Source organism: Anopheles cruzii, chromosome 3 (assembly GCF_943734635.1).
Source record: "Anopheles cruzii chromosome 3, idAnoCruzAS_RS32_06, whole genome shotgun sequence".
In the NCBI taxonomy this organism is placed as follows: domain Eukaryota; kingdom Metazoa; phylum Arthropoda; class Insecta; order Diptera; family Culicidae; genus Anopheles; species Anopheles cruzii.
In genome coordinates this window covers 51,892,069-52,027,546 of record NC_069145.1, presented here as the reverse complement: position 1 = coordinate 52,027,546, position 135,478 = coordinate 51,892,069, and the positions used below count along the sequence as shown (strand labels likewise).

The 135,478-nt window shown below is 43.9% G+C and overlaps 23 protein-coding genes across 31 annotated transcripts; 14 read left to right on the top strand and 9 right to left on the bottom strand.

Moving 5' to 3' along the window:
* Positions 1–6,814: 6,814 nt before the first annotated feature.
* LOC128274294 (sodium/hydrogen exchanger 7) lies at positions 6,815–13,808 on the top strand. Of its 5 annotated transcripts, XM_053012432.1 has the most exons (14): positions 6,815–7,236; positions 7,610–7,926; positions 8,004–8,290; positions 8,375–8,622; positions 8,705–8,907; positions 8,978–9,089; positions 9,157–9,310; positions 9,394–9,445; positions 9,751–9,780; positions 10,254–10,313; positions 10,675–10,778; positions 10,854–10,962; positions 11,036–11,143; positions 12,089–13,526. In XM_053012432.1, the coding sequence occupies exons 1-14, from the start codon at positions 6,972–6,974 to the stop codon at positions 12,161–12,163; spliced, it is 2,124 nt and encodes a 707-aa protein (XP_052868392.1). In that variant the 5' UTR covers positions 6,815–6,971; the 3' UTR covers positions 12,164–13,526. The 5 variants fall into 5 exon arrangements, with proteins under 5 accessions (XP_052868392.1, XP_052868393.1, XP_052868396.1 ...); XM_053012433.1 differs by lacking the exons at positions 10,254–10,313; positions 12,089–13,526 and adding an exon at positions 13,698–13,808; XM_053012436.1 differs by lacking the exon at positions 10,254–10,313 and having other exon boundaries at positions 12,405–13,526.
* Positions 13,809–16,382: 2,574 nt separating this feature from the next.
* Positions 16,383–24,298, top strand: LOC128270573 (anaphase-promoting complex subunit 1). Its single transcript, XM_053007983.1, has 5 exons — positions 16,383–16,406; positions 16,482–17,779; positions 19,077–23,207; positions 23,320–23,686; positions 23,762–24,298. The coding sequence occupies exons 1-5, from the start codon at positions 16,383–16,385 to the stop codon at positions 24,296–24,298; spliced, it is 6,357 nt and encodes a 2,118-aa protein (XP_052863943.1).
* Positions 24,299–25,292: 994 nt separating this feature from the next.
* On the top strand, positions 25,293–27,338 carry LOC128272609 (dynactin subunit 4). Its single transcript, XM_053010445.1, has 3 exons — positions 25,293–25,421; positions 25,500–26,752; positions 26,820–27,338. Exons 1-3 carry the CDS (start codon positions 25,293–25,295, stop codon positions 27,046–27,048), a joined length of 1,611 nt encoding a protein of 536 aa, XP_052866405.1. The 3' UTR covers positions 27,049–27,338.
* A 1,674-nt stretch (positions 27,339–29,012) lies between these two features.
* On the top strand, positions 29,013–31,008 carry LOC128275445 (S-phase kinase-associated protein 1-like). The gene is made up of 2 exons (XM_053013942.1): positions 29,013–29,097; positions 30,024–31,008. The coding sequence occupies exon 2, from the start codon at positions 30,071–30,073 to the stop codon at positions 30,557–30,559; it is 489 nt and encodes a 162-aa protein (XP_052869902.1). The 5' UTR covers positions 29,013–29,097; positions 30,024–30,070; the 3' UTR covers positions 30,560–31,008.
* Positions 31,009–32,413: 1,405 nt separating this feature from the next.
* On the top strand, positions 32,414–33,560 carry LOC128272949 (S-phase kinase-associated protein 1-like). Of its 2 annotated transcripts, none has more exons than XM_053010838.1 (2): positions 32,414–32,491; positions 32,601–33,560. In XM_053010838.1, exon 2 carries the CDS (start codon positions 32,674–32,676, stop codon positions 33,160–33,162), a length of 489 nt encoding a protein of 162 aa, XP_052866798.1. In that variant the 5' UTR covers positions 32,414–32,491; positions 32,601–32,673; the 3' UTR covers positions 33,163–33,560. The 2 variants fall into 2 exon arrangements, with proteins under 2 accessions (XP_052866798.1, XP_052866799.1); XM_053010839.1 differs by having other exon boundaries at positions 32,425–32,525.
* A 44-nt stretch (positions 33,561–33,604) lies between these two features.
* LOC128272948 (facilitated trehalose transporter Tret1-like) lies at positions 33,605–37,923 on the bottom strand. The gene is made up of 5 exons (XM_053010837.1): positions 37,861–37,923; positions 35,230–35,485; positions 34,973–35,164; positions 34,735–34,883; positions 33,605–34,654 (listed from the first exon to the last, which is right to left on the bottom strand). The coding sequence occupies exons 2-5, from the start codon at positions 35,477–35,479 to the stop codon at positions 33,701–33,703; spliced, it is 1,545 nt and encodes a 514-aa protein (XP_052866797.1). The 5' UTR covers positions 35,480–35,485; positions 37,861–37,923; the 3' UTR covers positions 33,605–33,700.
* Positions 37,924–38,736: 813 nt separating this feature from the next.
* LOC128270765 (facilitated trehalose transporter Tret1-2 homolog) lies at positions 38,737–41,042 on the bottom strand. Its single transcript, XM_053008182.1, has 3 exons — positions 40,644–41,042; positions 40,360–40,551; positions 38,737–40,294 (listed from the first exon to the last, which is right to left on the bottom strand). Exons 1-3 carry the CDS (start codon positions 41,017–41,019, stop codon positions 39,186–39,188), a joined length of 1,677 nt encoding a protein of 558 aa, XP_052864142.1. The 5' UTR covers positions 41,020–41,042; the 3' UTR covers positions 38,737–39,185.
* A 5,142-nt stretch (positions 41,043–46,184) lies between these two features.
* Positions 46,185–48,171, top strand: LOC128273306 (sepiapterin reductase-like). Its single transcript, XM_053011245.1, has 3 exons — positions 46,185–46,555; positions 46,747–47,069; positions 47,225–48,171. Exon 3 carries the CDS (start codon positions 47,253–47,255, stop codon positions 48,063–48,065), a length of 813 nt encoding a protein of 270 aa, XP_052867205.1. The 5' UTR covers positions 46,185–46,555; positions 46,747–47,069; positions 47,225–47,252; the 3' UTR covers positions 48,066–48,171.
* A 250-nt stretch (positions 48,172–48,421) lies between these two features.
* Positions 48,422–48,766, top strand: LOC128270572 (uncharacterized). The gene has a single exon (XM_053007982.1). It carries the CDS (start codon positions 48,422–48,424, stop codon positions 48,764–48,766), a length of 345 nt encoding a protein of 114 aa, XP_052863942.1.
* Positions 48,767–49,099: 333 nt separating this feature from the next.
* On the bottom strand, positions 49,100–51,845 carry LOC128273309 (ubiquitin-40S ribosomal protein S27a). Its single transcript, XM_053011249.1, has 3 exons — positions 51,781–51,845; positions 49,438–49,768; positions 49,100–49,365 (listed from the first exon to the last, which is right to left on the bottom strand). Exons 2-3 carry the CDS (start codon positions 49,756–49,758, stop codon positions 49,216–49,218), a joined length of 471 nt encoding a protein of 156 aa, XP_052867209.1. The 5' UTR covers positions 49,759–49,768; positions 51,781–51,845; the 3' UTR covers positions 49,100–49,215.
* LOC128273308 (ribosome biogenesis protein NSA2 homolog) lies at positions 49,765–51,798 on the bottom strand. Of its 2 annotated transcripts, none has more exons than XM_053011248.1 (2): positions 51,781–51,798; positions 49,765–50,914 (listed from the first exon to the last, which is right to left on the bottom strand). In XM_053011248.1, exon 2 carries the CDS (start codon positions 50,881–50,883, stop codon positions 50,104–50,106), a length of 780 nt encoding a protein of 259 aa, XP_052867208.1. In that variant the 5' UTR covers positions 50,884–50,914; positions 51,781–51,798; the 3' UTR covers positions 49,765–50,103. The 2 variants fall into 2 exon arrangements, with proteins under 2 accessions (XP_052867208.1, XP_052867207.1); XM_053011247.1 differs by lacking the exon at positions 51,781–51,798 and adding an exon at positions 51,356–51,512.
* A 410-nt stretch (positions 51,846–52,255) lies between the features above and the next one.
* On the top strand, positions 52,256–53,771 carry LOC128270571 (uncharacterized). The gene is made up of 5 exons (XM_053007981.1): positions 52,256–52,298; positions 52,365–52,523; positions 52,592–52,860; positions 52,929–53,575; positions 53,645–53,771. The coding sequence occupies exons 1-5, from the start codon at positions 52,256–52,258 to the stop codon at positions 53,769–53,771; spliced, it is 1,245 nt and encodes a 414-aa protein (XP_052863941.1).
* A 477-nt stretch (positions 53,772–54,248) lies between these two features.
* Positions 54,249–55,781, top strand: LOC128270569 (uncharacterized). Its single transcript, XM_053007980.1, has 2 exons — positions 54,249–54,632; positions 55,400–55,781. The coding sequence occupies exons 1-2, from the start codon at positions 54,249–54,251 to the stop codon at positions 55,757–55,759; spliced, it is 744 nt and encodes a 247-aa protein (XP_052863940.1). The 3' UTR covers positions 55,760–55,781.
* Positions 55,782–56,651: 870 nt separating this feature from the next.
* Positions 56,652–57,868, top strand: LOC128273641 (cyclin-K). The gene is made up of 2 exons (XM_053011655.1): positions 56,652–57,512; positions 57,593–57,868. The coding sequence occupies exons 1-2, from the start codon at positions 56,652–56,654 to the stop codon at positions 57,866–57,868; spliced, it is 1,137 nt and encodes a 378-aa protein (XP_052867615.1).
* Positions 57,869–58,417: 549 nt separating this feature from the next.
* On the top strand, positions 58,418–67,040 carry LOC128274596 (WD repeat-containing protein 7). Its single transcript, XM_053012833.1, has 14 exons — positions 58,418–58,554; positions 58,627–59,603; positions 59,680–59,922; positions 59,991–60,211; positions 60,285–60,619; positions 60,702–60,862; positions 60,929–61,023; positions 61,091–61,157; positions 61,408–61,476; positions 61,982–62,080; positions 63,361–63,515; positions 63,623–65,011; positions 65,110–65,236; positions 65,397–67,040. The coding sequence occupies exons 1-14, from the start codon at positions 58,418–58,420 to the stop codon at positions 65,738–65,740; spliced, it is 4,419 nt and encodes a 1,472-aa protein (XP_052868793.1). The 3' UTR covers positions 65,741–67,040.
* LOC128274597 (uncharacterized) lies at positions 62,420–62,982 on the bottom strand. The gene is made up of 3 exons (XM_053012835.1): positions 62,827–62,982; positions 62,649–62,766; positions 62,420–62,581 (listed from the first exon to the last, which is right to left on the bottom strand). The coding sequence occupies exons 1-3, from the start codon at positions 62,887–62,889 to the stop codon at positions 62,493–62,495; spliced, it is 270 nt and encodes an 89-aa protein (XP_052868795.1). The 5' UTR covers positions 62,890–62,982; the 3' UTR covers positions 62,420–62,492.
* A 2,167-nt stretch (positions 67,041–69,207) lies between the features above and the next one.
* LOC128273981 (uncharacterized) lies at positions 69,208–72,928 on the top strand. The gene is made up of 4 exons (XM_053012056.1): positions 69,208–69,277; positions 72,035–72,172; positions 72,240–72,570; positions 72,652–72,928. Exons 1-4 carry the CDS (start codon positions 69,208–69,210, stop codon positions 72,926–72,928), a joined length of 816 nt encoding a protein of 271 aa, XP_052868016.1.
* A 202-nt stretch (positions 72,929–73,130) lies between these two features.
* Positions 73,131–76,527, bottom strand: LOC128272272 (PC4 and SFRS1-interacting protein-like). The gene is made up of 9 exons (XM_053010047.1): positions 76,230–76,527; positions 75,968–76,023; positions 75,720–75,861; positions 75,289–75,357; positions 74,723–75,188; positions 74,486–74,623; positions 74,206–74,387; positions 74,008–74,134; positions 73,131–73,911 (listed from the first exon to the last, which is right to left on the bottom strand). The coding sequence occupies exons 1-9, from the start codon at positions 76,308–76,310 to the stop codon at positions 73,769–73,771; spliced, it is 1,404 nt and encodes a 467-aa protein (XP_052866007.1). The 5' UTR covers positions 76,311–76,527; the 3' UTR covers positions 73,131–73,768.
* Positions 76,528–77,055: 528 nt separating this feature from the next.
* On the top strand, positions 77,056–82,532 carry LOC128273926 (cullin-1). Of its 2 annotated transcripts, XM_053011999.1 has the most exons (12): positions 77,056–77,290; positions 77,784–78,007; positions 78,108–78,193; positions 79,448–80,032; positions 80,114–80,471; positions 80,566–80,829; positions 80,908–81,252; positions 81,323–81,454; positions 81,545–81,626; positions 81,799–81,925; positions 82,008–82,227; positions 82,330–82,532. In XM_053011999.1, the coding sequence occupies exons 2-12, from the start codon at positions 77,951–77,953 to the stop codon at positions 82,408–82,410; spliced, it is 2,337 nt and encodes a 778-aa protein (XP_052867959.1). In that variant the 5' UTR covers positions 77,056–77,290; positions 77,784–77,950; the 3' UTR covers positions 82,411–82,532. The 2 variants fall into 2 exon arrangements, with proteins under 2 accessions (XP_052867959.1, XP_052867960.1); XM_053012000.1 differs by lacking the exons at positions 77,056–77,290; positions 77,784–78,007; positions 78,108–78,193 and adding an exon at positions 78,512–78,620.
* Positions 82,533–84,877: 2,345 nt separating this feature from the next.
* LOC128271744 (translation machinery-associated protein 7 homolog) lies at positions 84,878–85,381 on the top strand. Its single transcript, XM_053009372.1, has 2 exons — positions 84,878–84,907; positions 84,976–85,381. The coding sequence occupies exon 2, from the start codon at positions 84,978–84,980 to the stop codon at positions 85,170–85,172; it is 195 nt and encodes a 64-aa protein (XP_052865332.1). The 5' UTR covers positions 84,878–84,907; positions 84,976–84,977; the 3' UTR covers positions 85,173–85,381.
* Positions 85,022–86,210, bottom strand: LOC128271743 (dynactin subunit 5). The gene is made up of 2 exons (XM_053009371.1): positions 85,831–86,210; positions 85,022–85,759 (listed from the first exon to the last, which is right to left on the bottom strand). The coding sequence occupies exons 1-2, from the start codon at positions 86,176–86,178 to the stop codon at positions 85,547–85,549; spliced, it is 561 nt and encodes a 186-aa protein (XP_052865331.1). The 5' UTR covers positions 86,179–86,210; the 3' UTR covers positions 85,022–85,546.
* A 1,066-nt stretch (positions 86,211–87,276) lies between these two features.
* Positions 87,277–107,587, bottom strand: LOC128271655 (dual oxidase maturation factor 1). Of its 2 annotated transcripts, XM_053009269.1 has the most exons (10): positions 107,413–107,587; positions 107,178–107,316; positions 91,243–91,436; positions 90,090–90,147; positions 89,125–89,479; positions 88,836–89,047; positions 88,686–88,765; positions 88,498–88,619; positions 88,199–88,432; positions 87,277–88,105 (listed from the first exon to the last, which is right to left on the bottom strand). In XM_053009269.1, exons 3-10 carry the CDS (start codon positions 91,405–91,407, stop codon positions 88,063–88,065), a joined length of 1,269 nt encoding a protein of 422 aa, XP_052865229.1. In that variant the 5' UTR covers positions 91,408–91,436; positions 107,178–107,316; positions 107,413–107,587; the 3' UTR covers positions 87,277–88,062. The 2 variants fall into 2 exon arrangements, with proteins under 2 accessions (XP_052865229.1, XP_052865228.1); XM_053009268.1 differs by having other exon boundaries at positions 107,178–107,587.
* A 10,328-nt stretch (positions 107,588–117,915) lies between these two features.
* LOC128275408 (dual oxidase) lies at positions 117,916–129,590 on the bottom strand. The gene is made up of 12 exons (XM_053013896.1): positions 129,515–129,590; positions 123,364–123,918; positions 122,898–123,301; positions 122,547–122,824; positions 122,309–122,476; positions 121,278–122,247; positions 120,974–121,177; positions 120,589–120,898; positions 120,388–120,511; positions 119,240–120,323; positions 119,041–119,169; positions 117,916–118,980 (listed from the first exon to the last, which is right to left on the bottom strand). The coding sequence occupies exons 1-12, from the start codon at positions 129,585–129,587 to the stop codon at positions 118,852–118,854; spliced, it is 4,428 nt and encodes a 1,475-aa protein (XP_052869856.1). The 5' UTR covers positions 129,588–129,590; the 3' UTR covers positions 117,916–118,851.
* Positions 129,591–135,478: the final 5,888 nt, after the last annotated feature.

Genomic DNA, 135,478 nt, shown 5'->3' with positions numbered 1-135,478 from the left:
GCGATGATTATGCAGAAAGATTTAAGGATAGCCCTTATACTTTTTTAGTAACGGGCGGACCAAAAAACCTCTATGGAGAATCTAAAGAAGATATATTTGTTTTTCAAGGAGATATTGTAATTTTCTTGATAAAAACACTGTTACAATATCTCCTTGAAAAACAAATATATCTTCTTTAGATTCTCCATAGAGGTTTTTTGGTCCGCCCGTTACTAAAAAAGTATAAGGGCTATCCTTAAATCTTTCTGCATAATCATCGCCTTCACCTAAGCTAATGAGAGTATGATTTCCAGTTTTAGTAGTAGATGAGTCAGCAACTCTAATAGCACTTTTGCATAAGTAGAATCCATAACTTAGAGCAAGACTATAATTACCATGTGGTAAACAAAACAACTGTCCTCCATTTGGGTTATTTGGTTTTGTTCTGCTCCATTTTATATCATTTCTTTTTTCATTTAGCACAACAGTATTATTTAAATCAATTTCATATTTGCTTGTACACTTTTCAGCGTAACGTGTAACTGTACGTGATTTAAAACACCCACCATTCAATCCACCATGTCACATACACTTGTTTTATATGGCACATTACGACAAGTATCCACAACTGACTTACCGGTAGGAAAGACATACTTTTGAATACCATCATGTTGTTGTAGATACTCAAGTCCTTGTTTAACTAATTGGTTATAGAGTTGCTTTTCCCCCAATAGTTCTTCTATATATTGTTCAGGTTGCATACCGAATAAAGCACGCAATCCTTCTATGAACTTTTCATTTCCTTTGAGATGGATAATCTGGTCAATCTTATCTAATCTTTTTACCGCCATATAAATGTCAGCACCGTCAAATACCACAGCTTCAATTGCAGCACCAACAGGCCCAGTAGCAGATGAAATATCTTCTAATAATTCAAAAGCTTCAACAACTTCAATGCCAATTTCAGCAGCGTCAACTCCTAAATAAATAATATCTCCAATTACACCAGCCAATGCTTCTTCAGTACCGTTTTTGAACTCCTTTACTTGATTGACTAAATCATAAATGACAAAGGCAGAAGTACCACGAGCAAGAAAAGGAGAAGCTACTTTGAGAGATCGACCAAGAAATACCTTTCCTTCTGAGGCTAATTTCAGTCCTTTAAGAGATGCAGTTTGAGCTACCTTGGCCTTGACCTTCCTTGACCCCCAACAATGAAATCCTTGACCACCAACAATGAATCCTGCATTTATAGCTACGCCTTGATAATTTCCATTTAGAAAATCAGCTAAAACATTCTTAGCCTTCATTCCATGCATAGTCATACCTGAAACTCTTCCCATTGTATTCAGGTGATTCATGACTCTTTGATTATTGATAAGCTTATTCACAAGACCTTGAGAATTTTCTCCAATTTTAACCTCACTTGCTAATTGAATAAGCTGAGAACGTTTCTCCTCTGGTAGATTTTCAAGATAACGAATGGAGTTTTCTCTATCGATCTTAATCGATCGATCGATCTATCGATCGGGGGGGCGTGCGTCATCTGAGTGCCGACAATCATCCGGTTTGGTGACAACGTCGTCAGCGCGCTGACGATCCGAAAGTTCGTGGCTCCATGGGAAGTTACTGATTTGGGGCGTTACACGAGCCGTAAATAAAGTATAAAATAAATTTGTTCTGTCAATATTGTTAACGCTTCGTGCAGGCTTAAAATACAAACAACGTGGTCCCCGAAATGTCAAACGTTTTTACATTCGTGTTTTTGGTCCGTGAAAATAGAAATCGAAGAGGTAAGTTGATTTCTGTATATTTAACACTAGGTGTGTGCGTTGAGAATCGAAATTTTACAATGATGGCTGTACCTGCCGATTGGAACTTTCCAGTTTTGCTGTTCATTCATCATTACCTTGTGTTGACATCAGGTAAATGATTTCAGGACGAAAAATAAATTATTTCGGTGTGCAACCCATCATTTAAAGGGTTAAAGTATGTCAACTTTTGTGCCTGAAAATGACGTTTTGCGGGGATTATTATTTTTCTGCTCCTCTTGAAGAAAATTGCTACGGAATCGAACCAAATGCTTGTCGAGACATATTTTTGGAAGATTGCAGTACTTTAAGTGGTTTAAAAAATTTCAAAATGGCAATTTTGACTTAACAAAAAAAAGCCTTGAAGGACTCCAAAACACGGACTTTCTGGTGGGACAGAAAGGTGTGGTGTTTCACAAGCTCCTAAAACCTGATGCAAACATTAATTCCGATCGCTACTGATAACAAATGCCCATGCATTGATCGAAAAACAACCAAAAAGCCGTTTGGTTATCAACAATGGATGCGCCTACCCAAGGAGCAACTATGTCCGATACAGAGTCCGTTGGACGGTCCATCGGACACTCTCGGACAGTCCTTTGGACGGTCCGAAAGACGGCAAAATTAAGCAGCTTTGCAGTCCTTTGGACCGTCCAACGGACTATGCTCGGGACTGCAAAACGGCCTATTGTCAAAAAAGCTTATTTTATAGCTACAAAAGCTCATTATGGCAAAGCTTTGTTAAAATTATAGCTCATTTCAAATATTTAAATCTATTATAGCAAAAGCCAGTAAAATTATTTTTCATAATTTATTTATTTATTTATTTTAAAAATACAAACTTAGTTACATTACCCAGCGACGAACGCACAATCGCCGGGTTTACAATATTACTAACTATTACTACGCACGCATTGCATTACAATCTATTGGTTACAAACACCAAAAAGTGGATATTTTTCCACACGATCTGCGAGGCGCATTAAAAGAACAAACAACCAGTTGTGACTATGAACTTTTGACAGCTGCGTGGTGCACGTTACGAAAATACGCGGCACGGCGAATGAATGAGAAACGAGGTAAATGGACACCCGTCACCGGTGAGCGGCTTACGAAGTGGCCACTGGTTATCTGGTAAACTGCGTGCGTACCTCTTCCACGTTCAATCCGATCGCTCGTGTGAACCACCTCGTTCATCAGAAACTGGTACAGAATGGTCGTCTTGTCGGCGTTGTCCAGTCCCACCATGACAAGCTTGTGTTCTAAAACGAAACATAAAGTAAATAAACATTAGCAAGTTACAATAAACATTAGCGCTACAACGGGGAATTGGAACATCAAACGAAAACCATTTTACGGTTGACCATTTCAGTTTAATGTTACGTTTGACGATCAGTGAATCCATGTGGCCCACAAACGACGATCAGTGTCGCTAAAAAAACAAATTAAAGAAACGGCATTTTTTTTGGGTATTTGTCACGGGTTACGAACACCGCGTTTTGGCGTTAACCCACTATCAGTGCTCAAAACAGGTCCCCTTCGTCGCTAACGACCTCACAGCAAAGGGCCCACACAATGAGCTGCAACATTACCACTGATCCACTGATTCACAATCCACTGAACCGAACTACTGATTGATAGATTATCTTACGCACGACCGTACAGTTGCTTTGGCGCAGGAATGTCTGCAACACCCTCGCCACGCATACCACGGCTAACTCGGGCCGCGGAGGCTACCTTCCCTTGTCATACCTCTTTGTCCAGTTGCTTGGCTGGGGTACTTAGCAGTGCGCGACATTAGGCCATACGGACGACGGCGATACGGTGAGGCGGACTCCGTTCTGAGCAGTGGTTCCCACGGTTGGTTTAACCCGGTCCCGAACTATTAAACCGTGGTAACATAAGTAATTTGACGACTTCATAAAAATTCCAAAATTTGTTGAAAATGTCACCGGATCATCAACCATTCCCTGGCAGTTGGTGCGCACATCGTCGTCATTCACTTCCAAGTCATCCAGCACTCGTCTAACCTACAACGAAACGGATGCTCATTTCACTAAATACATAACACATTTCTTTACACCTTACTTACCTTTATAATGTTTGAACTGATTCAAAACATATCGCCGCACACCAAATGCTCGTTCCAAAACCAAATGAATGGCAATACACCATTCATTCATGCCGTCGGGTACAGTCGCTGTGTACGTATCTGGCGGCACCGAGGATTGGCCGGGTACGCTTGACGGCGTTTTTACCATTTGTCGATGGGCCAAGTACGAAGCTAAAATAGAACAAGACATCAATCGGTGCACATAACTATAATTGTTGAAACGATTAGTTTAACTCATAACACGGAACATCCAACGAAATAAACGAAACGAAACGAACTGCACTGACCCGCCGTCGAAGTCTACTGCGTAAAATGTTTGGCAAACACACATAATACACATACACACCGGTACACCGTTCTAATGTAAACAAACAAATCGAATCTGTCAGTTTATTCGCCATAAAATAAGCCTTTTCAAAACGAAGAGCTTTAGCAGGCCGTTTTGCAGTCCGCCGGGACTGCAAATCGACGGCATGCCGTCGATAGCAGGCCGTTTTGCAGTCCTGTCGACGGCATACCGTCGATTTGCTGTCCGCGTCGACGGCACGCCGGCGATTCGAAAGCTCGTGGCTCCTTGGGTAGTAGGCCGTGGGATCAAGCACCAGGCGCCTAAAAAAGCAAAAATGTTTCATGATACTATCAAATCACTTGGATGGGAGCTGCTATCCCTCCCCACGTTATTCACCAGACTTGGCTCTTTCCGAATATCATTCATTTTCATCGATGGAACACGTATTGGCTGAGCAGCTTTTCGTTTTTCCACGAGGAAGTCGAAATTGGAACTAGTTTCCTTAAAAAAAATTCACGATTTAGGAGAAAGGATAGATAGGAGAAACGTATAGCTAGCGATGGCACATACTTCGAATAAAATAGAAATTTGCATAAAAATGTTATAAACATTTTTTGTGTGTTAAAAAATTTCGGTTCTCAACGCACACACCTAGTAGTTAAAATTTAAAAAAACATCACAAATAAGAATTTACATTATCCTCTGTTTGTAAACAAACGCTCGATTTACGTTTTGTATTTTGTTTGACAGAGTCCGCTGAGGCACAAAGGTTTTTAAAGAAGAACCTGGATTTGACGTTTAGAATTTGTTTATTTTTTACGGGTTACGGACCGTGAAACCTTCCAGTATTGTAACCATTCCTTATTCATGTGTAACATTCCTTATAGCGTTATGTTACACTATATAACATAAATCAAAGGTCGTCCGGATTTTATATCGTATCACAAACATTTCACACCTTAATCTATCGTACCTAACCAAATCTTACATTGTAATTAAATGTTCCTTTGTTCAGCTTTCCGCAAAATTGTTTTAAAAAAATCTTCCGTGTCCTTAACTGTAAAGGAATGGTCGTACTGCCAAACACAACTGTAGAATAGGTATATCGTCTTTCTATATCTTCCAAATGCTTTTTTCTTTTCATTCTCACGGTTAGCGTGGCCGGTCCATGAAAATTGTGTAAGTAAACCCCTCGTAAAAAAATGGTCGACTATTTGGAAACACACATCTCTTCCTTTTTTTTGGGTGAGCGGTTTGAGTTGTTCGGTTTTAAACTTAAACTGTGTGATAATGTTTTCGTTACTGGCATGCTTTTCAAATACATCCAATTCTTCAACCGTTGCAATTGGACTAAACCCGCTTTGGTCGAGCATTGAAGCTAACTCCACTTTTGCTTCCACGTTTAATAGTGTCTTGTGGATGTTACTCATTTTCTCCTGCATCACTGCGAGCTCGTGCAGAATCCTATCCGCGACATCTTGTTCCATCATGCTGAATCCTGATAGAAAAAATACAGGTAAGTTTATGAACCAGCTCACAAACGACAACAATTCTACTTACGTTAGCTACAGTATTCAATCACAGTTGTGGGTTCTTTCTCTCTGACAACGTTGGACGTCTATTCTGTGATAATCCCTCGTAGAACTGATGTAAGGCGTCACACCATACGCACCAAAGCAGGACGGCGAACGGTAGAGGGATCGAATAGGCGAACACTAAAAAAGCGAAAAATAAACGCCAAAATGCGATGGCCAAACGACCACCACACAAGCATATTTTATTTCGGGTAGGGATAGGGTCAAAGAAAATAGGAGAGTACGAAAGAAAGAAAGGGGGCACATAGGAGAGGGGGAGACAAGGGGCAAGTTCGAGACAATTAATTTTGCAGGCTCAATTCTTGTACATTCGCTGCCCAGAACAATCGTCCATACATACCAATCTTCGGAATGTTGTATGATGCCCTGAATAAGCCTTCGATGAGCCTTCAACGTTCTATAGTGAGAAGAGCGATTTTTAGCTTCATCCCGCAGCGGTGTAGCGGCGTCTTCGCTTTGTGCTGCCGGTTTTGTTGGTTTGCTTCGCGTGGACCTCTTTTCCGCATTTATTCGCCTGATGCTTTATCTTTATATACAGATTTTCACTAGACGATAGATCTTTGCTTCGCACCTTCAATTCGACTGTCTCTAAAATCTCTGGTTCAGTTTTTGTTTTGGATCAGTTTTCTGCCGGTAAGTTGTATGACAGAGAGAAAGTTTTGATGTATGGTATGAGCGAGAGAAGTAAGTTTTGAGAGTGAGAGCCTATGAAAGAATCATTAAAATACTAGATTTTTTGTTTATCCTATTTCTAATACAAAAATAAACTAGATAAAATCCAAAATCTGCTCACTTATTGTCTCTGAGGCGGAACAAAGCCCGGTCTATTTGTTTATTTTAAAACTATATACGAGCCTCAGATACAACCCTGAAAGAAGCACATTTTACTTCTTTCACTCAGCTACACTTTATTACGCGACCAGCTGTCAAAACAGAACGTCACAACAAAGCACTCAACATTCTTCCTTTCCTTCATAGGCAAAGTAACATTTAGAAGTCGCTATTGATTTGGCCGAAGTGGCGAAAGTTTGTCGTGACATCACCTAAGAATTGTTGAAAAGCTAGTTATTATAATTATTCCCATCATATTCTCCGGATAGCTTCAGTGATAATCCTTCCAACAATAGTAGCTTGAGTTTGCACCGAACACGGGCAACGCGTAGCGCCTTTCTAGCCATTGTACAATGAATAGGTGGCGGGAGAACCGTTCCCGATTTCGTTTATTTCCGGCGTGGATACTGCTGGTGCTAGCACAATGGTGCCTAGCATCTGTGGCGGCCGAATCGACCGATATCGAGCTGGATGCAAAGGCTAACAAGATGCACCAGATAGATTCCCTTAATCTGTTGCTCTACACTTTTCTTCTCACATTGACCGTGCTAACCATCTGGTTGTTCAAACACCATCGTGTTTCCTGGCTGCACGAAACGGGCCTGGCAGTTATATACGGTAATTAACAGTGTGCTTTCATCAAATCGGGACTTCTTTAAACGTCGTTGACCGCCGAAGCATTGCCATATACACGTTTGTTTCACATACGAGAAGTTATAGTCTGGCCTGTAAACACTTCCATATGGTGCTCTCGGATCATTTTACATTGATAGAATCGAACTCACTATCAAGCGGCTCGAATGACTAATGCCCTTTGCGCAACATCACTATCGCATTAGTGTGATTTATGGTTTACTCGTAACGAGCTATTTTTATTTACGATTCTTTTTAACAACGCGATGCATTAGCATCTCAGTGTCGCTTGTCTTTCAATGACGTAGTAGCGCAACAAAGACACTTTAATGTTGTTAAAATGCTCATTTCGCTACAGGACTCATCGTTGGTGCCATCATTCGGTACGCGGGTACCACTACGCCAATAATTCACGTTGCCGTCGAACCTGAACCGGACGTCAAGTTTAACCAAAGCCTCCCACCCGACACACTTTGGCTCAAGTTTCCGGGAATCCTTCCCCACGGATCCGATCAGCCAGTGAAAGCCAACAAAACGTATACATACAGCTTTCGGGGGGATCTGGGCAACGCCGAGGAAAACGAGATCGATCTTAAAGCTACCTTTGATCCTGAAATATTTTTTAACATCATTCTGCCACCGATAATCTTTCACGCTGGTTACAGTTTGAAAAGAGTAAGAACGTAACGGAACATCATAATCGTCAACTTTTGCATTTTAACGTTGGTTTGTTTTTTTTTGATGAATTTTAGAAATACTTTTTCCGGAACCTAGGAGCAATTTTGATGTTTGCTATAATCGGTACAACGCTGTCGGCATTTTTGATCGGAGCCCTAATGTACGGATTCGTGCAGCTGATGCCAAAGCTCAAATCAAGCTTCACGTTCCTGGATACGCTCTATTTCGGGGCACTGATTTCCCCGACCGACCCTCTGACGATTTTAGCCATCTTTAGCGACAAGCATGTCGACGTCAATCTCTATGCACTTGTTTTCGGAGAGAGTGTACTCAACGATGCAGTGGCCATTGTACTCAGTGGGTGCGTTATTGACCGATTGACCTTGGTGTCAGCCCATAGCTCCTTCGTTGGGTTTTAACCGTGATTTTATTTGGATTGTTTCAGAGCTATACAAAATTACGGTGAACACTACTCGAGCAATGGAGAGTTCGAAGGGCATGCATTTCTTCGTTCGTTGGGCGATTTCTTCAGCGTGTTCGCTTTCTCTCTATTGATCGGTGCCTCGATGGGCTGCGTTACAGCTATGATGACTAAATTCACACGGATACGAGATTTCCCGCTGCTAGAATCTGCTCTCTTTGTGCTAATGTCATATAGTACGTTTTTGATTGCGGAAGCCGCGGAGTTGACAGGTAGGTTTATGCTATTGATGGAGTTTTATGGACGATTTTGTTTAACTATTGGAGAGATCTTACGCAAATGGTTTTATTGTAGGTGTCGTAGCGGTACTCTTTTGTGGAATTTGTCAAGCTCATTATACATACAACAACCTGTCGGATGACTCTCGAATACGAACGAAACAAATATTCGAGCTACTCAACTTTCTGGCGGAGAACTTTATCTTTTCGTACATAGGCGTATCAATGTTTACTTTTCCAAAACATCACTTCGATCCTTTGTTCATCTTTACCGGTTTTGTAAGTTCTCCAACTGCTCAGAACGGACAGACGAGGTCATGAATGAATGTTGACAATGCGATATTTTCAGATGTGTGCGGCCATAGGGCGTGCTGTTAACATTTATCCACTATCCGCTCTACTAAATATTGCTAGAAAGCCAAAGATATCGTGGAATTTTCAGCATATGCTGTTCTTCGCCGGTAAAAATCACATAAAATTTGAAGCATGCATTTGAAGTTACTAACACTGGTTACCTAACCATTACAGGGTTGCGTGGTGCAATGTCGTTTGCGCTTGCTATCAGAAATACAGTGTCCGATGCGCGACACGCCATGTTAACGACGACGTCCCTAATTGTGATTACCACTGTGATTATTCAAGGCGGTGCTTCAAATTTTCTGTTAAATTGGTTAAAAATTCCGTAAGCAAAATGTTCCTGTTATCGATTTAAAATTCCTGAACTGTATATCTGCATGGTTTTCATCTTTTTTTCTCTCTCTGTAGTGTTGGAGTAGATGATGAAACTGAGGTGTTACCTTTCCAAGGAGTGCGTAGCGTAAGTATTACAAGTCACAATTCCATCACCCGACGTCCCTCGAAACCTTTCTTAACTTTCTTGTATGCATTTTGATTGGTTCGGTGTGCAAATTTATTCGCAAATGTATAATGTATCATTTAAATCAACTAGATAATTTATCGATTAAATAACAAACTATTTCATATCATATCGTTATCTTCTTAATGACTTTGAAACGTTTCATCACGAATTGGTTCAACACTCCAAACGCTCAATGTGTGCCTAATTGGCTACAACTGCTTCCCGCCAATCGAACCAACTGCCGTTAACCAATGATCTTAAAGGTGTATAATTCGATGGAAAATACTGTCGGGGTATGTTGCACTTTGAATTGTCTGTCGATGAAAGAGTTACTCTTAGGAGAGACTATTTCAAACGATTGTAATGAAAAAATCGTGAATGGTGTTAGGATGCATGGGTTTAAGTATTTATCGCCTTGTTTACAAGTGTTGTTTTCAATTATTTCACATCAGAATTCATATTTTCATGTTTGAAATGCTTCGTAACCATTGGAAATTGGTACAAAGCTAATTGTTTTTAGACGACATTTTATGGTGCAAATTCATGTCCACGATTAATGTTTTATCATTCACTTTTTCATTTGTCGTGTTCATCCGTCAATACTTGTTTATCGTTGCATTGCTTTCCATTATTAGTAGAACTGTGTAGAATTTGAATGCTTTTTAGTTTGGAACTTGTTTGAACGAAAAAAGCGTCATATCCTCCTAAACTTAATTTTTTCATAATTGTTTTTCGCGAATTCGGAACGCTTATTTGATTGATTCAGTCGCTCGATATCGGTTTGAACCTCAGTCAGCTCCAAGTTAATAGGAGAGAAAGTTCCTTGGTAAGACGATACTAGTTATGATAAAAATAACGTAGAGATACAACAACTTGCCGAATATTATTTTATTGTGCTTTAAGAATACTTTTATTATTTTTTAATTTTTTACCGTACAGTGTACTATAGCTCTTTTGAAATTGTTTTATTTATCTATTGTTCCTTTTTGTTTTTTAAAGAGTGACAGTTCCTATTTGTGTGCATTCTGCCTTTAATCATAGATGTACGATGTTCTGCATCGTGGTATATGATTTGTTGTTTTTACATAATCACATGCATGTTTGTTTGGTTTGATATTTAAATTTGTCGCAAAACACTAATTGCAAACCAGTCAATTTAAAATAAACCTTAATGTTTCTTTACAAAGGATCTTGAAAATCCCGATAGTGAGGGGGCTACTACTCCTGGCGGAACCAGAAGAGGACATGAGAAAGCTGTTCTAGCTAGATTGTGGGGAAATTTCGACACAAGGTTTGAGTGCACTTCCAATGCCACTGACTCGAGGAGACAAATTTTAGCGATAAAGTGTACATTTTTTATGGACAGGTACATGAAGCCACTGCTGACACATTCTCGGCCAACATTGTTGGAAACTTTGCCAGTTTGCTTGAGTCCTTTAGCTCGACTACTAACTACAACTGAACAATTGACTCAGGTTGGTGAAACTGCACAAATACACAAGATCTAATTCTAACGGTTGCTCTAATTAATGATTATTGCTCTGATAGGATGGCCCAACTCGCCGAGCGGATTCCGACTCGGACTTGTGCATCGACCAAGATGACCATGGTAGTGGGTCGACGGATGGCACCGTCCGTCGTAACTCTATCAATCGCGTAAGTATTCGACTCGTTTCGGATGATCGAAATACGATATTCGCCAGCTATAAGAACCGCGACTAATAACCGCTGACCCGATGATCCATCCATCGTTTTGATAGATGATAAAATGCATTCTTAACGGGCACAGAGATTGAGTAAATATTAGCTTCGGTTTTGGTAATCTCCTGCGCACGTATAAAAATGCATGACATCACAGTAACAAAGATCCCTTCTGATGGGACGCACGACACTGAGTGGGACAAATGGTATTGAAGTTTGTATTTCGATGTGCCTCGTTTATGCCTACATAAGCGTGTATTAGTGTATTTGGATTTGATAGGGTACTTATAGTTGTACGTTTAAAGTAAACTTTATATTTGTCTAGTCAATATTTTGTCCAAGAAAGAGCAGTGGAACTGCATACATTCCAAGAAAATAAACAAACTTATTGCATCCAGCATCATAACATACAATAGACACAAGAATATCATCTTAGCTCTTCACTTGTCTTGCAAGTCAAGGCATTATTAACATTTCCACGGCAGGTGCAAGGATCATTGCTGACAGCATTCAGTCAGTCTAGCGTTTACGACAAAGATAACATAGAGTTGAGATGAACACTTTTGGATGCCAAACGTAGAAAACCGTATAAAAGAAATAACACTTATATGCCCGGTTAAACACAAACTAAACTAAATTTGACATTTAATTTTTCCTTACAACATGTTGATTGAATATATCCCTGTTCTTTGCATGCATGCGCTCTACCGTTTTCGCTCCTTCGAATCTTGCCCATCTTCGAAAACAAATGCCACTCTATATCTACCAACCACATTTGATTTGCACATCTACACAAACCTTCACGACCGACTACTACCGCCACTACTTCTAACATCACCATTCTTCCTGACACTCGTCAACGCAATATATACACGTAATATAACCAAACATTTTCTGCAGCAACACCGTGACGTGGCACGAGATGCAAACGATGCCATCGGCGTGTTGAACAGTTTGGGATCAAATTTCATGTAGTTCTGTCTCCGGTTTGTACCATTGCCATCCCAGCGATGCGTAATTTTTATGTAAAGGATACTTTCTTAGTTGTGTCGGGTTATATTTTGCATGCTTGCCGCTATTTCGGTTATCGAACTAATCTATTGATTAACTAATTGACAAGCCAACGAACAGTACGTTCGACCCGTTACTTTTGTTTTTTTATACTTTTTTTTTTATTTCAATCGATTTATCTCACCTGATCGAATATTGTTTTTAGCGAAAACAAGGCGCTTAAAATACATGCTGAGTGGTCCGCTGCCCCCTTGCTGTAGAGCAACTCTGTGAAGAAAAAGCGAAAATGTGCCTAACCAAAATTACCGCATTACCACATGGTTTGCCATATGTTTCCTTCGTATTAGTTACTTAGTTTACTTTATAGTTGAACATTTTATATGTTATTTAGTTTATATTTTAAATTAATTATAAGATTATGGGTTGGGTCAAAGTTATCTCTGTGAGTTGTTCCTGTGAAATAAATAATTCTATTGGAGTTTAAAAACATAATAAATCGTAACTCAACATGTGGTATGAGCAAAGTATCAAGTGAAACAGGACAGATCTCTGATCATTGCGACTGGAAAAGGGCACAAAAATGTGCATGTAATTGGATACGTCCAAGAAAGCTTCTAGCGTTAGCGATAGGTCGCTTCAAATATTTATGATTTCAACCGCATAATTGGAAACAATCTCATGCTTTGTGTCAATGTTCCTTTCTCAATTTGAACAAAGGTACAACTACAAAGAGACATTCAGGTTCGATCGGAACATCTCTGTTAATGTTTATCAGATTTTACTTTATAATTCCTTGTTATGTCTGCTCTACTAAATTAATGCGAACCGTGAAATGCAAATACAGTGAATATTTTGTGCGTACGCCTGGGTAGCTGATTATTGTCGGTGTACTTAGAGTATATAGAAGTAAAATTTTAATTGAAATGTTCACTTATAAAACAAAGAAAAGGAACGTATAACGGCAGCAAATACGCTGGAGTTTTAGAGCATGGTTAACAATGAAAAATGAATGACTACGTTAACTAGTAGCGTTGAAAACTGTTTCTTATGAAATAATTAGCAAAAAATGTTTCACAATACCGATCGAATTACCTACATTGTCCGAAAGATTGCGTCATTCTGGAGCTGTTAGGTTACATTCTTTCTTTATTTTACAAAGTGATGTGTAGGCAATCAAAAAAGAGACTAATGTAGGTAAAATGTCACGACCATAAGTTGTAGGTTTAGTCAGCAAGATAATAAATGGTGCTTGGTGAAGATCCTGCGAAAAGTGTACAGTGGCGCATGGAAAATTCAATGTAAAATGAAATACAATGATATTATATTATCAATTTTTCATTGGCTGATCTTATATCGTTCTTTTTCTTCTTCTCTTTCTCTCTTCCAATTTCGTGCATTGTGCACTCGTTGCTTCACTTCTCTGTTTTCACCTGTTTTGGATACCAAACGATCGATCGATCGATGATAAAATCTTCAACAAACCAATCCGACTCCGCAGCTAGAAATAATAGATGACAGTGTTTATAGTACGTCCCACATTTCCTCTACCAGTATCACCAACCGTATCGTACAAGGTCGAAGAGCGGGTGGTAAAATTTTCCACTTCTAATCCCAGCCATAAATGGGTCTGTTGGACAGCAGGAAAATATCCGATATTATAGACTTTAGTGTGATCAATTCGGTCATGTATAAGTTGTCAACATTCCATAGCATAAGTTGTTACCAGCTATGGAATCACCCCTCACCATATATCGCTCATTCTTCAATACTTTGTGGCACATCCATGATGGGTATGATGACGAAATAATAAAATAAGACTCTACTTTAATAAATGTGTCACAAACTCTTTATTAATAGAGGTTTATTATGAAATTTTTTTTTTCTTTTGCACCCGCGTAACATTTTTTTTGTTAGAGTGCTATTCCATGGTAAGGGTAAGATGAAAAAACTGCAACAAAGTAAAACACCATATTTTTTTCATTTTTGTTTAAATTTTATTGAATGAAAGCAAACAATGTCAGAAATAACATAAAATTTAAGAAAAAATTTAGATTTGTTTGAGTTGGCCACCTTTGGTACGAATTATGGCCTTCAAACGGCCAATGAAACCGTCACACGCTGCCCGAAATTTGCTCTGCGGTATTTTGTCCCATTCTCGGCGAAGCGCTTGCTTGAGGTGATCGACAGTTTGGTATTTTTTAGTGCCAACCTTGCTTTCCAAAATACCCCAGGCACAATAATCCAACGGATTGGCATCCGAAGATTTTGGTGGCCATTGTGCGGTGGAAATGAAGCGAGGAACCTCATTTTTTAACCATTCCTGGGTGGCGCGTGCTGAGTGCGATCGTGCTGAGTTCTGTTGGAATGTCCAAGGTTTGCGGCCGAAATGTTTGCGTGCCCAAGGCTTCATTGCACCTTCCAGAATATTTTCGCGATAATATTCGGCATTTATTTTGACGCCACGATCGATGAATACGAGCGGAGAGCGCCCATCGGCTGTTACGGCGGCCCAGACCATCACCATGAATCCCTGGATAACGAATGGTTTCACATCGGAGAAAACCAAATTCGGCAGTTCACCACTTTCGGCCAAGCGAAGCAAGTTTTTGGCTCTTTCGAGTCTATCTTTTTTTTGTGCATCGGTAAGATCTTGCACTTTCTGGATCTTCAAGGGCTTTAGTCCAAGCTCGTTTTTCAATATTTTCCGAATAGAAGTTTGCGATATGTTCAGCTCACGGGCCATTCTTCTGCCACTGCGACGCGGATTTCGATCAAGTCGCTTCTTCACCTTTCGAACCATTTCTGGTGATGTTGCTGTTCGTTTTCGTCCACTGCCTTGACGTCGGGCTACGCTACCAGTATCACGGTAACGAGCGATGGTACGAGACACGAAAGATTTATTAACATTTAAATGCTGGAGAGCTCTAACGATAGCCACTTGTGGTTTTCCAGCCAAATATAATGAAATCACACTGTTACGCTTCAATTCCATCACGAATAACTTTTCTTCTGATAAATTCCCACCAAAATGCTTTTGTACGCCTGTTAACAATATAATGAACTGTCACTGGAATAAATCTGACAGCTGTCGGACGAGTGGTTTAGAAATGACAGCAGTCTGAAGTTGGTTGCAGTTTTTTCATCTCAACACGTATACATTCTTTGTGTAATGCGTTAAAAATTAAAATAAGTATTCAAATGTGTAAAACGTGGAGATAGATAAGTGTAATAGAATAGAGGAATCACTTTCCGAAGGTTTGCTATTCCGTTTTACAATTCCATCATCGCCTCTTATTGCTTGCGATCGCTCAAAATGGGTTTTCAGCAATCGATAATATCCATAAGCATTGCCAAACGAATGTTTTTTCCCTTACGCTGTTATTTGTGCAGCGATTCAAGCTTTCATTTTTGTCGAAATGTCAACGAACAATGGTTGCACTGTTAATTTTTCCTTACCCTATGAACCAGAATAAGTTGCTGCAACCTTTTCCTTTGGCCGCGGAATTGTAAATCAAATTTTCATTCAATTGCCATGCTTCGCAAAGTGTTGATGTAATGTAATCATCAATGAAATACCCACCTACGTTTCCAAATCGTACGAAGCCATTAAATAGATTTTGATTGAATCGCTTTTTCAATTCCTTTGGAATATCAATTGTCCGCAACAGACTTTTTGAACTATGCCCAACTGCCTAATGAGCATGATCGAAACTCTCTGCCTAGTGAGTCTGAAACAATGTTTGCATCGTTTGTATACAAACACAATTTACCGAATATCAACAGAACGTTCTTTTCTGGTTATAGTTTCCAATTTTCATCTTTGAACAATTATTTCAATCACGTTAATATTTTTTCGATTCCATGAAAATCAATCGCTTTTGGCTCCGTTCCCTATTTATTTAAACGACAAATCGTCTGTGAAACATATCAACAAGAACAAAATAAAGAGGAAAAAGCAATGGACTGTCAAAACTCATGCCACTTGAACGGTCTATGGCGGGCATTAGCCGGTTGGTGTACCGCCTAATAAAAGCGACTCAGTGAATTTGCCGACCGTTTTACATACGTACCGTTAAACCGCTGTGTCGTTTGCGGCAGGCATATAGTCTCACAGCACATTGGTTCGTGCCTGTTATGTCCCGGGTTTTCGAATATTGCAAATCTGGATGAAAAAAGCGAAGTAATGATAACCGCCTCAGAGCCACTGGTAAGTGTGTTGCTGCTTTCACCAGTTTCACCTGCGTCAGCTGCACGAAGGTTTTTTCCATTCCTCGCTTTCTAGGAATTCATTCCACGAGGCCGTCAGGCGGTGGAGCAACACACTGGACCCATCACCGCCAGGCAGGTCCCGCCGGCTGAATTCTTGCTGCTGCAGCGTATGCAAGATGTAAACCTTTCGCTTGACGAGGAAAAATCAGTGGACGAGTTCTACACGCTGCGTGCCTTACCGATCGGGTCGTCGTCGGGACAGCGAAATGAGACCCCGGCTGGGAAACGTTATGGATTGCAGGCCATCGCGCCATTCCATTGCACCGAAGAGGAGTTGTATGTGCGTGGCAGTACGGCCGTCTGGACGCGTAACGCGGGCGGTAGTGCCATCGCTTCAACCGGTCTTCTGCAGACTGCTCTAACCTGTGACAATGCCATCAAATTTGCATTTTTTGCTCCGGCGCGCTTTCTCGTTCCGGATACGGAGTCTCCTGCCGGAAACCCGGGGGATCCCGGTACACCTAGGACCGGCATCTGTCTCGTGGATCGTGATGTGTTGCAGGTGTACTGTGACACCGGTGAAACCTACGCCGCCAAGGTGGAGTGCCCAATTGCAGCCGTTTGGCTTCTACCTTGCGGCATTCTGTTGGAAAAGGACCCTTCCCGGTCGGTGCTGGAGACGGAAGCCATCCCGATGCCGCGCCTCTTCACTCTAACCTATCCGACCGACGACATGCGACCGGTTCTGCTGCAGCACGCTTCCAGCAGCACCTCGTACCTTACGGAACCGCAGTACCGTGTGGTGTTTACGTGCGAACAACTGGAGTTGGTTCTGCTTTACGACAAGCAACGGGACACGCACTTTGTGTGTCGGTTGCGGCCAGCGTCGGAGTGTCCACCACCTTCGGAATGCCCTCTGCAAGGATGCGGAAACTACAGTGCGGGTCAAAAGTCCAGCGTCGGGGGTGGAACTTCCGCTGGCGGTCAATACATCACACCGTCCACAAGCATGTACAAAAGCTCACTCCTCGCGCGCCATCATAACGCATCGACCACTCAGCGAAGTTTGGCTTCCAGCCGTGTGCACGGAACGGACTTGGGTGGCAGCGGTGGCGCTGCACGGGACAGCCGAGACGCCAGCCTGGATGCATCGACAAGTAGCATGGTTGGCGGTGGTGGTCGCGCCTCGTCCAGTCTCGCCATGTCGCAGCTCTCCTTTCTGCAGTCGATGCTGTGCGAAGAAGTGAACGATTCGCACGATCATCGGCGTTTCGGTGTGGCCGAACCGTCGAAGCCAATCACCGCCGAGTACGCACTCAAGCACACCTGGACTGAAGAGCACACCAGCACCAAGGGCTCACCTTACGGATGGTAAGTTCTTTCCTACCATTCGTTTACCAATACTAGCGTGTTCAATAAGTTTTGCGCCTCGATACCAGAGAGGGCTGGTAGGAGTCTATTTTTTTTTGTTGGATTGGTACACTCTTCAATTGAACGTATGTAAAGTTTAATTTCAATCGGTCACTTACTTTTTTTTTACAAGCCATTTAGTATCGACATGTCACAGTATTTTTCACAATGGAAAAAAACCAAGTATCGTGCAGTCATTGAATTTTTATTTTTGAAAGGTTTAAAAGCAAAGGAAAATTATGAACGAATGTTGAAAGTGTATAAGGACTCTTTACCTTTAATTAGGCAGTTAAAAGGGGCAGTTATGAGTTTAGACGTGATCGTAGTAGCCTTCAAGACGATCCATGTCAAAAACGTCAAAAAACAGACACAACATCGGAAATCGTAAAACAATACAGAATATCGTTTTCGAAAATCGTCCAATCACTGATACAAATTAAGTACAAGACCTAGCCAACTCATTGAGCTGTGTAACCAATATTTTGACTGAAGTTTTGGGTTCCTGAAAGCTGTTTGCAACATGGGTGCCGCATTTGCTACAAACGAATTCGAATGCATCTATCTTGACAACATTTAAAGCGTTTTCGATAGGACAAAGTGGATTTTGTGCATCGAATCATCACTGTGGATGAGACTTGGGTCTATCACCATGATCCTGAATCAAAACAAGAGGTTAAGGAGTGGTTTGAATCTTTTTCTTCGGTTCCGAAACGAGTTCGTCCAGAAATTGCCTGAAAAGATGTTAGCATCAGTTTTGTGGGATGCGAATGGAATTTTGCTAGCGGATTACTTGCAAATTGATAAAAAAATAAATTTTGACTATTTTTGTAACATTTTAGAGCAACTGAAAGCAAAAATTCGTGAAAAAAGACCCGCTCTGCAGAAGAAAAAAAAACCTCTTTCATCAGGGCAATGCACCCTGTCAGAAGAGCATTTCGAAAATGGCAAAAATCCATGAATTAAAGTCCGAATTGTTGGAGTATCCACCGTATTCACTAGATTTGGCTCCTAACGACTTCCATCTGTTTTCAAACCAAAAAAAAATCGTGCGCGGAAAGGGGTTTTCATCAAATAATGACGTCATGACGTTGTAAAAAAAAAAGTAAGTGACCGATTGAAATGAAACTTCACATACGTTTATTTGAAGAGTGTACCAATATCACAAAAAAAAATCAGGTTCGTAGCAGCGCCCTCTGGTATCGAGGCACAAAACTTATTGAACACGCTAGTAATTTAAATGTTTTCTTCATTACTTTAGTGTCGCAGAGGCAGCGACGTTGGGTTTTCTGCACACCGATCTGGTTGATAATCGATACCTTTGCTACTTGCGTCCTAAAAAAATGTGCCTAACGCTACTCCAGTACGAGCCGGCCACCAGCGTGATCTCCCGGAGCCACAAGATATCGGCCCGAGCGGCAGTTGCCATTGAGCGACTCAACATGATCGTCGTGATCGCACCATCTGGCAAGCTGATGCTGTACAGCGGGCCAAGCAGTGTTGGCAAGCTTCACATGACCGGTCCACTTACTGGGTGTTTTCTCACTTCTACGACGACCACAGCAGGAACGGCCACCACCACTACGGCGTCAGCAACGAACGCTCCCTTATTTCATCCACCTCATCCAGCACCGGGTGCTCCGCCAACAGTACCGTCGTTCGGTGCGCTACCCCGTCGGAGTAGTTTACTGCCGAATGCAACCGCTCACGTGGACAGCAAATTCGAGGAAGAGCTGCACCTGCTGTCTCCAGTGCGGCCCCTTGGTGCAACAACCAGTTCGACGGTCGCTTCTTCATTTGGTTCCACCTTTCCGCACTGCACGACGCTGCGCGATGCCATCGATGATCGGTTTACGCTGGTGTTTGATAACGAGCGTTTGTATCGGGTTACATTACCACCGGTTACCGAGTCGCAGCTCATACGGCGCGCCCTCATCGTTCTGCGGCATGTACTGCCCGACAATATTGCTCTCGAGTTTTTCATCCGTTGGTACGGGGCACGCAACGCACCTGGATCGCAGGAATTTAGTACACACCAGGAGTGGGAGCAGTTCCGGGGCTTACTCTTCATAATGCTAGGCCGGCCACCATCGCCGGGTTCCCTGTGTCCCTCTTCGCCTGGCGAAGAACCGAAGAAGCGCCGTAAAGATGAAAGCCATCATGGCACTGGCAGTGATTGGGAGTTTCTGTTGCATCACGCCACTTACCGAAGGGCTACGAAGCCTACGCCTAAAGCCTACGAAGGAACATCTCCGAGAGCTTATCAGCAGCACGACCAGCGTCCCCTGTATCCACACCTGGCGGAGCTATGGCAGGCGCTGCACTTACTTTACGAAGACTTTCGGCTCGATAAAGGATTCCGCGACGAACAGGCCCTACTCGGCGAGTTTCTGTACAGCTTGGCATCGGATGCTCAGATCAGTGCCTTTCAGGAGCACTACATCAACGACTTTCCTAATCTGGCCGTTTGCCAGCTGCATAGTCACGGATACCGCATCACGGATCCCACGGTTCTGGCTCGTCTTCTGGCCGCTGGTTCCCGCGGTGAGCCCGAGGGCCCGAGGGTGATTCCGCACGTGCTCCGCTATGCGGAGGATCTCGTGTATCGTGGCATCAATCCAGACGAACAACTCGACGCCTTCCCCTGTCTGCCGGGGATCAATGATCTTAGCCGGGACATGCTGCTGCTGATGGCTCTGATCTATCGCGTTCGCAGTCTCACGCCGTGGATCAAACAGCAGCTCGAATCGCTCGCTATTCCAATCGGCGATTGGACCACCGCCACTGACGCCAATGAGAATGACAGTTCTGCGGCGGGATCGGGATCGCTTGCCGGTCTCACGATTGTGCGTATTATGATCGAGCGGGGATATACGCGCGATCGTATCGATCACCTTCCGCCCGCAATCCGGTACGTGTTGCTCCAGTGTCTCGAATCGTACCGCCGTCAGCCGCAGCACGGGCTGACCGGTAGTGTCTACGAACTGTTGATGCGCCCAGAGCTGAACGCCCATGCGGTGCGGGAATCGGCAAACTGTTTATCATCGAAAACGGCCGCGACAATCGATGATGCGCTCATTCAATGGCTAACGGATGCCAGCGAACCGGACGGTGGTGGTGGCGCTGGAGGAACCGGTGTCAGCATCGGTGTTCTCGCTGGTGGTAGCTCGTCTTCGGCCAGCGGCAGGGATGATGGTGGCGGTGGCGGTAGCTGTAGCGGTGGTGCTGGTTCTAAGCTAGAACCGGACGATGGGATGGATGGATTGGACGGGCAGTTACTGGCACTTCGTTTCCCCGACGACAAGCGCATCGAAGACGTACGCTCGTTCCTCGACAGTTCGCAGCGCGTCCTCATCGATATTCCACAGGCTCCCAGTGTTTCCGATCATGACTTCCTGGAGGACCAAGAGAAACGTCTGTACGCCATTTCTTTGCGCACAATGGCCCTTCCCGTGGGCCGGGGCATGTTTACGTTGGCCACTTACCGACCACAGGAAACGCAAACAATGCCCATACCGAAGCTGTGTCTGTCCGGGAAGGAAGCGCTGCGAGGGGCCACCATTGAGATCCATCAGATCGAAGTGCCGACCAATATGGGCCTGTGGCCCTCCTTCCACAATGGTGTGGCCGCCGGTCTACGTATCGCGCCCAGCGCACCGAACCTCACATCCACGTGGATAAAGCACAACGCTCCGGGGGGAACGGGGGGAAAGTCGACGGGGGCAGGAACTGCCGCAGCTATCCATCCCGAGGCGGTCACTGAACACGGCGGGTTTTTGCTAGCCCTCGGGTTGAGTGGTCATCTGCGGCACCTATCGCCGAACAGCATCTTCGATTATATGGTCAACGGGGACGAGATGGTGCGGTTGGGTTTGCTGCTTGGCCTGTCGGCGACTCACCGCGGTACGATGAACCTCGTCACGACCAAGCTGTTGTCGGTGCACATGGAAGCGTTGCTTCCACCGACGGCCGTCGAACTGGACATTTCGCAGAACTTGCAGATTGCAACACTCATGGGCGTCGGGCTGCTGTACCAGGGCTCTGCGCGGAGCCACATAGCGGAGGTGTTGCTGCAGGAAATCGGTCGTCCACCGGGCCCGGAGATGGAGAACTGTGTGGAGCGTGAATCGTACTCGTTGACCGCGGGCCTAGCACTCGGACTGGTGACGCTGGGTGAAGGTGATCGTTCCACGGTGTTGCGGGACCTGGAGCTGCCCGACACGCTGCACTACTACATGCACGGTGGTGCCCGAAGACAAGTGGAAGGTGCGCAGAAGGAAAAATACAAGCTCCCCTCGTTCCAGATACGCGAAGGTGGAACGGTAAACATTGACGTAACGGCCCCCGGCGCTACGCTTGCCCTAGGCCTTATGTACCATCGAACAGGCAACGAAGCAATCGCTGGGTGGTTGCAGCCTCCTGCGACGAACTACGAGCTAAGCTACGTACGGCCGGATTTGCTGCTGCTGCGAGGCATCGCTCGTCACCTAATCCTCTGGGATGCCATCGAACCAACGGCCGCCTGGGTCCAGCAGCATGTCCCACCGGTTCTGGACCAAACCGTTGCCAACGTGGAGCGTTATCACGAAGCCTACCGAGCCGGGGAAGGCAGTGGTGGGGCACCACCCGACCTGGGGCCCGGTACAACTGGGCAGCCGTCGGACTGGTTGAATTTGCCGCTGTCGAAAAGTGAAGGCGAAATCTATTGCCAAGCGTACTGCAACATACTCAGCTCCGGAGCGATAGCCATCGGACTTCGGTACGCAGGAACGGCCGATCCGACGGCAACCGACACGCTTTACGACTACCTCAGCTACTTCATAACGGTACGCCAGCAGGCCCCGGTTGGCAAACTGGCCGGCAGCCAGGCGGTCGAGAACTGTACCATGATGGTGCTCCTCTCGCTGTCGCTCGTGCTCGCCGGTACCGGGGACTTGCGTGTCCTCCGTGTCATTCGTATGCTGCGGGCGCGAGTTGGGCGTTGCTACGTCACGTACGGTTCCTTCATGGCGATTCACATGGCACTCGGGTTTCTTTTCCTCGGTGGCGGCCGGTACACTCTCTCGCGATCCCCGGCGGCCATTGCCGCTTTAGTGTGTGCCCTCTTTCCCAAGTTTCCGACCTACAGCAACGATAACCGCTACCATCTGCAAGCGTTTCGTCACCTTTACGTGCTGGCGCTGGAGCCGCGCCTCCTAGTGCCACGTAGCATCAGCGATGCAGGGCTCTGTCTATGCCGTATCGAGTATGTTACTCGTGATCGGCCTAATGCGTGTGTTCGGGTGATGGCACCGTGTATGCTACCAGAGCTTGCCACCCTCGTTAAGGTGTGCATCATCGACGATAGCTATTGGCACATCTGTTTCCACAAACCCAATTGGCATCTATTGGAGTAAGTAATTGTAACGGTAACGGCCGTAACCGTAATTCGCTGTCAGACAATCTGATCAGACAAATCGGTTTCTCGATCGTCGTTACTCTAACGTGTCACCTCAACCTCACAGGAAAATACTGCGCTCGTGCGGTTATGTGGAGGTACAGCAGCGCGTTGGCCGGCTATCGCGCATTGAAGATCCCAGTCGCCAGAGGACACTTCGGTTACAAACACTCACGAGCGGGCGCCGAACACCGTGGAAGTTCGATCCTCAGCAGCTGCTCGAGTTTGATTCACAACCGATGGTTCTCAGTTTGGTCCGCAAGCTACTGTTCCTGGGCCACTGCAGTGGGCCACTGAACGAACAGTTGGAACCTGACCGCCTAACAGCGGCCACTGTTGATGGAAACACGCTGCAACTCCTGGTGCCATTAGTGTCCGAGTGTGTTATGCATGATCGCATCCACGCACTGTCGATATTTATGGATCTTAGCAAGGTAAACATTCGTTCATATAAACGTTGTGCAATTCTTGTCTTAATAATTGGCTGGTTAACCTTTTTTGTGTTATAGATTTTGATCGAGTTCAAGCGGAATGCAAATACCGCAGACGCCTGGCAAGTGCGACTGTTCATGGCCATCATTCACAATCAGCTACCGTTGCAGGATCCCATTGCTGATAGGTTGCTAAACGATGATATTCTGCGTTCGTTGATCAATCGCATCTGGGCGGAGTGCGAGCGTGAGTTGCCACGTTACGCTTACCAAATGAAACGTTACTTGGGCTTTGGCGGGCATTCTGGGCAGCAAACGTGGAAAACGATAGCGGAACATTTGTGCGAGCTTGTCCCCGTCAGCGAATCATGCTCCTCAAATCTAATTGCCGCGAACGAACGCCGGGAAACAGAACTGGCCGCCTTATTACGTCTTATTGTGCTCTATGATTTGCCTCATGATCTACTTCGGAATTTCGTCTCCAACGTATTTCCAGGCGGGTCACCGCTGGCGGATGAGCTACGATTTCGGTTGGACATTCAAACGAAGCTTCCGACACGCTCAATTGACCTCATCGTCCGCTTATTTGATGCTGGTTTCGAAACAGCTTCTTAGAGCCGTGACAATTGCGTGAAAAACAAGGCGCTGGATGAAATAAATGTCATGATAAATTGTTTGCTAATCAAGCAAGATGTTCAATTTCTTAAGTTTTCGCATTTGGGTTATTGATTGGTCTATTTTGCAGATAGGTTTTTCTGTGTTAGCCGTGTGTGTCCATATAAGTGTATATGTGTGCCGTCTCGGCGAGAGGGGTGAATTTGTTTGGGACCTCTGATTCGCGATAACCGGCCAACAGGCAATCCACAATAACCGGCGGCCAACGCGCTGCTGTACCTCCACTGATATCCGCTAATGTTCTTCTCCGCTGCAATGGTGAGGGCTATCACTTCAAAAATGGAAGTGTGATCAGGGACCTTGTTTGCGCGATGGGACACAATCATTTCTGATAAAGGTATAAAAATCATAGACCAGTGCTGAGGAGGACGCGCAGGAAATCGGGAGCAACATAAGAAAATTATGCTTAGTGCTGCACTCTTACAAACGGCCGTACAACCCGGGGTGCCCAAAGGCATATTGGAACCGAATTAATAAAGAAGGGCGTTGAAAGTGAAAAGGCAGAAATTCATGTTATCTTAACAGAGTTTTCATTTCTAAGCTGTTCTAATATTTTAGTATTGTATTTTACGTACGATTGGCTTATCAAAATTATTTACTGGCAGATTTTCATGAACGCTTTCTTTGTCTGATATGTACAGTTAATTGGATTAAAGATATTCAGATTCAAGCATCATATCTCACAACCACTACTGAGTTCAAATCTTATTATATGTCATTACATTTAATTCTTTCATCATTTAAAGGTGTTTAATTTCAAATTTTGAGATCAAAAGTCTTTTGAAATTAAATTTCGTTTCACGAATGAACGACAGAGAGAGAGCACGAGAGAAAGAGAAAGCTATCGAGATCTGTCAAACTGCATTTTCATGAATTCTGGGCTACCTAGCAAACAAAAAAAGCATCTAATCGACGGTGTTCTGTGCTCCTAGCGATGGCGTTTTTCAATTTGCTTAATAAAGTAGAATATGGTTGCGTTTGTGGACTGCTGAATCCTTTGACGAAATTATACTTCTGTCGGCATTGCCTGAAACTTCGCTGCGGTTTTTGTGTATGCCACGAGGCAAGTCTAGCCATACTAGCCATACTGGCAAACTTACTGCTCCGGATGGTGATGTCATATTCACGCGATTGTTTTTAGGTTGATTCGCATTTTTGCTCCAATTGCCTGGAGAATATTCCTTCGGCAGAGGCAAAGATTCGCAAAAATCGCTGCAACACATGCAACACATGTCCGAGTTGTCAGCACACTCTTTCGGTGCGCTCGTCGACGTCGACGGTGCCGATTGGCAAGGAAATGTCCCCTTCGGTAGAAGCTACGAAGGATGGAGCACCATCAGAAGCGAGTGCCGCAGCTGCTAGCACTGCTGTGTCCACCGGTAAACAGGCTTCAAAGAAAATGTACTATCTCGCGTGCCTCACATGCCGTTGGAACTCGCGTGACGTTGGCATACCGGATCAAAGTGTCGCCACCGGGCAGTGGCCGGAACCGGAATACCCAAACGCCACACGATTTGCGCTGCTGCTCGAGCATTACCAGTCGGTCGTGCTGCACGAGAAACAAGAGCGGCAGGAGTTGTGGCGTCGCAAGACACCGAAGCAGACCAAATTTCCTAGTTTGACCGATCGTACGGGGCTGACTGTTTCGATGTTCCGTCGCCAAATGGGATTACCGGATGGAAAGGCATCCATCAAGGCGACGATCACGCCGATCAAGGAGTCGGTTGCAAGGGATGAACCAGACGAACTTCCCGATTACTTGTTGACCGCTGAGATTAATCTTAAAACGATTGCAACGCTCCAGCAACGCTTGGCCCAGCCATCCAAGCAACCGCACACGGTAGCACAGTTGTATCCGCAACATAAGGTGCTCTCGATCAAGCGGTCGCTACGGTGTCGGCAGTGCGATCACAATGTAATCAAATCGGAATATAACCCTTCGTCGATCAAGTATCGGATTGCCCTCTTCGCGGCGTACCATGTGCCCGATGTGCGGTTCGTGCAATGTGAGACGCTGTGTGTGGGGCAGGAAGAAGCCGCATTGGTGATACGCATCACGAACCCTACCCTAAATGAGATGACAATGTCACTGCTGGAGCTTCTGACACCAGAAGAAGAACGACAAATGATCGAAGAGCAACAGCTACGAGCAACTGCCGCAGTGACTACGTCTGGTAGCACCAGCGCCACCAGCACTAGCGGTCCTGCTACCCTTTCCAGCATAAGTCCAACATTTGCCAAGCAGGCGACACTGCTCGAGAAGCCAAGGATGGTGGATCGTACTACCAACGGTACACTGAAGCTTCCCGATAGCAGCTTCAAGATCAGTCAGCGGGATGATTCAGCCGAATTCGACGAAGTCATCCAATTGCACACCAATGAACATGAACCAAGGTACCGGTAGCCTGTTAATCGGGAGAAAGTAGTGTTCGCATACCAACAAAGTTTTCCCTTTCTACAGATTCATTGTTTGGCGAAAAGCGAACCACGTTGGTGTACGACTCGGAGTGCAACCAAACCCGGATGCGCAGGTCGGAGATGAGATGGTCGTAGGTTTCACTCTGCACTATACCTACGTTAGTACGGTAGTCGATAAGAATGTAACCGCACCTTCCAAGGAGCAAAAACGCCATGCGCTATCCACGCGCATCTACATCTCGCTGGGAAAACTGCAGCCCGCAGCGCAATAGACGGCATTTCATATTTTATTTATTCGGTTATCTGCAATCAGTGTTCTTTGTTAAAATTAAAATTGGGAAGAAATTATTCTTGCTGGAACCCCAATAATGGGTACAAGTTCGAACACACCGCTCTCCGTAGAATAGTTTTTTTTCCTATTATTTATTTTTCGCTTTGGGCTTCAGCTACCCGATGTTTGGTTACCCCTTCGCAGCACCAAGTTGCTTCGGCCAGCTGTTGCACTGCTTATCTTCCGCCGCCTTCAACTCACCGGATCCGTTAATTGGTTTTACATTCAAAATAAAACACAAACAGAAATAACCTCCATGCAATATCAGTGAAAAAGGGTACATTACAAAGAAAATTTCTTTTCATTTTTATTTTTTGTTGTGATTATATAGACTTTTAATATAGAGGTAAGTTTCATTCATCTGCTATTCCCCAAATTGCATTCCTGAACTAATTAACCAAATGAGAAACGTGTATTACATACTAGGGTGATCATTAAGTTTTGACGTTCGATACCAGAGGGCGCTGCTACGAGTCTAATTTTTTTTTTGTCATACTGGTACATTCTTCAGATGAACGTATGTGAAGTTTCATTTCAATCGGACACTTAGTTTTTTTTTTACAAGCCATTTAGTATCGACATGTCACAGTTTTTTTTTCAATGGAAAAAATCCAGTATCGTGCAGTGATTTCATTTTTATTTTTAGAAGGTTTAAAAGCAAAGGAACATAATGAACCAATACTGAAAGTGTATAAGGACTCTTTACCTTTAATTAGGTGGTTAAAAGAGGGGTTTCTGAGTTTAAATGCGGTCGTAGTAGCCTTTAAGACGATCCATGTCAAAAACGTCAAAAAACAGACACAACATCGGAAATCGTAAAACAATACAGGATATCGATTTCCAAAACCGTCCAATCACTGATAGAAATTAAGTACAAGACCTAGCCAACTTATTGAGCAGTATAACCAATATTTTGACTGAAGTTTTGGGTTTCTGAAAGCTGTTTGCAACATGGGTGCCGCATTTGCTACAAACGCATTCGAATGCATCTTTGTTGACAACATTTAAAGCGTTTTCGATAGGATAAAGTTGATTTTGTGCATTGAATCATCACTATGGATGAGACTTAGGTCTCTCACTATGATCCTGAATCAAAACAAGTGGCTAAAGAGTGGTGTGAACCAGGTTCTTCAGCTTCGAAACGAGTTCGTGTCCAGAAATCGCCCAAAAAGGTGTTCGCATCAGATTTTCAGGATGCGAATGGAATTTTGCTACCAGATTGCTTGCAGACTGGTGAACCAATAAATTTTGATTATTTTTGTAACATTTTAGAGCAACTGAAAGCGAAAATTCGTGAAAAAAGACTCAGTTTGCAGAAGAAAAACATCGTCTTTCATCAGGGCAACGCACCCTGTCAGAAGAGCATTTCGAAAACGGCAAAAATCCATGAATTTAAGTTCGAATTGTTGGAGTATCCACCCAATTCACCAGATTTGGCCCTCAGCAACATCCACCTGTTTTCAAACAAAAAAAAAATCGTGCCCGGAAAACGTTTTTTATCAAATGATGACGTCATAATAGCTGAAAAACAGTAATGTGACATGTCGATACTAAATGGCTTGTAAAAAAAAAACTAAGTGTCCGATTGAAATGAAACTTCACATACGTTCATCTGAAGAGTGTAGCAATATGACAAAAAAAAATTAGACTCGTAGCAGCACCCTCTAGTATCGAACGTCAAAACTTAATGATCACCCTAGTACATACATATTTGCTGCAAAAAGATGTTCAGGTCGAGCTAAGAGAAAAACGGCATCGGCCTTTACGACGAAACGAATGCCGCATTGATTTTCAAAAACAAAAATATTAATTTGAGCCAATTAATTGAGCCAAACCTGTCATACTGTCAGTATAAGACAAAATAGTGTAGAAAACAACCCTGCCTACTGTCATTCTGATCGCTCAGTTGTGAAGAAATATCAGACCGCGTTCGGCGTTCCTTTGTGACTGTTCTTTCGATTAGACAAAAATCGGCGTGCGGCTTCAAAAGGTTAGTATTTCAAGAAATATTTAACGTTGGATATTGCGCCGTTAAACCCGGTCCACACGTTACGACTTCACTGATACTTTATTTGCTGCAAACGCATCGCCGGCGACCAATCGTAACGTGTGGACGGGCAAATTCTAACGACTTTAGTCGCTGTTGGCAGTCGCCGGCAACCTAGAAAATTAAAGCCGGCGAGCATTAAAGTCGTACGACTTCCATACATGTGTGCGTGTTTCAACATGTGTTGACATGTTGATGCGCGATTTTGTACGGAATTTATCGAAATTTAATCATTGCTTCGCTTTAAAAGCCATGTCCTCGACCACTGTGACCGATAAGTGAGCACAATGTATCGGGTTTTGCGACGCAAGTCGTTATGAAGTCGTAGCGTGTGGACGCTCCACGGATTACTACGATACGAAAACAACTTTAGGCTGCGCAGACCAAAGTATCAGTGGACCGGACTTTACTGTTCCAATTAATGTAAAGCCCGGTCCACAAGCTCCGATTTGACTCCTACTTTAGTCTGCGCAGATTAAAGACGTCATCGGATCGTAGCAAACTGTGGAGTGTCCATACGCTGCGATTTCATTCCAATTTGCGTCGCAAACCCGATACGTTTTGCTCACTTATCGGTCACAGTGGTCTAGGAAACATCAGCAGACGCACACATGTATGGAAGTAGCACCGATATTAATGCTCGCCTACTTTAATTTTCTAAAACTGCGGAGATGGCCAACAACGACAAAAGTCGGTGAAATTTCGCTGTCCACACGTTGCGATTTGTCGGTGCAATGCGATTGCACAGACTAAAGTATGAGTCAATCGGAGCGTGTGGACTGGGCTTAACCTAACCTTAACCTTAACCGACATTGAAAAACAACCTAAAACTAATTACAACAATCATTGTTCGCTTGCTACCTGTTTAGAGTGCTACCTGGCCATTCACACACACATTCACAAATACAAACAAAAGATGCCTTCAATTAAGCTACAGTCGTCGGACGGGGAAATCATTGAAACCGATGTAAAGATTGCAAAATGTTCCGGAACCATTAAAACAATGCTGGAGGATCTCGGTATGGACGAGGGTGGCGATGAAGCTGTGCCACTACCGAACGTGCATTCCGCTATCTTGGAAAAGGTATTGAAATGGGCAACCTACCACAAGGATGATCCGATGCCGGTGGAGGACGATGACAGCAAGGAAAAGCGAATGGACGACATTAGCTCGTGGGACGCCGACTTCCTTAAAATCGATCAAAGCACGCTGGTCGAACTCATTCAGGCGGCAAATTATCTCGATATTAAAGGGTTGCTTTATGTAACCACAAAAACCGTCGCGAACATGTTCAGAGGCAAAACACCGGACGAAACGCGTAAAATATTCAACATTGAGAATGACTTGACTTCCGCAGAGGAAGAACAGCTGCGTAAGGAAAATGAATGGTGCGAGGAGAAATAAAGGAGCGATGACAAGTTTTGACTAAGTTGAGTTTTGTGGATCATCCCATTTGAATTTTGCTTTTTAATACATAATTTTCTTGCACTATAGAGGAAGCAGTAGGAGCCTGCAAACTCGTTTCATCTCCTTTTTTCCGAAATAAGAAAGGATCTTGACCTGTCGTGTTGTACTGGCAAGATAATCGTTATACACTCTATTGTTTTCTTAAAAATCGATCCTTATTGGAAGTTACAATCAAGAAGGAAAAAGATGCCCTTGAATTTCACACCATTAATCACACAACAACTAATTGATCTAATTATCTTCTTCTTAAACTATTCGTAAAGTAGAACTAGGACAGAACGGACTTATGTTTCAAGATGTTCGGAGCAGGAATCTAATTTTTTGACCGTTTGATAGGGAGAAATTTCTTGCAACAGTGCGATATCGGAACGATCGACAACGCTTAAAGCTACCGTTTGAATAAAGTGATAAAAGTAACAAAACAACGATAAAAATAGCAAACAAACGAAGCTGAACTTCGCCACACGAAGGCGGAATACGAAAAGCGAACTCCCAATGACCAGGTCGTTGTTACCACAAAATTCTGCGAACAGCTCTCCGTTATGGCTCATTTCTGCGTCCAGGCCATGGCGTCCCATGAGCCTATGTTTTCGGAGCCCACCTTCGCGTTGAAGTCGCCCATCAGTATCTTGATATCACCCTTCGGAACCTTATCCTCGACGGCATTTAGCTGGCTATAGTAATTCTCCTTCTCCTGTGCACCAGCAGTGTTGGTAGGCGCGTAGCTTTGGATTACGGTTAGGTTTCGTACTGTCTGACTTCTCTTCTCCAAAGTCGCGCCTACGGATTTCGTTCAGTCCTAGGATCTCGAGCCTCATGAGCATGGCCTCCATGGCTAGTTCCTCTAGCCCACCCTCCTGCCAAAGGATCAAAACATTCCATGATCCAATTCTTGTGCCAATTCTTGTTTCATGCTTAAGGTCGTTGCCAGTAAATCCGTTTAAAATCATTCTTTTGCGGTTTCCGTAATAATGATGTTTTCGGCAAGCAGTGAGTTATTAGCTCAAGGCGCCTATCCTTCGTGACGGGGCTGCCGTCTTAGGTGTAGCTCCGGAGGAAGAGCATTTCTAGAATCAGCCGCTGGATGCCAGACAGACACTGTTTTGAGCCGCACTCTACCTGGTGCCTCACCTCTGGACGGAGCATTTCCGAGTCAGGCCACGGGGAGGCGCTAGGTAGGGACTTGAGAGAAGAGCTACATTTTGCACTCCTTGATCTCCCCATTTCATCCCCATTTCGGCCAGCTCTTGCACTGCTTATCTTCCGCCGCCTTCAATTCAACGGATCCGTTAGTTGGTTTTACATTCAAAATAAAACACAAACAGAAATAAACTTCATGCAATATCAGTGAAAAAGGGTACATTGCAAAGACAATTTCTTTTCATTTTTATTTTTTGTTGTGGTTATATAGACTTTTAATATAGAGGTAAGTTTCATTCATCTGCTATTCACAAAACTGCATTCCTGAACTAATTAACCAAATGAGAAACTTGTACTAACATATACATATTTGCTGCAAAAAGATGTTCAGGTCGGGCTAAGAGAAAAACGGCATCGACCTTTACGACGAAATGAATGCTGCATTGATTTAAAAAAAAATATTAATTAGGTTAATCATATTTGGATTTCTTGCATGAGATGTGAGGCAAATCTATGAAAATTTAAATTCCGGAAGTAAAATAATTTAACAAGCACCAAATTACAGAGCCAAATCTGTTATACTGTCAGTGTAAGACAAAATAGTGTAGAAAACAACCCTGCCTACTGTCATTCTGAATCGAGCGATCGGGAAAAAATTACAGTTTGCACTTGGTGTCTCTTTGTGTTGGTTCTTCCGGCTAGACAAAAATTGGAGTGCGGCTTTATAAGGTTTCAAGACATATTTAACGTTGGATAGTGCGAAGTTACTGTTCCAGTTAATATAAAACATTGAAAAACATCCTAAAACTAATTGCAACAATCATTGTTCGCTTCCTAGTTTTTCGCCATTTCGCGTATTTTTAGAGTGCTACCTGGCCATTCACGCACACATTGACAAATACAAACAGAGAATGCCTTCAATTAAGCTACAGTCGTCGGACGGAGAAATCTTTGAAACCGATGTACAGATTGCAAAATGTTCCGGAACCATTAAAACAATGCTGGAGGATCTCGGTATGGACGAGGGTGATGATGAAGCTGTGCCACTACCGAACGTGAATTCTGCTATCTTGCGGAAGGTACTGCAATGGGCAACCTACCACAAGGATGATCCGATGCCCGTGGAGGACGATGACAGCAAGGAAAAGCGAACGGACGACATTAGCTCGTGGGACGCCGACTTCCTGAAAGTCGATCAAGGCACGCTGTTCGAGCTCATTCTGGCGGCAAACTATCTCGATATTAAGGGGTTGCTTGACGTAACCTGCAAAACCGTAGCGAACATGATTAAAGGCAAAACACCGGACGAAATCCGCAAAACGTTCAATATTAAGAATGACTTTAATCCCGTAGAGGAAGAGCAAGTGCGCAAGGAAAACGAATGGTGTGAGGAGAAATAAATGAACGATGACAAGTTTTGACTAAGTTGAGTTTTGTGGATCATCACATTTGAATTGAGCCTTTTAGTACATAATTCAATTATCTTCCTAAATCTATTCGTAAAGTTGAAGTAGGACAGAACGGACTTATGTTTCAAGATGTTCGAAGCAGGAATCTAATTTTTTTGTCGCTTGATAGGGAGAAATTTATTGCAACAGTGCGATATCGGAACGATCGATAATGCTTGAGGCTATACCGTTTGAACGGAGCGATAAAAGTAACAAAACAAGTATAAATTATCGAATGCGATGAGTTCTCGAGATTAGCTTTCCCATCATACTTTTCGTAAACCCGTAATCTTCGCGACATTTGGAGATAATCGTTCAAGACAAAGGAATAAATAAGATCAGCAACACGATTTCAGATCATCATTTTATTCCACAATAACGAAACACATCGCATATTATCAATAATGTACAGGCGCCTTATCACAGTTCTTCGTCTGAATGAGTTGTTCGTTCGCGTAAGTTTTGGTCGCTGGTATCGGTTTACAAGTGGCTACCCCGATACATTTTGCATTTTAGTTGGCTTCAGAATCGTTGTCATTTCAACCTCCTTGCCAGGAACCCCCGTGCCGCGGAAGCGGTTTTCGATCTCTTCAAGGGTGCGCCCTTTCGTTTCCGGCAAGAAAAAGTAAACGAACGCAATGCCGAGCACCGAAAGACAGCCGAACATGATGAACACGTTCGCATTGCCTATCGTTTCAACCAACGAAGGATACACTTTGATAATGATAAACGACATAGTGTAGCCAAAGAAGATCGTCAGACCCGACGCAAAACCGCGGATTTTAGTGGGATAAACTTCGGCGTTCATTGAAAATGGCAATGTCAGGAAGCCTAGGGTGGCAGTGAAAATAAATGCTACCAACAGAACGGTCGGAACCCAACCGAGTGTTGTACCCTTTACGGGGTATATGGCACACAGCGCCAAGCCGAACATGCAGCATGCCATTCCGAAGCCCGAAAACAGTGCTGGCGGCCGTCGTCCAAACTTATCTGATATGAAAGACATCAGTACGGTGGTAACGACGCGGGTCAAACCAACGAATACGGCGCTCAGGAAGGGGTCGATGGCCACACCCGCCTCGATGGAAAAGCTAGCAGCGTAAACAATGATAACGAAGATACCGGTGAATTGTTGGAAGAAGAAGAACGTGCACATGATGGCGAGCGGTTTGTAAACTTCTGGCTTCTTCAACTGATCTATCTTCGACTTTTTAGTTTGCGATGACCGGAAGCGCGCAATGTTGTCTTCGAGTGCATCCAGCTCTGCACGAATCTCCGGATGGTTATCCTCCTTGATGGCACGCACTACTTTCAGGCACCGCTCTGCTTTGATCATCCGCTTTTTGCTCACCAACCAACTCGGTGATTCAGGCAGGGGCAGAACGGTAAGTAGTGAAACGACCGTGAAGATACCACATATAGCGCACACGAATCGCCAGTCGCTCTGTAAGCAGTTCAACAGAGAAAAGTAAACCATGTCAACAGTTCGATCTTCAACAGTTCGTCGATAAGCTTTTCGGGTACCTTGAACAAGTAGCCGAGCGTATAGATACTAAGCATTCCGATTGCGGTACAGAAAGCAGTTAGAAGTGTCAAGCGACCTCGCAGGTTGGGATGTGCTACCTCCGCGGCGTACACCGAGGCAGGAGTGCTAGATAAGCCTATCGCGATACCTATCGCGTAAGACGAGAGAACAAAAAACGTATTATCGTAAATTTGGCTTACAGGGTTCGAGGTACTTTTTTCAGCGCAAAACAAGTACCTATAATAATACGGGCCACGATAAGCTGGATAAACAGGGCAGTGCTGTCCGTTCGGCTGGCAAATGACATAATGGCCCACGACACGATCGATATGCTGTTGATAAAGTACAACGTTTTCTTACGACCAACCTTGTCCAGCAGATAGCCGGAAAGAAGACCCCCGAACGGACACATGATTGATGTGATGGATGCTGCAATAATTGCGTATTAGTTGAACGCGCGCCTTCGACATAGCTTTTCGTCGCCGCTAGCTTACCAAACCAAGTGGCATTCGATTCTGAGAGCACAACCGACGACGTAGAGTTGGTCAGCTCAATCATAGCAATGGAGGGGAATCCAATGCCCATCCCTGATGAAATTATGGTTATGTTGGCCACCACGGCCATTACAATCTGCTTCATAGCAGCGTGACGCGTTAGTTCTGTCAGCACTGTGGTGTTGGGACTTTTCGAAGGGGATTTCTCCGTCAATGCGGCTTCCATCTCCGAAGGATGCTTTCCGCTCATCTTGGGCTTGGGTGAGGCGAAATACAAAAAAAATATAAATAAAATAAATCATTTCCACGTATGTGAGCAGACTGTTCTCCAAATCAGGTTTGCAGTTAGCCGCGTTACTACATCTTTATTATATTTTCATAAAACTAAAACTAATCTTCACATTTTATCATAAGCTTTCTATAGAACCTTAGTTTTAACACATTGATTCGTTCAGTAACTATTTCAATTCATGTTAGTGTTGGCGTCAGAGCTTCGCACGCGATTTTATACTACAAGTTGCTTTACTACACATTATTCGCGATAGCCGTTGAGCTCCGGGCGATGTCCGTCTTTAGCACATGGTCCAGTCCAGTTCGAACCGGTATGCTGCGGCTGTGTATCGCGCATCATGTTGTTATTTTCGCTATATGGCACAGTGGCAGAAACGAATGACCCGCGCGAACGTTCGTCAAGGTTTTTTGTGGGCAGGCAATCGGGAAAGACTGCAGAGTTCAACCCTCGGTGGTGTCCAGCCGAACGCGCTCGAACCCAAACTTACCTCCTAACCACAATGTTGTCCTTCAAACAATCTCAAGCATTAGCCCTGGTGAGAATTCTAACGCAGGTTGCTTCTGTTCTGAACGGCTTTGCAGCGAAAAGGTGTCTCTATTTTTGCAGACAGTGCTAAAGTGTCTCGTCACGTTTCTCAAATGTTTAGATATTTTACCCATAACACCGGGAGTAATGACACGATGAAGTGATTTGGCACACGTCTGCCATGATCAGCTGTCCGAATTCACTGAGAGATGGAAGGCGTGAAATGGTTGGAAAGTGGTTGACCGTCACTACTACAGAAATTGGCCGCTACGCGCAGTTTTACACATGGAAGCATAAATGTTTATCGATGCCGATGTTTTGTTGTGGTTGTACGGTCGTACCTTTCCCTCTTTGTGAGCTTCATTCGAAGTTTGGGGCTACGGAAAGGCGCGAAGGAACAGCGACGCAAATCAAGAATAAAGCAGAAACGCACCGAATTGGGCTATATTCAACCATTCATAGCAGAGCAATCGGGCTGTAGCTGAATACGTAACGGATTTCGAAATGTATCAATCGTTCTTTTTGCATTAACGGTTAACGAAGAACACAGGCGAGCTTGGAAAAGAGTTTGGTTTTCGCACAAAATCAAAGTGAAAAAGTATGAAAGATTGAGTCGAAAACTAAGGCGAAATATTGTTACCTAAAATTCGTGGACGCTTTTTAAAGATGAAAACAAAGACTATGAACCTTCACTGCTTAATAGAGGATGGTTCAAAAGCATTAATCGATTATTGAGGTACATTGTTGTTGTTACTATCGCATTGTTTTTGTCCTGATTGATCGTTTCGGTGACCATCAGGCTCGAACCGAAGCGAACACATTATTACCGCTCCTTGCAACTTCAAACTTTAGTTAGACAAGAATGTCTATGTTGATGACCTTACCAGGCGTAAGGCTGGTTTCCTGGGTGGTTAACCGGAACAGAGTCCACAAGCGAGGCCATTCCAATAAAGCTAATCACAGCACTAAAGCCATTGCAGCAATTAATGGATCGTTGAAGCATATCAAATATTAAAAAAATCATATGGTTTCTTGAACACCGCACAAGATCGTACTCCAGTCCATCATCAGTGACCTGCGCCCACAAAGTCCACGGTGTGGCAAAAATTGACACCAATCTGAGAGTTAATCTCCGAGAACAGACGTCATACTGTGCATTACGTTGTGATGATTAGAAAAGCTTGATAATGATTCTTCGTCCAGAATGTAGAACGTTACTGACGCACTGAATTTTGTATGATCAGTACGTCACATTTGAAATAATTCCAAAGCTACGATAAGCGGGAGCTGTACGTTTTTCCTTGTTTTTTATTTTGCATAATAGTGTTGAATCTTTCACCAATTTTGCAGATCTATCTATGAAAATATCAAATATACAACAAAGATCAATAATGATCATTATCATTAATGATTGGATGTGATTTATGATACGATTTCACACTTAAGCCGTTTGCTGTTTTACTTTCAATGTCAAACACACCAACTTCACTTCTTTGAAAGCCGAAAACGACGTCCGAGTTGTCACATTGCTTATTTATAAAAAAAAACGTTTGCCTTGACCGACGATATACAACCTTCTGTGACACAGTGATACGAACTTCTATTAATAACTAGATGGTCAAAACGACAATAGTATATTTCGTTGCATAGCATTTTCCGCAAGTACACACAAAACCCCTGTTCGCCTCATCAAACGTGCACGATAACCCGGCACTGATTCCACAAGCAGGCAGCGCAGGCACTAAGTACGCAAGTACACCACGCAGCGCCGGTTGCGTGGATTCTTACATTCGAAATTCAGGGCAAAAACTTACGAAAATGGGTGTCCTGCGCAGCGCTTGCTGCTAGCGTTTCGCGAATACTAAGGTCTGCGGCTATCATCCTGGTAGACTAAATACGCAGAGGTGCTGCTTGCGCCCGAAGCGAGCGCTCGCGTGTGTTAGTAGCGGCCAGTGTCTGTTCAGTGGTTACGTTACGGATTCGTCATGCCCGTCTGCTACTATGACGTTATGACCACGTTATTTTTTTTCTTTTCACCGTTAGTGAGTTCATAGACCATTATCAGACCGTTGTCTCGTCAATCGTCAGTCCCGTCTGTACGGCCCCGTCGCTGTTCGGTGGTGGTGGTGTTAGTAGAACTCCCGAGCTGGGTTGATATGCTTCAGGAAGCTGTGAACTAGATAGTGCGCACACGTGCCATACTATACCGAAGTTCAGAATAATTGGTTCGTGTAGCATGTGTCCCGTTTGCTCTGGCCTTGAACTTGGCCTTGCTAAAACACCCGAGTTCAAACAGAACGGCACTTTTCTATGCACGTTAAACATCCATCATTGCACTTTAAATTGATTAACTGCCGATTACCGGTACCTTGTTATGTCTCTCGTTTAATAAAAGCGGATAGGCACAGTTGAGTACAAGTTGTATTAAAAGGCGGTATCATATCTATGCAGGGTCCACCTCACCTGATCCATTATCGCGATAATTGCATGAATTATACCACGATAATTAGCTCCTTGTGAACGCTATTTGCATAATTACCACAATCTAAAACAAACACAATTATCTAAAAAAAAAAAGTACTGATTGGTGAACATTGTTTGATACGTTTGTGTGCCATCAACTTTTATTATATTTGCCACAGACGTGTTTATTTCTATCTTCAGCTTAACTTTTCTTGTACCATAATTTTATCAGACCTTTGAGGCTTCGTAATGTATTCTGCGCTACAGTATTGCTCATACTTTGCGAATATGGCACACCGATGAAAAATTCTAATATTACTAAACTATTCATAGCGTGAGATATGTTCCCTTACGGATCAGAGAACCGCCGCAGATCACAGAGTTGACTTAATTAATATTGATGAAAATGGCAACTGAAACGGTTCTAGTGGTTCCCAGCATACAAACCGCTTTAGCGTAAAGTGGAGCAATTCCATACAACAAGCCACGCGTTTCAATTAAAGTTAATCAGCGGCTTTCAGTTATGCTCGCTTTTATATGGCGCCTGGAAAAAAGATTGTCAAACTTCTGCTCAGCGCAGTTATTTGAATTCCCGCAAAAGATTGGCGTCAATTGACCTATGCTTGTGTCAGTTTGTGTCAGTGGTGAATATAATGCCATTGCGATGCTTCTATGCTTAAGCCTTAACAGACGAAAGACAGCTAAGCTCCTCTTCTTCGCTCTGTGAAGATTTAAGATGTGATGAACTATGGGACTGTCCCTGAAAGTAATCCTCGATCTCCTGCAAAGACTTGCCTTTGGTTTCAGGTACGACATAGTGAACGTAAATCACACCAAGTAATGAGACTACTCCGTAAAATATAAACACGTTGACGCTTCCCATCACCTCTACCATCCACGGGTAAAGCTTGATCGTGACGAAGGACATCAGATAGGTAAAAAATACCGTTACCCCGGATGCTGGACCTCGTACGGTCTGAGGAAACAACTCGGCTAGCATTGAGAATGGCATCGTCAGAAAACCTAGCGTACTGGTGAAAATATACGTAAGTATCAACACGTTTGGTATCCATTTCAAGCCATCGGTAAGGGAGAAATTGACGCATCCAGCCAATCCAAACATGCAAACTAGCATGCCGACGCCCGAGAAAATTGATGGTGGTTTACGACCGAGAGTGTCGAGAATATACGCCACTAGTAGTGTGGCAACAACGCGCGTAATACCGATCAGTACGGTACACAAGAAAGGATCTATCGTAACGCTGGCCTCGGTTGAAACATTAGCTGCATAGACAATGATTACAAAGATTCCGGAAAATTGTTGAAACCCAAAAAATCCGATTATTATACCCAGAGGCTTGTACACCTGGGGTTGCCTTAATAGCTGTAGAAAGCTTTCCTTTCCAGCCCTGCGCTGAGCCGAAACGGTTTCCCGCATACGCTCGATCTCCTGATCGATCTCCGCCACATGCTGTCGATGCCCTCCGTAGCCACGGATTGTCTTCAGCGATCTTTCGGCTTCCTCGTTCCGATCTTTCGATATAAGCCACGCCGGGGACTCTGGCATAGCAAACAGTAGCAATAGCGAGATTACGCAGATGAATGCAGCCAAAGCAGCAACTAGTCGGAAATCATGCGGTATAACGTATGATAACGAGTAGATAACCAAAATGCCTACGGCAATCATCAGCGAGGTAAGGACGGTAAGTCGGCCGCGTAGTTTAGATGTAGCAATTTCCGCCGAATAGATAGCAGCCGGTGCGCTGACTAAACCGATCACAACTCCTGCAGGAACACGAAGTAATAGTGAAAATTAATTCGAAAGGATAGGGCCCATCATGGTAGCTTACCGATAAGTACACGTGCAATTAGGATTTGTGTGTACATCAGGTCGAAATTGGTCCTGCTGCAAACGGCTATCATTGTCCACGACACGATGGAGATCACATTGATGAGCATCAAGGTTTTCTTCCTTCCGATTCGATCCAACAGATACCCCGAAACGATTCCACCAAGGGGGCACGCAATGGAGCTGATGGAGGCTGGTGTACGAAAATTAGAAAAAGATTGATTGGTTCTTCATTTCTTGTTAACGGGCACGAAACAATGGTTCACAGTGTAGTGTCCCACTTACCGAACCAGGAAGCTTGACTAGGGTTCATTCTCATTGGATTTTCCTCAGCAGTGAGAGTGTGTAGCGTGATTCCGGAATAACCGAGACCCATTCCGGACGAGAGTACGGTTAAGTTGGCCAAAATGCTCATAACCGTTTGCATTCGAATGCCTTTTGCGTGAGCGTTCGGTGCTACAAGCTCCTCTCCTCTCCTCTCGTACTCCTCGTTTGTCGATTTGGACTTCACTAAATTGCATTGCTTTTCGCTGATTAACGGCAGGGTAGGTTGTTGCACGTGGTGCTGATCAGATGGTACCGTCGACCGCACCAACTCTTCCGGCGACGATAATTTTTCTTGATCATTGTCCGTGTTTTGTGTTATTTCACCGTTTCTCATTATCGCAAATGCAATCGTAAGATGCAAAATCAAGACCTATGAGGTAAACGAAGATCAACAATGGTGTTTTCTTCAAGGCGAAGATAACGTCGTTTATTTTTATTAACAGCACACCTTTGCGGACATTTGATTTAAATTGAAATCAATAAGGCATGTGATAGATTGTTGAAGTAAGCCCGTTACATAATATCTGTTGATTGTTCGGTGTCTTCACAACATTCGGCCTTGGCAACAGATTCGCAATATTGATTCTGCAAAGCATGCATAAAGAGAGATCGAAAGAGATCCCTCATGCACAGATCGAAGCGATCGCCTTATTCGCCAAAGAAACCGGTGTCACTAAGATCGATGGAATGATTGCAAACTGGGAAGTGCTGGCGAGAATGGCGATAATAAACTGTTACTGGCCGGTTTTGATGAACCATAATCAAGTGCAAGCATACGAGGTGCAATCGAAGTTATGTGACGAGCCAATGCATTCCATACGAACACATTAGTTTTTATGGATTTCAAATAACAACATCATATGTTTGATAGGCAGCATATAATAAATAATTGAGCATTATGTACAATGAGCAATGGTTGGCGATCACCTTCATACGAACTTATTATAAGGACGTTGCAATCTACTGTCCACGAAAACCAATAAAAAACATAACAAAAATAGATAGTATGTTAAAATGGTAGTGCACATTAACAGCAATTGTTTGATCGGTCAGATTACAATAATCCCACCGAAAGTGAAATCTATAATTTAAAATCGCCAGTTTTGAACATGTGATCATTGTTTCGACACATAAAATGGACTTCCAAATTTGTTTGTGTTTATCACTACGAAAAAGGAAACGAAATACCTTGAGCGAACAGCTTTACTGTATTATTTATTTATTATTATTAGAACGGGTAGAGCAGTATTAAGAACACCTTTACTATAATTATCGTCCATTTTCTTCAGTTAAGAGATAATGAGGCAAAAACTAACATTTCATCATCTCATTTCATCATCGTGACACACGTAAACGATGTTGCGCTCGTTCATCAAACAAGGATAATATAAAACACACAATACACGATTTGCTGTTCGCGATTTGAACTTATTCATATCCGGTCAAATGGATGACGATTAATGACTACATTTTGATCTTCATGCTATTACGAAAACTTTATATTTAGTAAGTACTTTGTTTTTCAAAAACTCTTAGAAATAGTCTCTCAAACCAAACATACATTATGTTGTAAGACAATACGCGAACAAAAAATATAATTCACAAGTTTCACAGGCACCATATTCAGATTTATGGAATTCGATACATTTAATCTCATCGATTGGAAGTCTAAATAAATCCCAAACGCTCTTGCCACACTCGATGTTATTGGGACCCGTGCCAAGTTTAAACACATCATCTGTTACATGTTCTGTGCCGGTACGTTGGGTATTTTGAAATGCATTTTTCCTAATGTCCACTATTTTGGAACAAGAGTGCAGACAGTTGCGGATGTACTGCGATATTAGAAGTACTTCGATAAAAACTCTTCACCACTTACCGCACTAGTAGACAGTTCTAACTTGGAATAGTACAACAGACTAGAACAGAACAGGTTTTAATCAAGGTCACCAGCTTACCTTTGAATTTTAATTTTTTTCGCTAGTTCAATAGGCAAAAGTACTGTACAATGTTGTTTTCTATTCAAGCTCAACTCGGAACCGATTTACACCGTTTTGATAAATTAAAACTAACGGCGAATATCACTGCAGTTCTTGCTGACCGTTAACCACGTTTACTTCTGCTGAAATGTCTGGCTGAGCATCGACTACTGGACTACTACTCGGGAAAAGCTAATTTTGCTCCGTTGCGACTATCTTTGATGTTGACGATCGGATGGTCCGTTCGTGTAAAATCTTAGTATATGTAAGCACAGCACGAAAAGGTAACGAACATTGGCTTTAGTTATGTGCGGATTCTAAAGGGTGTTCAATCGTCTTATCAATGACTGCAGTGCGTTTGTTCAACAGATACGAAAATCTGATTGGCAACGCCTATAAATGTGCTTATCACTTACTATGACGCTGTATTGCTTTTCCGCACGTTTGATGGTGGGCAGTGTGGCAAAAAAAAAAACGGGAAATACTTTTCATTGCATTATAAACTTCGTCCAACCGGCTAAACTGTCAACAAAAAGTACGTTGGGTGTTTGCGTTGTTTGCGTAGAAAAGATCAGATATGCCCATCTCACATTTTCTTGAGCATTTCGTCACAAATTCAACCCATATCTTTGAACCGAAACCACCGTATTCGCCTGACTTAATACCATGTGACTAATTGTTTGATGAATTTCAGAGACAGTACTGATCGAATATGTTTTATTATTTTTCACTTGCGACAAATTTGATGCTCTCTGATGCTCTCTTTAACAGTTCATTTTTCATCTGGCGGGGTTGTTGGTCACGCGCCAACCCCCCCTGTCTCGCCGGTATCGGGAATCGAAAACATGGCCGGCTGTGTGCCAACCGGTCCAGGATTCGAACCCAGACTACTCTAGCGGTACCGACTGCTCTATCACCGGACTTACAACTTAGAATTAATTAAATCTAAAAGCTTGATTTTCCAGTGCTGGTCGCAACCGTCGTCAAAACCTCTTCCAGGCTCTGTATCATTGCATTGTCTTCCTAATGTTCTAAGTCCCTATTCAGCATTAAAAAAATTATTTATTGATAAAATAAATATTTCAGGTTGTAAGGATACAATTCTTGGGGCGTTCGCTTCTTGTGTTCAAAAGTTTTGTAGTTTATTCCGTTAATCTAGACAAAACTATCTGCTGTAGTGTTGCTTCGCATTTGACCAGGATCAAATAATCAAACGTTATCAAACTTGTCAAAATACTTGAGAAGGTAACACTGGTCTAGCTGAGAAACATTCAACAACTTATTATGAATAAAAAAAATACGTCGTTTCCATATTCTTCTACTCGGCATCCCTATGTAGCCTAAAATACATCAAACGTTTAAAACTCCAAACACTATCGAAAATCGAAAAATGTGCTCAACATACACCCATCCATATCCATGGACCGCAATTTTAACGACACCACCTCGTCTGTATGATATAGTTAGTCACAGTATATAATCAGTTATATGATCATGAAGTGTTTTTTAGAGTTTCACACTAGCCACTTGACGATCAACTTAGAAAATGAATTGTTCTTAGAAACTTTTACATACATTTACGTCATGGAATTCTTATCATCCATGCCCTAACTTGCCCTTTCTTAAAGTTAATTTTTTGAATAGTTATACTAACTGAAGTATATAGTCTACTATTAGTATATTTGAAAGGCTAGCGGTATATTTATCTACTACATGTTGTATAGAGTTTGATTTTTTGGAGAAATGATGGCCGATGGCAACAAGAATATAGTTACAAAAAATTCTAACAAGAGGCGGATAAGATATTTGTATAGTGTTTTATAGTCTACATAATTCAGAATAAGATCATTAAAAAAATCCATTCATTCAAATCCTTCGACTGTGTAACAAATGAAGATGAAGCCACCAACTATCCAATTGAATTTTTAAACTCCTTGGACGTGTCTGGCTTAGCACCGCACAATTTACGCCTAAAGGTTGGCTCCGTTGTAGTTATGGTCCGAAATACACAAACCAATGGTACGCGTTTTGTGGTAAGAAAATCAATAAACTTAGAAGAAAATTCGAAGCTGAGGAAGTTCTCATTCCGAGGATCCGGATGATCCCAATCAATATGCCGTATGCCGTTAAAAAACTTCAATTTGCAATCAGTCTGGCGAACTTACTGTGCCTTCGAGAACTTCATCATGACTTCACACTTCTTTTGTTAAAATCCAAAATCTGCTTATTTATTTCCTCTGAGGCGGAACAAAGTTCAGCGGGTCAGCAAGTTAATTTAATAATGGTAAAAAGCAAAAAGAAGTTTGGCTACTGAACAGTTGAATAATATGATGATAATACTAGGTGTGTGCGTTGAGAAACGGACTTTTTTAACACACAAAACAATGTTTATAAAATTTTTATGCAAATTTCTGTTTTATTCGAAGTATGTGCAATCGCTAGCTATACATTTCTCCTATCTCTCTGCTTAACCATGGATTCCCAGACAAAATAATTCTTCGACTTTTTAAGTAAACTAATTAGTCATCCCTTTTCGACTTCCTCGTAGAAAAACGAAGGGTTGCTCAGCCAATACGTGTCGCATTGATGAAAATGAATGATATTCGGAAAGAACCAAGTCTGGTTAATAACGTGGGGAGGGATAGCAGCTCCCATCCAAGTGCTTTGATAGTATCCTGAAACAGTTTTGTTTTTTGGGGAGCATGGTGCTTGATTCCACGGGCCACCAGGCGCCCCCATTGCAACCCACTAGAATTGCATTTTGGCCGTTTTTCGATCAATGCATGGTTCAAATTGATCATTTGTTGTCAGTAGCAATCGGAATTAACGTTTCCATTAGGTTTTAGGAGCTTGTGAAACACCACACCTTTCTGTCCCATCAGAAAGTCCGTTTTTTGGAGTCCTTCGACGCTTTTTTTTAATAAGCCAAAATCGCCATTTTGAAGTTTTTTAAACCACTTAAAGCACTGCGATCTTCCAAACACAAGTCCCGACAAGCATTTGGTGCGATTCCGAAGCAGCTTTCTTCAAGAGGAGCAGAAAAATAATAATCCCCGCAAAACGTCATTTTCAGGCACAAAAGTTGACATAGTTTAACCCTTTCAATGTTGGGTTGCACACCGAAATAATTTATTTTTCGACCTGAAATCATTTGCCTGATGTCAAAACAAGGTAATGATGAATGAAGCGCTAAACTGGGAAGTCTCAATCGGCAGGTACAGCCATCTTTTTAAAAGTCCGTTTCTCAACGCACACACCTAGTAATGATCGATGTTTAATAATAGTTTTTTCTTCTTAATAATTGTGTTGTGGATTGATTTTTAATTGATTAAAGTAATAGTTCATTCTCGGTGATGATTTGTCGTGGTTCGAAATCATTATTTAAAACCATGCAAACTTTTTACTCTGTAACTGAATTTTTATAATTCGCGACTGGTCCAGGGTTGGCTCAATCTGGGGTGGGCAGGGTCGATGAACGAAGCTTTACGCTCAAAGTCTGTAATAATACCAACAACAACAACAACAACAACGGCGACTCCATCGTCTCTGATTTTTATCCTTTTAAATGCTTTTCACGTTGCCAATTCACCTTCAACAACCTAAACCAAAGCAGCTTGTTCTGTGTGCAAGTGCATACTAGTGAAAAAATGAGTTTTGCCGACCCATGGGTGAAGCAGGACCGCCAACATAATATTAGTGATTCGCTGTCCGGCACCACTACCGCAAACGACGAAGCGACAACCTACGCAGCGGAGCGACAGACAGATTCTACGAGTCGTTCAGCATCACTCGCTTCGCTCGAGTTTGAAGATAATTTCGATCCCAAGCTGAACCCACGTCAACCGCAAGATAATCGGCTTCCGGATTCGGATAACTATTTAGCAGTGCTAGGTTAGCGTTACGTTGTGTAGATCTCCAAGTAGATCGTGGCATAGGGAACACATTTGTCGTCTAACCTCCCTTCTTCGCGCGCGCGAGAGATTGATAAGCCAGTGTTCAAGCACTAGCCGAACTTCCCTTGTTGTTCTCTTCTTAGATTGCGATGGTTTATTCGACTAATGGTCACTTTTGCTTACTTGTAGAGAAGCGACTGGACCGTCTGAAGCACAGTTCCAGTGTTTTGCAGCAGCTGTCAGAACGTCGTGAGGCGTGCATGCGGTCATTGTTAAGCGATTCTACGACGCTGCGAGGGGAGCTTCTTGAGCTGGAGGAACCCGTAAACAACAGCGAGCTACTAAGATTCATACGCCCAGTGCAGGCACTGTCGCAGGCAGAAATCGTACGACTCGTGCATCACGATCAGTTGCAGAAGGAAGAACACGAAGAATCGCGCGAAGGTGAAGAAAGCGGCACCGAAAGTTCCACATCACGCTAAAGGAAGTTCGAGAAACGCAGCGGACCATTGGTAAGGGTTGAGAAGGGGTTCTGAAAAGGGGATTGACCGTTTACTTCTTGATTGGTCGTTTGCACCTTGGTATCTAGCTTGATGTCGCTGATGTTTTCCATTTGTGTTATGTGCTCCAATATCTTACCGTACGTACTGTTCTTTCTGTAAAAAAGAAAAGCGTGCTGCGCTGCTCCCATAGGAATGGCTTCCATGACAACCGCCGTCAACCTCGAGCAGGTAACCTACTTCCTGGTGACGGGAGCTTCGCGAGGTATCGGTGCCAAGCTGGCCATTGAGACTGCACGCAAATTTAAGGCCGGCTCTGTCGTTGTTCTACTGGCGAGATCTGCGTCCGGGCTTGAAAGCACACGGTCGGCCATACTAGAAGGTAATCCACACGTTACGGTCGTGACGAGCTCGGTTGACCTTGCGACCGCTTCGAAGCAGCTACTGAACGAGATCCTGGATAAGTCGCTGCTGGGCCGCGCACCGCACGAACAGTTCGGGCTTGCGTATGTCATCCACAACGTAGGTACGATAGGCAACGTGGAACGTAAGGCAGTCGAGTTGGGCGATCGCTCTGAATGGGAGGAGTACTTTGCCACGAACGTGTTCAATGTAGCCGTCCTGAACAGCTGTTTCCTTGGCAAGTTTGGTACCGTGCCGCAGAAGCTGGTGGTAAACATTACATCAAAAGCGTGCATAGCACCGTTCGCCAGCATGACGTTCTATTGCGCGGGCAAGGCGGCCCGCGAAATGTATTTCCGTGTGCTGGCCGAAGAGGAAGCTGCCGCAGGTGTTAAGGTGCTTAACTATTCACCCGGACCGGTCGACACGGAGATGACGGTCGACATACAGACCCGTTCCGGTGCGCCCGGTATTCGTGAATATTTTAAAAATCTTCGTGACACGACCACCATACTAACGACCGAGCAAACAACGGCCAAATTTTTGCACATTCTCGAAAACGGCCTATTCAAGTCCGGCGAACACGTCGACTACTACGATCACTAATCGCGGCAGCAGCAGTGGAGTCCACATTCCGGTTGATCCTAACCTATAATGCGTTCCATCGATTTGAGATGCCAAACTCTCACTGGAGGAAAAGGCGGCCCACCCTCTTATCCTTAAGATGCTTTAAGCTTCAATAAAGTGTTTAAAAGCAACACTAAATCCGTTGATCGTGTTCCAATTCGTTATTGTTTATTTCTTGCTTTTCCCATATCCGATGCCATTGCGAGTGCCAGTAATTTGCTTTAAGTATTTCTCCTTTTTCTTTCCCCTGTTTAATCGACAGACTCGAAACGGTTCTTCTAATGTTGCAACGGCACTTCAACAATCTGACATAGCGTCACGAAACTGGCGGAAACATGCCGATGGATTCTAACTTTGGGCGCTCGTTTCTCTTTCTTACCAACCTCGCGTGGAAGATCCGTGTCGCCCTTCCCGCCCTGATACTGGTCGGGTCGATGGTTTTTGACTTTCGGTGGGAAATTGAAATTAACATCCATACTGAACGGATCGCGCTGCCGGATGGTGGCGCACGTCGGCAACGCGGCGGCGCTGGCGACGAGGTGGATGGCGTCGGAGTGGCAATTGACCACCTAATGATTGAGACAAGCGATGAAGAAGAGTTCACGGATGAAGATTTCGAAGAAGGCGACGATTATTCGGACGAAAATGACGATGATATGATGTTTGTCATGGACGTATGAGTACACAATACCCGCAGATAAGCGAACACAGCGTAAAAAAGTGAGAATCTGAATGCTAATCATTGTCCGTCGGATGTTTTGTTACAGAGGCGTCAAGTTAGTCGTTGAAATAGGACATGTTTAGTGAACACATTGTGAAGACACAGCAGCGTTTGTATAGGAAATTCATGAAATATTCTTATTATGTTGGCCAATAAACAGCGTTCGTAGTACTAACAGGACTTCTCTGAAATCTTTCTCTCAATCGCACCTGAAAAGCCACAGCCAACCTTGGCCACCTACTCGTTCCGCAATTCTTTCGAAAGGTAATGAGAATTTTCTCGTCACAACGTATTATTTTGTTAATACAGATTACGGTTATCCGTATTTATTTTTATACTCGTAAGAATCTCCCAATCGCACGGCGAACCGCTACATCCTTTATGGGGAGGGTGGTGTTGGATTTTCTTTTACTTCTCCTCCTGCTTCGAATAGACCAGCGTCAGATGACACTTTCCGCAATAGTGGCGGTTTTCGTGAGCAGCCATGAACACACCGGCCCCACACGATTCGCTGGTGCACTCGCGGCGCAGACGATGAATCTTTCCGTTCTCGTCAACCTAAGGGGGGTAAAGGATGCAACAAAACAAGTCAATCATGATGCATTCGTTACGAAAAGAACAGTGATTTACCTTGTAGTACTTGAGGACGGCTAGCTTGACCTTCTTCCTCTTGTGCTTGATCTTTTTCGGGGTGGAGTAATTCTTCTTCTTGCGCTTCTTGGCGCCACCGCGCAGACGAAGCACCAGGTGGAGAGTCGACTCTTTCTGGATATTGTAGTCCGACAGAGTGCGCCCATCCTCCAGCTGCTTGCCGGCGAAGATCAGACGCTGCTGATCTGGCGGGATGCCCTCCTTGTCCTGGATCTTGGCCTTCACATTCTCGATCGTATCCGAGGGCTCTACCTCGAGGGTGATGGTCTTACCCGTGAGGGTTTTGACGAAGATCTGCATCGCGAGCCGTCTGAACGCAGATTGTAATGATAATGAAGTTAAATATTTCTTTTGTTGACGAACACACACCCGGTTGGTGGTGAACGCCTGTGGTTTGAAGATCGGACTTTATCTTAAAAGCGCAATTTACATGCGTTCATCAAAATATATCTGCTCCTTGTGTATAGTGTTTTGAGAATAGAAACCCCTAATCATTTGTCTCTGGTTTTTCTTTATCTATTCTGGTAAGAATGTGTAAACATAAATTAATGGATATCTGTTCAGTCCTCTTATGTGAATGTCCCCCCTCTTTAGACTGAAAAAATCCACAATTCCCTCACAATCCACTTTTGGAGAGGCACCGCTTTACACCAGCAGCACCGCATTGATGCATCCGTCGTTTTCTGGGTTGTTCGTGACTTGGGCGTACTTGCCCCACACCACCCGGCCAGATTGTGTGACCAAGCCGAGCTCTGAAATGTTCACTTCAATTACGGTGCCCTTCGTGATGACGCCCAGACTCGTGTACATCGGTGACGATGGGTTCTTCTTTACGCCAATAATAGGCAGATGGAACGTGGCTTTCAATTCCGGGTGCGTTACGTGGGCCTTGTTGAAACGAAGCGCCATCGGACGGATAAACCGTTCGTACTTGGGCGGCTTGCGGGTAAATGTCTCACCAACGTAGGTCACCTTTGTAACCATTCGCTTCCAGGCTTTGCGTTTCGTCTTTCCGCTTCGTATCACCTTGAACACCTCGGCATCAGATTGGGCGCGTACTTTCGGGATAGGAACGTCCCATTTGCCGGCCTTCTCCTTGCGCTTCTGCTTGATCATATTCGACAGCACCTTGGCGCTGGATTGGATGCCCCGGTCCATCAGGTACGGTGGGATCGCACCATCCTCCACCTTCTCGGTGGTTTTCTTCACCTTCTTCTCTTCATGTGCCTGTATTTTCTTCTTCATCTGAATCTTTTCGTTGCGCCGGTGACGTTGGAACAGTTTGGCCTTGATGCCGCGCAGCTTGCGTGCCATGGCGGCGCGCTTCTTCGGCTCACGAGCCTCTCGCTTACGCTTGCGCTCCTCATAGTCGAGCCGACGACCGTGGAGCTTGATATGACGCTCAATGTACTCGTTTTGCGGCATGGTGAACGCTTATTGTGTTGTTCCGAGTGCACTAGTAATCACAAAGTATATATAATGGGAATAAAATTAGTAACAACGAACGATAGGAAACCGTGGCTGAAGAAACTGCTTCCTAATCCAGAGCACATGGCAGATATTCGAAAATCGCTGCCACTTCCAAAAAGACCCAATGTCAACACAGATCGGTTTCATCGCATGTTCTCCTTTAGGAGCAGCACACAGAACAGAAGCACGACACAATCAAACTTTTACACATATCGGATCGGAGACGGATGTCACGTCGTGAAGTATTGTGTACTCTTCATAGTGCAAGAAAACAAATGCGAAACAAATCTGCGTGCAATGGAACCGGCACGGCTACGCGTCGGCATACTTTTCGGAAGGGCATTGCGTCCGAATATCTGACATGTTTCACTTGAATAAAGAAGGGTTTCATTGGCGCTTCTCGTCCGCACAAAACGGCAACACTTACCGAAAGTTCCGGTTAGCGACACGATTGGTGCCTTTATCGTTTTTTTCTAGTTTGATGCGCCGGGCAGCAAATGTGCTTTTTTCGCCGAACACCTTCCTTATAAAAGATCCCCAACACGTCACAGATATTCTTTACAGTCACCCCGAATTAAACTACCTAAGTTCTCAAGAATGATTCTATCCTAGCCTCTTGCGAATGGACACATGGACACGCGGGCTCAATCCGCGTTAGACCACACGGCGAATGTGCTTTTCACATGAGCAATAAGCAAAGATTATTTATCAATAATACTACTCTTATGCGCACAAATGGCCAGTAACGATGGCGTAGTGTGCCTCCACAGTTTCCAAACTTCCTCGACTTATTTTGATGAACGCAAATAAGGAAAATTTCAATCTTTTTCAAAGACACGTTCAGAAACTCACCTTACTCGGACACCATACACAAAGTAAAAGAAATCGGAAATGGTAGTGCAGCGCCTCCAGCGGTGAAATCATCCGTTTGACAGCGTCAAAACTTAACGTTTGCTGCAAGGGACGATTAATAAGGGGGGCGTTTTTTTAGCTCAAACTAAAATCAAACTAAAATCAAACTAAAATAAAACTAAAATCAAACTAAAATCAAACTAAAATCAAACTAAAATAAAACTAAAATCAACATTTAATGTTTAATTATTTCGTTGAGTAATTTTGTTGTTCAGTTTCGTTAAATAATGGTTTCGTTAAACAAAATTTTGTTTGGTCTTTTTGTTTTTTTTCTTTTTTGGAGCAAATAAAAAAAAGGACAGCAAATTGACAGTTCGTAAACAACATTGTGTCGGTTTGTTGTTATTTAATAAAAAATCACCTTTTCCTCTCAGAATTCAATCTAACTTTGTAACTTTGGAACGTATTAGGGGTAATGGATGATAAGTTGCAACAAACCGTAGCTCGTATGGTACTAAGTAAGTTAAAAACCACTGTTGCAATAACATTTTATTCTGATTTGATCGTCCTTTTTGTTTCCGCAGCCTACCTGTACGACTCGAACATGGCCGATGTGGGAGAACAGTTTTGGGCGAAAAATCGTTATCTTCCAAAAACTGTGCCACCAATTGTGCTGTCTCACATGACTTCGATTGGCCGGCTTATGACGGTTGTTAGAGAGTTTTTGGAGGTGACTAGTATCAGTAAGTTGCGATGCTTGCTTGTATGTTTCTAGATGACGAGTATAATTGGGAATTCTTACTTATAACAGTTAACGAGTTTTCGAGAACGTACATGGATCATGGATTTCAAAAGAGTTACGAAATAGCTGAGAAGGTTACTTTTTTGGTGGACATGTGCAAATCGTTGCTATCTATCATCCCATGCGAATCCGTGCAATATGTTACACCGTCTGCGGATGCACCGTCGAATGCTGACCCAGCGAACCCAGAGAACCTAGAGGACAATTCTGTAATTGTGATGATGGACGAGGGAGTAGTAGATTTTAATGATGCACCAGTTCAGCCGGAGTTGTTTACGGTAATTTCTACACACAATCAATTGCTGATCAATTGCTCAATCAATAGTAATTGCCCTTTTCGTATCAGATCGAAGTACCTTACGATGCCCATGCCCCACTACAGGAGTACGTTATAAATCAGGACGAACTAAAAGAAAATATTAGGCCCAGCACATTTGAACCGGTTTGCCTAACGGAAGCAATCGAAGCACCAGAAGAAAGCATAACAAATGCAACCGTCGAATCCGTATCTAATGTTCCTTATATCGATCAGAATGTTGCGTCGCCATCGGTGCCGACCAAGGCTGTGGACATCAAGGAGTATGTGCCAAACCAAATCAATAACCAACAAGTCGCTACACGTACGAGACTCGTTCCATCACGCATCATACAGAAAAGGCCTTCAATTGACAGAAAATTGAAACGCACAAAACCACTAAAACGGCCTCTTCGGGAACAGCCATCTTCATCAAAGGTTTCATCCAAGAACGCTACTACCTCAATTACACCACAAAATATTGTAGAATCAACGGATACGTATGGTGGTTATGAATCTTCTTCGTCGTCGACAGCATCGTCGATAAATTCAGAATCAGACGAAGGCATCCGACAGATGACCAGTACGTTGCAAAGACAACGCCTTTACCGCAAAGCGTACAAAAAGCGTTCCAAAAAACACCCATTTTCAGAGAAGGCCAACACCAAATCGTCCCTTCCACATTGTCAAGTATTTAGGTGAGTATTTGAGTAATGACGGCGGTAAAAAGGGCCTGCGATAAACTGTATAACTTCTTTCCTCTCCAGGCCTCCGCCATTGCCACCAGTAGAAAAGCCGGATGCTACAACAACTGACGGCAGTGAACTTCCACAGCAAGCAGATGTCGGGGAGGACACTATTTCTGCGGTTTTGGCACATATTTACGGCGAATAGAGTGTGTAGTTGATCGGACTATGTAAGGTCAACATCAATGATTTGGAAGATCATTCCTGTACATTACTTTCGAAATTTACCCAATATTCTTTCATAATTTAACACTGTGAATTTAGGGTTTCCTCCATGATAAGAGAGTTGATCGTTTCAAAAAAGACTAAGTGAATTAGAAGTTGTAGAGATAAGAGTTTAATATAAAAAGAAAATAAAAACTGCTTTTTATGACTTGTTTTGACTGCAGACTGTCCATTTCTGATGAAGTTATCAGACTAAGGTTTGTTACTAAGGCTCGTCCACACGTAACGATGCATCGTTTCAGATAAAAAAATCTAATGCATCGAGCATTAATTTCGGTCCAATTTCCATACATGTGTGCGTGTGCTGATGATGGATAGACATGTGTGCGTGTGTTGATGGCGGTTTGACATGTTGATATTTTGGTTTTGGACGTCTGTTGATCATTCTGCGCCATTCAATATGGCATGCCTTCGTTGTCAACGGCGCGAGATTTTAAGGAAATTTTTAAGCCTTCTCGAAACTCTGCCATGTCTTTGGCAAGTAAAACATAAAGACTATAGTGATCGCAATAAAAAGGCGGAGGCATACGATGCTTTAGTTACAATATATAAGGGAATCGACCCCACCTGCACCAGGGAAATCGTGGAGCAAAAAATTGATATCTTAAAGACAGTGTACCGCAATGAATCGGAGAGAGCGATCAGAGCACCATCAGGATCTGCAGCAGATCAGATATTCAAGCCATGCTTGTGGTATTATGATATGCTGCATTTTCTGCGGGATCAAGATACTCCGAGGGTCTCTCCGAAAAACACTAAGGAAGACTCCGACTCCGAGGAACAGGTAAGAAAATAAACTTAACTTGCACTAGTTTATTAAAAAACAGTTTTATTTTACATTTCATACAGATTTTTCTTTCATTTTATTCATCGCATCAATTATTTAATGTTATAAACTGATCTTGCCATGAAACAGCCCCCTCATTGCTAAAATACTCTTTGAATTGATCTCTGACCACTTTGGCATCATTGAAAATCTGTCCTCTTGTTCCACGCTCAGCGTTACATCTTTCCCCTAGTTCAACAGTATACTCAACATTATTTTCCCGGTCCATACTCTCCTGAGGGATGTACGTTTGCGGTGTTTTTCTACGCAAAAAGTTATGTAAAGCGGTACATGCAAGAACTACAGTGTCAATATTATCGAGACTCAAATTAATACTGGTATACTGATACTGATTAATTTTTCATAAAACATAGTGTTTTTCATCTCTCCTCCATCCGAGATTAGGCCGTTTTTCCCACGTCGCAGTAAACGAATTCATAGTTTGCATTAGCTATTTCCATAAGGAAGACACTGTGGGTGTGTTTATAATTGTAGTAGAAGGAATCACTTCCCTTCGGTGGAACAATTCTTATATGTTTTCCGTCGATAGAGCCTAGGCAATGCGGGAATTGCCATCTTCTCTCAAATTCTCGTGCAATTTCAAGCCACTCGTCTTCACTTTTGGCGAACTGAAAAAATAAAAATTAAATCAAATATAATAATGAAATTGCACAATCAAAACCTAATGAAAATGACTGATATTTCATATCGTTTCGTATTTTTAGGAACACCTAGAGGATATTCGAGATGAAAACGTTAATACTCAGAATAGCTTTTCATCTAAGATATCAACATCACCGTGCCGTATGGTCTCACGGTCTGCTTCGAAGCCAAGTTCTACATCTCGGAAGAGGAAGAGAGAAACGAATGACGAAACTACGAACGAGGTATTGAAACTTATAGTGAACAAGATCCAATGGTTCGAAACTGATGATGATTTCTCGACGTTCGGGAAACATGTAGCCAACAAGTTAAGAAGCATTAGTGCCGAGCAAAACGTTGTTGCTCAGAAATTAATATGTGATGTATTATATGAAGCACAATTGGGGTTACTAACAACAAATAATCAAAGAGTAAACATGTGAAGCGCGCAATATGTCCCATCTGAGGCGGGAACATATTTTTCAACATTTAGACCAAATTAATACGCATAATAAATCTCTTCAGAAATAATAACATTGTTTACTTACCTTTAAATATTCACTTCTGAGCACCGCGAAGATAACAGCACAGGTTTCCGAAACTATTTTACTTAAACACTGCTTCGAAATTGCAGTGGAAAATTCTAAGTCCTTATAGCTCCTCTCCGTAGCTAAAAATCGTAATGTGGCCGATAGTCTCTCATGGGGAAAGATCGCATGCCGCACAACCGTATCTTGTTTTGCAATGTACGGGGTCACCATATTTAGTAAATCTGTGTATGTTCATTCGCATGTAGTTCCTCCAATCGTTTGGTTCGTTTTCAAATTCACGCAAAAGTTTAACGTGGGAATGATTGCTTCACTTTAAAAGCCATTTCCTCGACCACCGTGACCGATAAGTATTCTTGGCACGTTCTATTTTTTATTTTTAACCGAAACGCACAATGGCAAGACAGACCAATACAGTGTTTCTTCCATGGCTGTGATTGCAAATCGAAACGATGCATCGTGGCGTGTGGACCGGACTCTATGCTCGCCAGGTTTAATTTTCTAGGTCGCCGGCGACTGCCAACAACGACTAAAGTCGTTACAACAACTAAAGTATCAGTGAAGTCGTAACGTGTGGACCGGTCTTAAGAAACGAATCAGACCCGTTTTGATTCAAAATATTCGATAAGAGTGGTGCGCGAAATTAGCCCCTCGCCTAGTACGAAATGTCAGCTCGGCAATTGTTTACAAAGTTCAGTAACTTCAGTTGCCGTGTAGACAAAAGTGTCCTTACAAGATTATTAACATCGCAAAGGTTGGGCATTTCAAACGTGAATACTCTTTCAAAATGCCCAATTGGTATTACGATAAAAAGGATCTGCGGAATACACCGTCGAGCAAAGACGGCATTGAGTACGACACGGAACGGCGATATAGGAAGGAAGGAGCCCGATTCATTATGGAGGCCGGCGCAACGATGAGCTTAGGACACAACACAGTGGCCACGGGGGTGGTGTATTTCCATCGGTTCTACATGTTCCACTCTTTTCGCACTTTTCCACGCTACGTAACGGCCAGCTGCTGTTTGTTTTTAGCCGGGAAGGTAGAGGAAACACCAAAGAAGTGCAAGGATATTATCAAAACCGCTCGTGTTTTGCTACCGGATGAAAAATTTCAATCATTCGGCGACGATCCGAAGGAGGAGGTAATGACTTTGGAACGGATCTTGCTACAGACTATCAAGTTTGACCTGCAGGTCGAACATCCGTACTCGTTTCTCGTCAAGTATGCCAAATGCCTCAAGGGGGACGCGGCGAAATTGCAAAAAATGGTTCAGATGGCTTGGAACTTCGTGAACGACTCACTTAGCACTACCGTGTCGATCCAGTGGGAACCTGAAATTATTGCCGTGGCGCTGATCTATCTGGCGAGTAAACTTAGTAAATTCACCGTAGTGGACTGGGTGGGAAAACAACCCGAACACCTGAAGTGGTGGGATATGTTCGTGCAGGACGTAACGATGGAGATCTTGGAGGAAATTTGTCATCAGGTGTTGGATCTGTATCAGCCAGCACAAACGGATAATGCACCGCCCGATAGCCCTCCCCAGCTTCCTCCTAGCAAGGCATCGCCCCCGATGAAACGGGCTAATATTTCGCCTATAGGCAGTAAAAACTCACCCAACATTGCCGTTAATCATACAGTCAAAGTGAGGACCTACTTAAGGCGAAGTAACGAACGTGCGCCGCATGTGTACAGTATTAACGTGCTTTAATTCTTTTTCCCTAGACTCCACTACCACCGTTGCCACCTACTGATATAGAATCCAATCCGATTCCAAAGCACATAACCACGGATACGTCTCACTATTCGTATCCGCCGTACGGAATGCATCAAGGTCCGCCGATCCCTCCGCAGAGCCATGGACCGCCTCCGCCGTACGGTTCTATGCCCCCGGCAATGCCTCCACAACCTCCCCAAGCGTGGCAACAGTATCCACACGCCAACAAGTATTATCCGCCGGGTTTACCACCGCCACGAACCAGCTACTATCCTCCGCAGTAATACGTGCAGCCGCGAGATACGGCATAAGTTGAACAATACTGAATACTGTGTGCGAATAAAATAAGCTACTGAAAAAGTATATCGAGAATAATAATACCATGAGCAAATATGTTCAAGCGATTTCAAAATATCTTTCGATTTTTTTTTGTGTTGACCCTCAACACATCGACGCTACTGTCAGCTGAATCAGCTGTCAAAGTGAAAATTTTCTTATCAGCACACTACGGTCAAGTAGCTTGTGCAGTTTGCAAGGATTTGCGAGCTAAATTCCCATTCTGTCCTAATCGCCGTTGCGGGAGTTTGTTTTCTTCTAACTCCTTCATCCGGTTTTGGGCCAGAATTTATAAGTATCGTTGTCCGAGAACTGCTTAACTCCAATTAAAACAACACCAGCCCACTAAATGACCCTCAATCGCGCAGTGGTGACATTTGTTTTGTAAATAATGTTCTCAAGAATGGCATAATCTGTGGCAATTTCTATAGTGTTACTTGCGTTTGGTTGAAGAAACTTTCGCTACTTACCACTTAGTTCCCACGAAGGAGAGAAAAATGCTCAATACAAACCTTGTTGTGCCCGTGGTGCTGTGGGGACCCAACACACCAACACACTGTGTTTCGAGCGTGTTTTTGTCACGGGATCAGAAAATCCTCGCGACGGGCTGCTACGATGGACAGATTTGTTTATGGTAATATGAAGTGCAGATTGTTTGCTGTAGTGTGTATTACTACGTGTTACTACTTGATATTTTTGGTTGCAGGCAAGTGGACCCCGATACGCTGCAGATGACACCGCGGTGTCTTCTGGTCGGTCACACCGCACCCGTGCTGTGCCTGACCCGGGCATCGATTATACAGGATAATAACTTTCTCGTAAGCTCTTCGGAAAATGGGGAAATGTGCACATGGGACTTGGTGGACGGTAAATGTACGGAGAGTATCAAAATGCCGCAAGTCCACACGAACATCCAGGCCTACCACATGGCAAATTGCGACGATATTCGGCTCTTCTGTAATGGTTACTATGCGGAGATCATGGTAATGGATCCGTTCAGCCTAGAGGTGCTGTTTTGTCTCAGTTCGAAAGTGAATCCTGATTGGATATCGGCGTTGCACGTGTTGCGACCTTCGAAGCGCAAGGACGACGTTGTCCTGGCAATCACAACCACCGGCACGGTCAAGGTTTGGACTCTGCTCGGCAACGAGAATAAGTATTCGGAGCCAATTTACGAGAACGAATCGAAGCAGATACGCTGCCTTAACGCAATCACCATGAACTGTTGCTCGCAAAACCAGCGAACGGTTCTGATCGTTTGTGCAAAGTACTGGCAGATATACGATGCAGGAGATTTCACCGTGCTGTGCAGCGTCATCTCACCGTCCGGTGAACGCTGGATGGGAGGCGATTTTCTCTCCAACGATCGTGTCATACTTTGGTCAGACGAAGGAAAGGGCTATTTGTTTCGCCTGCCGGCGAACAGTATTCCGGACAACAAGGATTTTCACGGCCCCTCGGTAGGCAAGGACTCCCCGTTTCTGTACTGCATCCTATCGCAGATGGGAGAAAAGCCGCTCTCCTGTCCACCAACTATGAAACTGGTCACGTCGAACCGTGGAGGAAAAACCCAAAAGTACTTGCTGCGTGGCGACTCCGAGGGATACGTCAACATATGGGACGTGCCAGATATTACGTTGGAGCAGATTAAACAAATTCAAAACCAAAAGCAACATCCCGCAAGTACGAAGGATTCATAATTTGCCGGGTCTTTTTTTGGAATTTGTTTCAAAACTGGTTGCCCTTCACTTTGTTACAGCTTTGGAGGCCACGATTTGCACCTCTCTGCTCGAAGCGTGGAATAAAATGAATCCGCTACCGGCTGGCATTTTGGACCAACTGTACCGAAATAGTGAACCGTTAGTGAAACTGACGGCCAGCATTTACCTTCCCCAACAAAGTCGCTTAGTAGTAGGACGAGAAGATGGAAGCATCATCATTGTGCCGGCAACGCAAACTGTTATGTTGCACTTGCTGCATGGAAACCACCAGCAATACAGTGGTCCGTATACTTGTGAGATGTATAACTAATGCGCGAGAAACGGCATTACATCAATTGGTTTTTCACAGATTGGCCGCCGCACCAAATCCTTAACGGTCACAGTGGAAGAGTCAATTGTCTGCTCTGTCCATCGCTGGCGAACTCTCGCTATGATAAATCCCATCTCGTATCGGGTGGCGTTGATTTCGCCGTGTGTCTTTGGGACCTCTACAGTGGAGCACTCATTCACAGATTTTGCGTGCACGCCGGAGAAATAACCCAGTTGCTTGTTCCACCACCAACGTGCAGCGTACGTACTGTCGGCCAGTAGCTTTTCCCCCAACAAATCCCAATGCTAAACTGTTCTGCTTTCATTATGTTAGCCGAGAATTTTAAAATGCATCTGTTCGGTGGCATCGGATCACTCGGTTACCCTGCTCAGCTTACAAGAGCGTAAATGCGTTACGCTAGCGAGCCGCCACCTGTTCCCTGTAGTGTCCATTAAGTGGCGTCCGTTAGACGATTTCCTGATTGTTGGATGCTCCGATGGAACGGTTTACGTGTGGCAGATGGAAACAGGGCATCTGGACCGTGTGTTGCACGGCATTCTTGCCGAGGAAGTGCTGAATGCTTGTGATGAAAACAGTGGCGACACCGGAAGCAGCGCTGGATCCACTTCAGAAATGGGGCTCGCTAATCCGGCGGTTCACTTTTTCAGGTAATGTTCGTCAACCCTCTTTTCCTTCCATATTGGTGATCGCTAGCGAGATACGACTTTACTTTACATTAATCGTTTGCAGAGGGCTTAGACATCGCAACATAAATGCAATTCGGCATGCCACGCAACGTGGCATACATCAGTTGCAGCAGCTTCACGCGCATAACAATCAGCACGGAGATTTCCTGATGAAGAATCGCAGTAGCCCTCTTATTATTCAAGGATTGCGTACCAATCCGAAGGGTACGTTGATGGTTTCTTTGATTTTCTTTTCTCGTGGTGGCTGATGTACGCTTTTTCCAACGTCAGATGCCGAAAGTCATATATTGTTTTTCGATATCGAGGGTCTAATATTTGAGCTACATGCAGAAGAATATGCTGCCATGAGTCCTAATACGCTAGAGGTAAGCAGATAGTGGCGCTAAATTGGACTAACGGCACAGTTATTCAACCATGGTATTTTATTGACAGGCCGAAGGGTTGTTAATTCCAGCAGGAACTGATAGCCATTCGTCGGATGCTGGGAAAAAAATTTCAGGTAAATGAGCGTCTTTTGATTTATAAGTTTATTGATATGATTTATACATAAGTATGATAAACAGTTTGTGCATTAGGGCGACATTTGCCAGTTGGAACTGTGAATAATGTTCACAACAGCAAACATCGATAGAAAATATGATCCATCTGACTTGTTTCTTTTCTTTTTTTATTTTCACGCTGCAATGAAAAACAATGAATTTAATCAAAAAATATCTAACACGAACATCCGTTTGCACGCAATAACACAGATTTCTTTGGGCGTGTTAAGAACAAGGCTGGCGACATGGAAAAAATACTAAAAGAAAAAGATAAACACGGTTTGTTACTTGCAATCTCTACAATGTATTCTCAAGTGTTTCCGTCTTCCAGCAGTTGCATTATATTTTATCATACGATTTCTTTTGGCTTTAGATTATTTCCTTTGCCTGCTCGTTTTCCATTAAATACGGACAAGGTTTTCTTTATACACTCTCGTTACACGTCACCAGGAGGCCGATAAGTTATTTTACTTGTTGTTTGCGAATGTAAAACTCATTTAGAAATTTGATTATCCCAAATATTGGCAACGACCAACAGTTGTGCTTTTTTATTTGTTTCTTTAGAATAGAAGCATGATTTGTTTATTTCATTGAAATTTTGCTAAGCCTTCACCCAAATCCTGCTCCAGCTTCTTGTCATGTATTCCGTTTATCATTTGGCAACATTTGTAAAACTAGCTTTCGTGTTTATTATCCCGAAACAGCACCAAAGTGCTGTCAGCAAAGCTAGCTACATAAAGTACATCTAATTCAAATGTTTATTATTCACTTTCCGTCAATGAAGGCATTTTAGCTAAAATGAAGGAAGGCGCGGAGAATGTCCAAACAAAGGTTCAAGCAAAGCTCGAAAGTGTCGTGAAGAACGTTGGCGAAACAGGCAAAGGTAATTGTCTCTCTTTAGAGTGTGTTTTACACAATGTAAATTCTTAAATTGATTCAAGTAAAGCTTTGTTTTTTTAATTTACCAAAACCCTCAAATGGCCCGAGCCGTTGCCTTTTAAGAGTAATTATCTATAATGCATAAATCGCACACAGCGGTCAATTCGTAACAGTTACTTGTAAGCCTCCTCTCGACGTCTGTTCAGAATATCGTATTTCAAGCTATATTTAATATAAGATTATGTCAAGCATTGTTCATATAATTTCGAACGTGAAATGGTAATGCCGGAATCGTGCCCGTTACTATTAAACACTCTACGCGATTATGGATACTTGTAGTATATAAGTTGAGTAGTGTGCAAATGTTTATTTGTATAATTAATGGGACTTTTATCGGTGCTGCATTATTGCAATTGCTATGGTTTGTTTTCAAGTCGCTGTCCATCTCCTAAACGTCGGCCTGGATCCGCTGCCGTGCCAAACGGTTGATTAAGGCTTGCTTCAACTTAGAAGAAAACATTTCCTGTTAGGTTTTGTCTATTTTGGTTCGAAAAAGCAAAATGATTGCTCACTAGCAGCGTAGTCCTCCTCATTTGCGGACGCATCGTTATCTTCCGGTTTCGCCAAATCGGTTGCTTGATCGTCCTCATCGTAAGTGGGTTCCTCTCCGGGCGCATATTGAGGGGCACTCTGCGTTAAAAAATCCGGTTAGCAAAAGCTAATCTTTTCGCGTCAGCGTCACACCATCACCTGAGCAAATACTGCCAGCAGTACAACACCCAGCAAAGTACCAAGGATATATGTTCGTACCATGGTCACTAATCAACGTCACGCTTTGCGTTTGCACTTATCGATGGGCAGAGGAATACTTTCTGTAACTGTCCGTCTCGACACGAATCCGTCTTTATATAGTGCGCCTCACTGCGCCTCGAGTATTTTGCGCCACTCGCAGAGATTTATTGTAGGCAAATAGCCTATTGCTTGTGCAGATTGCAGCATCGTATTAATGACGCATCGAACGGGGTTCAGCGCTGATAAGAACACGTGTGCTTGAATCGGGTTCATTCGGTCCAGTTACGTCTGGTTATTGCCCAGTTCCGCCAATTCACGCAAAGCCGGACGTAGTCTAAAACAAATCGATCAACAGATCAGCAATTTTTTTGTCTGTACTTCATGAATAAAAAACTACTTCCACCTTCTATGAATAGATTTCAGCGCAATATTGTTTATCGAAATCAAAACGATCGTACGATCGAAAAATATGTTTATTTAAATTTTCCCCAGATACCGCAGACATAACGAAGAAAATAGTTCCCCGCATGGAAGCTACCCACGTGATGGAAGTCGCACAGTTGTTACTATCCCTGATACACTCCTGGGGACTCGATCCGCACTTGGACAAAGTGTGCGAAACGCAGTTGGGCCTGTTGAGACCAATGGTGCGTTTGTTGTTGCTTGCGGCCATCTGCTATTACGTGGCGACCAAACGAGTAGGGTGATTTTCGATTGTATTTCTCTTTTATTTTGCGCCCTCGTCTATACACAGATTCCTGTTTCGTTCGGAGTGCTTTCAAAGGGAGGCTACATGTCACTTTTGCTACCGACCTGGCAGAATAATGTAGTAACCAGCTCAACGGCGGAAGAGCTGAAAAGTGCGTCAATGACTGCCGAACAGTTCCGTCAGGAAGGTCTAACGAAGCTGTTCACTGCTCGGCTACACTGGGAGCTGAGCACAACGCTCACATCGAACCATCTCCTAGCAATGGTCGCCATGTCCAACACCTTGATGTCGATGAACATGGCCACGTTCGTACCGGAACAGGAGCGCGCCCGCAAACTGCACCGCCAGTCAACGCGTGCAACGTGGACCAACGAGGAAGAGCAGGAAGAGGCGTTCACGCAGCAGCAGGCTCAAATCAAACAGGGCTGGAGCTTGTTGTCGACGCACCACTGCTTCTTACTGCCGGAGAAAATTGACGCACTCGATACCAATAACTTCAAACGGCCGCAGGTGGAGATGATGGCGCGTCGCTGGCAACACCATTGCCTGGAGATCAGAGAAGCGGCGCAACAGCTACTGCTCGGCGAGCTGGGTCGGATGGGTAAGAAGGGTCGGAAACAGTTGGTGGAAAGTTGGGCCCAGTATCTGCCGCTGTATACGCACACCGAGCCGATCGTACAGCAAGCTGCTGCGCCAGGCCAATCAAACGCAGGCTCGCCCTCATCCAGCCCTACCGGCCCTCCGATGGAGCACGAAGAAGAATCGGAAGAAGAGGAAGAGGTGGTCCGCAAACCATCGAGCTTGGCGGAGCTGAAACGTAAGCAGACGACGGCCGTCGTTTTGCTCGGTGTGATCGGTGCCGAGTTCGGGCAGGATATATCGTCCTCGGACGGAAAGCGTAGCAACGACAATCGTCGCAAAAGTTCCGTCGTCGAAGGTTTTGGCATTGGCAACAATAATCTGGCCCGCTCCACGTCGATGGCCCTTACGCATCTTTTGCTAGCGCCAGCCACGCCGAAGCTGCCGGCGTACACCCCGTTGCGGCGGGCAGCTATTGATTTGATTGGCCGCGGGTTTACCGTTTGGGAGCCGTACATTGATGTGAGCAAGGTGCTGCTTGGGTTGCTTGAGATGTGCTGCGACTCAAACCGGCTGATTCCGAGCCTGAACTACAAGCTGCCCCTGACGCCGCAGGCCGATGCATGCCGGACGGCGCGCCATGCTCTGAGGCTGATTGCGACGGCCAGACCGGCTGCCTTCATCACGACAATGGCCCGCGAAGTGGCACGCTATAACACGCTGCAACAAAATGCGCAAGCGATAAGCGTCCCCATCACGCAATCGGTGCTCCATCGGGCCAAGCGGGAGATTCTGCAGTGCGTCGAAATGCTTATCGATAAGATGCAAACGGAGATTGCAAATCTGCTCGTTGAGGTATGTAATGAATGATAAAAATCCAGATCTTTGAAATGTTTCTTAAAGAAAAAAACGTTAGTATAATTTAAACCTTTTTTTTAATTTGCTTCATACAGGTGATGGACATTACATTACACTGTGTGGATTCGGGTGACCTTAAAACCAAGGGTCTTGCTGAGGTTAGTCCTCTAATGTGCAAATTCAATCAGGTCTCACACTGCAGCGCATCACGCCGTATTGCCGGTAAGTAGATTGGGCTACAAGAGCACCAAACGGATACTGTTTCGTCAGAAAGTATTTCGTTACAAACATGATTTTTGTTGTCGTCTTATTAATGAACAATTCACAATTTTGAATGTTCGATGTGTGTTTTATGCTCTTGGTGTCTCCTCCCAAACCATAGTTGGCGCCAACAACGGCCATTTGGCCATCTACGAGCTCCGGCAGAATAAGTGTCAGATGATTCCTGCGCATACGAAACCGGTAACAGCGCTAGCGTTCAGCCCCGATGGTAAATTTCTGGTGAGCTACTCGTGTACGGAAAATCGCCTATCCTTTTGGCAAACCAGTGCCGGCATGTTCGGTCTCGGTCAGTCACAGACGCGGTGCATCAAGGGTTATTCGACTGCCCCGATACCGGACATTGCGCGCCTCAATCCGATGCGCTTGGCTAAGCTGATATGGATTAACAATCGGACCGTTACGCTGATGCTGGCTGATGGTTCAGAGACCCGGTTCAACGTGTAAGTGCGTACCAACCAAGGAGGACTAAGATTGCTGGCCTCTGAGCCTCCGACAGTCGGATGAAGGACGTGACTTTGTTGCAGATGAATTGTTATTTTTTTCTTTGTTGAGTTATTGGTATGTTTCTGTTACCTCTTTTAATGGTTGTTTGATTAGCGGATAAATTAGAAAAAAACTGAACGTTACAGTCTTAAAATGTGCAGCATCATAGCTTTTAATTTTTATGCCCCAGAAGTATGGATGAGGTAAGCTTTCTCACAGTTTTGGTGAAGGGAACACTTTTAGGACTGGTCGCTAGCTACTGGACGAAATTACACTAAGGGATTTTGGATGGCTGATTCCGGAGAACAGGGCGGCCGAAAATGTTTTCCTTTCCTGATGGTTCCACGGATAACAGCATGTTACTGGCGAGAAGTGGCGATCGAAGAGAACACAAAGTCGGTCGGTGAAATGGTAGAGCCGTTCTCTTCCAAAAAAGGCACTACATTTCCGTTGATCAGATTATGCCCATGGTGAGCTTATATAATTATGCAAATTCGATTGTGTTTCGCTTCCTTTTCGCACCGAACGGAACTCTGCGATTATCTCCTGCTGAGCGCGAATGCGGAGCGCGCATGGTCCAATCGTTATTTCATCTTCTCTGGATGACCCATATATTTTTTATTTATTGGTTTTTGGATTGTCTTCACCTTGCGCTCCGGTCGCGATGTGATGTTTCCTGGGTCCGCCGGGAAAGGGAATGGGTCCGCTCGAAGGTTTTTGTGTGTGATGTGATCTGCGGAAGGTTAGCCGCCACCTAGCGTGACCCAGATCATCGGCCAACCATTGAACGGATGTCTGTTGGCCAATCTTTAGCGCTTCCTTCATAATTTTCAGCACCAACTCTGACACGGGCGATAAAAACGAATAACGAATAATCGAAGTATTATTAAAGATATTTGTGGACGGAAGTAGGTCTTAAACCTTGCCACGGCCGAACCCTATCATCGTTGTTTTTTGTCAATTTTGTTCATATGCCTAATACCTAACCGTAGGGTTTTAATTTACAATAGTTTCTACTGCGCCGTTCCACTGGGTTTATACTATACTTATAATGAAAATAAAGTGAAACACGAAAAGCCATTAAACTCAACGATAATAAGCAAAGAGTGTAAGCTATGCAATATATATAGTATGTTAAAGTATTCCTCTATCGTGAACAGGTCCGTTGGAGTAAAAAGTTCAATACCATTGTGCAGATATACACCTATACAACAATAATGAAGTTATTTAACTTATTTGTTAGCCTGAGGCGAATAATAAATGTGAAACTAATCTATTCATCAAGTTACCGTTTTTAATATGAAAGAATGTATAAAAATTGAAAGAAATGTTAAAACTTAAATCTATTGTAATTTTAGCATAATTGTAAATGCTAAATTATCGAACAGCATCTAAGTTTTCGTGGTCCTCAGTTTGAGCGGCTCGGAAATGCCAACCCTATTTCGTGGGTCAGATAAGAGAAGATCATCATCAGAAGATTGTTCTGTGCAGTTATGGATGTTGTTCCTTTTGATCGGTATCTTTCAGTCCAATTATACTTTCAGCATTATTCGTTCAAATTTCACATATACTCACAGTTGTGTCATTGTGAAGTTTTCGAGGTTCTCTGATTGGTGCGGCGGATTGATCAATTCCCGAATTTGTTTCTCTGATTCACTGTCAATATCTACGGGGCAACTGGACTATCAGTCGTCTGGTAGTGGCTCACGTGGAAAGCATTGTCTCGTGATGTTCGGGTTTTGAAAGAAGCTACTTTCCAGTTCACCGATCGCTATCGGCCCGATAAATATAGGTAATAGGGTTTGGCTGCACTGAAGATCAATGCATTCAGCGGGGCGCGATGGCGACCGGCTTGATGCTTTACTGTTGACCCCACGAGAAAATCTCCAAAAGAAAGCAAAGCAGAAAGGCAAACGAGAGGCTACAAAGTGCACGCGACCCAGATTTCACATTCTGGGGTAGGTCAGGTCCAGCAACTCAACTCGCTACCTACGGTGCATCATCAACTGCGTGAGTCAACGATGAAACGGCCAGCTTCTCAGCTGACCGCCAGCGGCTTTTGCTATCCCGGTGAACTTGAAGTACTGTTTTAATCTCAATTAGTGTGCCCGGTGTTTGTGTAGCTTTAACATTACAAAATTGAGGAATAAAATATAAACTGCTGTTTCTGTAAAAACGGCTGATCACGAGTGGCACGCGAACTTGGTACCAGACTTTCTCACTTATCGTTATCTTGTTTTTCCCGTTTCAAGCAGAGAAGAGTAAAAGAAATGGAAAACGTTTGTATGGGAGAGAAATCTCACACTGTCATCGATTATCACATCGCTCGTTAATGGCCAATCTCGCCAGACGGATCGTGTACATTGTGACAAGCGAGTAAGATAATGATGACGCTATCAGGCAAGATACTATGAATGGAGCTGGAGTATTCATTTCGCTCGTCCGGTTGCCTAGTAAGCAGAGGCTGTTCACCTCTTCGGCAGTCTCGATACTACATCTTCGATGTAACCTAACCAAAGGGCTCGTTTCAAACGGTCTCATTGGCGCAACTTGAACGTAAACCTGAATGCAATGGACAGAGACGAACCTGCGAGCCATTGATAGTTTAATTCTTGTTGCGCTAATGCATTTACAACAAGCCAAAGCTTGGATGGGACGCCGGACGGAGAGAAATGTAGGATCCCCGATCTCCGCCCACGGGCTCTAGGGTCCCGACGGACACGTTTTACCTTTGCCCACTTACTCATTCGTCCGTTTCTTCTCTCTTATTTGGATTGTTTCGGTAGATGCTTAAGCCGCCGCCACTACCATTTCTCCAATGGTTAATGTTATGTCGATCCGGATTCACCCATCACCATGAGCCTCTGCCTCTCTCTCTGTGTGTCAGTATATGTGTGTGTTTATAGTGGATGAAATATAGAAACTATCTTTCTGCGTGAAGGCTTTCCTGGTTAAACTGTAGATCGGAAAGTTCGCAGTCGTGATACGTGCGGCAAGCGAAGCGGTTCATTTCTACAATTTCTCCCAGATTTTAAAAGTTAGCTGCCGCTTTCAATACTCGTTGTTAACGGCAACCGATTTGCACGTTTTCAGACCGAGGGATTTATTCAAATCGGACGGTTTCGCCTCGAGCCGGATCTTTGGTTATCGATTTGTGAGGCAGTAGGTTATAAACTCGGTTCTTTTCCTAAGCGAGTGAAAGTGTGAACTTGGCCCCGTCTCTCTGGCGGACATAGCGAGACGTGTAGTGACATTGGCCTCCCGCTGACTGGCCGGCGTAAAGAAACCTCGAACGTTCGAAACTGCGGGCACGATCGGTCGGAGCGAGTAAATATTTGAACAACGGAACTACCGTTGGAGTGTTTGAGAGGAAGCCCATCAAAGAAGCTAACGAGTGCTACCAGTGTCGTGAAACAAACTGTGGAACAATGAAAAAATTGTTGTTGTTCCTTTTGCTGACCTACTTATGCTCCTCAGTTCTCTCGGCCAGCATTTTGGGTACGTACCAAATGTATTTTTTCTGGACCAACCATCGAATCGAGTGACTTAGTCTATATTGATATCCAACCCATAGAGTGAAGAGTAGTGCACAACAAAGCTATAAAATACAGCTATACAAGTTTACAGACAAAAAACAAAAATTATAAATGAGCTTAAATAAATCGCCATGCGGCTCAACTTTGCTTTTAATCGATCGTGGCTGTATCGAAATTGTTTTTAGTTTGTTTAATAAATGGGATGAATACCACTGCGGGAAGATACAGCTTTTAGTCTTTATCCAACTACATATAATTGAAAGTAATGTTTTACTTCTTTGCTACACCGAATGTGAAGAGTGAAGCTTTAGCTAGAAAGTATATAAATCTCATTACCAGCAAAAAAGAGCCCACCAAAAGGGCTAGAATAAACGCATCACCCAGGTTCAGTGATTTTCTTGCGCTATTGTGCACAAAATGATAAAAATAAATGTTGCTCTGTTGCGATACACTACTGTCTAATCCAGTCCATTTTAGTCCAGACCGATATCTATCAATATTTTTTGCTTCGAGTTGGGCTTTGGATATTGGATATTTTGCAAATATGCAATACCTATCTGATCTCGTCACGTGCTTTGCAGTTTACTGGATTGTTCTTATTACAATAGAAAGCCGTTAAAAGTATCTGGCCAATAAAATAGGTAAATCTTTGAATAAGTCCAATTTTAATGAACTTACACGGTTTACACTTTTGCTAATATCAAAAGTCTTTTTTTTATTTCAAAATTAGTCAGTACACCGTGTATCCGCCGTTGTTTTGGTCCACTTTATGCACTCGTCTTGGCAGCAAATCGACCAAATCCTGACAAGTTTTTAAGGACCAAGTTGAGTGTTCAAAGAATATAAGAACTTTTCGGCTTCAATTAGTACAGTAGAAAGATGGGTTGCTGAATTTAAACGTGGTCATGCAAGCCGCCAAGAACATCCAAAAACAGCAACAACACCTGAAATCGTAGAGAAAGTGCAGGATTGGAAAATCGTCGAGTGACTGAAAGAGATTAGGGCGTAAGCATCTCAATGAGCAGTGTAAGCAACATTTAGCTTGAAATTTTAGGTTTCAGAAAGCTGTGTGCACAATGGGTTTGTTTGTTTGTTTTTTGAATAATAGAGACTTTGAGCTGCAATAGCCTAACATTCGTCTCTGTGTGCACAATGGGTGCCGCAATAAAGAAACAAAACACATTCGAATGCAAGTTTCTCGGCAATATTTGAAGCGTTTTCGAAAAGGATAAAGTGAATTTTGTGCGTCGATTCATCACTATGGATGGGACTTCCTGTCCATATGGATGTATGACCACCATCCTGAATTTTTTGGCTCCGAAACGAGTTCGTGTCCAGAAGAAGTCAAGAATTTCTTGGCATCAGTTTTTTGGGATTCGCATCTCAAAATTTTTGTTTTGTTTTGTTCCAAGGAATTTTGTTTGTTTTGCAAACTGGTAAAACAATAAATTCTGAATATTATTGTATCCTTTTCGACCAACTGAAGGAAACAATACGTGTAAAAAGACCTGGTTTAAAGAAGAAAAAATCCTTTTTTGTCAGGGCAATGCACCGTGTCACAAGAGCATATTGACAATGGTCTATAAAGTTCGAATTGTTGGAACATCCACCGTATTCACCAGATTTGGTCCCTAGCGACTTGCATCTGGTTCCAGACCTAAAACAAATCATGTACAGAAGGCGTTTTTCTTCAAATGATGAGGTCATAACAGCTGTGGAAACCTATGTTGCGGGCCTTCCAGATTTTCACTTCAGGGATGGAATTCATAAATTGGAATCTCGTTGGATCAAGTGTATTGATATCCAGGGAGACTATACTGAATAATGAAGTGTATTTCAAACCATAAAATTATGTTTTTCTTAGCAAACCGCAAAACTTATTGAACATTCTCGTGTGTTGTTCAGTAGGCTACAATCAATAGTGACGAAACAGAGAGAAAAATGTAACATTCATAAGAGGTAAACTGCTTCCTTTGTCCGAGAATAATGACTCGGCTAGGTAATTTTCTAATTGATTACATACGAAGCATATTTGTCGAAATGCGGCCTGATTTATTACAAAAAGCTTTCGAAAAAGTACTCGCCGCGAAGGCCTAATTTACGCAAACATTGAAGAAAAATCATATTATAATTTTTTACGTCAAATATTAACATTTAATATCTAGCTACCAACCAACCAACAACAGCAGGGAGCTTACGTAGGGGCTGCATTGTAATAGGTGACCGAAAGTTCGAAGCTTCACCCATCTAAGGTCAAAGGTTAGCACTAACAAGGATATAAGGACGCACAATGGTCTTAGTAGCCAACGGCTCGTTCCACAGTATGAAGAAACTATTTAGCTCACATCTCGTGTCGAATCGGTCGAAGCTAGGGTTATACAGAACTTTTATAATTCCAGCACAAAACATGAACTATGTCCAAAACTGATAGTGGGCCGCCACTCCGAGCGGCGTATGCTAGTCACGCCATGAGAATGGCGGAAGACGAACAAGCCAACAAAGTTTTCTAAGGCCGCCCAAAGGGGCAGAGAGGACCTAATAGGACACGTTAGAGATGGTGATGCGACAACAGTTGTAACGAGATAGAGGAGGACGAAGACGCTCGACCGCAAGCGGTAGAGGGTGTCTTTAATGTACGCCAGGGTCGCTCGTCAGGCGTAGTGGCCGGATAGGGAAGTCATGATGTCATGATAGTGTTCTTGAAATATTCTTTTTGCAGATTACCTCTCGCTAGCCACCGACGATGCGGAAGCCAAGGATGATGACCAGGCCGGCCCGAGCAAGTGTTTATGTAATGGTCCTTCGTGTATTTGCTGCATCGACTTCAACATGACGTTTGTCGATCTGGGAGGTCCTGGTAGGTACCATTTTTCCTGCCGATATGATACCAGCACTCTTACTTTCAAATCTCCTTTTTTTCATAGGCTGTGTGCGATTGAAGTACATTTCCGCCGAGGAAGGAATCGCCCTGAACGTTTCCTATGGAGACAGTGTGTTGCACAGTCAGCGGGTGAAGGGACCCGATCCAGCTCCAACATGCTTGAATGTGTTCTCTAGTCTAGCCCAAATATGTGCCCGATTTAATGAACTGTTGCCCACCGATGAAGGTATGCGCGGGTGTCTGCAGCTTGAACCGATGCTGCTGGGTGACGTGCAGATTGAGCTTCCCCTTGGCTGCTTCCGGATGGGGCCGAACGGCATGGAGGTGATTAAGTCAGCCGAAGAGCAGATACGGGAGCAGATTCCCAGCGAAAGGTACCGGAAACGCTAGCGGCCATAATGCGACATGAAGCCGCACTAATCGAATTGCAAAATGGTGTGCTCTCTATTTCTCAGCGAGGAATCGACGACCCCGGTCGCAGTGGTCGCAGAGCAATCGGCGGCCCCGGCGGCTGGTAATGCAACGTCAGCACTGTCACTGCTTGATACTCTCTCCACTGCCGACATTTTGGCGGCAGTCAGTGAATCGACGGACGAAGGTATTGCAATGATATCCAATTGGCTCGGATTATCGGTGAATAGCGTTCAGAAACCAGCTCCGGCCACAGAAACCGCAACGGAAAGTGTCGCGTCAGAGGCAGAGAGTGATAAGAAGCCGGAAACTGAAGAGTAGCGGCGTGTTGTGCAGCATGTTAGGGGTTAGATTTTTAAATCCGTATTTATAGTATTACTACAATTAAGTCACATTCTACCAGCGCTTAGCCCCAAGAAAGCTCATCCATATCGCGCAGCAGCAGCTGTAGTAGAAGAGAAAGAACAATAAACACTCAATTGCAGCGGTTGTAATTAATAAGTAATCATTTATTTGTGTATCCCTAGACCACACGCATGACACGTGCGTGCGAAGCAGTGTCAGGATGCAATAATCTTCGTAAAAATAGTACGCCACGCCGACATCTCAGGCGTAAATTTGTTTGTGTGTATGTAGGCGTTGCAATATTCGTTTTTGTAAAATAAAACATGCAACAAAAACTTTGTCGTCCACAACTCTGTTCCTCGCACAGTTACCGAAGAGTACATTTTCCGTGAGCTGCGTGTTCTAATCGTACTCCTCGAACGGATATAGTGCCCCCGGTTCTGTAGATTATTGTTATGAAGTTTTTTGCTTTACGGGGTGCTTGCAAATGCAGTCAAATTACACAAACTCAAACTCGGAGACATTGAGACATTAAGCTACAAATTATACGTTGACGCACGGCGGGTACGTGGTACACGTAGGCCACGTACGCCGTTGGGTCGTTTTAGAAAACTATATTGTAACACATCATTGAATGGGGAAAAGTTAAGGTCGCCACTGCAGAAAGCTACGCAAACTAGGATCCATAATTGTTGAAGATGCGATCGGTGGAGGTAACAGGATAGGTTGTCAGGGGATTCAGAAATTCGGAGATGAACAGTTCATTAACTCGCTCTCCTAGCCGTTCGTAGTACGCTTGACGGAGTTGGCGCTGAATTAATTCTCCTCCAAGGCGTCGTCATTGCTCTTCTCGGCAACGATCGCACTTTCCTCGGTGTCTGTCGTCTCGGTCTTATCTTCTTTCTTTGCATCACTTTCCTTTTCATACCGGTTACCAGTTTCCGATTGTTTGGGAACGTCTTCAGAGCGTTGTCAGGCGTTGTGGACAAGAGAAAATAACAAAAAACGTTTCACATGTGAACAAGTGAGTATTAGGAGAAACAACCAACACTTACCAGCTTTTTCAATGATCATATGACGTTCTTCGGGTGTCAGATGCTCAATTGCTTTCTCATACTCAGACACTTTCTTCTGGAAACACTCCCAGAACGACACATTGTTATCCGGAACTGGGAACATCGTCTTTACGAACGAAAACGCAATGAAAACATTATTCGCAACTAGTTTTTTTAAACGAGAACAACAAAACTCACCTTAAATCGGTTGTAGATCTGCTCGGCTTTAGCACGGATTTGTTGAGCGAAAAAGTCGAACTTCACTTGTTCCGTTTCGGCCATATTCCATGCTTTCGCATTACCAACGTATTTCCGCAACCTCTTCATTGTTTCAACGCAATTGGGGTGCTTTAGCAGGATTATTTGCGTCACTTCCAATTCTATTGGTGAGGTGGGTGAATTAAAAAAAACCATTCGTTTTCAGTGTCTTCCAACAAAAGCTTAATTTAACGTAAAAAAATAAACAATGTTAACGTACTCTGATATTGTTCCAGTAGCCTTACACATCGCTCCGCATCGGCACTGGCCAACTTTACCGACGCCTTGACCTCCATGTTTAGTGCGACAATTTCACGCTCGAGCTTTAGGAAGTACATTCGTTCTTTTTCAATTTTTTCTATAGTTAAAACGACATTAAAGTTGCATTGATTTTCATTAGCGTGAGTGAACCATTGCTGGTCCATTTTTAGTTGCTTCGGCCTCAACCTCAACTTACCAAACACACTTGTTTTCTTGGTTGTAATACCCGTGCCCGCTGGTGTTGCCGGTGCCTTCTCTTTGGCCGGAGCCACATTCGGTGCTTTCTTTTTTGCCGGAGGACCCAGCGATGCACTCTCCTCGTCATCCCCATCCATGAACCGTTTCATCTTAATTTTCCGGCCACTTCGGCTGACTACCTCCTTCGCTTCCGCTTGCCCGGTTGCCACTGGCTCCGCGTTGGGATGTGCAGCATCAGCCTCCTTCTGTACCGCACCGTTGTTTGCAAGAGTGGGCTGTGTGGAACGAGGAATGGCCGGCACAGTAGCATCAGTAACTGGCGCCGTTTTCTTAGTTGTCGGGGATTTGCTTTCCTTTGCTCTTTTCGTGTCACTGTCATTGTGAACGCTATCATCTTCTCGCTGTACCGTGCTTGTATCAAGCACGGTGGAGTTTGCCGATATGCGTGAGTCACTAAACGATGGCTAGAAAGTTCAGCGAAAATCAATGATTCCTCTTCTCCGCGACACTTATTTGTTTCTATTGATTTTGTTTAAGGTGAAAAATCTCCAGCGACTGGCTTACCTCATTCAGGTCACTTCTCATTGCGTATTCGTCTACTCCGGACTGGACAGCGGCTACATCGAAGGAAATCTGTGCATTGACCAGACCAGAGACAGTTGTTAATGTAAAACAGCGTAACCTATCTTAGTCAAAATTATCACAGTGACGAAAAGGGTTATGATAAAACAATGTGTGCCATGATAATTTTTTGGAAGCGCAAAAATTATCTCAAAGCAAAGCTCAAAACGGCAAAATAAAAGTCTACGATTGCACGATAAGATTCATGTATAAATTTAAATGAATTTTGCATGTACAGACGTCGTTTCGTGTAAGCATTATTTTCAATTGTAATTAGACAAATAGCATTACGCAAGTGCAATGAGCCACTTTCAATGACACATGGCTCAAAATTCACGAAGCTGACAGGGCTTTGAGCGATGCACCCTACTTACCGGGCTTGGATCTTCCCCGCTCAGCGCTGCTTCTATCTGTAGCATGGCCTCCTTGAATCCTTTGCGTCGCATAATTTTGTCGGTCGCAAATTTTCCCTTCGATTCTTCGAAGGGAAACAAATCCTCAACCTTGATGTTGGCCCTGAAATAGTAGGAGATGCGAAATGAAGGTGATGTTAGAAGACTTGAATAAATTCCACAACTTTGCGCGTCAATCCTTCTCTAAGCTACATGAATTCCATACTTACGTTTCTCCGGTCCCGTAAAAGTAGACATTGTATTTGCTTTTGTCAATCCTCGTAATCTGTACGCGGTGACGACGGTGTTCGAAATGGCGGAATACGGAGCGAATGTGCGTGCAAGGAAGAGAATGGATATTAGTTTTTCTAGAAGGGAAATTGGGAACAAAATGACTTCGCTCCGAAAAGCAGAACAATTCGACAAGTCCCATGTGCCGCTGCCGGTGCCCGGTGCAGAATGCCCGGAGCATTACATTTTTAGTTTATGTACCTTTGCGGGCCAAGGCGGGTAACCTTTAACTTTCGCAAACACCAAGTCCCCGATGTTGAACGATTTCTTCGACGCCACCATCGCGATCGCAAAGCGCGTTTGTTTACGCGGCGCTATGAACGCTCAGAAATGAAAGAAAAATGAAAACGGAGTTTACGAGGAAAATGTTTTGCCGCGGTATTCCAAACAACACGGATAATCGATGGGTTGCACGCTTTTCTCCGACAATACAATTTGCAGGTGGCCGCGCTCAGTTCCCTGATGTGTCCACTCTCAAAGCCTTAAAAACGTTAGTGTAATCGGAATCGGTCCCAAACACAACCATTGACTTTTCGTTCAGTCGCGCCACTGAATCCTAAACGAATTCGTTAATTTGGAGAACAGGCAGCAGTTTGCTGCAAGGGCTGGCCGATGTCGTGCATTTCAATTCGATCTAAGATCGTTATCACGATAAAATCTCTCGGAGCTTTCAACAACGAAAGGAGCTGTGCTGTTAGAAACAGAAACCGAGTGATCGTGTAAATTGTGAGCTGTGCACCATCGGATAGTGAAAAGTAATTTCAATATCTGAACGAAATTCCCATCGTGCAAAGTTGGCGGGAATATTTCACCAAATCGATCGAAACGATCCATGTTTCGACTTTTGCATCGGGCAACACTGGCTCTCTGCTGTGGTGCTGTTGTCGTCCTTGTCGAACGCCATTCAATGCCCCGAATCGTTTTGTGTGCCAGACAAGCGCCGCTATACGCTCCGCTAATCGTAACCGAGTGGAGTGTTTTTTAATGGCTGTCATTTTCCTATACGCTGGATTTCATTAGACCTCGAAGTAGGAAGAAAGTCACTTTTCTACTCGATCCGTTTCTTTCTTTCGACTTTTTGTGTTTGCAACTATTTGGTGATAAACGAAGCTTGCAATTTGCTTCCATTCCTGTGGCCGAAATCGCGGACGGGTTACACAAACATCATCTTCTGGTCGGGATATTCTTGCGTTGCGTGCGAAAACTGCGAAGAAGGCGTGCGAGAGAAATTAAAATCGTCGAAATTCGTCTACTAACACAGGGTAAGGAGACCATGAGTTATTTTCTTTTCTGACTATGCTCTCTTTGTTGGGACAGCGTTGGGACGGACAGAAATCCTTCGCACAGCCAGAGGCCACGAAGCGTTTGGTGGTGGTTTCCTTTTTTTCCATTGCGGCCACAGCGCACAATATCCGTGGAAAAGTGAAAAAAGCAGCAAACCTTGAATAATCCTCAAGATTGGATTGGCGTTTTGAAGTTGCGTCGATGGGCGGGCTGATGTAAGTGGTGGAAACAGTTTCCACGGTTTCACGATTCCGTTCCTCGCGAGGTGTAAAGAAGTGGTGGTGGGAAGGTGGTGAAACAAAAGAGAATTGTTCCCAGAAATTGTCGTGCAAACAAAAGACAAACATTTCAGTGTGTGATCGAATACATGATTAAACGTGTTCTTAAATTTCTTCAAAACTAACGCGTGCTGAGACAAAAGAACTCATTGGTTTTTTTTCTTCCTTTGGATGTGTTCCCTCTTGCCCGAAGTGTGACATATTCCTCATCGCTGTACGGATTCCGCTAACCGTGCAAGGTGTTCTTGGGACGAGCAGCAGGCGGCAGAGAGACATCGATAGTGGGAAAATTCATTTCGTCTGTACCGCAACGAAACATCCAAAGGCGCACCAGAAATCGACTGGAACACCGTCGTTCCGATGTCTAAATTAAACTCTCACGGGGCTACAGGGCTTAAAAATATCAATCTCGAAGAGGTAAGTGCTCTTCATCCACACTCACGCACGCTCTACTTTTTGGTAGTGTCCAAACGTTTGTTCTACTAATCGAACTCTGCTGGACTGCATATGGTTTCAGATATGGACCGATCTAGAAGGCGGCATCAAGCAGGTCTACAAGCGGGAACATAGCCTCGGCATCGCCCGCTACATGGAGCTCTACACGTAAGTTAGTAACTGCAACCGGAAATAGATGGGCGCTTGTTTTTGAAACGCAGTTTCTTCAAAAAATCGTGATCGTAGTTTCAAGAGTTACAGAGTTGTGGCACAATGTTCACCAGGAAAACACTCTCTGTTGTTTGTGCCACGGATAAACAGTTACTGTAAATTGGTTGTGTATGTGTGTTGGTACCGTGCATATCCTTGACCCCGGTAGTGACTTCAAAAGGCATTCGTAGTAGCTTCAGTAACAGATGTGGGGGTTCGTGATTGGGCACGGGATGGGATAGTGGATAAGGAAGTGTACTGAGTTGTTGGCCTGTGTGTAAGGTAAAGATTGCATGGGGCGGCCTATAAGTGATTGTGAGACGTGCGTCCGTGCATGTGTGCCGCGTTTTGTCGCCTGAGATACACTCAAGGAACTGAACTCCACGTAAGAGAAACGACAAACAACACACCGTTGGCGTAACGAGATTACCAATGCGGAAGCACAAGAGGTCGATGCGTCCACCGACAGCAGACTCACTCGTGATGTCGCGTGAGCTCGCCAATGCATGCCCATGCACTCCGTCTGTCTGGTCTCCATATTTTGTGTTTCGGTACGGTGGAAAAAAACCAAATGTTTTTGTGTCTTCTCTGCTCTCGATTACGATTGTTTGTTTATCTGTTGCAAGCGCACAGTTCGCTCTTGTTTCGTAGTTCTCTCCGTCCTTAAAGCAAATCATAGCACCATAGAACCGTCACTGCACTCTGCCAAACATCGGCGACTTCGAGTGCCAAAGTGTCGTTCTATTTTTAATGATTTCTATTTTCCCGGTTGGAATTTCGCTTCTACCGTCACTCTTGGCAACGGTAGAGTATGGTGTCCCTCTCACCGCCACCTCCGCCTGAGTACGCATTGGAATCTCGAAAACTTCGAATTACTGCGTCCCTTTCCTAGAGCGGAACAATGATTTAAAACAGGCGCAGGTTACAAAACAGGATTATGCTTGGTTAGAGAAATGCAGACATCAATGAACATGATCGGTAAAATAGATATTTAGAACCCCAGATTGAACAAAATAGCAAGGTTTTGGCTGAATTACTTTGGGCCTTGATTGGGAATAGATCCTTTTTCTCTTCCAATAACTATTCTTTGCATAATACCATGCTCACTTTGATGCTTTGTAATGCAGCGCACTTTGATGAAGTGTCGCTACGCAACGGGTTGGAATTGCCTCCATTTCTAGAATGATTTAATTGTGCTATTTACACCAACAGACATGTTTACAACTACTGCACGAGCGTCCACCAGCAACCGAGCTGTCGTACCGCAGCGTCAAAAGTATCGAAAAAGGGTCTAACCGCGCCACCCGGTGGTGCTCAGCTGGTGGGTCAGGAGCTGTACAAGCGACTGAAGGAATTCCTAGAGAACTATCTCGTACGGTTGCACCAAAATGGCATCGATTTGATGGACGAGGAAGTGCTGAGCTTCTACACCAAGCGCTGGGAGGAGTATCAGTTCTCCAGCAAAGTGTTGAACGGTGTCTGCGCCTATCTCAACCGACACTGGGTGAAACGTGAGTGCGAGGAGGGTCGCAAGGACGTGTACGAGATTTACCAGCTGGCGTTGGTCACCTGGCGCGGCAACCTCTTCAAGCATCTCAACAAACAAGTGACTAACGCTGTACTGAAGCTGATCGAACGCGAGCGAAATGGCGAAACGATCAACTCACGTCTGGTTTCGGGTGTCATCAACTGCTACGTCGAACTTGGGCTTAACGAGGAAGATCCGCACGCCAAGGGACAGAATTTGTCCGTCTATAAGGAAAGCTTCGAAAACATTTTCCTGGAGGACACAGAACGGTACGTATGCGTTAGATTAATTGCTGGTTGCGCACTGTTTTGCCCAGAAAAGAACCGAAGAACCATTTTTTCCTTGCGCAGGTTCTATACTCGTGAAAGTGCCGAGTTTCTGCGGGAGAATCCTGTCACCGAGTACATGAAGCGAGTGGAGTTGCGCTTGAATGAGGAGCAAAAGCGCGTCCAAGTTTATCTGCACGAGAGCACTCTGGAGCGTTTGGCAGAAAAATGCGAACGGGTGCTGATTCAGAACCATCTCGATCAGTTCCGAACGGAGTTTCAGAACTTACTAGACTCGGACAAGAATCAGGACTTGGGCAGGATGTACTCGCTCGTTGCTCGAATTAAGGCGGGTCTGTTTGAGCTGAAAGAGATACTGGAAACACACATTCACAACCAAGGCTTGGCCGCCATAGAGAAGTGCGGTGATTCTGCTGTCAATGTAAGTGAGACTAACGCAATCGGTTCGCAGGCCAATCGAACGCAATTCATTGTTTCTTCTCTTTTGTTTCGCACCCCTTCGCCTTCCGTAAAAGGATCCAAAAGTTTACGTCCAAACCATTCTGGAGGTTCACAAAAAATACAATGCCCTTGTACTTACTGCGTTCAACAACGACAGCGGTTTCGTGGCGGCGCTTGATAAGGCATGCGGCAAATTCATCAACACGAATGCCGTCACCGAGCTTAGTAGAAGCGCCAGTAAGAGCCCCGAACTGTTGGCCAAATACTGTGATCTACTGCTAAAAAAATCGAGCAAAAACCCGGAAGAAGCCGAACTGGAGGATACTCTCAATCAAGTGGTACGCCGGGTTTCGTTACATAAGCCTCGTTTCGTCGTGGGCTAGTTCTGAAACTGTTTATCTCCTCTTTTCCGCCAGATGGTTGTTTTTAAGTACATCGAAGACAAGGATGTGTTCCAGAAGTTCTATAGTAAGATGCTGGCAAAGCGCCTCTGTCATCACATGTCGGCCAGCGACGACGCAGAAGCATCCATGATTTCCAAGTTGAAGCAGGCATGCGGTTTCGAGTACACTAGCAAGTTGCAGCGCATGTTCCAGGACATTGGGGTGTCGAAGGATCTTAACGAGCAGTACCGGCAGCACCACGAGAAACTGAAGGATACTCGAGGCACAGGACAGAACGAAATCGATTTCAGTATCCTGGTGCTGTCTTGCGGGTCGTGGCCATTCAATCAAAGTTTTACCTTCTCCTTGCCTTTTGAGGTACGTCATAGAACGCATAATGTGGACGGAGGTTTTCACAACCACAACTCGGGGTTTGTCTGTTTTGCAGCTGGAACAATCCGTTCACCGATTCAACAACTTCTACGCCAAGCAACATTCCGGGCGCAAGCTAAACTGGTTGTATAACATGTGTCGCGGAGAACTCATTACCAACTGCTTTCGAATGCGATACACGCTACAGGTAACATACGTGTTCCGATGCTCTCTTCCAATCCACAATTAATGTTACCGTGTAAATTGTCTGATGGAATGACGTTTGTTTACATTTCAGGCCAGTACCTTTCAAATGGCCGTTTTGCTACAGTTCAACGAGGAAACTGTGTGGAGTATTAAGCAGTTGGGAGAAAATACTGGTAGGTGTTACTCAGGAGTTGAATTGCAATTTTTAATTTGGAAAAACTTAAACACAAATACACTTCAATATCAATTGTAGTAATTTACACTTTAGCTCGAGTGCGGCACAGTTGTCTTTCGTCACTTGTTGAGTTGCAATCACCACAATCTGCTTTTTTCTTCCCTCTGCAGGCATTAACAATGAAAATCTTGTACAAGTGCTGCAAATTTTACTCAAAACCAAGCTTTTGACCTGCTACGACGACGAAGCCAAATTGCAGCCAAGTTCAACGATTGAGCTGAACAGAGACTTTAAGAAGTGAGTTCCACGACGGATAAACTTTGTGCAAAACTAGGAGTTCTCAACATCATTAAATTTCTTTTTTATTTTCATCCAACAGTCGAAAGCTTCGTATCAACATCAATTTCCCGCTCAAGACGGAACTGAAGGTAGAGCAAGAGGCGACTCACAAAAACATCGAAGAAGATCGCAAGATTCTCATCCAGGCCGCCATCGTAAGGATCATGAAGATGCGCAAGATACTGAACCATACGCAGCTCGTCGGCGAAGTGCTGAATCAACTGTCAACGCGGTTTAAACCGAAGATTCAAGTGATTAAGGTAGGATTGCCGGTCCGGTATTTTTACTGTTTTAGTTCTTTCTAAGTTTCATCGTGCATCATCAAACTGATTATTTTGTTTCATGTCCATTTCCATTTCCAGAAATGCATTGATATTCTGATAGAGAAAGAATATCTAGAGCGCCAGGAAGGACAAAAGGATACCTACAGTTATCTGGCCTGATCAGTGATAGTTTTAATCTGTAGTGTAGTTATCTAATCGCGTACTTTCAATATGTCGTCCTTAAGTTACATAAGCGTACAAAAAAAAAAACAAAAAAAAATCGGTAGCGGACAGAACAAAACTGACGACTTATTGTGCTGCATGAGAGAGGAAAATACGACGACATATATTTGAAACATTTCAAATATTTAAGATGATAAAAACCAACCGCATTCATCCCACGTGATGTGATAACATTCGATCGCATTCGTATACATTTTGAGCAGCGAAATCCTCCGCATACCCCTATATTCTCTAACCACACGAGCGATGCCACGAAACAGGAAATGTGAGTGCATCGAGAGTAATTCATCTGCTGATGTGTATGAATATGTATAAAAACGATAATAATTAAAAAAAAACTGCACCATGAAGGTCACTGCTAGATTGAGCGAAACACAAGAAGAACAGCGAAATGCGGAACAACTCCTGCAATAGTTTAAAACGTGGACAAATTCTTAGCCAACCAACCAAACGATTGGTGAACGCGATATTTAGTAGGTGATTAGCGTAAGCCGAGTTGTGGAAACTGGTAAACTGAAAACTGATCTACGAATATAATAGAACATTGTTTTTCCTTCCAATAATCTCAAGCGACAGTTTGTTGTTTCGTTATTTTTCGAAATTTACGTTCAACTATCATTTTGTAGGACAATTGTTTGCAAATGCGGCATGCGGCTGGTGAGTCATTGGACCGTTTCTGCCATTTGATATTCGATAAATTTGTTGCCCATCCTAAGAGCATAACATTTCCATTGAATGATTTTTGAATTGTCGCGTATAAGTTTTTTTAGTCTTGTGAAGCAAAGCAGTTTTGGAAATGGTTTAATTTAGTTATTTTCGCGCAAAAGTTATCGCGATGAAGTTTTTCGTGTAATATGTTTTCGGTCATTTGTTAGTTGTAAAAGATATGTTGTTCTTGACTATATTCATCTTTCTCTGTTGGAGTGATCGATTGCAATCTTTTTTTGGGAGCGTAGAGAAAAACTGGTTAAGATCTATGTGTTAAAAAGAGGAAAAACGATTAGGCAGTTCGCCGAATGAGCGTTGAACCGTTGAGCATTGAGTTTTAAATTTTCCCCACCTCTTCTTACTGCACTGTCTGAGTTCCATTAAAATGCAATAAAATTTGTCTGCTAAACCCATGTCCTGTATTTACCAACCGCTTTATGTTAGGGAAAAAGTGGCTACAGAAAAATAAAAACTGATTCAGAACAACGTTTATTAGTTTGACCTCTAAACGGTGACGAGAATAAAATGAACAACAAAAGTTTGGCAAAAACCAGTAAAATGGAAAGAAGGAAAAAAGAGCAAATTGCTTAGCGCTAAACATTGCACAGTATCTACGATCCAGTCAAATAAAGAAAACGAAACAAAAACACAAAAATACAAAAACGTTACACCACCACGAAGTTACTTATACGACCGGCAGTGTTTGCCAAAAGATTCAGATACAGGTCCAAGAATGTTATTTTTTGATTCTTTTAATAATATCTATTATTTTCAATCCCTGAAAGATTAATAAGCATGTAGTATTATCGGCGTTACTGCTCTATCGTTTGTGTTGAATTCGAATCTGTGAAATTCTTCCGAGATGCATTTTAGCTTTTAATCTTTCTCCCAGACAGGCATGATTCAACCTGTGTTAGTTTATTCATTCCTATTTTCTCTTTTTTCAATTGTATTTTCATACATTTGTGCTATATGTCTCATTGGTGGTTTGTCAGTAAATTTCGAAGAAAGCGGACAATTAAGGCAAACAAGGCTTTAGTTGTTCGTTCAAAATCTGTGGTTGCAGAACTCGGTCGATTCGATTGTCGATCAATTGCCTGGCAGCCATAATGATTGGGTCTAATAGTATCTGAACAGTGGCTTTCTGTATATTTTCATATCTTAGATTTGGTGATGCTTGTTGGTGGGAATACGAAATGAGTCTTCGAATCTGCTTCCACATCATCGATGGGCGAGTAATGGTTGCTCGTAATGGGCGAGTAATGGAGTAACGGTTGCTCTACAGACATTTTATGCACTCACACTCATGCCTTTGTTCTTTGTTAAATTTTTGTGAATTCAGTTTGGTTTCAAATTAGGTATGTTGTTGGAATTTATGACGATCTGAATTATTTCTCAGGACGTTTTTCAGGAAGGGTTACCGTTCTTGACGAACCCCTTATATTATTCTATTACTTTTTGTCTGATTCTGCAAGCAAATTCGTTAAAAGAAAATGTTATAGCAAGGAGACAAGTTTTGATTTAATTCGATTTGAATTTGAAACAATTCGAAAACTCTGTCAATTGTCAAATGAAAGAAAAAAAACAACTGTCAAAAGAAACGTCTAAGCATCGCGTGATGCTGTCATTCGAGATATCGAGCATACGGTTTTGTTGGTACAAAATTTCCTGACTCAATTGGATTTGGATACACTTGTGAGAGACGAAGCTTCTATACCAAAATTCGGTAAGTACGATAAGTAAAGTACGATCTTTCTTCTTGCAACATGTTATTGGATGTGCATTATTTCACAGCAATGACTGGCCGCGAAGGTGGTAAAAAGAAACCCTTGAAGGCTCCGAAAAAGGATCAGGGGGAGTTAGACGAAGAAGATGTGGCTTTCAAACAGAAACAAAAGGAGCAGCAGAAAGCACTGGATGCAGCCAAGCAGAAGGCTTCGAAAGGCGGACCTTTGCTGCAAGGGGGAATTAAAAAGTCGGGCAAGAAGTGAATGCGAACTCGGCCACAAGGGTTTCGTATAATTACTAACCATCAATGCTAAAGACCATAACAAGAAGCACGTTTCTCTGATACTGGGTTACGAAAAATGATGATTTAAAAGAACTGCATTTCTGTTGGTCCTATTGCTACTACACTCCCGCGCCTTTTTTGTTTCATGGATCAATAAATCTCGATTAAAAACAGGGCTATATGGTTATATTCGACCGTTTACGGAGTTATTATTTGTTGCTTTTGAATAAATACATATCTTTAAGAATAACGATTACATTACACGGATGAGAGCTGGGGTTGGTGGAAGATGATACGACATTGCGTTCACTGCACACGCTAGACTCTCGATCGGACCGAGAGTGTCCTGTGCCGTCAGTTCGCTATTGGAATGAAGTTATCGTAGTACGATTTGGTGAACTCGATCATCAAATCGAGCATTGCGTGCGGTACAAAGTCGGGATTCCCCTGGCCACCTTCTACACGTCCATCGGCAGTGTAACGCATGTAGCTAGCAATCGTCGTCTCCGGTGGAACAATAGCACCATCCTCGATGATGCAGTTATCTTTCAACACACATCGGCGGCCCTAAGGAGATGCACACGTAGTACACAAAAATGAAACAGGACGAAGGCTCGAGAATGTGTTTTGGCACTTACGATGACGGCATTCTTGCCGATGTAAACATATGAACCGATCGAGGCGGCTGAAACAACAGCACCTTCACCGATAAACACGTGATCGCCGATTACCAATGGGAAAAATGCAACTCCTTTGCTGAACTGCTTATACGGTGGCCTGACGACGGAACCCTTCGAGATGACGCAGTACCGCCCGGTGCGGACGGCGGCCAAGTCGCCCCGGATGATTGCCCCACTCTGCACGATCACCTTGCCGTGAAGGACGATGTTCTGCGAGCCACATAGAATGGTCTGTCGGCTAACTTTGTTGCCAGAAGCAGTTTCGACGTACTCATCCTTATTGTAGTACGTGCTTAGTTCCATCATGAGGTCAGAGTGAAAAGCGTTCCACAATGACCTAATTGTTTTCCTCGCAGGTTTCAAATGTAAACAAAGTTTTTTCTCTGCATAAGAAACGTCAAACGCTATCAGTACAGGGTAACTCATCTTTATATATAGCTTTTTATTGATTTTCACCGGACACACTTTGCACACTAATAATGTTTAATATAATAATAATGTTATTGTAATTATGAGTATGTATTTTATTTTCGCATACAAACTAATTTATTTTGCACTGCTAACTAATTTGTGTGTACTTACCGTGCCTTCTGGAATAGAAAAAGGCCATACACCTGACAATCGTACTATTTTAGTACTATTTTATACGTTGTAGTTTTCTCATTTTTGCCGCTGTGAATGCAAAAATAGTATGGCCAGCTTCGAAAAAACGAATGAGGAACAAGTAGGAGAATCTTAATACATAATAACGCCAAATATTGTCTACTGAACTTCCGTTTGAATTTTCGTTACATATTAGCCAACGACGAGTGGATTTTGTTCCACCGACGCGATCGTTTCTAAAAGACCTCTGCCGATGGTTGATACATTTACACAAACAGTGGAACGCGACGGTTGGGCTATCGTAGAATATCTCAGACACCGTTTCGAAGAGATTGAACAGCGAAAAGCACACGGTTCTGCAGAAACAAGTAAGGAAGAGAAAGTATGTAATTCTTGTATTTCATTTGATCGTAACAACTCTTGGGGACTAAGTTTCGTTGAATTTCAGCCAGGCACGACGTTTTTTAACGCAACAATGTGCAATGCGGCACCATCTACGGAAAGAGTAGCTGAAGCATCTACACAAACAGAAGTATTAGAAGACACGAAAATTGCAGAGTATATTATTCAGATTAGAAAAAGTTAAAGTGAACGTAATTAATTAAAAAAGCTTCTATACCTCAATGTTCAATGTTAGGTTATGGTTTGTGTTGGAGTGAATGTTTTCATATCAATAAAGTGTCCTGGTGTGATTAAGATAACTGAAGTTCTTTCATATTGCTCGCTCTTAGTACATGCAAGGGAATCGCATAATTCTTTTGGACTACAAATGAACAAAACAGGATTATCAAATGTGAACATTTATTGCCTTTAATTATACTTTTCGCAGAATGTCCTTAAGTCAGGTTTTACAATTTTCACTTAAATTAAACCATATGGTTTTACAATACATTGATACTCATTCTGTCAGCGCACTGTGCGCTTCGTCTTTCTTCGCTACACGATCTCACGACGATTGCTTAACACTGGTAAAGAGGAACAATAAATTACTTAAAATCGTACCACTGCCGCTTTGCTGTGAACCCTATTACGACGCCGAGCGTTTTGCTTCTTTCGATGACTTTGTCGACAACCACTAAAGCAAGAGTAATCCCCCACAGCCAGTGACAAGACGAAGTGTTTGGCGGTAGTAGCCGTTACAAGCAGGTCAGTTGTTCAGCTTTTCGCTCGCCCTTATTAAAGAGTAAATTGCGGTAGCTTCTTGGATGGTTTTACTGCATTTTACTACTTAAACTGCTGAGCGCCAAAAGTGTTTCCTAACAATAAAATACCCTGCTACGGAGCCTATACTAAAACACGTTTTAACCGTACCTGGCCGGAAATGGATTAGTTAGCACGGTCTTTAATGACGGACGGTGCACTATAAAACTTCAACGATGGCCACCTGTTTTCTTGTCCTTGACGGAGATGGTCAACGTACCTTTTAAATGAAAGAATAATAAAATGCACGGCCAGTGGTCAGCGTTTTGCAGTTAAACTCTTAAGTATCACATAAGATCACATAAGATCATCACGCAAACAGGAAGCCTGTGGTAGTGTGGCATCTTGCACTACGGTCGACTGCTAAGACTGTACCATGGCCTGGTTTTACCAGTTGGAAATTTCACGAGTCCGTTCCAGTGGCGGTTTTCTGTGGGAAGAGAAAGAACACGAAAAGGAAAAGATACGGTATGTCCGTTGAGTAAGTGCAGACCAAGCTGGTAGTGCAAGTTGTGCGCATTACGGAAGCATTCGCGAGAGGGCAACTTTGTGCAGTGATGGGGACATGGCAGCAGCAGCCGATGCAATGCTGGAGGTCGAGTCTTGTGAGATCGTCCGCTGAATGGCCTGCGGCGGAGTCTGTTGCGCACGTCGGAACGGATAGCGCCACGGTGATTTGGGAACGTCGTGCTGGAAGCCTCGATTTTCGATGCCCATTTTGTCGGTGTTCTGGTCACGTGTCTTCGACGACAGGCGGCTGGGAAGAAAAGATCATAAGTACGCCGTTTTCCGGAGAGTCGAGTCGAAGTAAACACTACTAACCGCAGAATGCGCGATCCGAGACCCGGTGGCTCTTCTAGCCCTTTGCTGTTTCGCTTGCGATACCGAACGTCGTGGGATTCTTCGAGGATTACGTGCCGATCGTACGGTGTGTCGTAGTATACCTACAGACGTAACAAAGAACGATTTAATTTGTCGCATTCTATCCGACAGTTATCAAACGGCCCTACCTCTAGAATGGTCGAGAAGCGATGTGGCCATACGAGGTCAATAATAGAAATAACCAAGCCTATCGCAAAGCATAAAACTCCTGCCAAGTCGGATGAAAATGGGAATTTTAGTTACTGCTTATACGGAAACCATTATAAGTATCGAGATACCTGCGACGAGCACTAGATAGAAACACCACCCGAGATGGAAGTCGATTCGGGCGCCCTCGATGACGATCATTAGCGGACGTTTCGGTAGCATCGCGCTGTAACCAATGCTGGCGCCTATCAGCAACGCTCCAGTCAGGGCCATGGTGTAGGCACCGTAGCGTGGCACCGCCACTAGCAAGAGATTCATCAGTAGCCACGATGCAAATGAAGCCCTGTGGAAGATAGCGAACGAATGGCAGGAAATGGTTAGTATAGATAACGGACTGCAAAAAAAACCTCGGCCTCGTACCAGAGCAGAATGCTGGCGAAGTAACCTGCGGCCCGGTACTGGCCGCCCCAGGCGAAGCCTTCCTGTCCCAGGCTAAAGTACTCGGCCACCGTCAGGATCGGGTAGGGCAGACCCCGCTGTAGAGCATCGCGGTAGGAGTTGCCCATGTCGGTCGCATGGTTCCAGCTAAACCGTTCGTTAAAGTCGATATCGGGAGGCGTCCAGTTGCCAACGGGGAGCGCAGTTAGCGTTATGTTGATGTGCATCAGCCCGATGTGTGCTCCCATGCGTGCTGGCAGCTTTTCCCGGGAAAACGCACGATACGGTGCGACGATCGTCGACTGAGCCACATGCCAGCCGGATCCAAGGCGGCTCACTGCAGGAAAAAGACGGTGACATCGACATCGGTGAGCTCGGGCAAGGAAATGGCGACCCGGTTAGCATTTCAACGCACACTCTGTCCATCACTTTTATCGACCTTCGCCCCAAAACTGACCGTTGATTGCCCCTGCCGATTGTTCCGCTTCGCCGATGCGATGCTCTTTGCTTCAGTTTCGTCGGCACTTTTGGCGAATTATTATTTTTGGTTACAACCGGTGTATAATTTTATGGTCACTGTTTTGGGCAGCCCTGGACTGGGCGGAAACCGACGGAATCATTTATTCGCAAGGCGACTAGAACAAAGAAATCATACCGAAATGGAACACACCATGGGAGGTGGATTTACATCCGGCCATAGAGTGTACCGCCGCGCGGTGATGATCGTATCTTTCGAATCGACAGAGAGTTTTGCTGAGAGTTGGGCCGCGAGCGGAAGGTGCGACTGTTAATGAGCAATGAGCAACCGTGACTAATCAGATCAAACGATCGGTCAACTGGGCGATGGTTGTGCGAATTACTGTGACAGATAGGCAACGAGTTAAGTTATGAAGTTTTGAATTCGCCTTCGGGAGTTAATATTCGTGGACCCAAACTTCCTTACTTACCCAATATGACTAGTCCAACAAAAAGGCTTAATGTAACGGTAGTGAATGTCGTCAATTTCTGTAAATATAAAGGAAAATAAAAAATGTAACTGTAGATTGTAAATAATTGTGTATTGTAGAGCGAAAAGGGCGTGTTTTGCTTATCGTCTATTGACTCTTGATTCGAGCGAAACCGTCGCTTGAGAAGTATGTACTTCAGTTGTTCTTCATATTACAACTTGCTGGCGGTGTAAATTAATGTTCTAACATCGTGCATTTAGCATCGGTTTAGCATCGTGCGTGCTTGTGTTGGTCCCAGTAAGAGATAAATCTTGTAGTCTCCAAACAGTAGGTTTGCACATTTCGAGCGAACCAATAAATCATTGCCGCATTGCTGTTCAGGCATCCATTCAGGCACCTAGAAAAGCATAAGGTGTCGGTTGGATATTTTGCTAAAACGAAATGAAGACTACGGTTTGTTTGCAAACTCCCCACTTAACTGATTGAACGTTCACAAAATCATCAATTTATTGGCCATCAATCAAAACAAACCTGACCCTTTTCTTCTACCCCAATCCACAAGCGGTAGCCACGTTTCGTGGGATGTTTGCAAACATACGGTGGCCGAATTCGCGCATCCACCGCCGCAACCGAGGCGAGACAAGATCGATCGGTTGATCGGTTCCTCCTCTTAGCGCCGTGTGCCAATATGCGTTGCAGACAAGCGCGGCACTGGACCTTAGATGGGCAATGCAATAATTTCCTAACACGAAGGTAACCCGGCGTCGTATCTCGTTGAGTACGTTTAAACCATTTTCCAAAAACGGTTCCCCGACTTGCCACCTTCAGGTCCCCAGCCAAGCAGGGCGGGCAACTACATGTGAAAGCCGTAGCACGACTTCTACGCCTCGCCGTGGCCGACGACTGTGTCTGGGCGTTTAGCATTAATTTTAGATTGCGCACGAACCCCGAACCACACAATCGACTTCAACGCATCGTAAGAAGCGTTTTTCGTATACTGCTGCTGTCCATCTCGAGCCCTTCGTAAGACCGTTGTTCGCCCCTGTTTTGTCTTTGGCCCCGTTGGCCCCCATAAACATTGCGGAGATAATGGTGAAACATCGTCGTCGTCGTCGTCGTCGTCGTCAGAAAACCCCCCGCGGTTGGGATGTACCTGCTTTCTCACGCCGGGAAATATGACCAGAAACGCCAGATAGACGGTGGCGAACATAACGCAGACGGCCACGATCGGAACATCTCCTGTGACGGGTGTCCGGTTCGAGAAGGAGTAAAGCGTTGGCGCTCCGTCGTCGCGGAACGCATCGAACCAGCCCTTCATCGTGCGGGTCCTATTTTGGCAGTCGGCTTCTGTTGGCGAAAGAGGAAAGAAGGAAAACAAAACATGAAAATTAGCATAACCCACACGGAGGAAGGGGAAAGTGCAGCGAACGGTGGCCGGTGTTAGATGTTGGATAACGGTGTGGTGCAATAAAATTATGACACCCGTGCACCAGAGGCGAGAGTGGCAACAATAACGCGGAAGAACTACCGGCGAGATCGCTGTGCGGAGATTTCACGCCCGCCAGGTCCAATGGCGACAGTTAAGACGGCGGCTAACGTAATTGGGTGTTTTGAATAATGGAAGCCTGGAACTTCGCATGATAATTTCGTTCATGGTCATGAGAATCGGGTGGCTGCAAAGGTGTTGCAAAGGTCCACTAACGTAGTAAAAAAGTGAATCGTTTCTAATGCAAAGTAAAATTTCAAGATATTTTCAAATGTCATGATATTTATACATATTACAAATTCATGTATTAAAAATTCATTTATTAAAACCATATGTAACATGTATAAAGTCTCATTTCGGATTCTTACAATTTCGCACCATCCCTCTATAGAAAAGAAAGCTTATTTAAATTATTTATAATCCTAAAACCTATAACACTACATTTTGGAATACTTGTTCATGAACATTTTTGCCGTTAAAAGGTACACGAGCTTGCTTCCGACACCGAAAACACAAGTCACACATTGTTCTCGCCATCGTCCAGTAACGGAAGAGCTTGTGGCACAATGGTTATTGCACTATGATGATGCAGGTGTGCATTTACACACCAACGTACGATCTGCTCTGCCATCAACCTCAGAACAGTCACAATTGGTGGCGAGCCAACCTGTGTCTAACATTCGCACGCCGCCGGGATATGAATTCTCATTTCAGCTATGCTCCGGTGACCAGGTGATTTAAAGGAGCAAGTTGAGAAACTATTATTTTCGTCTAAGAGGTGCAGCAAAAAAGACGAAAGGGGTTTCATCGTTTTTCTTGGTGGTCGTTACTGGTCCAGGGAGGTATTTGTCGTTCAACAGACAGGCAATGCTAATAACGAAACTACCGTCCACTGTAGCCAAATTGGGGCTATTAAAGTGATGTTTCTTCTTAGTGACCAGAATAGAACTAGAGCCTAGAGTCAACGCAAAACCAGGAATTAGTAACCGTGGGTTCGCCGTGTGCATTAAATTGCTAGTCAAGTAGTCAAGAAAATGAGAAACACTACACTGAACGTACTCTGATGTGCCGTTTCGAAATGTTTTCTATTCAAATATAGCTATAGCCTTCCTTATAGGTGTAATACGAAGATGATGACATCCGGGAGCAACAATAAATTACTCCCATTTACAATGTCTCGTAACATGTTCACATTTTCTCGATCTCTTACCGCCCTACGAATCTCAGCTCAGAAATGACGTCTCTTGGTCCCATGGTGATCGATGGCTTTTTTCTACATTCTACTGCCTAAGGTTTTGTGCAGCTAATTAGTCATTTCGTCCAAATGGAAATCGCTTAGTGTCTCCCAGTCGTGTTGTAGTGGCACGGCTGATGTCAAGATCATAATGCGTTCGGACCACCGATCGGTCGGCAGGTTTCACATTCGTGACATTTTAAGTAATGCCACTCGTTATTTCTGCATTACGAATCATGGCACCGACCATACAGTGAACAGATGCGAGTTGGAAAATAGAAACATTCATAATACAGTTTCATTCATATACCGGTCTTTCCAGTGTAGGTTGAAGGAATTTGATGAACCATAGTAGAACCTAATAAGCCCAAGTCCCAGTGTTTGCTTTTTTGTTTCTCGATCGCACGTTCCTCCGGCAAAGACGGCATCTAACAGCGATCGAGAAAAACTAACGAAAACATTGTATAGCGTGAACTGCACGTGCAGCGGTTCAGGATGCAGGTGGATCAGAGGTATTCCAATCTGTAGGGACGCGTCATAAATCATACATGGATACCGAGTAATGGAATACTTTTAACCAAGATGTTGAATGTAAGTTTAACGTGCTAAAAGTAAAATAACCACAAAGAAATACATTCTAAAATTTACTTAATGTTTCTTTTAGTTTTTCGAGTTCCATTTTTATGGCTCAATATGAAGATAATTTCAATCGTATTCGAACTGCTGAGTATTAAACTGGCAAACAAGTTACTTTTTTGCGTCGCTTTGACTGTAGGAAGAAGGACCGTAAAGTAGGAAGCTTCGTGAAGGTAAATAATTTATAAATCCCGATTTAACCTTACAACAGGATTACTGAGAAAACTCTATGTAATTCAACAGATGATACTTAATAAATTAAAACAGCCAATCGATGAATCACTCAATAATCATAGTTCGTCCAATATCGCTCGCTTAAAGCACGTCGTCGTAGCAGTAGTACGCCAATCTGTTCGATATCTTGTTGTTTTTCTTCAAGATTCCGCCTCTTCGAAAACGTTATTAGGCAGCTATAGGGCGGCTAGTTTGGTGAAACATTTTGTGGAAGTGAAATCAGACGCGCAGTATCGGGCCACCAAAAGATACATACACAGCAAAAACAGGCATCGAATTTGGTATTCAAACAGTAATTAACATTAACGCGCACAATATGCTGAGTCAACTTCCCTCTATCGCTTTGACGTGTGATTGGACACTAAATGCTTCCTCGACATGCTGCCGAACGTCCATTGATCCGTCAGTTTTTGGGCATCTCACGGCGAGCCGGAAGCACGGGATTTAGGCCCAGCCCGAAGGTCACTGGTTAACGTATCGCGCCCGCGCTCCAAGCTCCATCGGCCGGGATCGGTAGAATGAAGAACAATATTACATTGCTCTGTCGGGGCGACAGAAATAGCAAAGGGATAACTTAAGAAAACGGCTTCGAACTCCCAAAATATTTTACTCGCACCTGAAAAGTCCGCCGGCCATTTTGCAATTAACGTGTAAGCTGACGCCGATAATTGGTGCCCGCGGTTGAAGGATGTTTTCAAAATTTTAATTTTTGTTTTCAACGGTCGGGCACACGCAAGACGTCGAAACGGAAAGCGAGAAACAGAATACGGCTGGCGTGGAGCCGGCGTTCCTGCCATTGACCCTTCGCTTCGTACACAGTTTTGCCCGCAGATTCGATTCGTTCTTCGGCGATTCGCGCCACACCAAGGTGCCTGCGTATTTGCGTTGCGTACACTTTTGCGCCGTTACGTGAGCGCGCCCGAAGCGAGTTTACAAATATCCACACGTGCCCCGCGAAGCACGGGGTACGACTCGCGACAACAAAAAGTGGCGGACGCGAACGCATTCCTTTTACGGTGCGAAGGATGCCAACCAGCAGTAGGAAGCAGTGCCAGTTCCTCGTGCGGAAGTAGTGCTGCCAGTATTTCGTACGGCCGAACTGGGTGACCCACGGAGATAGCAGTAAATAATGCATTACTCATGGGTTTTTCTCATTGGTAAACCGTAAAACATACGAGTGCCGATTGGTAACTAACAATACCGTAACCACAACGTGATAAAAGTACCGATCGAGCAGATCACACACATACAGCAGATATTGAGGTCCACTTGTGCAGGCCACTCGTTGCTCTCCTGTTCCGTTGGACCGATGACTTCACTTGGACCGTGAACTCCAAACAACAACCTTCGGCTAGAGCGTGTTCAACGACTGCACACTATCAGTGAGCGAGGTTGTAGGAGGCAGTAACAGCAGCAGCAGCAGCAGCAGCAACGGTAGCGGCAAAACGGCAGCAATCACACAAGGTCAGTCACGTAATGTTAAAACATAAATCGATCCTCCCCGCGACGGTCAACCTGCACGGTCTAGAATTGTAGTGACGTTGCAGAGGAGGTACATAATTATCTCTAGGATTAAGGACTAGTAACGACCACGCGGCACACGCTGGTGTTTGCTTGGTTCCACCTGCCTCGGGGCTCGGCAAGGTTCTGTGTGTATCTAGTGGGGAAGATCTGTTCAGTTGTCGCGGCTGTGTGTGGCTCTACCTGTGTTTCTAATGCCATTGATAAAGCACGATTGCAGGTATTTACCCATGGGCCAGCTACGATGGCGGGGAGATGCAGTAGAACAACGGTGTTAATTGACATTTTTGTTTGCTGTGTCATCGACGGATGCGAGTGCCTTCGCATTCTAGTACATCCGTACCGGTTTCCCATACTCGTGCGCCTCTCGGGGGGGACACAATCACGCATCTGGTTTCGCGCGAGCAGTTGTCCAACCCCCCCTTCCACCGCACGGTAGCATCTGATAATGATTTCCTTGTTCCGACGAGAACGCAAAGTGATCAGCAGAATGCGACCCGCCAAGGTTAGCAAGCGTCATTGCCGTAGTAACTACGATAAGCGTGCTGTACAGGTTTTCCTTCGTTTTTCTGTTAATTTTCATCGTCAGGAACTTTGTTTTATTGTTTGAAGTTTTAACCTTCAAGTCCTGATATAGAATCCCTCGAATTGCGCATCAATTTTGGGCGGTCAGTTTCAGTTAGTAGCTTCTTCGATAGTATTAGTGATATTGGAGAATGACGAAAACGACTTCAATTACCCCACAGGCGAGGAACGCGCGTACGTGCGTTAGAATGCCGTGTCCATAGTAGTCGCTCTAGAGGCGTTAGAGCGCTTACGGAGTCATCACCTTGCCTCGCGATCTTTCAGGCGCACTGCGCGCTGTTCCTGTCACGACTTATTCTGTACGCCGGTGTGTTGGTGTCAACGCGTTCGTGTCGCACATTTCCGCATACGCAATACGTTCAACAGCTGCCAGCCGCCGTTTTGTTGAGATCTTCAAAGCTTCCTCCGAGCTGCCGCCTTTAATCCGACGTCCGGTACTTACGCTGGACGCCAGCAACCTTCAAACACTGACACTGGGGCAAGGCGCTAGCCGGCGTGCGGTGCGGTTCACTAGTGCCTCTACCCCGCCAATCCAGTGGCCAACTTCGAATGAGTTCCATGATAATGATTTACGTTTGCGCGGCGGACACGGAATTCGGACTACGGCAGATACTTATTCCGTTCTCATGGGCTGCTACCGTACCGTACCATATTATTCGGTGCGTCTCGCTTAAATATGTAACGCAACGGTGGGAAAAGGGAAGGACTTGGTGGTCGAGAAACGGGACCGGTCACTCCGAGCGTGGCCTTCACTCTGCGCGCCACCAGAACACTTAATCGTCAGGCGCGGTGGGGTCGGTGAAATGTCGGATCATAATTCTTCGCGGTGTTTCAGTTCCTTTCGGCGATCATTTCCGTCTGTTTCGAGCACGTGCTTGGTCACTGACGGTTTCACGATGCGAATCACGGATCGTAGCGCAGCATACAAACCAGCATAACCATATCCGAGGTCCATGGGAAGTGTACAAATTATGGACCATAGCATGAGACGAGCGAATACAATGAATGAATACACAAATAACGAAAACACGAGGAGGTAAAGCACACATATCATATTACGTTTATGATCAACAAAAACACATAACAGAATGTCGCAAAGTTTGTCTGATTGAAGAAGCTCAAAGCATCCGAAGTAAAAAAAAAATGACAACACACAATGGCAATTAATTATACATTAGAGGTCTTGCATTTTCTTCTGTACTGCTACGATGAAGGAAATCTACACCATGTAGTTCCAGGAGAAGATGAAAGATTTTTATCGAGTTCAAATTTGATTTCTTTAGCCTCGTTTCACAATATTCGCAGAAAATGTTTAAATAGTGTATTTCAAACCTAGAGAAAACTACAGTCTTTTCCTTGACAGATGTTGCTTCTCTTGTAGTACTGGTGTGGGTAGTACAGATTGAAAACCGGGAGTCCAGATTAACCTCAAAAATCAGCTTGAGTATAGTATTGGGTTGGGGAAAAAGAAATCCAATATTTTTGCGTGAGCTTTAAAACCGTATTTAAGATACTTCCGATGGTCCGGTTTGCGTCTAATATGCACCATTTTGTTGGAAAATTTGTTGTCTTTTCAAATGTTGATTTATAATGCCTCTCTTGTAGAAGGCTTGGTCGTTATTGGCGAAAAACTCTAGCAATCTGTTTTTCACAATCTCTTCTTGGTTTCAGTTTTCCAGCATTCGGGAACTATACGATGGATGCATTAAAACTTCCCCACCAAGCTCCCGGACTTTCTGGCGAGTCACTAAAGACGTGCGTTACATTTCGTTGTCCTGATGGACACACAACACTTCTTCTGTTGGCCGATTCTGGCAATTTCTGACCAATCGCTAGCATCGAACGGTGCAGTTCGAATGTAGTAGTAGTAGAGTAGTAGAGATCTGAATTTAGTGTTTAGCCACACGGAAACAAATTATAGTAAACGGTTCCTTTCAAGTCCCACCCAGTAGAACCTTTCTGGCCGTGAGTCCTGGTTTGGCCACCGGTTAAGCTGCTTCATCACGTTTGAACCCATGATCGCCTTCACACAGTATTGTCGTATGTATCCCATTTCTCATCCCCAGTACCCATCCGTTTAAGAAATGGAAACATCGTGAAATACCAGCTTTAAATGAACCTAAATTTGAAACTGTACGATCGATACTTCACTAGATATCGATCACTAAAACCATCTACCGAGAAAATAATGGATTACTTTTTCCCCAATCCCATATAACAATGATAACTACGATTAGTACTCTATGAGACGTGCTGTTTTTTTTCTTCATTACCACACCATCAATGGTGCTGCATTCCTCGAAAGCATGCCAAACCCAAGAACAAGAAGCAGGCCTGCTGTGGTTTCGCGCAAGACATCTCGATACGAAAGTGGCACCGATTGGTTGTCTTGTTCAACGAGCCCCACTGACTGACAGCTGATATGTTCATTTGCGCCTGTTCTGCGATTGAGTCGTACAATTTTCTTGACACCTGGCCCTACCAGAGAGAATGGCAAGAAAATGCTCCAAGAGCTGAGTCCATTCTATCGACAGTCGCCCTACGAAAGGACGGTCGTCTTGTTCGACACATTCTTACCCCTTGACAAAGGCTTCAAGAATCAAGAATAGAGTAAAGTTTAAAAAAAGGGATTGTTTTCTGCTTTTCCTGATGCGACGTAGATGTGGCGTCTAATTGTTCAAATAGTAGGCTATTCGCTACGCCAGCTGAGCATCATTAGGATGATGTATAGTATTTCCCGAAGTAACCCCAAGCAACCCAGCTCACTAAATAAGGGATCCGAGCCGCAGGACCCGGGGGGACCCTGTGAGAAAGCAAACAAAAATAATTAATTATCCATTCGATTTTTTGTTGGCCCGGCCAAGAGACCCACCGAACGAACCCGACGATGATGCCCCGGCCACACTGTTGGGGCGAGCCCCGTTTCAAACTAGATTTGGTCGCGAAATGTAAGCATGACGTAAGTAGGTAGCACGATGGGGCATTCGATGGCGCCATGTTGGGCCGACTATGCGCACGCTGTGCCCGCAGATAGCCAGAAAGCCGGTGAGATTACACAATGTTCGATTTGGATAGTTTCCATCATCTTACAACTCGCGCGGGAGAACTCGCCCCAGCTGAGGGCTCGTGTTTGCAGTTTCACACAATAAAACACGCACACACACAAAAGGAACGTCTACCCGAGAGACGATTGCGTTTTTCAACCGTTTTTTTTCGCTCCCGGATTGTACGCTGAGCCACAGGTTTTGCTTTCTTCAAACTGGAATCCATGTCCTTCGTTCAAGCCACAACGGCAACGGCAGAGAGAGAGTCTTCGCACCCCGGGCGGCCGCTCGAAACGAAGCGTCGCCATCCGGAGATATTTCAAACGCAACGCATCGAGCAAAACGGTGTCGCAAGCATGTCGGCCCGTTGTCGACGGCGTTGATCGTGACCAATCATCCTTACTTTTCGTACGGATCGTGACAGAGATTTAATTTATGGCGCTTGTTGGTTGGGAAGCTATTTTTGCTCCGGAGTCGCACTCCGGACGAAAATGATTCGTGTCCGAAAACGAAAAAATAAGACGCAGCACTTCAGACGCGCGTACAGTGCGACACTTGAAGGCGACAGCAGGTTTTGTACCATCGAGCCTTCGAGCAGATCAGCTGAGGCGAGTTTTTCGAACCGGCCGCCAGTGTCCCCGCAGCCAGTTTGAAAGTATTTTCTACTTCCCGCGTCGATCGGTCACGATAAATAAAGCAGCTATCGGTGACAGATTGGAGCCTAAAGAGATCTTACTGCACGATCATGAAGGCGAAACTGACACATTATTGCCATCAAACCACGATTTCATAAGCTATGACGTATGCTTGCGATCGTTTTCTGGTTGAAATATCCATCTCAGTGGCATGATTTCTTCTACGTAAGGCAGCATAAACGTCTTCCATAATTGTTTTATACTCGAGAGCATGCATGGTGCTATTTACTCTGAAATAGGGACCTATACCAGATCATGAAAAATATCCCCAAATCATGATACTTCCACCTACATGTTTAAAATTTTTTTTCAAACCTGGGATGGAATTATTTGCTAGCAGGTCGTCAAACATTACACTGAGAGTCCGAACGAAACAAATTTATTTTGGTTTCGTCGTTCCATAAAATATTATGCCAATTTTTCGTAACCCTCGGTACCTTGCCATGAACGATATTGAGCAGCAAACTGTTACCTCATCTGTAATTTTTTTTTAATCAATAGTGGCACTTTTCTTGCAATTAGCCCTGGTAGATTAGCTTCTTGTAACCGCCTATGGACAGGTTTTGGGCTAATAATGTTATTTATTATTGAGCAAATCGCTCTGGATGCACCAAACGGATCCGCTTTGGCCAAAAATGATATGCGATGATCTATCGTTGGCTTGGTTTTTCTTGGTCTACTCGCGTTTCCTTTGTTTTTTCCACAACAAAGCATTTCTCACAAAATTTACTGATTTTCCTAGTAGTTCGGCGATGCTTTTGTACCTTGCGCCTTCGTTGCGCATATTTTCACAATCTTTCTTTCCTCAGGGTTGCAATGAGTTCTTCTGCCCATTCTGATGTTCTACCAGGAAAAACGATTTTTTTAGATTCACAATTGAAAATTGATTGCAGCAAGATCAAATAAACCAATTCGTTCAAGAAGTCTGGTGAAATTGCATCGTATACAACGAATTACCTATTTTATTGACCAGGCCAAATCAGACCGCTGTCAAAATAAGTGGTAACACACCTGTCACTTTTGACATAAGTATCACCAACATAGCAAAAAAATGACATAAACTAGTATATCTAAGTACAGTATTAGTTTGGTGATCATTGGTTTAGTAATGGCTTGAGTACAGTTCAAATTGTATCAGCTTCACACAATTACCTATTTCATTGACCAGCTGTGTATGTTCATTTGCGCCTGTTCTGCGATTGAGTCGTACAATTTTCTTGACACCTGGCCCTACCAGAGAGAATGGCAAGAAAATGCTCCAAGAGCTGAGTCCATTCTATCGACAGTCGTCCTACGAAAGGACGGTCATCTTCTTCGACACATTCTTACTCCTTGACAAAGGCTTCAATCAAGAATAGAGTAAAGTTTAAAAAAAGGGATTGTTTTCTGCTTTTCCTGATGCGGCGTAGATGTGGCGTCTAATCGGCTGTAAAATATATAAAACCCGTAGACGGACACATCAGAGCCGTTCGAATAGTAGGCTATTCGCTACGCCAGCTGGGCATCATTAGGATGATGTATAGTATTTCCCGAAGTAACCCCGAGCAACGCAGCTCACTAAATAAGGGATCCGAGCCGCAGGACCCGGGGGGACCCTGTGAGAAAGCAAACAAAAATAATTAATATCCATTCGATTTTTTGTTGGCCCGGCCTAGGGACCCACCGAACGAACCCGACGATGATGCCCCGGCCACACTGTTGGGGCGAGCCCCGTTTCAAACTAGATTTGGTCGCGAAATGTAAGCATGACGTAAGTAGGTAGCACGATGGGGCATTCGATGGCGCCATGTTGGGCCGACTATGCGCACGCTGTGCCCGCAGATAGCCAGAAAGCCGGTGAGAGATTACACAATGTTCGATTTGGATAGTTTCCATCATCTTACAACTCGCGCAGGAGAACTCGCCCCAGCTGAGGGCTCGTGTTTGCAGTTTCACACAATAAAACACGCACACAAACACACAAAAGGAACGTCTACCCGTGAGACGATTGCGTTTTTCAACCGTTTTTTTACCGCTCCCGGATTGTACACTGAGCCACAGGTTTTGCTTTCTTCAAACTGGAATCCATGTCCTTCGTTCAAGCCACAACGGCAACGGCAGAGAGAGAGTCTTCGCACCCCGGGCGGCCGCTCGAAACGAAGCGTCGCCATCCGGAGATATTTCAAACGCAACGCATCGAGCAAAACGGTGTCGCAAGCATGTCGGCCCGTTGTCGACGGCGTTGATCGTGACCAATCATCCTTACTTTTCGTACGGATCGTGACAGAGATTTAATTTATGGCGCTTGTTGGTTGGGAAGCTATTTTTTCTCCGGAGTCGCACTCCGGACGAAAATGATTCGTGTCTGAAAACGAAAAAATAAGACGCAGCACTTCAGACGCGCGTACAGTGCGACACTTGAAGGCGACAGCAGGTTTTGTACCATCGAGCCTTCGAGCAGATCAGCTGAGGCGAGTTTTTCGAACCGGCCGCCAGTGTCCCCGCAGCCAGTTTGAAAGTATTTTCTACTTCCCGCGTCGATCGGTCACGATAAATAAAGCAGCTATCGGTGACAGATTGGAGCCTAAAGAGATCTTACTGCACGATCATGATCAAACGAAGACATCATTCCCCAGTGGTTGGATGTCGGACTGAAAGCAACTATCAAAACACTAGCCAACATTGGTAACACGTATGAAAGATTGTGTGTCCTCGTGTATCTCTACACGAGTCGACATTAATAAACATTAAACCCATTAAATAGACGGGCCGAGAGAAACGGGCCAAATGTTGCGAGGTTAGAGTATAATTGTAGAAGCAAAAGGAGGATCGCTACGAGGTACGTAAGATTGTCTATATTTATAAGAACAAGCACACAATACAGCTTAAACGTAGAAAAGTAAAAGTTTTACGAAGATGTTAGTTCGAACCCGACAATGATCGTATTGATCAGCAGTGACGTAAATTTTTCAACTTGTTTTCATTAATTCCTACTTGAAACCGAAGCCACGTGTCACCGTTCAGTAGAAATAAACCCCACGAGCCTTTCCAATCGGCATGCAAAATGGATTCGGTAAGCACGGTACGATCTATGGCGTCCAATTTGGCGATCGTGTCCTTCACCTAGGTTACAGTTGAACGTACGGCTCATTCGAAACAGTTACATGAGGCACCAGAGCCGGCCGAGTACTGGCGTATATTGAACTCCAACGGCAATGGATTTCCGCCAATTTATGCAAATATTGCAGCACTTGAAACCAACACGTGACTGGTGATCAGGAGAATTAGGTTCCTTATCTTTCTAATATACGAAGTGATGAAATAAACATTATCTACATTGCTGTCCATTATTATTTGAATTAAAACTAAAACTCACATCAGACGAACGCAAACGAAACATGATTCCCAGACCCACAGCCGCACAGCAAGCACCGTTTAGTGGGCAATACAGTGGTAGAGATTCGTTTGGCCGAACAAAAAATTCTGGGAAAAAAAGCAGTATTGTATCCAAACGAACTTGTTTATTCGTGTTATCGCACTGCATTCGTGTTGGTGCATGGGTTACTAATAAACCTGTGTGATATGATTCAAGTATGTTAGTATTTGTGAGCTCTGTGAGGCAAAACGTGAGCAAACGTCAAAATTTTGCTGTTGTAAGCTAGATATTCGTTTGGCCGAAGTGGAAGCAAAATCGAGTTTGTCGTATCGTTTTCGTTCAAAAGTGATTATTTGTTTGGCAGTGTGAAAGTACAACTAAGTAAGATTATTTTAAGCATCAGAGATGAATATTTTGCTAACACCCTTGTTTTGAAAACTATTTTCTAAAGAAATGACCAGAGCTAAGCGACTCACGGAGGAAGAACGCAGATTGATCAGAAATTTCAAAAGCCAAGGCTTCTCCAATAATTCAATTGCCATAAATATAGGTAGATCTGAGAAAGTCATACGAAATTACCTTAAAAAAGGGTCAAATTACGGAATAAAAGCTCCCACAAAGGGAAACACTAAAATTTCCCTACGCTTGAAAGGGCAAATAAGGCATGAAGCAGCCACTAACAACTTATCATGTAGGGAAATTAAAGAAAAACTTGATGTCCCAGTAACAATTAGGCATATTGCACAGATCCTTAATGACTCTACGAACATCAGATGGAAAAAACTGAAAGGAAAACCTAAGCTTAATTCGACCCATAAGGAGAACCGCCTAAAATTTGCCAGAAAGTACATGAAATGGGAGAAAGAATGGCAAAATGTGATATTTTCGGACGAAAAAAAGTTTAATCTAGATGGCCCAGACTGCTATAGCTGTTATTGGCATGACATAAACAAAAAAAACATCGTGCGATCCAAGCGAAATTTTGGAGGTGGAAGTTTGATGGTGTGGGCAGCATTCTCATACCATTCGAAGCTTCCTATTTGTTTTATCTCAACCCGAATGAACTCGGAAATGTACCAAGACCTACTGGAAGACGTTTTAATTCCCTACCTTGAAATTGATGGCCATGAGGACTTCATATACCAGCAAGACAATGCATCGATCCACATTTCCAAGCAATCGAAGGCTTGGTTTCAAGATAAAAACATTCCGTTACTCGAATGGCCGGCCTGCAGTCCAGATTGTAATCCCATGGAGAACCTTTGGGCGATATTAGCTAGACGGGTTTATGCAAATGGACGTCAATTTAACGACATTGCTACTTTACGAGCAAGTATTCAAGAGTGTTGGACCAATATTGACATACAAACTCTACAAAAATTGTGTGAGTCAATGCCAAACCGCATTTTTGAAGTAATTAAAAGCAGAGGTAGTCATACCAGTTACTAACTTTTGACTAGCATCGTAAAACTTCTCTGTAAAAACTATTTTTGAAGAGTTCGGCCAAACGAATTTCTAGGCCAAAATTGTCGTTTTCCTTAATATTTACCAGAATTGATTTTTGTTTTTTGATTTCGTTGTGAATTATGATAAAGAGTAATGAAATACAACACTAGATTTTTTAAAAATGACCAAACATCTTTAACTATTGAATAAAATGGAAAAAACTTACTTCGGCCAAACGAATCTCTACCACTGTACAAGCTGAAACTCCTCCAGTCATGATGCTTGATTGGACGCACGAAAGATGCATCAGGCACCAATCATCTCACCCTAATGGAGGCTGTTAGGATACTGTCCGAGTCCGGCAATTGGCGGTTGGCAGTCAATCTAATGTTTAAATACATGAATCTGCATAAATACGTATTCATGACACCGACGGAAACCCGCCACACACCAATCGGTGCCTGAAAATGGACACAAAACAGTCGCTAGAATCGTCTGCCGTGATCGTATCACAACCTCCGCGGAGAGATATGGCCTCTCGGTTCATGTTTTATTGATGAACCCGGTGGCTTCAGAGTCACGGATTCTAGGGAAAGAAGCGGCAGAAGATCATTCTTAAAGATCGGGCAGGCGGTGGGCATATCCTTTAGCAAACCCCTCGCCGGGATGTGCCAGTACCGCGGGACGCGCTTCAATTGATTCGCAGCACCAATAACCGTCGGTCGGTCGGTCGTACCTTATTTTTCAACAAGCATTCCCAGCACCCTCAAAAGGCCACACTTTGAGGAGGCCTTGGTCAGCACGATATTTTGCCGCGATACTATCGCTCTCGCGTTCGCGGTAGGCGCCACGCCGAGGTGGCGTTGACTCTTCTGCTGTTGATCGGTCGGAACAACCTTGCAAAATTGCCGTGGCCATCGAGAAGATCGAGTTGAGTCAGTGGCCGGCAGAGTGTTTGGGAAACTTGACACCGTTTAATATAACTCAAAAAGGGTTCAAAAATTGATTGAAAGACAAGCAAAAAAACAAAAACTTTGGCGTAACATAATTTTGGCTGTATGATGTTCTGCTTTTCAATTTAAAAACAAAATGCCAAAACCTCTACCATCTAAAGCATGTGTCTGAACCCGACGGCCCGGATTCGCTATACAAGTTCGCAAAACGCCACTAGAGCATGTCTGGCTGGCCGCGGCATGGGTTCTCATCGTTTGCTGTCCCAAAAATGATGTTATGCTCAGCGAGCTTCTCCGAATCCGGGAATCCACAATCAGTGGCTCCGACACGGCGGGGCACGTCGTCGTTACCGTTTGTTTGGAATGATTTGTGAGGTGGTTGTGAGAAGAACGCGTACCCCACGAGCCCTACCGGGTGTTGTTATTCTATTGTTGATGGTAGCAGGGTGGCGGCAGCACGGACCGAGAGGTGATTGGTACCGCGTCCATCTTCGCTGTGGCTGTGGTGCAAAAAACCTACGGAGCAAAACGAATCGCGCTTGCTACGGGGGAGCGAAAAGTCGCCTGACCTATGGCAGGCGCCGCTGAAGTCAGAGGGGCAAACCTCCCCTAATTGTGACGAACCACACAACCCACCACCATCCGTCCGTCTGGCCATCGAAGGGGTGGAAAATTCAATTAAAATGACTTCGTCAACGAGAAGCCAAGAAGCGCACCCGACGACGACGATCGGCAAGCTGTGCGCGGATTACCATGCCGCCGGTGGTGGTGGTGGCTCCTGGCGTGGTGCTTATTATGCCGGCCACTGAACGTCTCATTTGAAATTTTAATGAAACCCTCCGGTGGACAATCTCGATTCTTGGCGCTGCTGTGTACGGGAAGAGCGAACAAAAGCCGCTTTAAAGCTGGCCAAGGTTGGCCAAATTAATCGCCGAGCGCCCCGGTGCTACTGGTGCGGGTGACGGCAGGACGGTGTGTGTGTGTGTGTGTGTGTGTGTGGCAATCCGTTCCGGAAAGGATTTGCCGAGCCGTGGATGAGAATAGCGCGGCCAATGACGCTTTCGATCAGTTAATGTTTTACGGATTAAGCGAATCCGTTAGGCAATTTGCGGCGCATAGTTGTCGGCGGATAGTTGCAAGCTTGCTGTAGGCATTGTGGAACAAGGTTTTCCTTTATAATTCAAATCGTTCTTAAATAGACGAAACTTCTATCAGTAACACCTAAAGATGGGCAACGTCCACATACCTTTAGAATAAAAATTATGATGAGGAAGACTATCTTATGAAGCATTATTGCTGGCTGAAGTCATTAATAGCAATCAACTAATTTCCTCACAACTAGGAAGCGTAACGCCGTAACGTTGTAACCTTTATCAGATTGCAAATGCATTGCACTGTTTCGAACGATAAGTATAAAAGGCAACTTTAATCGCAACACATCAACGGCTTCCGTTTTTACTGAGTTAACAGCAAAACAACTTTGCATAGAAATCCTAATAAAATCAGCTAGCTCAATCAGCCCTAGCTCATTTTTCAGAGCGGCAGGTAAAGTAACGTAAGTAACGTACGTAACGGAAACTAATAGAAAACAAACTAGGCAAATTATATGTTAAGAGAATGTTTTCACTGTGTGCAGTTGTTATTTTGATATGCTCAAGTATTTAAGTCACTTTTTAAGTACAGAATCAGCAGTTAAAGTAACCGGGCTACCTAATTTTTCATTCACCAAAGTTAAGGTCAGGTTCAGAAGATAAAAAAGAAGAGTTTTGTGTGGCAGAATTAGCGAACGTCGACTGTGTCGTATGCCAAAAAATATGCCATCATCGATGGCGGTTCGGCACGTGCACATCTGCGAAAAAAGGGTTCTAACCCGATACCAGACGCCTCTATTTTACTTACCGGCAGTAGTTTGCTCGGTTTCGTAGCCGGTCACACCTTTACAAGGTTACGATACTTGAACGTTTGTCACTCGACACTGCCCGTCCGTCTGACATGAACAGTTCCGGTCCGATCCGATGTCACTTTTTGTTAATTATCACTAGAATCGAAAACACGGAACCGTTACTATGTACACTGATGAAGCTTTTCTTGCTTAGCTCAGTTATCGAGATTTTAAGGTGACTTTTTCACGCACTTTCTATGGCACTTTTCGGATGGAAGTACCAAGTGGTTCCGTGGCGCTTGTACAGCATCCGTTGTGCCGGCTCGGTTACATAATCACACGCGTCTCGTCCGGAGGTGTACTACACTTTCTCTGATGGTCGTCGGTCACTCTAGTCTCTCCCTTTCTCTACTCTGGCCCAGGCAGAGCGGCTGAAAGCAAAATACGGAAAATAAAATGGATGCTTTAGGTGATCTGGCGGAGGATTAGGCTATTAGGCGACTGAAAGGTTGTTGGCACTGGCGTTCATGAACACACACTACTCTAGCTGCGGTTCTCCTGCCGTGGTTGGCTTAATTTTTAAGCCAGCTGAAGAAAGTATCTGTACCTTAACGACACACTACTAATACCACAACGTCTGACAATCAGAGTGACATCACGAACATTGTAACCAGGAACTCATCAACAGATCCCCAATCGCGGGCATCCGATTTCAATTTCATGCATCATTCGTTGTTCGATTATAGATTTCATGCAGAGAAACGGCATCGCCGAGGATCGCCAGCGGTACTCCCGGAAACCCTTTCCGGTTGCAGTGTTGCATGGCCACGAGGGCCCTGTTGGTGTCCGATTATGTCGACGGTTCGGCGCTGCGCGCTGCGGGACTGGGTGGCTGGTTTGTGTTTTCACTTTCTATCAACACGTTTTCCGTTTCGTTTGACTTCGTTTTCATTGCGTTGCGCCATCGCGTTCATTTCTCTTTATTCCGCCACACTTCACTTTTCGCCGTGCCCGTCCGCGTGACGGAAGATAACACCCGGAGCGGACAAAGAGCCACCGCCGGGGCGGCGGGTATTGGATAATACACACGATCGTCATGCACTGGTTATACCGTTTGGCGAAATTATTTCATCGCATTAAAAGGCAGGTGGGTTTTTTGTTGAGGGAAAGTAAAATTTAAAACAATCACGCAAAGAAGGAAGTCACCGAGTTTGATTGCTCGCGCAGTGGACCATAAAGAAGTGTGTCAGTAGAATGATGGGGCACCGTCGGATCGTGTATGGGTGTCACACACTCCCTTGAGAGCCGCTGTAATTAGGCTGGGAAGCGGAAATACTATTAAAACCTATCCCTAATCGGTGCGGGTTGAAAAGCCGAACTACGATGATACTTTTTAAAACACATTCTATTCGACACACACGACACACAAAATCAGTAAAGTATTTCCAAATTTCGAATGTCACACGCAGAAAAGGTTAATGTGTTTGAAACTACAAATAAGCAAACGGCAACGACGCTCGATACCTCTGACACAAGCGATGGTTCTGTTCAAACTGAAAAATGCTCGATCGCGGATGAAATGTTTTGTGCGGACTTATTACTTCACACCACTCGGCACTCCGACAACAATAAACCGCCAACACACATAACAACACCAACAACGTCGGCACCACCACAACCACGAACTACGTCGTCGACGTAACGTCGGGGGACCGCTGTGGCGGTTGCTGTTGGGGCTGTTATTTTTTGCGGAAAAAGATCACGTCCGCAACGCGCCTGGCTTTTGCTAGTGGTCGTCGTCTGTATGCCCGGCAAAGGGGTGTACGTTTGATCGTACCGTCGCACTACTACGCGCACATCCGATGGGAATTTGCGGAACCGTCGCGGCGAGAACGTGCAAACGACGGCCGCCACATCCGTGTTCGGTGTCACGATCGGTCACTGGGGTGCGTCGTCGTGGTCGTTGTGTTGTAGCCCCCCCCCCCCCCCCACCCCATAGGGAGGCGCCAGAAACCGAAAGCTTTTCCGCGTGTTCCTTCTGTTTGCGTCTCGTGTGGCGGAATGCGCAGCAGGTTGGGGCGAACGGCACAAGAGTAACACAGCGGTGTGACGTCACAAACTGGATTTGCTCTTTTACCGAGAGCACTAGCTTCGCGAACACTCAGACACAGATAGAGAGAAGGGGGAGGAAGAGAATGAAAAAAAAGGGAAAAGAGACAGAGGACGATTTAAGTTGAACCAAAGTTCATCCCGCGACTGAACCGGTAGGTGGAATGAAAGGTTTTACGGAGTAATGCAAGTGTAAAGCCAAAGGACTGTACAATTGCTTCTGGTTCACAGCGATGCTTACCATATGGCTCACACGTTTGTTGGTTTGTAGAGATTGATTCACAAGTAACATTTTTAAATTAACAACAAATGGTTATAAATACGGCCCAGTTCGTCCGTAACAACAGCCATTCCATGTCAAAGAAAATGAAAGGTAAACACCGACCGATTGACCGCTATGGTTGCGTGTAAGGTCCTGAAGTCCTTCAACTTGAATTTCGAACTCTGCGTCACGCTTCACGGCTCTGACCTGGCGGGACTGTAATCGATAGCATTGTATCGAAACCGTTCGACAGTGTGCGTGCCACCAAGTGATCACCAGCAACGATAAGAAGTTGGGAATAAAAACTGGACAATGTCCACGATCAAATAAAGTACGACCAGTAATTCCACATCTCGATTTGATAATTTGACCAGTTTATACCAGTTCTTAGCTCGGGTTCGTTGCTTAGTTTTCGTACGCGCGTTAAGACGTTGAAGTCTTTTGTATTGCGAATGATGATGATGTGAACGATAACGAAACCCAATTCGAAGATGGTTCGCTGAATGAGTCGGTTTGTTTGCGAATCGCAATTAGCGAATGGCTACACTTTCTGATTGTAGCGAACGAATGGACCAAGGCGCGCGTGTAGCTGTAGATTGTGCTGCTACCTCAAGGAAAGATATGAAAACCTTGTGTAAGGCCATGCGGCGCGCTCTTAAATGACTTTGAACTTCGCACGCAGAGCCTTGATACCATACGGCGGGAAGAAAGGTGTGCCGTGGTACATTCACTAACAACTGAAGTACATGAGTTTCGTTTGCATTTTCTGTGTAATTAAATGATAGTTTCATAAAAAGAAAAATTTAGTTCCAACTTTTGGCGATTTATTTTGTTTTATGATCGAAGGAAAGAGCTTTGCGAAATACAAATAGCACTGTTTATGTTTATTAAAAAGAATATTTAAAGTTATTACATGTTGCATGATTGAGTTGAAATAAGATTACGTAGTTTAGTATTAGAGCTAGATGCGTTCCTACTTGAAGCAGTAATCCGTTGTACACATGGTATGGTATGATATTACTTCACAAGTTCACAAGCTTAAAATTATGATGATGACGATGCTGCGTGTCTAGATTTTAATAAAGCTTCGGACAAGGTTGTACTGAATTATTTTTAGCACAAAGAAACTTTTCAAGAAACGTGATCAAACTTTTCAACATTAATCGCTTTTGGTTGCAGTAATTTGTCATGTTGCAGATGTTGCTCGATCAACGTGTGAAACCTTCGAACATGGCCGGGCTGCAGGTTTGTTGAAATATGAGTTCTCATGATTCAATATTTAGCCATTGCGATGAATGAACCCGATGATGTTGGACGGACAAGCCATCAGATTGGCAATGTGTCCGTTGGGGTCTGGGTAAATTAGAAGCATCGTTTTGACTGCTATGTGCCCATCAACCAAAAAGTGATAATATTTTTCGTTCACATTTTTAATGCACTTATAATGAATTTATAATGGATTATTTGGAAAGCGATTGCTGCCATTATGATTGCTATTTTAAGTTTCCCAAGTGACGCTAATAGAAAATGCGGTTTGTTACTTACGGCATTCTCCGCCACAAACTACAACGCTGCACGGCGTTTTAAGAAGGTACAATATCAAATATCAATATCAATTGTGGCAAAAGCATTGATCTGTAAAGCTTAACATTAGTTTTCGGAGGACATCGATGTAAAATTTCGGTGTACGAATGCAATGGGTAAGCTGCTAACGAGATCGCATGAAAAATTCAAGAAACGCATTACTTTCAGATTCCTGTGCAGGCTCCTTATTTCCGGATTCGCATTCATGACGGGTGCCAGACCACTGAAGCGGAACACCGTTCGCTATCGAAGGAGGAAAATGTCATTCATTGTAAAAGTACTTCCTCCTCACGGGCTACCTTTAGAATGTCGGAAGCAGCGTCACCGTAAATTGAATGAAGGTTCTAAGCAGAGTTGTTGGAGGCTTTAACGCCTATCACAAATGAAACAATGTACAATAGCATAGGGTCAACACTGCTCGTTTTAACTCAGATTAGTGGGTTGTGGATGGATTGTACGTTCGAAAATAGGAACCGTTTGGCTATTCGACAACTGGTGAATGTGACTAATCTGATTATCTGATTTGGAACCGGATTCGAGAATGAAGAAGAAGGAAAGGCACAGGAAAAAGAATCATTGCTGGTAATATTTCGTAATATTGCGGCCTGAGCGGATCCATAGTTTCTTTACACCTCGGCATCTTTGATACCGGAGGCAATGTGTTCGCGAACGAAAATCCTTGAACCCATGAAATTCCAACCCGCGCGTCGTGCCTGACCGCCCGTGTCCGCGCTACCGTCACTTCGACTGACCGACATTGAACCACCCGGCTACGACAACAGTTTCCGTTCGTTTCCTGGAACTCGATGCTGGTTCTCGTCTGGTTCGCTACGGCGACCACACTTTGACGCGATTCTTCGGCTAGATTGGCGGTATAAGAATAAGATTAGGGCTTCCACGGGTAGAAGGAAGTTGTTCACGAATTCAACAGCAGAGTGGCAAAGTGAAAGGCAAATGTTTTTTTTTCGTCAGAAGCTGTTAAATTGTACTCCCCGCTACGGAGGTGTCTTATGAGGCGTAGGTGTTTAATCTAAGAAGCGGTTGCCATTTTGTGGAGCACTTGGTTGAATTGGGAAAGGTAACACACAGAAGCTTTAGTTCCAATAATGATCGTGTATTATTTTCAATATATGTACCATAAACGAACAACTTTGCTACATCAAAGAAGATGCAGGCAACGTGGGCCGAATGATGCTGCGTGAGATGGAAGATATCTTGAAGCCTGAGGTTGCTTCAATCAACACACAAAATGATTCAACGCCCAGTACCAAACCGAAGAAGTGGCTCCACGTTTAAGATTAAATCAGGTTCATCAGTGTGGTGAGAGGAAGGCAGATCGGCGATCGTTAAACGAATAGATCGTAAAGTACGTGCTCAGGCACTTGATGCGAGCTGTGTCTGTTTGTGAAAATTAATATCAAGATCAAAGTTTTGCTGTAGAGGTCCACAACAACTTCAAACTGGTTGATGACTGTTGATGCGCCGAGAACCGATTGTACCTTTGAATTGCATTGCGCAATCCCATACAGCACTGGCGAACTCTTATAAAGTTGTTCCTCGTAAATCCGTTAAGAGTATACGATATTCAGGGGTTTGGTGTTCACGATGGTGCTACCGATCAACGATGCGATTCTTTTCGTGGGATGAAATCGTGAATTACGGCGGCAAGACACGACGAATTATGGGATATCTGTATTCAGTTATAAAGCGCCTTTTAATTTCAATCAAATGTCATATTTGCTCATTGTATTTTGGCGTGAGCGTGGTTGTTGGCTGAGTCGTAGGATTCTGTTTCACTTAATAAGATGAGGCACAGATTTCAAAATAATGAAACTGTGTTTCAAAACTATTGCTCAAGGAACTGTTTGCTTGTTTGCTGTTACATGCTCGTAACTAAATCGGTTATCTGTTTGAGAAGCAACGTGCTTTTAAGGATAAAAATGTTTATATTTGTGGGAACAATTATCTACTCGTCAAGTGAGTCTACAGTCAGTGATTCCAGGTAATGATGTTAATTATGTTCAAGATGGTTTGGCTGTGTCTCTTATGCTATGTTGGCTACCTTTTGAGCTGCTGTATGCCTTGTACTGTATTTTGTAATCCATGTAGTCTATTCCATCTGGCCACCGTTTTCTTGAAGGAGTTGGCAATGCAAAACAAGTAAGATCAGGTAAGACTGAAAGCTTGTCTCGCCACACGGTGGACCTACAGCTTCACACGACCTCTCATGATGCAAGGCGATTTAGCAAGGGGTCACGGTTGATGTGGACCATGTCAATCCACCACAAACCAAGAACATCCGGATACGGCTCGATAGCAGCACCAAGACCGGCGGCAAATTGCAACCACTACCTAGTCACCGCAGCTAGTTGACATCTGGCTCCTTCGACGAACGCTGGACACGTGCCTCCTGTGGCATACTCGTGTTGAGATTGGTGGGAGAAGCCACAAGCCACCTTAGTCATATTAGGTTGGGCAAAAAGAAATCCATTATTTTCTCGGTAGATGACTGTAGTGATCGATATCTCGTAGCGAAAGTAGCGATCAACTTATTTCAAGTTTATGCTCGTTGTCAAGTGTCAAGGTGACACTTCAAATAAAAGAAAAACAATCTTTTATTACTTTTTGTTTGTGGCATTTAGTAGTATGGATCAAATTTCCAACCGCGCAATTTTGGCCATCAACAACGACCAAGACATCTATGAAAGATGCTTTATGAAGCTACCTATAAAATGGCAACAAATTATGTAACAAAACGGTGCATATTTGACCCAGCTCCCGCATTTGACCCCGCATATTTGACCCAGCCCCATCTTAAATATTGTTTTGAATTTCACGTAAAAATAATAGATTCCTTTTGCCCCAACCTAATATTTATGTTCGTGAAGCTGCCACAGCATCAGATCAGTGTTTATTCATGAAAGCACCTTCTTCACTGTGGACAGGTGTATTAGGTAAGGATAATTTATCGGCTGCATATTCCAGGCCTCAGGATGGGCCATAGATTGGCGTATGGCTTATTGCGTAAACACCACCCGAGGTGCATGGATACCCCATTAAAGTTCGTCAAACTGTTGTCGTTAACCGTTTTCAGGTGCATTGATGACACGCTCAGCAGATTGAATAACGATGAAACAGCTTAGTAAAAATGCTTAAGCGACCGGTATAATGAAGAATTGAGGTAGCATTTAGAAAAAAGCTGTTCAAGGATCGATTGATCAAGGAACTATATGGTAGTTAGTTTCTGTAATGTTCTTTACAATTGAATATTTATCTTCTTTGGCGCATCTGTCGTTTAAGAAATTGAACAGTATTTATCTTTAACAGGTTTACAAAATGGTAAATCAACTATCTCCAAGAGGTCTTGGTTAACCCGTTGCGACATTTTTTTTGACGGATAGCTTCTCAACATCCTTGGCGAATTGATTTGATATTTTGAAACCTCTTGAGATTAAACGAAAACTATTTTGGAGATTGGGTGATTAAGTGTACGGTTCCGACACATCGAAGGTTTTTCTAGCCCACATAATTTTGTTGGAGAATTGCAAACGAACGCACCGCTAGCCTTTAGATGTAAGCTTTCGATTCGTGGAGCTGTGCTTTTAGTCTACCACGCAATGATGGACGAAGATAGGTGTGAACCTGAACCAGACTTGGCTTTTGGAAAGATCAAGTACTGCACTTAATCAGCCACCCGATTCGACTGCGCACCATGGTCGCTATATTGATCGCTGCCTGCTCAGCGGTCAATACAAACCGACATTAGGACTCTATCGGGCATCTATGGACATTACCGTTGAAATGTTTATACCACTCGCTGCAAAGAAGAGGCTTCTAACGATCGTCTGTCATGGAGAAGATATCTTGAACGAGCGATGATTCAACGATAACACGCAGTTGGTACCGAACGTCTGCCATTTCGGACGAACATAATATTTCTTGGCAGAAGGAAGGATAGACTGTTGGCTTCGAGGGTTGTATTTTCAGTTCTTTTATGTACCACATCGTGAGTCGCTGTCTTTTACCGTTGAGCAGTAGCAAAACGAACTCTTTAGCTTTGGTGTACTTCAATGGCGTTAGGGCAAAAGCTAGTTGGCTTCTTTGGCCCATCGTAATTAAGTTACATCACCCGGCTTAGGGCTTAGGGCAGAGTTCATACAAAATGGGACACGGTTTCTGCAGTGCACTGTTTATTCCTTTACCTTTGACATTTGAAAACTGCAAATGCCAAGAGAAAAAATCTCTTTTTTTTCGTGACATTTCAAAGGTTTTTCAAAGGTTTGGTTCTTCAATTAATATCTTTTGTATACTTGAGATAAACAACGGAAATAATGTTTGTGTCCAGATATATGGATTTTTCTTAATTTTATTGCTTAAAGTTTTAAGAAAAGGATATCGTACCGTTTCAAAATCGTTCTAAAACGATCGTCTTTTCGGAATCATTTATTAAAATCTTATAGAATTATCTAAATGCTAAGAGAAAAAATCTCTTTTTTTTCGTGACATTTCAAAGGTTTTTCAAAGGTTTGGTTCTTCAATTAATATCTTTTGTATACTTGAGATAAACAACGGAAATAATGTTTGTGTCCAGATATATGGATTTTTCTTAATTTTTTAGCTTAAAGTTTTAAGAAAAGGAAAATCGTTCTAAAACGATCATCTTTTCGGAATCATTTATTAAAATCTTTTAGAATTATCTACTTTTGTACTATCCTCATAGAATAATTGAACTAAACTGGTCAATATATCTATATATATAAAAGAGTACCGCGTTATTGTTATTCCCTTTATAACTCAAGAACGGCTGAACCGATTTGGCTGAAAATTTGTGTGGAGGTAGCTTAGATCCAAGGGCCCCAGATAGGATACTTTTTATAATCCGATCGCGTCACAATGAAGCCACAATACGCACAATGTGTTTTTTTTTTCATATACTGCAACGGGACAGACAGAGCGAGCAACAAAAAACAATTGTTGGCTTCTCTTTCTCACTAATGCAGCGTTCACTAGCTCACTAATGACGTATATAATCGAGATGTTTGGCGCATGTTGCGAGATGTTTTGGAGGGGCAATGATTTTACTGTCCTGAAATTTCCGCCAAACACTGCCAGTAATTCCAAGATCAGCTGACGAAATGAAGTGCTTCTCTTCTTATTGGACAACGACCGCTGAACGGTTTTAGCCCGCACCAACCAGCGACAATGTTAATCTCTGATACTCTTTCTAAACGTTCGTTTTTACGGGCCGGGTTGTTAGTCCCGCGCCAACCCCCCTGGAACGCCGGAATCGGGAATCGAACCCATGGCCAGCTGCGATACAGGGACGAGCGTTACCGACTGCTCCTATCACCGGGGGCCCATTGCCTCTGGGGCGAAACAGAGTTCGCCGGGCCTGCTAGTTTAATATAGAATACGCTCAATATGCTTAAACATAGGTTTTCCACACATTCTGTTTTGAATTTGTCCCAAAACTTTTCCATGTTGGCGCGCAGAGAAAGCAAATACCAAAGCAAAGAGAGCTTTTCATGTGATCGGAGCTTTTTATTAGTGCTTCACATAAGCTTTTGTCAGTGCTGGCAAACATAATTTAATCATGATTAAGTTTTTGGCGATATTCAACAAAATTCCATTCGAAAAGTCACTTTAGCATTTCGAAGCCTAAATTCGAAGAGCAAATATTTCTAAGAACATTTGTAGAGTAATTTCAACACGCAACAATATTAGTATTTACAATACTTTCGCCATAATAAAAATACTGTTTCAGGTCTGTTTTCCTGCGTTACGACGAGCATTACAGACTGCTCTATCACTCTCTATCTCTAGCCTACTTACGGCAAAAAAAATATTTTTTATGGAAGATATATGAATGAAATATACTTGTACTTGATATATAAAATAAGGTCGTCTTAAAGTCGTCGCTATTTATTACTCAAGAACGGCTGAACAGATTTAGCTGTAAATTAGTGGGGAGGTAGCTTAAAACCACGAGACGGGCATAGGATACTTTTTATTCCGTCCGACCGCGTTTCCCGTGGAGTCACTATAAAACGATTTATCATGGAACCCGTGTTTCTGTCTGCGTGAAAAAGTATGGTTACAAATTTTACAGTTATAAGAGTGCGGAGAGCCGTCTCCCATACAAACGTAACATCAAATTCACTATAATTCGGGTTGTTTTCGAACAAATCGAACCTAATTCGGCAGGTGAGAGTTTTTGGGAAGAGGACATGTTCTGGCGAATGTTTGAAACACCTCCTCTCTTTACAAAGGGGGCTTCCATAGGCAATCTGGGTCGATTTCCGCAAAACTCGGATAGTTTTCAAGCAATTTCAGTCAAATTCAGCTGGCGCGAGTTCCCGGGAAGGGAAGCCGATCGGATGCATCACTGGGAAACTCGATCGTCTGATACGGAGGAGCAACGGGAAGTGAGAAGGGAAGCCGATCGGAAATGTCACTGGGAAGCCAGCATGAAAGAAATAATCTTTCGAAGGTGTATTATCAATGAGAGGCAGTAGATTTATTACGTGAAACTTTCTTTCAAGTTGTGTGAATACGACGACACCAATCGAGATTTCAATCAATTTCGAAAGTCGTTCACAATAGTGAAGATCACAACTTAAACCATATAAGATACCAATGCAAACTACAGCTACTACTAGTCCACAGTTGCGGTTATTAATCGTAGAATAAAAAAGTGTAAAATTGAATAATGTTACTAACAGTATTGTTTACATTTTTTCTCGAAATGCTTAAGTTTATTTCATTTGTATATGTTACAATAAATATAGAAACGATTCGAATGCATATTTACATTGATTATTAGCTTACGCTCTAATATCGTTTCTTCCTCAATAAAGCCAACAATGCTTGGGCATGAGCAAAACACATCGTTGAACGTAGAAAATATTGCAATAATCAGGGTTGAACTCAACGCTGCATAAACACAAATGGTATTCTTTCTGGCAGTAAAGATGGTAAAGAAGGTCCAGCATAAAAATAACATTAATCACTCATGGCTACTCATTTTCCACTGCTGATTCTTGTCTATATAGTGCACAGCTGTAGATAGCCGTTTGGATTATTAAAAAGGTTGCGATAACTTGTATAGATAATATCACTCATTCTGAAATGGTAGTAGTTCATCTATGATCTTTTTTTTGTTTTCCCTGCATAATCTTTTTCGTAAAGCGAACTAGACAATAATTATTTTTACATTTACTAAACGAATGAATCAAACAAACATTAGATTAACGGCTAGGCTTCTGATATCCTGGGGATGGAGTTGACTTCACCTCAGCTCGACCATGATTGCGCAGCGATTGTGTCGAGGCGAAATAAATAAGCCTTTTAGGCAGTTATTACGCAAGAATAGAATCGAGAATGTCCTTCTGAATGACTAACCTAACAAATGCTGCTAAATTTGATCCCTCCCTAGAGTATCCTGCTTAAGACACTTTCGAAAACACACAAACAAAAGATACGAAAGTAGTACAAACATACAAAAATACTGAATTGCGAATTGCACAACGCATCACGCAGAACGACCGTTCACGCAGAATATGAGCAAACAAACTGTACAATCAAACATAAAACTCACAACATTACATCAAGCACGAATGTGTTTTTGATAGGACAGTATCCGCAGTGAAATACACGAAAAAATGAATGACTCTTTTTAAAGCCCAATGGAAAAGTCGAAAGCTCTATGGCCGTTGGTGGACATTGTTTTGAAATGTTTAGCCAAAGTTTTCAAAGTGATGTATGAAGTATGGCCACTTGCGGCTTTTATTCACTTCGTCGCATGCCGACATGACACTCTTCGTGAGAGGACGAGGACCACACGAGAACACCCCTATTTTGGAAACCTGAAATAATAGGAATGTAATTTTAGTAAAAATAGTAAGTTTTTCAATTTTTCTACATACATAAGAGTGCTTCTTTTGTACAAATTTAAGAAAGCTGGACATGTCGGGTCGGCCAAAGTGATTGACTGCTTTCAATCCGGTGAACATAGACGTTTTCGATAGGCGCTGGAAATGGTTCTCACATATGTACTACAAAAGAAAAATGGTTGAAAGATCATTTTCAGCTAGTGTTGCAACGTAGTGGCCATGATGGGCTTACCAGCATCGTCGTGCGTAGGTCAAATTTGTGGAAAAACTGAGTGATAAAGATGTGGATTTCTAGCACGTTGGTAACATCTTTTTTCTCCACATCGCGAAGCACATCGATGAACCATTCGAAGTGTTTGTGTGAGGGACAGATCCACAAGAAGTATACTTTCTTACACGCTACTCCCGAGTACCGGTTGGTGCTGGTGCCAAATACGAGATCGTTCAGGATAGAGGCATACGGCGTGACGCCGATACCTCCACCGACCATGACGGCTACTTCGAACTTGTACCAATCCTGATTACCGCCGCCGAACGGTCCCTCGATGCGTATCTTAGGTTGATCGTCAGGATTATAGTTGCAGGGATCGAAATAGTTGCGCAGCTTCCATGTCCACGGTCCTTGCGCCTTGATGTGGCAGCTAAGGAAGTTTTCGTGTGGTGCAGACGTTAGTGTGAAGCTATGCATCTCCTCGGGCTTGATTTCCGTGCACGACAGCCGTACCCATTGGCCGGAAAGGTACTTGAGGTTGGGCGGACGATAGAACTTGATCTTGATCACATCGGATGGCAGGAGGTCCGTTTCGATTACATCCAACGCCATGTATTTCGTGCGCAGTGACACAATCTTATCCAGCGTGTACACGATGCCTGGACCGATGAAGAACAACCAGAACCTTGGAGCGCCGGTCAGACGGGCAAGGCCATGAATTAGGCACAAGACGTACAGCAGTACGTACAGCGAGTGCGCATTCCAGAAGAACTTGTAAGCTTTCTTGCGAATGGTTGGATGTGCGAAAGCGAAAATGATGCACATCGTCACGAAAAGCATAACTCCTGTTACGCCAGTAACCGTTTGGAACAACCAGTACGTTATGTCCGGCCGGTAGTCGGACGTGAATTGGACCTCTTTAGTGAGACACTTGAGGTTTTCGATCGATTGTGTCGAAACGTGATAGAAGTTTACAATATGCCCAACCGTATGTAGCAGCGAAAAGAACAATGCCGTGCAGGCGGCAATCTTGTGGAACTGTATGTGTGAATCCAATGGGATGTACTGTTGGATTGGAAACTCCTTAAGTTTGGTAAGAAGATTCCTGTGGAAGAAATATCGTTCAGGTGAATAATGTTATTTCATAATAGGTCTATTTTGTCGGTTACCTAGACATCGTGAGAAGCAGCAGTGAGTAGCAAAACGAAAGTGATGCTGCCGATCCACGAGTAATCGCAATGCCCACGCCCATAATGTGCCGAAGATCAGTATGCTCGGCCATGAACGAGTAGTCTAAAAAACATAAAAGATATGCAATCAAATGCCTAAGTTTTAAGTTTGCGTAAGTTAACCAATTGAAGATTTCATACGTATAAATCGCTCAACAAAAAGCACAATCGTAATGACGTAGAACACGAACAGGTAGAAAATATTTTGACGGTTCTCCTCGAGAAACGTTGTGTAGCTATCCCACTTTTCCTGCATCCAGTGGCGGCGTGAGTCAGAAACTGGCTCGATATGGAACGATGTCATGCGGGCAACGTTCGTAGATGTATCGAGGAAGTTTTGTTTGGCACCCTTGCAATCCAAACCGATGGCCACAAAGTCTCCTTTGTATTCCTTCATCATAAGCTTAAAATCCTCGTAAGTGAGATGGTTTTTATGCTCCAAACCGACATCCTAGCAGACAAGAAGACAAGTTTGGTTTGATTAATTACCCCGTCAAAACTCGGTAGGTCCTTAGCGTTTTAGTACCTGAAACATTCCATCAATTAGCTCGTTCACTTGATCATCCGTGACACTTGTTGTACGAGCAATCTCCACCAGAGATCGCATCATATCGCATAGCTCTCCCTTATCGATGACACCGTTACGATCGTTATCGCACATATCGAATATAATTCGGAGTTTATCATCGGTTTTGCCTCTCGAGAACAATACAACTGTTTCCAAAAATTCCTATAAAAACCATTGAAATAGAAAGTAAATGTTGGCAGGTAAAAATTGTTTACTCTTGCGTCATTTCATAACGTAGCGTCGTTTAATGCATATTCCTCACCTGGAATGATATTCTGCCATCTTTATCTTTATCGACAATGTTGAACATTTTTCGCACAAACATATCGTCTTGCTTCATGCCCAATGCCGACGCAAATTCCGACTTCGAGAGACTAGTTCGCATCACCGTCATAACCTCCCCGTCTAGCGACGCATCGGATCGGCGTCGGCGTTCTCCAGGCCGCAAGCCAAACGTTAGAGCATACGCTTCGCGGAAGAAGTGCTCCAGCCGCTTCTGCCGTCGTTCGCGGGTTTCTGCCTTTGCCAGCATCAAATCGCGGTTCGACTCGACGAACGTCATCGCTTTTTTGTGCAACACCAAGAAATCTTCCAGCTTTTTCACGAATTTACGGCGGGCCGAGTTGGACTCCAGTTCTAGCACCAAATCGTGATCATTCGGGACGCGCAGCAAAATGTAGGGTTTCTTTTTCTTGTAGTTTTCCTGAGACTGCTCAACTGTGACCACATCGACATTTTTCAGGCTGAAGGTGCGCAGCTTCTCACCCTTACGATCGACCGTATAGATTGCCGACTCCGGTCCAAACTTAACCGTCACCAGCCGCTTATGGTTCGCGTGCAACCATTCACGGGCCACACTCTTCTCTACCGAGATCTTACTGGTGCCATTGTTCTTCATGGCTTCTTGCTTGATCTTCAGCTTGCGTCGCCGACTGTTCTGCAGCTTAATAACGCAGTACCCGGCGCCGGCGCAAAGAATCGGTACGAAGCCCAAAAAGACGCATGAGTAAATGTACGCCAGCTCCGAACCGGAGAAGTAGTCGTAGCCCTCGAGGTAGTTGCACGGCTCTAGAAGGGTGGCATTCAGCTGCTCAGGTTGCGGGCAAGGATCACCTACTTTCCAATGGAACACATCGCGCTGTATTTCGTCACCCTCAATGTCCGTACTGTTGACTATGATGTCCCAGAGTGTAAACTTGCGTATTTCTGCAATCTCTTCTTTCGTGAATATACTGTAAAGAACGATATTCATCGGTTAAAGAAAAAACTGGCTGACAAAAGCGGCTTGCATACCCATTATCTTCATTCTCAAACCAAAACCGATCGGCATCGCGGATTCTGGTGAATTGATCGTTGATAACTGCCGAAAACAATTCCCCTGGACGACCATTTGACTCTAACATACCTCCGACGTAGACATCTACATTATCCAAACGGTTTTCGTATGTATTTATCAGCAATCTGTGTGGTGTGGTGGTTCCAAATTTAGTTTTATCAATCTGGGAAGCAATAAATGTTCACCACCACTTACTCCAACAGTTCTGGCTGACGATCGAACACTTGTGGATTAATGTCGCGCCACGTAGTTTTCTTGGGTAAACGATAAGCCGCTCTGGCCGTGTTATAATCCGGAAGGCCATTGTCGCGGCCACGCATTATGTTTAAAGCTCCAAGATCTCGGCGGGTAAATTCCATGGGTCCGAACAGTTTATCGCGCACATCGGAACAGAGTAGAGGGTCTTCTTTTTCGGCAATCTGCGAAGCCATGCCCATGATAAACTCCTCTACGGGCGTATTATCGAGTACATCCTGCGGGGAAAACAAAATTACGTTGCCATGCCGATTAAATAGGGCTCGGTCCGCATCCGGTCGCTCCGCTTACGTTAGAGTTCCACCAAGTCGAACACAAGCGAAGGGCAGGAAAATCCATGTTGGTTCGCCGGAAGTTGCACTGACCATCTCGTCGAAACAGTCCGGGCGGAATGAGTGAGTGGCCGAACCGAAAGGCGGCAGCTTGGAACATGTGGCTTACACCGGGATGCGTGTCCGTTTTGTATCCATCGTACGGCGGTAGCTCCTTGTCCAGAAATGCGGGCAAATACTCGTACGCAACGACGTTCTGCAAACTTGCGATTACCACACGGCGGGCCCGCTGGAATATTTCCTCGTCGCTCCAGTCACGGTGTTGCCGCCGGACGCGCTTCGCAACCACATTGTGCCAGCGAAGGAATAAGATGGCAAACGAGAGCAGGGCCGGATTTTGGTTCGTTCGTGGATCTCCCAGGACTACAAAGTGGAAAAATGCATGAACATGATGCTTTAATGTAGTGGCGATTTCAGATACTTACGGTACAACCGTTCTGGGCTCAGCATACGCATGACGTGCGGGACGGGATTATTGAACAGCGGAACGCGCATCGTGTTCTTAACCGGCATCGTTCCTTGCTTGTCGGTCAGCAGTGCTCCGTCCTGGAACGAGCGCATCGCATTCAGCCATGCCTCGGACGTGCTGTAGATGAAGCTACCGTCGATCCAAGCCGTCATCTGATTGATCTGCTCGCGCGGTGCATTCGGACTTTGCCCCGTGTTACGATCATAGGCAGCTCGGTGAAAGGGGATGTACCGATCACCACGACACTCACGGTCGTACATTTCATCGCACTTCTCGATCTCTATTCGATGCATTTCGATCGGGCAGCCCGATTCCGACGCCATGACGATCTCGTTCGTTACCACCTGGCCGAAGAACGCCAACAGCGCCGTGCGGTTATCCATCGACGGTAAGCCGTCTGTTCCACGCATAAACAGCCGACTGAGTTTACGCGGTGATGGTCGATTTGCGCCAGCCATAACATACACGCCATCCGAGTAGGCCGATGGGGCTTTCCGTGTGAGATGATTGTCTGCAATATGGACAAAGTATTTGAAACACATATTATTTTGCAAATAAAGAAAAAGCAAAAATAGCTGTAAAGTCTACTAGTTTCCAGGGTCTTTGAACTGGCCACTACACTGTGCACAAACATCGCCACTCCCAAGAGTCCTTCCTTTGCAGCGTTTAATAAATTTCTAAATAACCTTTATGGGGCTTAATTCATGCACAATAGAGTAAACTTGGAACAAGATTGGTACACAATACGGTAGCAAAAAAATGTCCTTCCTTTCGGTAACCAGTTGAAACTACGCAGCGTTTTGCATAATGTACCACGGTTTGGTGCTGCGCCGTGCTGCGAGGTGAGATTTTAATTGTCTGTACCTTGTACTAATTAACGTATTTTAAGCGAATAGACCTTAATGGATGATGATTTTCCCGCTGGTGTTTAAATATGCTCTTCCTGCCAATTGGTGCAAAAGGCTGAAGGAAAAAAAGAAACTATAAAGAAACAGCTCAATATCATCTTCGTTTCTCAAAATTGTCCATTAGAGGGTTTTTATTTATTGTGTGCCCATCTTAAATGGCAATTTAATACGATGATTTATTGCGCAATTTGTTCCTGCAGTTGTTGTTTGACATTGTTTAACAACCACTTTAGCGGTTCGATGAAACGGCAGTGACCAATAATTACAGGTGTAACATTGCTCGGAACATATGTAAATTCAAACGTTAGAACCTGCTTCTTCGAAAGTCCTACGACTTGCGTAACCGAACGGTTTAACCATGAGTTAGAGTGTTGTAAAAGTGTCAGAGTCATTTATGAAAGCACCCTCCGATGTTATAGTCACGTCTCACTTTACACATGTACTGGAAACAAAGTGGTGATAAATACTGCATTTTCTCTGCAGCTGCAAACAGGCATGCTGATGGCTGTAGGGTAGCTCTGAACATGTATTTACATATGGGATGCACTATTTGTGTTTATATATGTTCAACAAAGTCATAAATTTGTCATTATCGCCGGTGTACGTAATTTCAATCCTTGTCGACAGAGTTTCGCTGTTTCCTTTTTCGACTTTTACATTCTATACTTTTAGATTTTCAAGTTTTAAATTTTAAGTTAGTACAAATCAAACTTCTGCGTTTTTTCACAAAAATTCTAGTCAAATGCCAATGAGCCAGAGCTCAGTTAAGGTTAGCAGTGAGCTCCGAGGAACGGTTTGACCATTATTTTCGATTAAGAAGCCAACTTTTGCGAAGTGAGGCCATGCCGAGGTGAGTAGACCATTCATTATAAGTTCAAGACTTAAAAAAATACCTCGAAGTAGTTGAATTGTTTCATAATACTCCAACTGCACTGCACTGAGCTGGGTTTGGTACTTACGATGTTGGACTAAAAGTAGAAGCCCATCTGTTTCCTCTCTCGTTGGCAGGCGCTTTGCTTACTTTTGACGTAACAGGAGCCTTAACTGAAATGCCGAACACGGTGAAGGTTGTCGGTCGATTGGTAAAAGGTTTTGCAAAGGACAAAATATGGTCAAAGGAAGGTTCACGATCAAGGTGTTGAATTGCGCACGACTTGCCGGCCAGATATTATTCCCGATTCCCGATACCAATTGCGGCATTGCCCATACTGGAGGCATTTTATGGTACATAAAAGAGGATCGAACTGCCGATCAGCCCAAGACCGCCTGTTCTTATAAGGCGCGATATAATTTTTACTCACTCATTGTGCCTGCTTGAGTCGATAATGAAAAGTGTGACAGGTTTTGGTTATTCATAGTTGAACATTTTTAATTTTCGCAAACAACGATCGCCAACAGTGAAAGGTTAGTCACGCGATGCTTTGAGCGAATCGTTGTCGACGGTACGACTAATTTAGAAACAGTTCCACCGAGATCACGCTCAGAAGGCGAAATTAAAACGATTTATTCAAAAGTGGGCCCATGCTGTACGCTGTTAAGTTGCAGGTACGAACGAGTGCTAAGTGGTGCCCTTTCAGCATTAGAAGATGCTGCAGAAAAACTAGAAGGAGGCACGTTAGGCTGCACCGTAACATCCATTTCAATTAGAACGACACAGCGGGGCTTCATTGCCGGATAAGCGCCCCACCGGCAGAGACTTCCGTTCCGTTTGATGCAATGCGCAAGGCATTGCATTGGTTGTGCTGTGGCAACGACGACGCATCGGTATGCTGCCGTCTGCCATTGCTGGTGCAAAGAGTCTCGTGAATGATTTATGATTGTTGAAAAAATGCAGTACCAACGTGTGACGCGCGTGAAATACGAGTCGATAGGCGAAAGGATGAATCGGGCTCGGGGGCTCGCGTTTTGAGCCCGAAGCCATTAGCATAAGTATGCTGCTCGATGTGTATAATTAAGGTATGTCACGCGTAGCGGTGGGTCTCGCCGCATTGATGCGAAGGATTGCCTTCTGCGCTAGACCTTCGGCCGACATCAAATTCATGCCAACTCAAGCATCGTCGATCGTTAAATCATCGGCAATAGTAATCGGCTCCGAACAAGCCCGGACAAAAGTTCCACTCGCGGGAGTGGAACTGATGATCACGCACCGACGACGTTGGATGCGACGGGCCGCTCTGTAGCGCCCAAGACCGCGTGTGTCGTCCAACGTTTGCCAAGGCACGTGTTGTGCGGCGTTATTCATCTTACATTGGCTGGTAGCTGTCTGGTTAGTGTGGGCTGCCAGCGTGCACGGTGCACGAAACGAGATCACTGGTGGTAGCAATACCTCCTGCTGGGTCGCGATCGTGCCAGGAGCAAGGGTTGAACCTACGGTGGCTAGCGAGCTTCAAAAGATTGAAAGGGTGCACCGCGCGTCAAGGTTTGACAAAGAATACTGCCTGTGGACTGCAGCTGAGAGGAGTGGTCTTCGATCGGATTCTTGGGTTGATACAAAGTTACTAACCGCGATGCCGGGTGGTAGTGGTTCGCTAAGTAGCGACCTGACTAATCCAATCAGGTCTCGGTTCGGATTTTTCTTTGCCCCTCGTTAATTTTCGCTCCACTCTGTCTCCGCCACACTGGAATGGAACGGGTGTTTCAATGAGTGTCTTGTTTAACCGACTGAAAGAAGATATGCGTTCGATTGAAAGCGTGCAAAAAAGGAGGTTAGCCCAGGAGCTAGGCATTACCAGGTCGCGTCATACCATTAACGACCTGCTACGTTCTGCTCACGTGCCGCAGGGTTAAACGACTAACTGCTGCAGTGCAGCTGCCATGACTTTAATCGATTAAGTGATTCACTATTCACTATATTCAAATCGAATCGAAAAGACATTAGCAAAGAGGGGAAAAACATAATTTCACAAATGTTTATGTTAAACAATACGATAATCATCAATCATAGACATGTTTTTAACATTTTGGTGACTTTATCTTATTTAATTACTCAAGTCGAAGTATATCTACTAGGTGTATGCATAAAAAATCGGGATATTTTTACACACAAAAAACGTTTATAAAATTTTAATGCGATTTTCTATTTTATTCACAGTATGTGCCATCGCTAGCTATACATTTCTCCTATCTCTCTGCTAAATCATGGATTCCCAGACGAAAGAATACTTCGACTTATTAAGTAAATTAATTAGTCATCCCTTTTCGACTTTCTCGTAGAAAAACGAAGGGCTGCTCAGCCAATACGTGTCCCATCTATGAAAATGAATGATATTCGGAAAGAACCAAGTCTGGTGAATAACGCGGGGAGGCATAGCAACTCCCATCCAAGTGATTGGATAGTATCCTCAAACAGTTTTGTTTTTTGGGGCGCCTGGTGCTTGTTGCCACGGGCCACCAGGCGCCTCCATTTAAAAAAACTGGAACGGCTTTTTGGTCATTTTCGATCAATACATGGTTCAAATTGATTGGTTCATTTTTTGTATTTGTTTGTTGGTTCATGGTTCATTTGTTGTCAGCAGCGATCGGAATTAACGTTTCCATCAGGTTTTAGGAACTTGTGAAACACCACACCTTTCTGTCCCATCAGAAAGTCCGTTTTTTGGAGTCCTTAGACGCTTTTTTTTTGTTAAATCAAAATCGCCGTTTTGAAGTTTTTTAAACCACTTCAAGCACTGCGATCTTCCAAACACAAGTCCCGACAAGCTTTTGGTGCGATTCCGAAGCAGCTTTCTTCAGGAGGAGCAGAAAAATAATAATCCCCGCAAACCGTCATTTTCAGGCACAAAAGTTGACTTAGTTCAACCCTTTCAATGATGGGTTGCAAACCGAAATAATTTTTTTTTCGACCTGAAATCATTTACCTGATGTCAACACAAGGTAATGATGAATGAACAGCAAAACTGGGAAGTCCCAATCGGCAGGTACAGCCATCTTTTCAAGTTCCCGATTTTTGACGCATACACCTAGTATATGTTTCAAAAAGTGATACACAAGGTTACGGGTCTAACATTCATAAATCAAATACGATTATAGATTACGATTTTGTGAATGATACCAGAACTCCTGGCAATGGTTCGCGTTCGGTTTAAGTATTTTATTAACGTATTTTCATTGGAGCCGATGTATACTATAATGTAACTTATTATGAGTAATCGGTAGTTACTGAAACAAAGTAGAGTATGGTATTTACTGAGTTTTGTCCAACTTGATCTTTGGCATTCAAGTTGACGCACTGTCAGGGTTCGAACTGATGCCTTCGGCATAGGGACCGATAAACCGGTGCCGCGTAGACGTAGATGACTTATGGACGAACCACAACATTTATCATAAGTGCTGTTTCAAAAAGTACACTTGGACGCAACGTCTTATTTTTGCCTAATTGGGCTGATTACGTCGCGCTCCATGACAATGAAAGATCTGGTAAGCAAACAATTAACATAAAATACACGCACAAACCACGCGTGAGGTAGCCAATTAATGACATAAAACAGTGGGAAAGTGGAGAGTCCCATTTGGCCACATTGGCCTGCACGTAATGATAAGGAGTTGATGGGCGATGATTTTATGCCCAGCTTATTTTGATTGCGATTGTGTGTGTTTTTTAAATACTCAACTCAGTGCCCGTATATCGATAACCAACAATCAGAAATAATTAAATTTCACATCCCCCCCCCCCGACCGAAAGGCATCTACTGCTCGGCGGAAAACGTCGATCGGCATCGTTGGCTGGCAGCCGGGAGATGCAATAAAATAAACATATTTCTCAGGATTTACGAACCACCATTTTACGTTCGCTGAGCCACAGTGGTCCGTTTGCCACAGCCACCGCAGGGGTTGAGCTCCGAAATTGAGTGATCATTGCGAAAATTATACGATTCCCAGCCCCGGAAAGGGTGATGTTTCTACAACTATAATTCCGGAGATCGGGCAAAAACGAACAAACATTAACCACTCAAAAGCCCAGCCCATTTGGCAAGTGATCGTTAAACTCCCTACATTTTCCTTCGGTCAGCCCGGAGGTTTCATGTTTAGCGTTCTCCGCGACTCCGGCCGTGCCGCCATCGAGCCCCAGCATTTGGAATAACCCGTAGTGACGAAGTAACGAAACATGATCGGCCAGGACCATGGTGATAAATCATGCGTTACGAGCCGATGTCTGGACCAGTGGGTGACATGTGCGAGGTGAGTAGACCGTAAACTTACCGACAGCTCCCCAGTCCGGATGGGCCAGATTGTTGTACCAGCCGTCGTAGCGCTGCTTCTCGACGTGACTCATCAGATTGGATTCTGCGAAGGGAAAAAAACGAAACGAAGCGAACCGGAGATTAATCGGAGTGCAAAGCGGAATTTTTGGGACACCCCCCTCCCATTATTTACATATGGCTCAGGACGCAAAGATGACTGTTGCCATGTGGGCTCTGTTGCGTGACCTTCTCAGATAAAATCTGACCACTTACGATCCATTGGCAAGTGAAGGGAATAAGTAATACCGCAGGTCACAGGTTGTTGCAGGTCACATGGACCATCCAGACGGGGGTTCTAGTTTTGCTATGAGCGAAACTAGAACTAAACGACGCAGGGACGGGCCTGTGTCCGGGATTGCAACACTCGAACACGCAAAGGAGCGAGAAACTATCTGAACCAGTAACCTATAGCAGTAGCAGGAGCAGTGGGCTTCTACAGAAGAAATATTGTTGATAAAATTCGACGCGAAGCACTCCCTTATGGCGAGCACTTAAAGCACCCCATGCCCCGTGGTAGCGGTTGATTAATGTTGCTTACGGATCGATCGTAAATCTTCGACACGAAAACGCGAATTGCCGACCGCAACGACCCCAACGACTTCTACTGTCGTAGCATCCTGCGGTCCATCCACCCCGGACGAGGTCACGGCATAGTGGTCAGATTCAAATATCTTTATCCTCGTGAACACGCGATCATATTTTGTGATTCGCTTCGAGCCTTTCGAAACAGTCGGTGGATTTGGGCTCCCAATCGGTGGTCGGCAGGCTGCTCCACTCAGTCGTCCGGCCAGGAGTATGTTGAACTGTGGCGAATTCGATGGAACACGACAGATTTCGCACGTAATCTGCAGCAGGGCGTGGTGGAGCCATGAAGTAGTAAAAATTCAACGGAGGAGAATCACCATGAAACCCTATCTGGGGCGGCAGTAAGAGAAAGGAAGTGAGGGAAGAGTGAGAGGCGCAGAATGAAGCGACACATAAATACTGGGAGCAGCTGAATTTTAATTCCGTCGCGGTTCAAATGGAAAAGGAAGTAGCGCCAAGGGCGGAGGCATTTTGTTGCCTGATCAATTTGGAATGGTTTAATTGTTGCTCCGTTCCACTGTTCCGCGGCAAACGCAACGATGGCGAGACGGTTAATTTTGCATCCGGGATCGGAGAACTGAATCCGTGAAGTTGCCAGTTTGCCAGCGTGGGAACTCAGGAAATGAGGATCCCATCGAAGCAACTGGGAGTTTGGGTCTGGCGTAAGAATGCAATTTATACCCAAATGGACGCACCGTTAATGGCAAAATGTTGAGTTGAATTATTTTATTTCGTTTCCAGCTGGGTTAACGAGTAAAGAATTTTATAATCTTCCAGATGGACTTATATTTTTTTACTAATAATATGATCAATGTCGTTAGTTTGAGAAAATAATATTTATGGCTTGTTCTTCGACTGGTGACGCTTTCAAATTAGTGTTTTGTATATTGTACTCAAGTGCATTCAAATGCGCTTCTTTAAGGGACTCGCACGATGATAGTTGTGGCCACTGTGGAGCCTTTATCACCAGAACCTGTATACGATCATATAATTCCGATCAATCTGTTGATTGAAGGAGATGCCGGTGTGATGCTTAAAGTGACACAACAATCACAAGAAAGCGTGCAAAACTTAAACTAAAGGGCCCGATACTCAATTTAGATTTTCCTAAATTGTTTCAATACATAAACATAATTAAAAGAATAAGAAGAATCAATTTAGATAATATAATCTAACCAAGTATTATCTCCTGTTCTATTCGTCACGTGCTGTCAGCACTGAAAGTCCTTTTTCCAAAATCCAAAGTCCTCCTTTTTACAAAATCGCTCCTTGAAAATCGCACATTTTTGGTCGCTCCTCGAGGATTGGTCGCCGGACTGAGTCCAACTTAGTCGTCCTGATTAGGTCCTGTCTTACCGAAGACTGACAGAAAGTCACTGCAAATGCTTATGCAGTGACCTTCGATTTTTGACTGCAGTCCTCCAAACTGGATCATTCCTTTGGTTCCCTACCGCGTCCGCTGATGTAAATGATCGCCTCCTGTGCCCAAAATCTGTTCCCATGTTGTATTCAGTTTATATTCTAGGGGTCCCTAAGAGTCGCAAACTGCGGTCAAGCAGGTGAGCTTAACGTGTACACAAAACGTAGTAATCGCGACACGCATGCAAAGCCTCTTGGCAGCCTGTCAACCATTTAAAACAGTTGGACAAGTTGTAGCACCAGATTCCAGCGGCTGGCTACGATCCCAGCTGGCCCCAGCAAAAAAGTAGCGGTGGTCGCGTTGGATGATCTACTTAGCGGTGCCACCATTTACGCAAAGGTACGCAAAGAGCGCCCCTCGTGGGTCAAGCAAAACATGGGATCAGTCTCCAGTCCGCCACAAATTTGCCTTTCACTTACTGCACGATAAAGGGAGCCCCGCATGTTGAAGTCACGAGCTTAGTATCGACCAGGTAGGACATCGGAACATGGCCCAATTCCTCATCTCCCAGTCGCGCAAGAACTTGGCTCGAACTGCGAGACTTTTAACTTTGCACACGGACTGTTTAAGAACGGGATGTTGACGCACACCCGAAGCTCTGACAGGCCTATAGCTCTGTCACCTACAAGGTGAAATGAGGGGGTCCAGCGCAGGCCCCGTAGTGGGCGACAAATTGTCGACAACGAATGGGGGTTTCACAAACCGCAACATGCGGGTGTTTTGTGCGTGTTTTATTCAACATCACTCCCACCAGCCACCCACCGAAACCGAAGTTTCGGTTCCGTTTGCTGAGGTTCCGTTGCTCTTGTCGCGGCGATCTTTCTTCCCGTACATGGCGGTACACAGAACCTGTTTATTTGTTACACTTGATGAGGTTAATGTCAATTATTCTGGGGTAGCCGTAGCTCAAAGTGGCACAATGAAAAATGAGCATATCAACATTACATAGTTCCGATAACAACGTAAATGGGAGTTACGGATGATCATCCATCACCTGGATGGCGTCGGAGGTGGCTGGGCGATCTAGAGATATCAGCATGATTGAAATAGACATAATGAAGATAGCCAAAATAGGGTCTAAGGCGAACCGAGTTTAACAGCAAGCTTAATGGACCAACAGCACTATTAATGGTCGCTGTCGCTACTGCTGCCAGCGATAAAATTAACACTTTCGCAAGCCGCCATTCCAGAACGGGCCTGTCAAAACTCCTCTCCAAATTTTAGAAGCGGTAACGACGACTCGACTCAAATTGTGTTTCAATATTAAGATAAATGCTGGACCACCCATATACAGGTTGCGTTCGTGTTTGTCTTTGTCGTTGAAGTTGAAGCTGCAATAGTGGCCGTACTATTTAGGCGCATAGAAGCCTGATAAGTGATCGGTTGCCAAAGAAAACAATAAAACCACCGCCAAGACGTGGGACAGCGCGAAACACGCGAAAATTAATGACGTTTCTAAGGCACAGCCCGTACTTTAGATTAGCCTTTCCATTCCATCGGCTTCGTATAATTGATTTTTTTTAACACTGCCATATTCTTTCAGTCCTCAGCGGTAAGCGATCCTTTGCATAATCTATCAAGGCTCAGTGCGTTCCTCTTTGACATCATTAAACATATAAACAAAAAACCCTCAGATTAGGGGCTTCATTCGAGGGGCTAGTTTTCTGTTCAATTTATTTACTACAACGAAGGCAACATTCCGAGCACATTGTCTTCGGACCTCAACGAGTCTACTATGACGAAAATGGGCATCACGACGACGATTGCTAAGTAACGTTCGGTATCGACGAAAGCATTACTTGATCTTTCGGCTAATTGCTGGCTATTGGGAATTGCTGGCATGGTACAATAGTCAGGTAAATTAGCAAAAAAAACGAATGCCTCACCAAGGTTCGTGTTGTATTTGGGGATAGATTTTCTCCAAATTGTTGGGAGGACAAAATAATTGGTTTTCCTCACATTTACAGAAATTGTGGAATACTCTTGATGCACTACTTGATTGGAGCATTATTGAATTGGTCTCAATACACTGTAGGACTGTTGGTTTGCCACTCTACATAAATAAATTAAACTTTACCTCTTATAGTAGAGATCGTTTCATTCAACCCGTTAACGTACGCAGATATTAAGTATCGCATTTGCCAAGCCCCGGCAAGCTATCAAAAGATCAATGATTATGTCTCAATTATTGTTGCTCGCCGGCATAAAAACGGCAGACTGTGCATGCATTGCACCGTGTACAACCGTAAAATCTGCCCCGTAAAATGAATTGGACGGGACTGGGCGGTCTGGTCTTGTGGGCTTTTTGCGTCTTCCTCAATTTCGGAGTTCGCACGGCCAACATTCAGTGTCCTGTTACCCATGATGGGGCCACACTGCAGCGGATCGTAAGGGGCTTTAGGTCACCTCGGGCTGTAAATAAAAAGCCGGGCCGCGGGGTTTACGTTCACAATTCGATTAACAGAAGGCAAAACGAAACTTGGCAGGAGTCGGACCACGACACCCAAGCCCGTCGCTGAGGTGAACGCCGAATCGCATTATGTGCAGCGAAACAGCATGGCTGTGCCGTGTGCGCATTGATCACGGCCGGTATCACGAGGCAAGCTTCACGTTTCAATCAATTAGTGCAGAAATAGAACGAAAAATACAGCGAGAGAAAAACGGCAGCCGCCATATTGGAACGGACCAGTCGAGAGACGGACGCGTAGACGCGTTAGGATCGACCGACGAAAGCTTATAAGTGGCGTTCGTTAAAATAGTTCAATTGTAGATACTTGTCATAACTGCGTACAAATTCCTGGCCAGGCCGAAAGCCGCACGCCTGCGGACATTGGTGGAGCACTGTGAAGTTAATTAAAATCCACTCGAAGGCCACAGAGTTCATTGCGGTCTCCGATCATCGCGCTTGCGCCTCAGAGACCGATGCTGCGGCAGAACGGCAGTTCTTGATATAGTTGCGTCACATAGCACAAAACTACGACACTAACCAAATGTTGGATGGCGTACCCTGTCACACTTTCAATTCCGTAGACTACAACCCTTACAAAAATAAGTGACAAAATATCCCGTGGAGTGCCTCGTGCATGGACATATATTAACATTAACTAACAGGATATATTAAAGTAAAGAACGAACCAACGAAACTTTGACAGCGTCATGTTCTTATCAGGTTTTTTAAATTTCAAAACTATTGTGGAAATAATTTTAACGAGAATTGTAAGAAAAAAACGGTCGTAAACTTTGCAGGAGAATGTCTAAACGTGGCCATTAGGTGAAGTAATTAACGCTACCCGTGTAGCCACCCTCAATACACGCCACCGGCACAACGGTTTAGGAAGTGACAAAGTGTACAGCCTCAAGGTGTCTGAGTGTTAACATTAAAAGTGCAGTTTAACTGCCGCGAGTGCCGTTGGATTGATGCACCAAATCGATTGGTTACGCGCTCCGGTAGCCAGAAGCTCTGTCCGAAAGGCATTCCCAGCGGTTAATTTTGTAACCGCTGAAGGTGTTGATTTTTCATGGCTTAAAATAGTTCCACGGCATAGGAAATGTCCAATAATTATCATTACCGACGGTGGAGCTTTTCAGAACTTTTCAATGCCTGCAGTCTTGCGTTTCCCTTTATTTGCACTTGAATTCACTCGAATGTGTAAAATACGATGGAACATCCAAAAGTTACACAATAAAGAGGGAAACAAAAATATTGTTCAACAAGTAACGAAAGTACGAATAATGAATTGAATTTGTTAACTGAATTAGAAACATCGTGTTTCGAAATAAGGCAAAAGAAAATAAAATTATTCAATTTGTATGTTGACATAATAAACGACATTTTTTAACCACTAAAGCATGGTCCACAAAGAATCGGGAAAAGTTGTATGTTTTCTACCAGCGCCTCTGATGCTCGGATTTCAAATG

Bases quoted from the DNA above. Each gene is read 5' to 3' on its own strand.
- LOC128271655 (XM_053009268.1), bottom strand. From the start codon at position 91,407: ATGAAGGGCTGGTTCGATGCGTTCCGCGACGACGGAGCGCCAACGCTT. The intron at 88,766-88,835 runs GTATCTCGATAC...CCGACTTGGCAG, and splicing joins CTATCTAGTGCTCGTCGCAG to GAGTTTTATGCTTTGCGATA. The intron at 88,106-88,198 runs GTAATGCGCACA...CTCTTCCCACAG, and splicing joins GCCCTCTCGCGAATGCTTCC to AAAACCGCCACTGGAACGGA.
- LOC128270571 (XM_053007981.1), top strand. From the start codon at position 52,256: ATGGATGATAAGTTGCAACAAACCGTAGCTCGTATGGTACTAA. The intron at 52,861-52,928 runs GTAATTTCTACA...TTTTCGTATCAG, and splicing joins TTCAGCCGGAGTTGTTTACG to ATCGAAGTACCTTACGATGC. The intron at 53,576-53,644 runs GTGAGTATTTGA...TTTCCTCTCCAG, and splicing joins CCACATTGTCAAGTATTTAG to GCCTCCGCCATTGCCACCAG.
- LOC128271743 (XM_053009371.1), bottom strand. From the start codon at position 86,178: ATGATGGAACTAAGCACGTACTACAATAAGGATGAGTACGTCGAAACT. The intron at 85,760-85,830 runs GTAAGTGCCAAA...GCATCTCCTTAG, and splicing joins TCGGCAAGAATGCCGTCATC to GGCCGCCGATGTGTGTTGAA.
- LOC128273308 (XM_053011248.1), bottom strand. From the start codon at position 50,883: ATGCCGCAAAACGAGTACATTGAGCGTCATATCAAGCTCCACGGTCGT.
- LOC128273309 (XM_053011249.1), bottom strand. From the start codon at position 49,758: ATGCAGATCTTCGTCAAAACCCTCACGGGTAAGACCATCACCCTCGAG. The intron at 49,366-49,437 runs GTAAATCACTGT...TACCCCCCTTAG, and splicing joins CCGTCCTCAAGTACTACAAG to GTTGACGAGAACGGAAAGAT.
- LOC128272949 (XM_053010838.1), top strand. From the start codon at position 32,674: ATGCCTTCAATTAAGCTACAGTCGTCGGACGGAGAAATCTTTGAAACC.
- LOC128273926 (XM_053011999.1), top strand. From the start codon at position 77,951: ATGTCTAAATTAAACTCTCACGGGGCTACAGGGCTTAAAAATATCAAT. The intron at 78,194-79,447 runs GTAAGTTAGTAA...TTACACCAACAG, and splicing joins CGCTACATGGAGCTCTACAC to ACATGTTTACAACTACTGCA. The intron at 80,033-80,113 runs GTACGTATGCGT...TTCCTTGCGCAG, and splicing joins TTCCTGGAGGACACAGAACG to GTTCTATACTCGTGAAAGTG.
- LOC128273641 (XM_053011655.1), top strand. From the start codon at position 56,652: ATGCCCAATTGGTATTACGATAAAAAGGATCTGCGGAATACACCGTCG. The intron at 57,513-57,592 runs GTGAGGACCTAC...CTTTTTCCCTAG, and splicing joins CCGTTAATCATACAGTCAAA to ACTCCACTACCACCGTTGCC.
- LOC128270573 (XM_053007983.1), top strand. From the start codon at position 16,383: ATGATAACCGCCTCAGAGCCACTG. The intron at 23,208-23,319 runs GTAAGTAATTGT...TCAACCTCACAG, and splicing joins CCCAATTGGCATCTATTGGA to GAAAATACTGCGCTCGTGCG. The intron at 23,687-23,761 runs GTAAACATTCGT...TTTGTGTTATAG, and splicing joins TATTTATGGATCTTAGCAAG to ATTTTGATCGAGTTCAAGCG.
- LOC128272609 (XM_053010445.1), top strand. From the start codon at position 25,293: ATGGCGTTTTTCAATTTGCTTAATAAAGTAGAATATGGTTGCGTTTGT. The intron at 25,422-25,499 runs GCAAGTCTAGCC...GATTGTTTTTAG, and splicing joins GTTTTTGTGTATGCCACGAG to GTTGATTCGCATTTTTGCTC. The intron at 26,753-26,819 runs GTACCGGTAGCC...CCCTTTCTACAG, and splicing joins ACCAATGAACATGAACCAAG to ATTCATTGTTTGGCGAAAAG.
- LOC128274596 (XM_053012833.1), top strand. From the start codon at position 58,418: ATGCTCAATACAAACCTTGTTGTGCCCGTGGTGCTGTGGGGACCCAAC. The intron at 59,604-59,679 runs GTACGAAGGATT...ACTTTGTTACAG, and splicing joins CCAAAAGCAACATCCCGCAA to CTTTGGAGGCCACGATTTGC. The intron at 59,923-59,990 runs GTCCGTATACTT...GGTTTTTCACAG, and splicing joins AAACCACCAGCAATACAGTG to ATTGGCCGCCGCACCAAATC.
- LOC128270569 (XM_053007980.1), top strand. From the start codon at position 54,249: ATGGCATGCCTTCGTTGTCAACGGCGCGAGATTTTAAGGAAATTTTTA. The intron at 54,633-55,399 runs GTAAGAAAATAA...TCGTATTTTTAG, and splicing joins ACTCCGACTCCGAGGAACAG to GAACACCTAGAGGATATTCG.
- LOC128275445 (XM_053013942.1), top strand. From the start codon at position 30,071: ATGCCTTCAATTAAGCTACAGTCGTCGGACGGGGAAATCATTGAAACC.
- LOC128273981 (XM_053012056.1), top strand. From the start codon at position 69,208: ATGAAAAAATTGTTGTTGTTCCTTTTGCTGACCTACTTATGCTCCTCA. The intron at 69,278-72,034 runs GTACGTACCAAA...TTCTTTTTGCAG, and splicing joins TCTCTCGGCCAGCATTTTGG to ATTACCTCTCGCTAGCCACC. The intron at 72,173-72,239 runs GTAGGTACCATT...TTTTTTTCATAG, and splicing joins TGTCGATCTGGGAGGTCCTG to GCTGTGTGCGATTGAAGTAC.
- LOC128272948 (XM_053010837.1), bottom strand. From the start codon at position 35,479: ATGAGCGGAAAGCATCCTTCGGAGATGGAAGCCGCATTGACGGAGAAA. The intron at 34,884-34,972 runs GTACTTGTTTTG...CTTACGCGATAG, and splicing joins CGTGGCCCGTATTATTATAG to GTATCGCGATAGGCTTATCT. The intron at 34,655-34,734 runs GTACCCGAAAAG...AACTGCTTACAG, and splicing joins CGCTCGGCTACTTGTTCAAG to AGCGACTGGCGATTCGTGTG.
- LOC128273306 (XM_053011245.1), top strand. From the start codon at position 47,253: ATGGCTTCCATGACAACCGCCGTCAACCTCGAGCAGGTAACCTACTTC.
- LOC128271744 (XM_053009372.1), top strand. From the start codon at position 84,978: ATGACTGGCCGCGAAGGTGGTAAAAAGAAACCCTTGAAGGCTCCGAAA.
- LOC128275408 (XM_053013896.1), bottom strand. From the start codon at position 129,587: ATGAGTCACGTCGAGAAGCAGCGCTACGACGGCTGGTACAACAATCTG. The intron at 123,919-129,514 runs GTAAGTTTACGG...TCCATATTGCAG, and splicing joins TCCGGACTGGGGAGCTGTCG to ACAATCATCTCACACGGAAA. The intron at 118,981-119,040 runs GTATGTAGAAAA...CTATTATTTCAG, and splicing joins TACAAAAGAAGCACTCTTAT to GTTTCCAAAATAGGGGTGTT.
- LOC128274294 (XM_053012432.1), top strand. From the start codon at position 6,972: ATGAATAGGTGGCGGGAGAACCGTTCCCGATTTCGTTTATTTCCGGCG. The intron at 8,291-8,374 runs GTGCGTTATTGA...GGATTGTTTCAG, and splicing joins GTGGCCATTGTACTCAGTGG to AGCTATACAAAATTACGGTG. The intron at 11,144-12,088 runs GTAAGTATTCGA...CATTTTCTGCAG, and splicing joins GTCGTAACTCTATCAATCGC to CAACACCGTGACGTGGCACG.
- LOC128270572 (XM_053007982.1), top strand. From the start codon at position 48,422: ATGCCGATGGATTCTAACTTTGGGCGCTCGTTTCTCTTTCTTACCAAC.
- LOC128270765 (XM_053008182.1), bottom strand. From the start codon at position 41,019: ATGAGAAACGGTGAAATAACACAAAACACGGACAATGATCAAGAAAAA. The intron at 40,552-40,643 runs GTAAGTGGGACA...TTCGTACACCAG, and splicing joins TAGTCAAGCTTCCTGGTTCG to CCTCCATCAGCTCCATTGCG. The intron at 40,295-40,359 runs GTAAGCTACCAT...GTGTTCCTGCAG, and splicing joins AATTGCACGTGTACTTATCG to GAGTTGTGATCGGTTTAGTC.
- LOC128272272 (XM_053010047.1), bottom strand. From the start codon at position 76,310: ATGGTGGCGTCGAAGAAATCGTTCAACATCGGGGACTTGGTGTTTGCG. The intron at 76,024-76,229 runs GTACATAAACTA...CACCGCGTACAG, and splicing joins ACCCGCCTTGGCCCGCAAAG to ATTACGAGGATTGACAAAAG. The intron at 75,189-75,288 runs GTAAGCCAGTCG...TGAACTTTCTAG, and splicing joins TGAGAAGTGACCTGAATGAG to CCATCGTTTAGTGACTCACG.
- LOC128274597 (XM_053012835.1), bottom strand. From the start codon at position 62,889: ATGGTACGAACATATATCCTTGGTACTTTGCTGGGTGTTGTACTGCTG. The intron at 62,767-62,826 runs GTGATGGTGTGA...TTTTTAACGCAG, and splicing joins TGCTGGCAGTATTTGCTCAG to AGTGCCCCTCAATATGCGCC. The intron at 62,582-62,648 runs GTGAGCAATCAT...TTTTCTTCTAAG, and splicing joins TGAGGAGGACTACGCTGCTA to TTGAAGCAAGCCTTAATCAA.